General features: G+C 41.1%; 9 protein-coding genes and 2 long non-coding RNA genes across 13 annotated transcripts; 4 read left to right on the top strand and 7 right to left on the bottom strand.

The window, feature by feature from the left end:
• Positions 1-51,555: 51,555 nt before the first annotated feature.
• Positions 51,556-51,989, top strand: LOC136755816 (histone H2A-like). Its single transcript, XM_066712282.1, has one exon. It carries the CDS (start codon positions 51,559-51,561, stop codon positions 51,940-51,942), a length of 384 nt encoding a protein of 127 aa, XP_066568379.1. The 5' UTR covers positions 51,556-51,558; the 3' UTR covers positions 51,943-51,989.
• Positions 51,990-52,949: 960 nt separating this feature from the next.
• LOC136755800 (histone H3) lies at positions 52,950-53,476 on the top strand. The gene has a single exon (XM_066712281.1). The coding sequence runs from the start codon at positions 53,005-53,007 to the stop codon at positions 53,413-53,415; it is 411 nt and encodes a 136-aa protein (XP_066568378.1). The 5' UTR covers positions 52,950-53,004; the 3' UTR covers positions 53,416-53,476.
• Positions 53,477-54,251: 775 nt separating this feature from the next.
• On the bottom strand, positions 54,252-54,736 carry LOC136755832 (histone H2B). The gene has a single exon (XM_066712283.1). The coding sequence runs from the start codon at positions 54,675-54,677 to the stop codon at positions 54,303-54,305; it is 375 nt and encodes a 124-aa protein (XP_066568380.1). The 5' UTR covers positions 54,678-54,736; the 3' UTR covers positions 54,252-54,302.
• Positions 54,737-55,727: 991 nt separating this feature from the next.
• On the bottom strand, positions 55,728-56,116 carry LOC136755899 (histone H4). Its single transcript, XM_066712284.1, has one exon. The coding sequence runs from the start codon at positions 56,089-56,091 to the stop codon at positions 55,780-55,782; it is 312 nt and encodes a 103-aa protein (XP_066568381.1). The 5' UTR covers positions 56,092-56,116; the 3' UTR covers positions 55,728-55,779.
• Positions 56,117-74,184: 18,068 nt separating this feature from the next.
• LOC136755399 (uncharacterized) lies at positions 74,185-80,253 on the bottom strand. The gene is made up of 4 exons (XM_066711961.1): positions 79,354-80,253; positions 78,589-78,752; positions 77,816-77,918; positions 74,185-76,902 (listed from the first exon to the last, which is right to left on the bottom strand). Exons 1-4 carry the CDS (start codon positions 79,709-79,711, stop codon positions 75,542-75,544), a joined length of 1,986 nt encoding a protein of 661 aa, XP_066568058.1. The 5' UTR covers positions 79,712-80,253; the 3' UTR covers positions 74,185-75,541.
• A 49-nt stretch (positions 80,254-80,302) lies between these two features.
• Positions 80,303-101,970, top strand: LOC136755456 (zinc finger protein 184). Of its 2 annotated transcripts, none has more exons than XM_066712059.1 (3): positions 80,303-80,467; positions 97,594-100,945; positions 101,218-101,970. In XM_066712059.1, exons 1-2 carry the CDS (start codon positions 80,383-80,385, stop codon positions 99,213-99,215), a joined length of 1,707 nt encoding a protein of 568 aa, XP_066568156.1. In that variant the 5' UTR covers positions 80,303-80,382; the 3' UTR covers positions 99,216-100,945; positions 101,218-101,970. The 2 variants fall into 2 exon arrangements, with proteins under 2 accessions (XP_066568156.1, XP_066568148.1); XM_066712051.1 differs by having other exon boundaries at positions 80,303-80,473.
• Positions 101,971-114,936: 12,966 nt separating this feature from the next.
• LOC136759449 (oocyte zinc finger protein XlCOF26-like) lies at positions 114,937-115,503 on the bottom strand. Its single transcript, XM_066714464.1, has one exon. The coding sequence runs from the start codon at positions 115,501-115,503 to the stop codon at positions 114,937-114,939; it is 567 nt and encodes a 188-aa protein (XP_066570561.1).
• Positions 115,504-115,569: 66 nt separating this feature from the next.
• On the bottom strand, positions 115,570-118,076 carry LOC136755915 (uncharacterized). Its single transcript, XR_010818027.1, has 3 exons — positions 117,986-118,076; positions 117,209-117,254; positions 115,570-116,102 (listed from the first exon to the last, which is right to left on the bottom strand). It is a non-coding gene; the product is annotated as an uncharacterized LOC136755915 (long non-coding RNA).
• Positions 118,077-118,147: 71 nt separating this feature from the next.
• LOC136755959 (uncharacterized) lies at positions 118,148-128,275 on the bottom strand. Its single transcript, XR_010818071.1, has 3 exons — positions 127,968-128,275; positions 121,937-122,096; positions 118,148-118,281 (listed from the first exon to the last, which is right to left on the bottom strand). It is a non-coding gene; the product is annotated as an uncharacterized LOC136755959 (long non-coding RNA).
• A 1,605-nt stretch (positions 128,276-129,880) lies between these two features.
• LOC136755526 (uncharacterized) lies at positions 129,881-133,594 on the bottom strand. Its single transcript, XM_066712197.1, has 3 exons — positions 133,421-133,594; positions 132,466-132,649; positions 129,881-131,517 (listed from the first exon to the last, which is right to left on the bottom strand). Exons 1-3 carry the CDS (start codon positions 133,442-133,444, stop codon positions 130,649-130,651), a joined length of 1,077 nt encoding a protein of 358 aa, XP_066568294.1. The 5' UTR covers positions 133,445-133,594; the 3' UTR covers positions 129,881-130,648.
• A 175-nt stretch (positions 133,595-133,769) lies between these two features.
• Positions 133,770-142,546, top strand: LOC136755515 (zinc finger protein 180). Of its 2 annotated transcripts, none has more exons than XM_066712184.1 (2): positions 133,770-134,174; positions 139,147-142,546. In XM_066712184.1, the coding sequence occupies exon 2, from the start codon at positions 139,267-139,269 to the stop codon at positions 140,542-140,544; it is 1,278 nt and encodes a 425-aa protein (XP_066568281.1). In that variant the 5' UTR covers positions 133,770-134,174; positions 139,147-139,266; the 3' UTR covers positions 140,545-142,546. The 2 variants fall into 2 exon arrangements, with proteins under 2 accessions (XP_066568281.1, XP_066568271.1); XM_066712174.1 differs by having other exon boundaries at positions 133,772-134,174; positions 139,142-142,546.
• The last annotated feature ends 1,633 nt before the right edge of the window (positions 142,547-144,179 follow it).

Raw genomic sequence — 144,179 nt, 5'->3', positions numbered from 1 at the left:
GAATTGAGCTTCCTGTAATCAACACATAGTCGTAAAGTACCATCAGACTTACGTACCAACACTACAGGTGAGGCATAGGGACTCAAGCTCTCTTGAATTACACCTTTTTTCAACAGCTTGGTAATATGCTCCCTGACTTCTTTATACTGAGTGGGAGGGATTCTTCTGTAAGGTTGTGCTACTGGAACATCATCTGTCAAATGTATTTCATGCTGTACTTTATCAGTATAGCCTAAATCCTCATCTTCAGCTGCAAATACACTTGAGTACTTCTCCAGTAACACACCTAGCTGAGCCTTTTGTTCAGGTGTACCACCCACATTGACTTTGTCAAGAATTGACTGGGTATTAGCTCGCTGACTTACACTTGCGCCAACTGTGATCTGCTCAACATCTGCTGAAATTCTCAGAAATTTCACTTCACAAGGCTCATCTGTCTTTACATGGTCTACATGAGAAAGCACACCTAGCCTAGTCTTAGGCTGAAGCCACACATCTTCCTGAGACATGTTAATCACTTGCACTGTAAATACATGACTGTCAGAAGTCACTAGAGTAGGCACCACTACAAGACCACCTGGTAGAGGAGTGCCCAAAGGCTCTAGAAGCCGAGACAAACCATTAGCTTTTACAGTCTGGAGACCTCTCGCCATGACAGTAGCTAAAGACTAGGCTGGTACATGGACAGGATCTTTCCCTGCAACACGAGCAAAGGTAGCCTGATCAACAACATTCACTGATTGCATCTGCTGGAAAGCTCCTCTCCAGTCTGAATCCAGCTGACCACCAAAAGTAGTCTCAAACTCAGCATGAACTATTTGTCTGCATCTACTGATGATATTCATCCCTATGAGACCAGGTACAGAAGATGAGTTGGGCGTCTCTTTGACTACAAGGAACCCACACTGAGGTAAAGTCATCCCCATAGTCTCTACATCTAATTCCAGATAGCCCAGGTAAGGTATATCTAACCCGTTAGCTGCAGTAATCTTTAACCACCCAGATGTAGATAACATGTCCTCATCCTCCCCAGACAAATGCTCCCTAAAAAAGCTTTCAGTTATCGTACTAACCTGGCTGCCAGTGTCAAGTAAACATGATGCTGTTACACCCCTGATTCTCAATTCAACAACTGGACAATTGCCAACTGCCCGCTCAAGAAGTCTACCTCTAATAGCTCTGCCTGTAGAAGAGCCAACTACTTCCCCTCGCATTGCCTGGCTCATAGCAACCGAGGGCACTCGTTTCCGAGCTGGAGAAGACTTGGGGCTAGCTTTGTTTTGACCACTACTGTTCGGAGTACACTTCTTGGTGATATGACCCACTCCATGGCATCTAAAGCATATAGGCTGGCCATCATCTGTGTACTTGGGCTGCATTCTAGGTCGACTATCAGGCTGTTGTGCTTTATGAGTACTCAGGTCTTTAACTGCTTTGATGAGCTCAGAGATAGTTTGATCTTGTTCAGTTAATCGCTTATCCTGTCTGGCTATCACTCTGAGGATATCATCTAGAGCAGCAGGCTGATTAGTTAGAGCAGTTGAACACTGTGTCTCACTGACCACTTCAGAGTGCACTTGCCTATTTTTCACTATTCTAGAACCAGAGGATTTAGTGTCCTCCATTGACCACAGGACTGCTTCATTACGGACCTCAAGCAGACTAGATTCAGGCCGGTCTCTGACAAATTTGTGGATCTCTCGTCTAAGAGCAGAATCTCTCATTCCCTCAATAAACTGGTCTCTAAGGACAATCTTTTCATTAGGCAGTGTGTGTCTGGATTGCTTCACAATAGTGCTTAAAATTTGTGATAATGCATGGGAGTAATCACGGAGCTTTTCACCTTCTGCCTGGTTGCGGTTATAAAAGGCCTGTAGAAGTTGTGTGGCACTACGTTTTTCTCCAAACGCGTCTCTCAAGAAGCTGAAAACATCACTAGGCTGGCTAGTGTTATCACCCATACACAACTTTACTTCTTCTAAGGCAGAAGCTCTAAGGAGAGAGATCACAAAGTCAAGCTGTTCATCTTGAGATTGCTCTCTAGACCTCAGGACTCTTTCAACCTCCTCAATGAATTCCTCTACTGACCTCCCATCCTTACTGAAGTCTCCACTAAAGGCTTGAATATGACGCTCACGTGGTACATAGATGTATGAACGGTTAACCCCATTACTGGCTGTAGCCCTATTTGCTACAGTTTCATCTCTAAACCTGTTAAGCTCTCGAATTTGATGCTGTAGCTCTACGTCCTGATCAACACCTGGACACTCAACTGCCACCAGATGCTCAGCATCATTAACCACTTCTTCATCACCAGACATTTTTAATGTTCTGAATAACTCTAATATACAAAAATTGAAATTACTAAAGTGAAATGTGTCAACTCAGTCCAACGGTGTTTGATTAACCAAGGATACAGAGTGCTGGAAACAGTCTCTTATGATGAATTCTGCAGGCCGTCTTGAAACAGGAACCGCCGGAGCAGGAGACGGTTGATTCTCCCTCACAGGTGCAGCTGTCGTTACTCTGGGACACCACCAAACATCTGGACCCTGCGCCGGTAACTGGAACCGTCTTACTCCGACAAACAGCTGCTCACTGGACTCACCTCTCACCAACAGGATGACCACAGGACTGGATTCACTGCTCTCAATTCTTCACCACTGCCGTATTATCTAATCTATCACCTATACAGCCAATTTGAATATTTTTAACCCCACTCCTGGTACCAAAAATGTGTAGCCCGTGAAATTGATACACTACACAGGACACATTAACTTCTTTGGGGGTTCTTTATTTTTGTTATATGTTGCTGAGAGGGTGTGCAACTGGTCTTTCTAAATTGGCATGAAATGAATTTACTATAGGACATACGAGGTACAGGATATAAAATAAAAACAATACAAGATAATACACAACAATACTAAACAATACGGCAGTGGGCTTACAGCTTCGCTAACCACGAGGAGACATCAGGTTACTTCATTAACTTAAGGCATCCCTCACGATAAACACCCGCGATGCACCACAGCATCCATCTTGCATCACTCTCCCCATTCAGCTCTACCCGGAAATGCAATGAAAAAGGAAGTGCTTAACTTAACCTAATTAACTTCTATGGAACAGCGGCCCCTAGTGGCGGGAGGTGAAGGAGAAGGACCTTAAAGATGTCACCATTTAGATTAATCTTTGTATTCGTTTCTCTGCGGTCCACGAATTAGTTTTAACACTTTCCTTTTCTACCCTTTTAAATGACCAATCAGTGGGTATGCAACCTTCAAACTGTATAGAGCTTAATAAGTTTATACATAAATTTATTAAATCTAAATACACCACAAGGAAACTAAACTACAAGGAAAATAACTATATCCAAATTTACCACCTGGCTACACAGAGTTGAAAAGATATTAGCTGAAAAAACCCAGAACCGGAAAAAATATGTGTTGGTGAAATGGCGAGGATGGCCAGAAAAGTTCAATAGTTGGGTCCCGGAACAACAGGTTTGCGATATTCAATCCTTATAACAACATGACCGCGGGTGTGGTGGGGGTATTGCTTTCGATACTCAAGATGGAATCAGGAGGCTTCTACGTGACTCTACCCAGTAACGCCTCTCTCGATATATATCCTAAAAATCAAATAGCCAGTTACACGGTACAATTTGGAAAATCTATAGATCTAAGGGGGTCGTGGGAAGTGGGGTTGGCGGAAATACAGTATCCTTACACTTGGTCTGTTTTACAAGATAAGGATGCCATTTTTGATGATGTTAAAAAGAGTCAATGGACATTCACGATACAAGGAGGTTATTATGACAACGTGGATAAAATATTAGATGAGATGAATAAACAGTTCTCAGAAGGCAACCCCAACCTCAAGCTATATTACAACCCTATTAAAAACAGAGTGTACAAGGTGTCAAAACCGGGTGTTAGCATTCAAACCAGCGGCCAACTGGGCCGTATATTAGGGTTCTATTCTGACACAGAGAGCATGTTTTCAGAAGTGGTGGCCCCCTTCCCGGCCGACATCAGGGGCGGCTTTTACACTCTTTATGTGTTTACGGATATCATAACCCACCAGAGGGTCGGGGATAGTTATGTCCCCCTTTTGAGAAATGTACTTATTAAAGGTAAAAGCAATGACATGGTCACAATTACTTATGACAAGCCGCACTACATACCAGTCTCAAAGACCCACTTTGACAACATCACGATCAAAGTAAAATCGGATCAGAATATCAACGTACCCTTCCGCTTTGGTAAAGTTATTGTCAAACTACATTTTTGACCCCTGAAACAGTGTGTACATTATTAAAATGGATACCTCGAGGGGTTATGTCGATCCTAGCGCCTATGTGGATTATTACAAGACGCAAGCAGGGAATGGCTTGCCTGGTTTTGTAGGAGCCCCCACAATGTATGGAGCCAGTCCAGGAGGGCTCTTTCGTGGTCTCTTTAGAATGGCCGTACCCCTGCTTAAGAGAGGCTTTGCTATAGCCAGACCCCACTTGAAATCAGCGGCTAAAAACATTGTTAGTGACGTGTTCACCAATGTTATGAACCGGGCAGCTAGCCATGAGCATCAGGAGGGTTCGGGTCTCATGGTAATGGCGAGGACTGGGGGTAAAAGAAGAAACAGCAGGTGTCCACCAGGGCGACGAAGATCAATGCCTAACAAAAAACGAAGAATCGCTCATTCTCCAACATATCGTGGAAACACTCGGAGAAGGAAGCAGCACAAGAAAAAACCTGCAAAAAGAAAGTCTCAAAGAAAGACAAATACATCTTTTAAACATGTCTTTTGTCCACAGTCTATCGGAACTGGATCTGTTTACAGTTCCATACACTCAAACGAGTATAGATAAGAGCATATATGTAGAGATTCCCCCTCTTTCAGCAATTTCAGACATGGCCCCTCTGGAGTTTTTCATAGCAGGCAATGGTGAGGATTATATTGATTTGAATAACACATTTATTTTAATGAACTGTAAAGTGGCTGATGAGGATGGCAATGCAATCGAGAAGACGACCAACGTTGGGGTCATCAATTACCTGGTGGCCACCATGTTTTCACAGGTGGATGTGACCCTGGGAGATCGGCTCATTAGTCAAAGCAGCAATAATTACCCCTATAGAGCCATGATGGAGTGTATCCTTAATTATAGTGAGGAGACCCTAAGCAAACAGTTCAGCCCTGGCCTTTTCTTCAAAGACACCCCGGGAGCTATGGACGACAAGGATCCAGAGGGACTCAATAAGGGTTTGCAAAAAAGAACGGCCTTTTCAACAGAAGGGTGGACCTTTGAGCTAATGGGGCATATTTATGCAGACATATTTTTCCAAGAAAAACTCATGCTCAACGGGGTAGACATTAAAATTAAAATGATCCATAGAAAAAATGCTTTTTGTCTGATGACCCCTGATACTGAAAAATATAAACTGACCATATTATTGGCCTCGCTGTTTGTGAAAAAAGTGTCCGTCTCCCCCGGCGGTTAAACTAGGACATGCGCAGGCGTTAATGACGTCAAACGCCAAGTACCCGATTGAAAGTCCACAGTATCCCCGCAGGGACGTGGGTGATGAACCAGGAAAATCTGTTTCTAGGACAGCTCCCAAAACAGGTTATTATTGGGCTCATGGATAATGATGCATTTACCAGGGTTTACAACAAGAACCCCTTTAACTTTAAACATTATAACGCAGAATTTATAGCGTTGTACGTCGATGGAGTGCAGGTTCCATCCAGACCTTTTCAACCTGACTTTGAAAACGGCAATGCTGTTCGTGAATATTACAGTCTAGTATTGGCTACGGGTCGCCATCTCAAGGATCAACCTCTGCTGATCGATCGCCGGGAATACTGCAGCGGTTACACACTGTACGGCTTCAACCTCACCCCTGACGAAGAGTGTGGACAACATTTTTCGCTGGTGAAGATGGGCAATATGCGTTTGGAGATGCGTTTCAAGCAGCCTCTACCACGCACTGTAAATATGGTCGTGTTCGCTGTGTTTGACAACATTATTGAGGTGAACCAGAGGAGAAACGTTCTGTATGATTATTATTAAAATGAACACCAGAGAGCTCAACCACATCATGAAAGCTATGGCCTGCTCACGGAAACTGTTTCAAGGACTCTACGCCTGCGACCAGCTGCCTAAAGTTAAGATCAAGAATTTACCCGCAATGTACATAATCAACACACACCCTAAAAATATGCCCGGAGAACATTGGCTGGCTATTTATCTAAGGGAGGACCACTGTGTTGAATTTTTTAATTCCTATGGAAACCCCCCGGATTTCAGACCTTTCCCTCAGAAGATCAATAACTTTCTGCTCAACAACTGTCAAGAAACCATTTACAGCGGTCGTCAAGTACATAGTCTACAGACCTTCACTTGTGGTCAACACTGTGTGTTTTTCTTATATCATAGATCTAAAGGAAGGTCATACCCCGATATTATGGCCTTGTACAGCGAGGATTTAGGACAAAATTATAAAAAAGTAGCAGAGTTTGTCAGGACACTGTGGACCGACCCCTCTTATAACACATTGACTTACGGCCCTAGCCAACCATGCATACAGATGGGGTGTTCTTGCGAGGATTTTAAAAGATGTCATGCGTGTTATGGTGAAAAAATAATGAAAACAGCCTTTGAATCATTAGTTTTGTTTTTATTTAACACAATTCTTATACAAAGTATGGGTTATGTTATAAATAAATGTACAACATTTGAAAAAAAAAAAAAAAAAGAATAATAATAATAATAATAATAAAAAAAAAAAAAAAAAATGTTTGTCGGGTCATTATTTACAGGGGGGACATATAAAAACATGAGATTAATAAGCTTCCCAACGGTGGCTAGATCCTGAGGATAGTCGCTCAGCACGGTCAGAGTAATGAGATGTCGGAGTCACATCAGTCTCCCCCTCTTTACACAGACGGATTTTTTGTCGCGTTTCCTGGTTAGGAACTGTTGATTGCGGTATGACAGGCCATTGCATGTAGAAAAGCATTCCAGCCTTACAGGTCGGCGACTATCGGGTACCTTATTAGTGCTAGTGACGCTCTTCAACAAATCAAACATGTGTGAACCTTTTATCAGTTGTCCTTTAAAAACAAATTCACCCTGTTCATTCCAAGTCGTTACCCGCGGTTTCTGAACCATTTTGTGTAGGATATATTCCGCATGTCTTTTGCTTCTGGCAGGCATGTTTCTCAAAACATCAGTTACAACATCTCCCTCTGAACTCTCAACAGGGTTGGTCACCGCAACATCTTTATCAACCGTAGCCCCCGCATCAGCCCCAGAACCATTTTCTTGAGAGGCCATGGTTAAAGTTAAAGTGTTTTGATCTTTTTCACCCTGTCTAACCAGACGGAGGTAGCGCTGTAATGTGTTGCTATACAACTGGGCTTTGGAATACTGATTTAAATCGGCCCTGGCCAATATAGCTTTAATTTCAGAGTCCAGGTTGTTTTTGGCCGTTTGTCTAATGGGCTCTGGCCCGACAACATTTTTTCTCAGTTTCTCAAGCTGCTCCTGAGGGATCAAAAACATTTTCTGAGCATATTCCATTATTAACCCACTCTGGAAGCTAGAAGACTGGTTAGGAAAGGCACGGCTATGCTCAACAGTGGGCCAATAAAACCCCCGGTTTGATTAATCTTCTTTCTTTTTCTTTTAATAGAATACTTCTTATTAGCGATGATCTTGATAACAGCTTTTTGTTTTTTGAGTTTAGAATGTTAAGAAAGGGTTAGGGGTATATTACCACGTAAGATGTTTAAAGCTATTTCACACAGGGTCTCGATCAAATCCGAGGGGGCCGCTGCCAGCACAGCTTTCCTATGGCGCGGGCTCCCCTCAAATAACATTTGCAAAAGCGGCAGATTTCTTTTAATCCGAACAGACATTCTTATTTATTTCCTTTTCTTTAGCACATACACTGCCAGCCAATCGGTCGGGCACAAACCTGTTCTGAGGCAAAAGTCTTCTGGGGTTTGTGCTTTTAAGTCCGCAATCAAGTACCCGTAGGGTTTTTTGGTGGCATCCTCAAATGCCTCCAAAAAGAATTTGGTCTGGTTAGGGTACATTTGACGAGCCAAGACGGTGACCTGTAGTTTATCTCTGTTTTTTTTTTTTAAATAATTATATAATTGGCGTTTAAATTAATAGTGCAGCTTTTTTTACCTTGAAAAAATAAATTTTGAACTAAATAAATAATACTTAAATTCCTATGATGAGTGTACTTTGTGAAAGCTTTTTCCACTTCACTGTTGTCACCGGCCTGCTTCATCAGGTCATCAAGGATCACTAGATTAGTTTGACCAGGCGGGAACAAGTCATCGTCACACAACGAGGCGGGGAGACCTTGCACAAATTTCAGATTATTTTTTTTCGAAGCCAAATCATCGTAGAGCGGTTGCCAGCAAGAGTAACACCACAATATGTTGTCGAGAGCTTGGGACATGGTTGCTTCCACATCTGCTATGATGTTCTTTATAAGATAGCTCTTACCCGAATTGGAGGGACCGGCTATAATACAGGAGAAAGGGTGTTGAAGTCTGTTATCAAAACCACCGCTAATATCCATAAGGCAGAGTGTTATAATCAGTCTTCAACACTCTTTTATTGTACACCACCCTGAACCGTTTGTTTAGTGATCTATTTTCCAACGTGTACCCCTTTTTATTGCGATAGATCTGATTTCCGGCAGTAATAATCTCACGAGGAGGCGCGTCTTTCTCGGTTACAAAACTTTGTACCAGGGTCGTCAGAGACTTGATGTTAATGAGATTGTTGTTACAATGGTTCAGAGTGAAACCCTTAACTTTCATACATGTCTTACCCGCTGCCGTTCTGTATTCGTAAGTCTTAGGACCCCCTGAAACAAACTCCACTATGTGGTCCTGAGGATCTAGTTCGCTCGTTAACTCCCCAAGGTAGTCCCCGAGGGGTGGGACCCAATCACCTGGTCTGGTGACAAAGATTACAGAGTCAGTATCATGATAGAGCGTGTGTTCCTGCAGCTGATCCATTAAGTTGTACAGTTCAAGCCGGGCGTAAGCCGTGGTAAAAACCGCTATGAAAACATTAACGTTACCCTGTTTGGTGGGAAAATCTTTAGGGGCCCTCCACTGGACCTGTGCCACACGGTCATTTAAGAATTGAAAGTGTGATACAGCATGTTGTTTGGAAAACATAAATTCTATAAACTGTTCAGGGGTTTTAATCAAGGTTGTGTTTAGACGGTTATTTCTTTCCCCAAACTTACCCCACAGACTGTTTAAAATCAGTTTGGACATTTGTCTCTTGGCGGGGTTTACAGTTATGTTCCCCGGTTCTAGACGGATCCCTTCCTTTTCAAAATATTGCTGAACGTATCGCTCTTTGTCCGCGGCGTCAACACACCAAGAAGGATAGCCCGATGCCTCCTGTTTCCCTTTCAGATGGGTCATAATGTAATCAGCAAAAAGAGTATCAGATTTTTCAGAAAAATGCCAAACCTCATACACCTTACCGACTCTGTAACCTTTCTCCACTGCCTTGTCAAGCTCAATGCTACACCAGTCAGCACTCTCTCTTCATCACTGTGCAGACAAGAGGTAGTCTGATTTTCAGTTTCCACACACGTTCTACACAGAGGGAACATCAATTTTCCCGAACACCTGTAAGGCAACACGGGTAAGAACAGCTCGCGAGGAGGGTACATAGTGACCTTGATCAAACCAAAGTAATGACCGAGTTCGAGAAAGTCACGATAAATGATGGTTGGATGACCCACCGGGTACATTTTGGTCTTGTTGAAAAAAGGGTACAGACTGGTGAAATCATAGTAATCTACTCTCCCCCCCTCCTTTACCTCATAATGTAAACAGATGGCGTTGGTACGACCCCCAAATAACGCATCTAGGCTCTAGACGTTCAGGAAAGTCCAAGGTTTCCATAAACCGTTGTACCCCCACATCCTGCTGCTTCAGGGCCATCCACTCGTGTTCACAAATCACCAGTACGTTCAAACCATAGGTGTTTTTTAAAGTTTCAGTTCGTTCCTGGAAATCATAGTACATATCACAGCAGAGTTTTTGTGTTACTGGGTTAAAGGTGTTTGGGTCGAAGCACTGCGGACAGTCATGGTAAATACAGCCAGCAAACTCATAAGCGGTACGCATCCCGGACACGTCGCTAAAACCGTCTAAGTAGTAAGGCCCCATTTTGACTTCCCCTTGATTTAAAGCATGTCTGATGAAGATGTTATCCCTGACACTCAGGTATTCCAGCCACTTTATGGAGACAGTCGAAAAGTTCTTTTGTCTAGCACGATAGTTGTCAGAAGTGGTGACCGCTATAGTGTTTTTCTGCAAGAAATTGGCCCGATACATTTTCATGCAGTGAGACGCTATGGTCACACTTTGCAAAGGGTCGAGACCTGAGGTGTTGATAACCTCAGCGCGGAAACGCACACAGGCTTCTTTAAGGATCACCACATCATTTTTACAATAAGCGGCCATCTCTTCTCTGAAATCAAAAACACCTCCCTTAACCGTATTGTTCCATTTAAAGAATTCCACCCTCTCATGAGACATCATAGTATCAACCCCGTAATAAGAGGCGGGCGGGTAGGACCCTCGATAATTTTGAGTATCCTTAGTATTAAAAAAATGGCAGAACCAACCTTTCTTCTGAGCCTCAAAAACCAGAGCTTTAGGCAAAGCGCTCAATTTCATGGGGAGGAAATTTAACGAGTCTATGTAACGTTGGTTGAAAGCTTCGTCGGTGAAACACATGATCTTGCTACCCTGAGCTATTATTTTTGGGGTCACCCCATTTTCCACCAGATACTTCATAAAAATGTAAGAATCATAACCCTTAGCATTGTGTGCAATAAATGTGTAATTGAGGTATTTTGGACCGCGATACCGTGTAAAGAAATCCCTGACACAACTCTCACCGCTGGCTGACCACTCACGATCCAACATATCAATACAGTGTATATAATTAGCAACGTGGACCCCGTTTTCTTGCTGACATTCAAAATCAAAAAAGACATACCGGTAGTGCAGCGGCTCCTTTTTAACCGGCTGAATAAAGCACTGGTGCTCGGACCCCGGGGTTAAATCAGCATTACAGATCCTGCATCTCTGCTCCAGACATTTGTGTGGTTTAACCTCATGAAAACGGTACTGGAGGCAACACTGCGGGCAATATTTAATTTGATCACAATAACTATTTTAACCTCCTCAACATCTGCCCTCTGTACCTTATGCTCGGAAAAACAGAACGCCGAGAGACAAATCCTTAAGCAATCTTTACAGCGGATGGTGGGTGCCAAACCCTTACGACATTGCGGATTGAAACAGACGTTACAGTAACCATCACAGCGGTGCTTAAGCTTATCATTGAAGGCCTTATAACACCAAGGACAAATGTACGAACAACCCAAAAAAGCCGTCAAACTCTTTATTCCAAAGTAATGACTATCACTTAGGAAGAGAAACAGAGTCTGTGTATGGGTTTCAGGATGTGTCTGAAATTTCCCCATTACTTCCTTTACCTCACAACGGTACCACACTACAATTTTTAAAGACAACAACTCCTCAAACTTTGTAATGTCTGAAAAGGCCACCATCTGTTGAGAGTTTAAGCCAGCACTCTGATGAAGCATTAAAGCCTCTTGCAGAGCTTGGGGTTCAGGCATGTCGGGGTGAGTAGTTTTATTAAACTGTATGCAAAACAGAGCTTATTGTCCCCACTGGAACTCACCACTAATTGCCTGAGCTTGGTCCTAATTATGTCGTTCTTCAAGCATTTCGACAGTCTTCTAAGCGCCCCACCCTCAGGGTTACGAACCACATTCATTACCAGAGACAGTCTTTCATCAGCTAAGATTGCCGCATTACTTCGCAACAACACTTCGATTTTAGCCAGAATTCATCAACATCTAAATTATCTCCACTCAGCATTACAGATAGGTTGCTAAACAAATCATCCCCTCTGAGTTCTAACTGTACAACATCTCGAGGTCTGACCCTTTCAGAAACCTGTTCAAGCATGTTTTGCAAGGCCTCATGTATGTTGACAAATATTTCCGCATAATTGTCACAATTTAAAAGTTCTGCAACATTAAAACGCTGAATCATTTCAAAATTGTTATAGGCAGGTCTATCTATAACCACGGGATCACTGGAACTCTTGGACACATCATCATTTTGAACAAAACCGTCACCCCCCACATTCTCACAGTGCATGTCCTCCACAGTCTTATCAGTCTCAGAACCCTCCACATCCCGAACACCCCCACCGCCGCCATCTACAAAACCTCCCTTTTGAGGAGTCTCAAGGTTCTGGGGATCACGATCGACGGGACCAACACGGGCACCCGGAGCTGGGAGGAGGCCATAGCAAAGGTCCAAAGGAAGATCCACGGCTGGAGCACAAGGACCTTGACGATGGCTGGTAAGGTGCTGGTCGTAAAGGCCATCCTCTTCCCGATACTCCTCTACGTAGGAATGATCTTCCCCCCAGACAAGGTTATCGCAAAACTAGTGACCCGAATTATATTTCGGTTTGTCTGGGGGAGCAAAATGGAGAGGCTGAAAAGAGTGCAGATGGTGAAGGGTACCCTGGATGGAGGCAGGGGGGTCCCGGACGTTGTGCGGCTGATAAAGGCGCAGGGGCTGGCCTATGTGGTCAAGAACATCCAGGCTGCTGGCAAGAAAGTGAGTTTCATGAACCGCTTTTATTTTGCCAGCAGCCTGAGACCATTCGGCCTCTGCGCCATGGATAACACCAGGCCGCACTCGTGGGATCCCCCGCCGTTCTACAGGGCGCTCCGAGCCTTTGCGCTCGAAGTAGGCCTCCATAAAGTCGTGCTGGCCTCCTGGGATTACAAGACCATCTGTAGTCAGATGAGATCTGCCCAGGAGACCAGCCGGATAGAAGATTTCCCTCCCGAAACCTGCCGGTTTATCTGGGCTAACGCTACGCACGTTTGCCTCACGAACACGCAGAAAGATGTCTCCTGGATGGCTGTGAGTCGGTGTCTCCCCACCCGAGTGTTCATGCACAGAAGGGGCATAGCTCCTTATGACACCTGCCCCTATAAGGGTTGCTTGGGGAAGGAGACGGAGGCTCACATCTTTAGTGAGTGCCCCTCCGCCCACAGGGTCTGGCTCCTGTTTTCTCCGTTCCTCCACAGGTTCGCCGTTCCTGCGCGGGCGACCGCCCAGCAGATCCTATACGGTCCAGCCAAGGGAATCTCTACATCTACCTTGAGGTGCTGGTGGCGTGTCGTCTGCGCAGTGAAGCAGGCACTGTGGGAGGGACGGAACATCTGTTTGTTCAATAAGCAGGAGCTGGACCCGATCGTCATCGCGCGGAGGGGCATGGTGTTTGTAAAAGACTACGTCAATCTGGAGGTCCATCAGAGGGGCAAGGAGGAAGCCTTTAAGAACTGGCGCATACAAGATCTGGGGGAGCTCAGGATCCCATGATGGGACCCACCTCCGGGGACGGTTAGTTCCCCCTGCTGGAGCCCGAGTCCAAGATCTTTTAAAGATCTTTTAAAGATTTTATGAATGATTGTTTTTAAAAGAAGATTTTAAATAACGAATCTTAATTGTTTTTAAAGATTTAGTTGTTTTTAAATCACATTGTTTAGGGCTTTTTAGGTATAGTTTTGTTATATTTTGTTGTCAAATACATTGACCGTTTTGGGTTTAATTTAAAATGCATTAGACTTTTTTTGTTTGTTTTTTATTTTTTCCTTTTTAATTGTTTCTTTATTTTGTCTAATGCATTTTCAGTTATTTTCAATGTATTTGACTTTTTTGTTGGTGTGCAGTTTTTGCTTTTATCACGTTTTGTTTATCTGATTTGAGCACGTTTATTTTAAAGCTAATCGTTTTAGTTTTGTTAAAAATCACAAGATTTTAAAATTTTTTAAGTGATTTTAAGAACTGATATTTTAAATGATTTTAATCATAAGTATTAAAATTGGAATTGTTTTAATTTAAGAAATGTAAAATACTTTAACCAAATAAACAGTATTTTGAGGAGTCTCATTTAAACCCTGTAAAAGCCCTTCAAAGATATCCAACCGGTTAATGTCAAGATCCTCCTCTATAGAGCTGGCGGCTTCTGCCGACATCCTGTGTTCTAATTGACTCAAATCATTTATAACAGGGGCAGAATTTGGTCGGGGTAGCTCCTCCAAAGCCTCCACCATTTCAAACAAATCGGGGTGAACTACGGGGAGAACCTCTATAGGCGCTACCGGTGGGAGGTGGTTATTTAGATAAGGACCTTCAGGAAGTAGCTCCGGGGGCTGGTGGCCTGGCTCGGCTTCAAAGGATGGTCGCTCCGGTAAATCTCGGTCGACGGAGGCAGGGAGCGAGCGTATACTCAAGGCCGGAAACCAAACCGGTCTTTGCGGTGATACCCGGACCAAGCGCGGGGTACTGTTCCCCGTTTCTGTATCCAAGAAATGGGTCGGGGTGAACGATGTTGAAACCAGAACGGCTTTGGGGGGTGTGTCAGCCCTGACTAACAGCGACCCCTGAGGTTGTTGGTTGGCGTTATTTGTTCCGCCCGACAATGAGGCGAGCTGAATCTGGGGTGTTGAATTACCCCCAGAAGGCTGTGGCCTGAGTAGATGTTGGGGGGTCTCCAAGACCACCATGGGGGATCCTCTCGGTGGTCTCATCGGTGAAGATGTTTGATCCCACGGAGTAATTGTCCTCAAAAGCTCATCCACCGAATGACTATCCCAAGAGTCTTGGGAAGAATAAAAAATACATTACATTTATATCTTTAAACGGTGACAGAAATCAAACTTAAAACAACCTCAGCAGGACATTCAAAACCTTTAGCTTTTTTAGACCTTTGAAAATAGCCTTAGACATTCACTACACCGCCTTATTATTTACAGACACTATATTTATTAGGACTTAATAAAATCTAAAACCTTATAATAAATGTAAAACAGACAAGCCGATGTAAATAAGTTGTTTCTTAAATGTTCCTTTAAAAACTGTAACATTATTAATAAAACACATTTATATACACACACCCACACACACAGCAACATTTCATTACAACGAACCTTCCAAGTGTAAACGCTTCCTGATCCCGGGACTTCCTGTTTCACAAGCGTTTTCATGATCTGTTTAAATATTAAATACAATGAACACAATCAAACCTTTTCCAACAACCACTTTAAAACCGAAGTATAATAGCAGTAGATATGCCAAACAACTTACTAAACCCTTTCGGTCGGCTTAACTTCCTAACCAGACGGTACGGCAATCGGCCATTTCTAAACACGTTTCCCAGAAACAAGCCCAGACATGTCCGGCCTTCTACAGGTCTTTCCCAGAACTCCCCGCCCTACAGGAAACAGGCTCACATCCCTTAAATATTAACCCTCAACCCTCAGTGGGCAAACAAATCCCTTTTAAAAACATTAAAGTTTGAAAGATCTTACTTACCTCCACAGAATAATCGTTTCTTATGTTTTTCGGCTGGTTTAGCTTTTTGCACCGCTGTGAAGGTAAGAGATATGTTTAACCTTTAGCCACGCCGCTTTATAAAAAGCTTTAACCTTTTATTTACAGGCTGCAGATATATACTCACAGCTATCAGATACCGGGTCTGACGGCCTTTCAGATTCTTGAAAGGTTACAGTTCTCGAAGGTAAAACGAAACAAGCCCTCGATGTGGAAGGCCTTTCGTTGTCTTGAACCACGCTTCTTAATTTTTTAAATTAACAAAACTGAACTCAAACATCTTACAGAAACGTGATACAAACAACCGGGGGTTTAGTTCTTACCCGGTCAGCAGACAGCCCGTCTAGGGGCAACCACTTCTCTCGGTCGATCCTCTGAGACATTAACCACGGGCCTTTCAACAGTTTCTGTGTAATTAAAGAGACCGGCATTAATATATTTTAAAACGTTTTCAAAACTCTAATGATCCGCTTCAAAACCACAGGGAATTAACTCCTGTTGACTGGCTGAAAAATAATTTACAGAGCTTAAAACAGATGCTATAGCCTTATTTACAATACATGTACACAACATGCTCAGTCACTGAAATTAATCAGAAGACTTACCTAAAAACTCGTTTAAATCGAAGTCGCTGATGTTGTTTCCGTTCATTGTTGATCTTTAGTCTTAAATCGAAAGGTCAGTATGAGTCTGTCGAGCTGAAGACCTGACCTTCATACTTATACAGCTGTCCATATGCCGGAGCTGTTTGTAAGGCATTGTTCTGGTCTGGACTTTGTGCCGCCCCGTTACAAATTAACATATCAAAAACAACCAATAAAATGGCACTGCATCAAATTTCAAATAGAAACCAAGATGGAGCCGATCTCTCTCCTCTCAACTCTAAACTTTTTGGCTCTCAAAAAAACATTTTTAAATCATCTAGACCTATAGTCAACAACCACTAAGAATATTTCACACCTTTATAAGAGCTAAAAAACAACCTGAACCAAGAAAATAACTGTAAAGATCTAAAATAACCAATCGCTCTAATAGTTTTTACAGTGATTATTATTATTATTATTATTATTATTATTATTATTATTATTATTATTATTATATTTTTTTAAATAGCTATGCTTTGTTTGGTATTAAACAAGTCACAAACTACTTAGAACAGCGTTTATCACCGCAAAAGAGATATTTGGATTTATTTTACAAAGCTTATAAATTATATAGGTTTAAAGTATTCTGAATGTTTTGGATATCACACGTCATACCTACTGTTGTCTGACCCCCCTCCCGCGGTGTGAGCGATTTAGCCTTGAGTGATGTGATCTATTTAGCCTTGAGTGTTGTGAGCTATTTAGCATTGAGTGTTGTGAGCTATTTAGCATTGAGTGATCAGTTGTTTTTATTTTTTAAACGATGCCTTATCATTAGGTATTGAGACAGCTAAAATACATTAAAAGCACATCATTATCTTAAGTCTAACTCTTACGAGCTTTAAGACCCTAGAATGTATTTAAGTAAAACGAATGAACACATTATGTGAGAGAGCTAATATAAAATAAAATATAACCACAGCTTTTTTTTTTTTTTTTTTTTTTACAAAAACAATTAACCTATACAGACACACACACACACACACACGCTTTTTTTATTAATTTTTTTATTAAATTTGCCTTATTATTAAACAAACTGAACATCCTCAGATGTTTCCAGAGGGGACTCTTCCTAGAGCTGGCCGCCCGGCCAAACTGAGCGATCGGGTGAGAAGGGCCTTAGTCAGGGAGGTGACCAAGAACCCCATGGTCACTCTGACAGAGCTCCAGCGTGTCTCTGTGGAGAGAGTAGAACCTTCCAGAAGAACAACCATCTCTGCAGCACTCCACCAATCAGGCCTGTATGGTAGAGTGGCCAGACGGAAGCCACTCCTCAGTAAAAGGCACATGACAGCCCGCCTGGAGTTTGCGAAAAGACACCTGAAGGACTCTCAGACCATGAGAAACAAAGATTGAACTCTTTGGCCTGAATGGCAAGCGTCATGTCTGGAGGAAACCAGGCACCGCTCATCACCTGGCCAATACCATCCCTACAGTGAAGCATGGTGATGGCAGCATCATGCTGTGGGGATGTTTTTCAGTGGCAGGAACTGGGAGACTAGTCAGGATCGAGGGAAAGATGAATGCAGCAATGTACAGAGACATCCTTGATGAAAACCTGCTCCAGAGCGCTCTGGACCTCAGACTGGGGCGAAGGTTCATCTTTCAACAGGACAACGACCCTAAGCACACAGCCACGATAACAAAGGAGTGGCTACAGGACAACTCTGTGAATGTCCTTGAGTGGCCCAGCCAGAGCCCAGACTTGAACCCCATTGAACATCTCTGGAGAGATCTGAAAATGGCTGTGCACCGACGCTCTCCATCCAACCTGATGGAGCTTGAGAGGTCCTGCAAAACGAAGAATGAGAGAAACTGCCCAAAAATAGGTGTGCCAAGCTTGTAGCATCATACTCAAAAAGACTTGAGGCTGTAATTGGTGCCAAAGGTGCTTCAACAAAGTATTGAGCAAAGGCTGTGAATACTTACGTACATGTGCTTTTTTCGTTTTTTATTTTTAATAAATTTGCAAAGATTTCAAACAAACTTCTTTCACGTTGTCATTATGGGGTATTGTTTGTAGAATTTTGAGGAAAATAATGAATTTAATCAATTTTGGAATAAGGCTGTAACATCACAAAATGTGGAAAAAGTGAAGCACTGTGAATACTTTCCAGATGCACTGTATATTAATTGACAAATGCCTTGTATTCCCTTTTATTTTAATGCACACACTGGTTTCAGTAATAGGTTAATTACTGACCTTGTGAAATATGAATTTCTTTAAATCTCAAGTTGATACCTTCTCCATAAATGTACATTCATTAAGACTACATTTTATTAACCAGTTATGTGAGGCTATATGGATCAAGCAACTCACTTATGGTAAAGTTTTAATCCACTGCATTTTTGTAATCATGACAAACACAGTCTCCTCTTTCAATTGACCAGGCAGGGAAAATGCAACATGTTGATATACAGTCAGCCCAAATCAATTCATTTTAGTGCTTTCGGGGAGGCATCATCTCCATCAGAGTGATATCTTTCAGTGTATTAAAGTTTTAAAGGCTGTGACAATCTCCTGAATGCATACCTTGTTAAAGGTCACAACACTCCACTGCTTGCCTCACTCGTTTTCTCTCCTAACTGTAAGAGGCAGTTCTAACTTACTCTCAGCCTCAGGTTGCTTTTCACTTTGTAAAGACAACCAGGGTTGCATCTGCAGCCCAACATTAACTGATCATTCCCTCTGTTCTGTGGTAGGAAAAGTGAGCACCTGCTCAGTGTTCTCTTTTTGCTGCTATTTCTAATTAAGGACTGATATTTATCTCCGCAAAGGTGTGACAGTACTTAAATGTTAATATATATTTCAGTTTATGAGCCACATCAACATTCAATACAGCCTTCCAAAGTGTCTCAGTGACTATGAAGTCATATGGTCACCTTCTCCACTCACCTCTGAGTTGTTGACAGGACAGTATTGTTCCAGAAAAGGGAAATTCTTCAGGATCTCAGTGAGGACGCGGACATGTTGCTTCTCACTAATGCAGTGAGAGGTTTCATTATCTGTGAAATTAAGTTATGTGTTCAGTATTAGAGCAACATATTTACAAGGTGCAAAATACACAGTAAAAACATACATTTTAACAATTTTAGTCTAAGCTGCAGGATATATATGAATGCAGTGGTGACTCTGTAGAAGTCAGAATCATCTGGAATCATTGGGCTGAATCATATGGTGGCCCTGAAGTGCAAAACACATACAAATAAAAAACAAAACACCAGCAAACTTAAAAAAGATGCTGCAAACTTAAAAAAAAAGCTGCAAACTAACACAAAAAAAGTGTCTGAAAACTTAAAAAAGTGTCTGCAAACTAACTTAAAGTTGCTGCAAACATTATAAATGTTGCTGCAAACTTAAAATAGTTGCATAGTTGTGTTTTGCACTTCAGGGCCACCGTAGAATCAGGCACATTTACTCTACCATTTCTGATCCGGATCAAATCCATCGGTAGCATTTGATCCTGGCCATGTAAACGCTCGACCTGCTCAAGTTCTGATATGCACTGCGGTGGCGTGACTGCAAATTCATGATTATTGTAGGGGAAAAATATAGAAATCCTACCTTGCCTTTGTGTGCTGTTACTCCTTTCTTCTGTTATCAGCAACTCACATTCCTTTCTTGCAATGTACTATCTGCAAATTACCTTCCAATGCAATTGGCAATTCAGAGGTTAATGATTATTATTCATGAGTATTGATTATAATACATAAAGGAGCTTTTCCAGATCAGCAGGGACACACACACCCGGGGACACAAATGGAAATTGGGCTTCAAGACATTCAAGACGGAAAACAGGAGACACTTCTTTACACAGAGCATTGTGACAATCTGGAACAAACTCCCCAGCGATGTGGTTGAAGCTGAAAATGTGGGAACATTTAAAATCAGACTGGATAGGATCCTTGGATCACTCAGTTACTAATGGACACCGAATGGCCTCCTCTCGATTGTAAACTTTCTTCTTATGTTCTTATGTTCCTATAATATTGATGAGATGGGAAGGCTTAGTTTAGAATGTCAATGAAATCACTGCTATAGTTATTAGAAACGACCATTCAGACACTGATTATAATATGTTAAGGCCCCTTGGGGGTAGGGCTGGGCGATATGGCCAAAATACAGTATCGCGGTATTTTTCAAATTTTTGACGGTATGACGGTATTTTTGATGGCCATACTGTTCATAAAGCAAAAATAATAGGACACAACTGACATTGAATTACGTTTCACTGTTCTGTGTCAGTTGTCTTGAAAACAAATCATGTCCACATTATTGACGACGCATCTTTCTTCGGGACAGATTCACTGGGGTCACTTTGCTGTGAAGTTTCACCCACACTGTTCTCTTCCATCTCGTCTTCATTCATTGTGCATTTATCACGTTTGTTTGTTTATGTCACCACGCAATACACATGGAATTTATTTTCAATATTTGGCCGATATTTGCCTTTTACATAAATATCTGTATCGGCACATATTCCACCGATAATGCACCAATATATTTTGGCTAAATTTTTTTTTTTATTATTTACCATTATTTTTTAACATAGTTATTGAAGAAACGCTAGCAATCTAAAGCTAGTTGTTTCCCTTCAATAACTCAGACTGGAGAGGTAGAGTGCGTTGATCAGAGAAGTTTATTCAAACACATCAAGTCGATTTGGAAGAATCTCACACAGAGGCGGTCTCAGTGTAGTTTCTCAAATGTTACATTCCACAATCAGGAATAGTTATACACAAATGCTTGTGACGTGATGGAGTTCTGTCCACACCTGAAGAGGCACGAATATCCAAAGGGTCTGCTCCACCTCTGTTGCTGTGGTATAGACAATTTAGGCAGACTTGACTCACATTGGCAATACACAAGGCATGATACATATATATACACTCACCTAAAGGATTATTAGGAACACCATACTAATACTGTGTTTGACCCCCTTTCGCCTTCAGAACTGCCTTAATTCTACGTGGCATTGATTCAACAAGGTGCTGAAAGCATTCTTTAGAAATGTTGGCCCATATTGATAGGATAGCATCTTGCAATTGATGGAGATTTGTGGGATGCACATCCAGGGCACGAAGCTCCCGTTCCACCACATCCCAAAGATGCTCTATTGGGTTGAGATCTGTTGACTGTGGGGGCCAGTTTAGTACAGTGAATTCATTCTCATATTCAAGAAACCAATTTGAAATGATTCGACCTTTGTGACATGGTGCATTATCCTGCTGGAAGTAGCCATCAGAGGATGGGTACATGGTGGTCATAAAGGGATGGACATGGTCAGAAACAATGCTCAGGTAGGCCGTGGCATTTAAAACGATGCCCAATTGGCACTAAGGGGCCTAAAGTGTGCCAAGAAAACATCCCCCACACCATTACACCACCACCACCAGCCTGCACAGTGGTAACAAGGCATGATGGATCCATGTTCTCATTCTGTTTACGCCAAATTCTGACTCTACCATCTGAATGTCTCAACAGAAATCGAGACTCATCAGACCAGGCAACATTTTTCCAGTCTTCAACTGTCCAATTTTGGTGAGCTTGTGCAAATTGTAGCCTCTTTTTCCTATTTGTAGTGGAGATGAGTGGTACCCGGTGGGGTCTTCTGCTGTTGTAGCCCATCCGCCTCAAGGTTGTACGTGTTGTGGCTTCACAAATGCTTTGCTGCATACCTCGATTGTAACGAGTGGTTATTTCAGTCAAAGTTGCTCTTCTATCAGCTTCAATCAGTCGGCCCATTCTCCTCTGACCTCTAGCATCAACAAGGCATTTTTGCCCACAGGACTGCCGCATACTGGATGTTTTTCCCTTTTCACACCATTATTTGTAAACCCTAGAAATGGTTGTGCGTGAAAATCCCAGTAACTGAGCAGATTGAGAAATACTCAGACTCGGCCCGTCTGGCACCAACAACCATGCCACGCTCAAAATTGCTTAAATCACCTTTCTTTCCCATTCAGACATTCAGTTTGGAGTTCAGGAGATTGTCTTGACCAGGACCACACCCTTAAATGCATTGAAGCAACTGCCATGTGATTGGTTGGTTAGATAATTGCATTAATGAGAAATTGAACAGGTGTTCCTAATAATCCTTTAGGTGAGTGTATATATATATATATATATATATATATATATATAAAATATATATATACAGTGGGGGGAAAAAGTATTTGATCCCCTGCTGATTTTGTACGTTTGCCCACTGACAAAGAAATGATCAGTCTATAATTTTAATGGTAGGTGTATTTTAACAGTGAGAGACAGAATAACAACAACAAAATCCAGAAAAACGCATTTCAAAAAAGTTATAAATTGATTTGCATGTTAATGAGGGAAGTAAGTATTTGACCCCTTCGACTTAGTACTTGGTGGCAAAACCCTTGTTGGCAATCACAGAGGTCAGACGTTTCTTGTAGTTGGCCACCAGGTTTGCACACATCTCAGGAGGGATTTTGTCCCACTTCTCTTTGCAGATCCTCTCCAAGTCATTAACGTTTCAAGGCTGACGTTTGGCAACTCGAACCTTTAGCTCCCTCCACAGATTTTCTATGGGATTAAGGTCTGGAGACTGGCTAGGCCACTCCAGGACCTTAATGTGCTTCTTCTTGAGCCACTCCTTTGTTGCCTTGGCTGTGTGTTTTGGGTCATTGTCATGCTGGAATACTCATCCACGACCCATTTTCAATGCCCTGGCTGAGGGAAGGAGGTTCTCACCCAAGATTTGACGGTACATGGCCCCGTCCATCATCCCTTTGATGCGGTGCAGTTGTCCTGTCCCCTTAGCAGAAAAACACCCCCAAAGCATAATGTATCCACCTCCATGTTTGACGGTGGGGATGGTGTTCTTGGGGTCATTCCTCCTCCTCCAAACACGGCGAGTTGAGTTGATGCCAAAGAGCTCAATTTTGGTCTCATCTGACCACAACACTTTCACCCAGTTCTCCTCTGAATCATTCAGATGTTCATTGGCAAACTTCAGACGGGTCTGTACATGTGCTTTCTTGAGCAGGGGGACCTTGCGGGTGCTGCAAGATTTCAGTCCTTCACGGCATAGTGTGTTACCAATTGTTTTCTTGGTGACTATGGTCCCAGCTGCCTTGAGATCATTAACAAGATCCTCCCGTGTAGTTCTGGGCTGATTCCTCACCGTTCTCATGATCATTGAAACTCCACGAGGTGAGATCTTGCATGGAGCCCCAGACCGAGGGAGACTGACAGCTATTTTGTGTTTCTTCCATTTGTGAATAATCGCACCAACTGTTGTCACCTTCTCACCAAGCTGCTTGGCGATGGTCTTGTAGCCCATTCCAGCCTTGTGTAGGTCTACAATCTTGTCCCTGACATCCTCTCCCTTTAAGAGAGTGCTCCTAATCTCAGCTCATTACCTGTATAAAAGACACCTGGGAGCCAGAAATCTTGCTGATTGATAGGGGATCAAATGCTTATTTCCCTCATTAACATGCAAATCAATTTATAACTTTTTTGAAATGCGTTTTTCTGGATTTTTTTGTTGTTATTCTGTCTCTCACTGTTAAAATACACCTACCATTAAAATTATAGACTGATCATTTCTTTGTCAGTAGGCAAACGTACAAAATCAGCAGGGGATCAAATACTTTTTATATATATATATATATATATATATATATATATATATAATTGTGGCATATACAATCTTTCAGTTCCTCTTTAGCTGCAGACCTTGTAGTACACATACACTTTAAGAAAATCAACTCCATGTAAGGCATTTCTTATTGATATACAATCTTTCATAGAACTCATTCTGTTCCCTTTTACCCTCTTTATAGAACAAGTTCCTTTTTCCACCCAAGAGCAATTGAAGGAGAAGCACGGAGTTTGTACAATACGGCGGGAAGAACAGCAGACCAACCTTTGCCGGTCGAGAGGAAAGCCTTAGCTAAGCTCTCCTTGAAAGTGCGATTGGTCTGCTCCACCAAATTTAAATAAAATTACACATAATAAAAGGACAGTTATAAAATATATTAAACCTTTCTTTGTTTGTATTAATAGTTTGATGTGCTATTGACACCACCTTTTCTTCAGTTTGCATTGCCCATGCAATGTAACCACTGTCACAGAATTTATTGTAATCAATTTTGTATATAAAGAAAGCAATACAATGTACAAAACATTCAGACAAAATCGTCTATACTAAACCTCCCCGTCTGATGGCAACCCCCTCACACACCCCCAACCCAAGAAGGACCCCAGAAGCTGGATGTTGAATAATAACTGTCTTCAAACTTAGAATACATATGAAATGTATATCAAGTTTTACATGACCACAGTGTGAAAGCAAAACGTAATTTAAAACACAAAAAAAACTATATAATACAATCTACATCATCATTAAAAATGTTGAATTACTCCTTTAAGATGTCTGACTGCTGCTATTTAGTTGTAATAGTAAACTTAGTACCAAAACCGTAATACTTTTTTTCTGGGAAATAGGTTCACTTTTTAAATTCATCATCATCACATGATATATGTCTCAATGTTAATGTCACATTTGACAAATAACTTAAATGTGTGTTTAATATTGTTTACAGGGTTTACAGATTATTTTTGACTTTGACATTATGGACATTTTATGTGTTAAATAAATTAAATCCATTGTAACTGTAACACAATGAAATGTGGAAAAGTCCAAGGGGGGTGAATACTTTTGAGAGCCACTGTAAATAAACAAATGCATAAGTACTAAAACATTTTTGTATACATCAATTAAATAAACATTTTACCCACCCACTGATCAAGAATGCCAAACCTGGTACCGATGGTGTTTTTTTTGTTTTTGTGAGCAGTTTTGCATTGGGCTTATAATTAGCGGTGGATGGGTTAGCTACACTTCCCTAAATACATTTCGGTTTTAATTAAATAGCATGAACTGTCCCAACCACCCCTGGAGTTTATTTGTATCTGTTAAACAGTGCGTGTATGAGCGATGCAAAGAATGATGACTTTTGATTAGAGCAGAAGATAAATGCAACATTATTTGAAGAATAGAAAAAATAAATGTTAGATAGCAATGTTAGACAGTTACGGTTGATCTATTTTACAGTGAATCCCCAAATCTCTACCCTACCTAGAATAACATTGGCTATAGTGCAAGATGTATCTGTCTGTGAAGCCAGTGTTTTGAGTCAGGTGCTCTGTTTACTCATACAGGTGCATACTGTGTGCCTGTAAGTGAGCCTTCAAAGTCATCTGGTCACCCTAAGTATACCCCAAACTAAAAAGTGATATTGGCAGTTAAAGGTGATTATTTGGTCAGTGAAAGTTTTGATTTGATTTAAACGTAACTCAAATCTTATAGTGCAGTAAAAGGCAATATGATCATCTTGAATACATGTATTCATAACTACACAACCCTTACTTTAATATTTGTTATTTTTCCACTTTAAACTAACTTGCTCTAGACCCGACGTGATCACATTTTTGATAACTGACCAAACACATTTTACAAAACTGTTAATTAAATAGCTTTTTGTTTTTGTATGATTAAGATAAATAAATAAAATGTTGTGAAGTGTGATAGGGGTGTTGTCAAAGTTTTGATCAGGTGCTGCCCATAGCCTATACAAAATAAAGAAATGTGCTAGTTAATTTGTTTTTGTGGTTAATTGTTTTGTCTTTAAAGTAATAGTATAGGATGTTGCAATATGAGGCATAAGAGCACATAATCATCATAATGTAAGAACGTCTGGAAAATTTTCCTGAAAAAAGTTCTGGGAACCTTTTATCCTAACATTCCCGGAACTTAAAACAAACATTCTGAGAACGTTCTGGGAACTTAAAATTGTTAACTGGGTTTGAGGATAGTAGGGGATGTGGAACCGCTGTTTAACCCCTAATAGTTAACAAGCTTGTTTCATGATTTTACCTGTGAAATGCGTACCCTGGTCAGAATCGATTTGTCTGGGTACTCCCCAGTGAGGGATTAACTTCAGTGGCCAGGACACAAGCAGCTGTGGTAGCAGAGCAGTCCCAACATGGGAATGCCTCGACCCATTTTGTGAAATGGTTGACGATGACAAGGCAAAACGCTTTTCCATGACATTTAGGTAGAGGACCAGTAAAGTTAATTTGGATGTTCTCCCAAAGACCCCGTGGACAGGGTTGGTGAGCTTGGCGTACTTTGAAGGTTTTTCCAGGGTTGACCTGGGCACAGGGTTGACCGTCGCGTCACAAGCATCTGTGTATAACTATGCCTGATTGTGGAATGTAACTTTGGAGAAACTACACTGAGACCGCCTCTGTGTGAGATTCTTCCAAGTCGACTTGATGTGTTTGAATAAACTTCTCTGATCAATGCACTCTACCTCTCCAGTCTGAGTTATTGAAGGGAAAGATTGCTGCCGTTTCCTCGGTTATGGTGCTTTAGTTTGCCCTGGAAGCTTCCGACTCCACAGTGTGTTTCATGCGCACTACTGAATGCCATGGTGAAACAAACACACATCCATTGAGTTACATGGGGCTCATAAACTAATAAACATGTGTTTTACTAAAACACTCATAACCAATAGAAAGTGTTTTTGAAGGCTGTGCTGCATTTGAGTATCCATGGTTTTGATTATTGTTTATTTTTGTCAGGACTGAAGATTACCATATGCCATACTATGGCATAGATGTGCATTTTTACTGAAAAGTTAATTAAATCGTAAATTAAATATTGGCAGATATATTTATAATCAGGAAATTTAGCTTCCCAATCATTGGTATCGGTATCGGACCCAAAAAATTTGTATCGGTCAGGCTCCGCTCTAAAGTGGGGCATTAGAGGTAATTTCTCCTACCTTATATCAAGCAATTACCGCTACATAAATAAATAGCGCTACAAAAGGAAACAGGAAAAAATATTTTCTGGGATTGCCTTCTAGCCTCTGCACATGCGCAAGTAGCAAACAATTGTGCTGGAGACAGGGCTGCTGCCCGTTCTGCTTGCTGCTGATCGCATAGATTGTGTCATACTTAGATTAGCTAAACTAGCCTAAATGGTCATGATGACACACTTCTGTTGTGAGATTATTTTTTCCTCCTCCTCCTTTTTTCACTCCTGTGCATCTGACAGTTTTGATACTCTGTGATTACTTGTGTCTTGCATTGCAATGCTGGCTGCTCAGTCATCCCACGTTCCCTCTTGACTTACATCATTCCGCACATATGTTGTCAACCTTACACTGAGTATATTCATGGGTGAAAGCCCTGGAGTTTCATTCAGCAGTTGGTGCTGTTAAGTTCAGCATACTCCTTTTACACAAGTAATTAGGGTATGTTCCAAGTTCTGTTTTGTAATACTCAATTTATACGTGTAATTGCGGTATGTTTGGTTTGGAAAGAAACTGTGGAGCACCGGTGACTTTTTTTTTTTTTTTTTTTAACTTTTTTTGTTCGTTTTTTTTTTTTTACAGCCCTGTGTTCTAAAAGACTAATGTAATCTATATCTATATGGATAACGGCGTCTGCCAAGAAATACAAAATAATAATAATATATGTTTAATTAATTTTGGTCTGCTGTGATAATGTGGCAGAGTTTTAAAGGCAGGCGGCAGACATGCATCAGTGGAGCAGATCAGAGACCCTTCCTTCCCTCATTACAAATAAAATATTGTTACAATTATCACTAAATGGCTTGTTACTTTATTTTAGCAAACAAATATAGAATTGTATTTTAATTTAAAATGTTTCCGCTGCGAAAAGTAACTTATTTTATGTTTGCAAGAAATGTTTGTATATGTATTTAAAATGCTTTGGTTGCAAAAAATATGCAAGTACGTTGGTTTTACTTGTTATAATAGTTCGTAACGAGATAAAGACAGTTTTCTACATAGCTCTGTGTTCTAAAAGACTAATTTAATGTATACATATAATGAAGTTTGGACTTGCGTGCTAGTGCGCATGTAAGGACGCCTGTGGCGGCTGAAAGTTGATCCTGATCAAATGACAGTGTAAATGTGTCAGTTTCACCAAACTCTGAAAATGTATCATTGATAAATAAGTGACCAGTTGTTATTACAACTGCCAAGAAATAAAAAAATTACACTAAATTAACATCATCCGTACACCATGCCCCACCCCCAACCCCCCACCAAACACCACCAGGCCCCTATTCCTTTTTCATGACCGAATTTAGCAATCTCTTATCTGACTCAGCCATACACTATGATAAACTCCCTCACTGTTAGTTTCTTGTCCCTATTGGAGTCTGTAGGCTTCACTCAGCACGTGTCAGGACCCACACATCATCACAATCACACACTAGATCTAGTTATTACCGTGGGGTACAGATTCACAACCTAATAATATCACCCCAAAACCAGACAATTTCCGATCACTGCCTTATTATATTTGAGCTGCCTGGAGTAGAATCAGACACACAGGAGAGGAACATAGAAACTCGCTGCCTAAATCCCACTGCTATTCATAAATTCACTACCCTGTTGCCAAATGCTAGCTTTATCAAAACAGGATCTGCAGATGAATTATTAAATAATTTCAACAATACACTAAGCACTGATTTAGATACAGTAGCCCCATTAAGGACACGACAAATTAAACCAACAAAACACTCACCATGGTTTGACGAACTCACTCGCTCACTTAAAACAGATTGCCGTAGATGTGATCGTAAATGGAGAGAAACAAAACTAGAGGTCTTCACATGGCATGGAATGACAGTATAATAAGATACAAGCAGCCCTGTCCTCTGCTAGGTCTGCCTGCTACTCCAATGTAATAGAGACGCATAAGAATAACCCGCGTTTTCTTTATAATACAATAGCGACACTTACAAACCAGCAGGTAAAGCCTTCAGGGGTTATCTCCCCCAATTTCACCTGTAGTGACTTAATGGATAATTTCAATAGCAAAGTTAACGGCATTAGAAAACAGATAGAACAGGAAACATACACAGATACTATAGCCGACACATGCAGTCCTTCACAGCCCCTGCCTACCTTGGACTCGTTTAACGTAGTAAATCACGAGGAATTCGTCTCCTTAATTACTAAAATGAAAACAACAACCTGCGCACTAGACCCTATACGCACTAAACTGATAAAACAATCTATTCCATTAATTATTCACAGAATACACAATATTATTAATGTCTCTTTATCCTCAGGATCTGTTCCTGAATCGTTTAAAATAGCTGTAATTAAACCACTTCTTTAGAAATCCGACCCAAACCAACTTAAACACTCAAACCTTCCCTTGCTTTCTAAGGTTCTAGAGAAAGTAGTTGTAAACCAATTGCAAGTTTTTTAACCGATAATCATCTTTATGAAGAATTTCAATCAGGCTTCCGTTCCGACCATAGTACAGAAACGGCCCTGTTAAAAGTATTGAATGACATGTTTCATTCCTCCGATGTAGGGCACGCCACTGTTATTATTTTATTAGACTTAAGTGCGAATTTTGACACAATCACATATCTGTAAAACAGACTTCAATATGTACAGATTAACGAGAACCACTCAAATTTAAATACGTTAAATTGAGGTTAAGTACGGAGTCCCACAGGGCTCAGTCCTGGGACCTATACTTTTTTCATTGTACATGCTCCCTTTAGGTGATATCATTCGACGACATAATATTAACTTTCACAGTTGTGCAGACGACACACAATTATATCTGTCAGTAAATCCTAACAATACCATAGACCTAGAAAAACTAATCTGCTGTCTGTGTGAGATTAAAACATGGATGACAAAACATTTTCTTATGCTTAAGTCCTAATTGTAGGAGACAAAAATCAAACTGTTCATCATGCACTAACAAAACTGAGTAATGATAACTTTAATTTCTCCACTAAGGAGATGGCACGAAACCTGGGTTCATCTGTGATCATAATCTATCCTTTGAATCACACATTCAGAATGTGTCGAGATCTTCCTTCCTCCATCTTAGAAACATTGCTAGACTAAGACAATTCCTCTCGTTACAGGACACTGAGAAATTGATACACGCATTTGTTACATCTAGATTGGATTAATGCCGTTCTGTCAGGCATCACAAACAGACAAACACATCACTCCAGTATTGGCTTCTCTTCACTGGCTGCCCGTGTGCTACAGGATAGACTTTAAAGTTCTCTTATTAACATTTAAAGCACTAAAGGGACTGGCACCTCCCTACCTAAAAAAAGATCTCCTTATCGAATACACTACAGGTTGGCCATTGAGATCACAGGAAGCCAGTTACTTAGTGCTCCCTAAAATACACAAGAAAACCGCAGGTGGTAGAGCATTCAGTTATAGGGCCCCAAAGCTGTGGAACAATCTTCCAGCCAATGTAAGAGAGGCCCCCTTTTTCTTAGCCTTTAAATCACGTCTGAAGATTCATCTGTTCAGTCTCTGTTTTTCTAGCCCATAGTGCCGCCGGTGTGCCATGGACATGCAATTGCACAACTGTCTTTGGAAATGTCCTGCACTGCATGACCAGTATCTGAGCATGACTGCCTTCTTGTCTTCCAGCAACAGCCCCCTCTGAGGGTCCAACGAGGCACCTCATCCCCCACCATGGAAGTCTGATGAGGCACAACCCACCCCAGAGGCACCTCACCACAGAGTGTCAACGGGTCATCCACACCCAAGGTCTGACGAGCCATCGTAACCCAAAGCCTGTTGATGGTCCAACCCCCCCACCCCCAATGGCCAGCGAGAGGCCTCCTCCAGAGGGAAGAGCACAACCAACAGCACCGATAAAGAACTTTCTGATCTCCTTGCTGCTGTAATAACTATATTGCCTGGAGGGGAGGCAACCATTAGGCCTAGGCCCTAAGCTGTGGACCCCCAGAGATTCATTTTCTCCTACATGCCATCCATAGGAGTTTTTTGTTTTTCTCTCCTCCGTGCCTAAATGTTTTTTTTACTTAAATGTTCACTCACTTTATTCTAGATCATGTAAAATGTTTACAGGTCTATATTTTATTGTATTGTATTTATGTAAAGTCTGTAAAGCACTCTGTGCTGAAAACATTCCTTAGGGATTTTGGTATATGCTGACTCAATAGCATAACACAGTTCCTGCAGATTTGGCCACACATTCATGCTAACAACCTCCCGTTCCACCTCATCCCAAAGGTGCTCTATTGGATTGAGATCTGGGGACTGTGCAGGCCATTTGAGTAAACTGAAGTCTCTGTCATATTCGTGGACCAGCTTGAGATGATGTGTGCTTTGTGACATGGCGCATTATCCTGCTGGAAGTATCCATTTAAAAATGGGTAGACTGTGGCCATAAAAAGATGCACATGGTACAACTGGTATTAAGGGGCCTGATGTGTGCTAAAAAAAACATTCCCCACACCATTACACCACCAACACCAGCCTGTACCATTGACACAAGGCAGGATGGATCCATGGATTCATGCGGTTTATACCAAATTCTGATCCTTCCATCTGCATGTCACAGCAGAAATCAAGATTCATCAACCCAGATTACATTTTTCCAATTTTCAGTTGTCCAGTTTGGTGATCACATGCTCACTGTAGCCTCATCTTCCTGTTCTTAGCTGACAGGAGTGGAACTCTGCAAGGTCTTCTGCTGCTGTAGCCCATCAGCCTCAAGGTTCGACACGGTGTGTGTTCAATGCCCTTCTGCACACCACTGTTTTAAAGAGTGGTTATTTGAGTATTTGTGGCAGTTCTGTCAGCTTGAACAAGTCTGGCCATTCTCCTCTGACATCTCTCATTAACAAGGTGTTTCCGCCTACAGAACTGCTGCTGAGGTCAGCTGTTTCTGAAATGCTGGAACCACCATTTTCTGGCACCAACAATCATTCCAAGGTCAAAGTTAGTCTTCCCCATTCTAATGTTTGGTCAAACAACAACTAAATTTCTTGACCATGTCTGCATGCTTTATATATTGAGTTGTAGCCACATGATTATCTGTTTGGCTATTTGTGTTAACCAGGGTTACGTAATAAAGTGGCTACTGAGTGTAGATCACAGTTATCAACTGCAATTAAAATACATATGCAGTCCACAATAATCCCCCAGTAATCAGAATATGCTTCAATTGCTTTACAATATAAAGAAAAAAAACCCAATATATTTACCTTGGGCAAACACAGCAGAGACATGAGATGAATGCACCACCCAATCTTGCCCTACAAATTACCAATAACATTAAGCCACAAAGAAACAAAAACATAATGCACTAAGAGGTAGGCAATTCATTCAGACAAAATGGAAGCAACCCCAGCAGTCTCTCAAATTCAAGTACAATTTGAACAATTTGAGGCAATACATTTATATAACGGACAAATTGCCAATCAATCAATACATTAATCATGACAAAACACAGATATAAATAAGGACACAAATGTGTCTAAAGAAAGGATTCCCCTAGGTCTTGGTATTCTCCATGGTGACCACCTGCTACATTAATGATCAACTTGAAGGGAAATTCAGTGTTTTTGAAATATTTGTATAACCCACCCCTAATCTGTGCCTTTCCACAACTTTATCCCAAATTTGTTATGCAAGCTACTTGCCCTTCATGGTAGTAGCTTGGCTTTGAATGCACTTCCCAACTGTGGGACCTTACAGACACGGGTGTATTTAATTTGAAATCATGGGAACCACTTTTATTGTACACAGATGGACTCCATTCAACTTACTGTGTGAATTCTTATTTAGGAGTGTCATAGCAAAGAGCAAATACTTGTCTAATGAAGACTTTTCAGGGGTTTAATATTTAATTGATTTCTACTGGCTGTCCAGCTTAGAGCCTTGATGTAGTGTAATGTGGCTCATTGTGTACATGAGCTTGTTATGGTGATGCAGTCCCTCTGAATTCAGAAGAGTATATAAATCTGTATATAACATATTTTACCATTATAGTTATATGTTTTATATGAGTTTGCTTGGATGAAACATATAAGGAAACTTACACTTCTTTAGGTAAATTAAACTGAGAAATGTGATAAGATTAGCACACATATACTTATGTAAACCATACATTCATTTTTATATGTTTACTTTATACAAAAGTGGCAAAAATCAGTAAATAAAACGTACATTTCATGGAGTGGAACTCATATGGAAAATACAATGCTATATATATAAACATTACACATTTTCTTCCATATGGGAAAGTGGAGGTCAGGTGAGCTGGAGCTCAACCCTGGACACAGGGTGCAAAGTGAAATGACACTCTGAATGAGACACCAGTCACTGCTGCCCATGTTTGATTTAAATATGGTTGTTAGTTCTTGTTTTCCATACAGCCTGTTGTCTTTCATATGCTTCAGCTTCTCATTCAATATTTTTATATAAGGAATATATATGAGCCATAGTAAGACATGTATTGACCATGCTACAAACTGTCAACAAATAAAATGCAGCATGTCTACTATATATGTTGCATTTTATCTTGTATGTGACAATCATAAGTTTTTTATGTTACAATCACATCATATATTTTCCATACATGGCCTACACAACTCTTGTATGAACTGTATATGAGTTTTCCATATGGGATTTTATGACTACGTGGTGTATTATGCTTTATATTGGCTTGCCTGGTTCCCTTGGGAAGAATGAGATATTGATATTGTAACGACCCACAAAACAAAGTAACAGAGACTTACGTACCGTTTGCGAATACACGGTTTATTCTCCTACACCACTACCCCCCTCACAGTACAGTTTGCAGGGTCGCTACAATATGTCTGGTTCCCATGGGTAAGAGGATTGTTAGATTCAGCACTTGACTTGGGATAAAATAAGGGAAGGAACTGACAAATCGCGTCTGTGTTAATAAGGCTTGTTCCATTAAAGTAGTCTATCAAATAGAAGTAATATACAGTTAAGTCCTATACACTTACACAGCTTATAATGCACATAACAAGAGTCAAGGTCAATAGTTTGATAAAAATAAAACTTATGTTATATCTCAAATCCACAATTTGTCCAGTTCAACCAGTTCTTCCACATTCTTTCCTTCCAGGTGCACTTGTTTTGTCCTCCTCTCCTGTCATTGGTTAGTCATTCATTCACCTAGTTCAAACCCTCTTTGCTACACAGTATTTAAACCCCTCTGTTTCCTAGCTTCTTTGTGAAGTCTTGCATTCTCTCCTGGATCAATTCTAAGCCTTGTTTCTTGAGTGCCTTCCCCTGTATTTTTTTTGACCTCTTGCTTCCCTCTCTCGTTTACCCTTTTCGGATCTCCCTACTAGCCTGTTCGCTTGATTGATTGACCTGGACTGTCCCTGTTTATGCTCTCTCGTTTTGCCCTTATCAGATTATCTGCTTCAACTCTAAAGCCTGCACTTGGATCCTTTCCTTTGGTCCTTGAGGACGTCACAGATAATGCATACTTGTTAATGCTTTTTTTAAACAAATGTACAAATCTGTAAAGAAAATAGTTTTTAACTGTTGGTGCAGTTATCTGAAAACAAGAAAATATTGGAGCAGAGGCCAAAAACTGACGCTGGATTAAAATTTCAATGTTTGAATAAGAAACGGAACTAAAGAGCAAATGATTAAAGGTGATGTGGGGGCATTGTGAGAGGTCGGCCCTGTCATGGCACAGCTGTTGGTGGGGCTGGGTTGTCTCTCATCAGCGTTGGCAGCTGTGTCTCATTTATGTGCTTTGAACAAGATAGTTAGACGCACCTGTGGGGCTGATGCAGAGGCAATCAGTGCTCTCACCACAGCTGTGCCTCACCCTGTTAACCTCCCTGTTGTGTCTTTCAGGTAGATCCCATATCACCTTGGCAAGTGTTCTGCTATGGAGGGTTTGAAGAATAGGGCCCATGCCCATTTATTTTATTTGCCTTTCTTTTGTTAGTTTGTTTTTTGGAACTGCTCTTAGGAGTTTGGAGGCTCCTCTGTGTATTTAATTTGTTTGTGTGAGCATGCTGAATTAAAACGCCTAAACACTGATGTCAGTCGTCTAAAACTTACCACTCTGTATCTTGCTCTCTCTGTTACAGGCATAGTTTAGGGCTAATGGCTTGTTTTCTGTTTTCCACATGATTGTAAATTTAGATTAATTTTATAGGTGAGTGAAGGGATTCATTTTGCATTGTTTAAACTTAATGGTTACACTTTTACTGATACTTAATTTAAAATAGATTAGATTAATTTATACGTGGGATTGAAAGCGCCTTTCAAAAAACCCAAGGATACCATACAGAAAGTAGTAGAAACAAGAAAAATAAAACCATAGATAAATTGACTAAAAAACAATATGAGTTTGGTTAAGCTAGACCTAAATAACTTTACTAGGCTGAGGGGGAAGCCTGAATGATCAGGTTTGTTTTCAATCTTTTAATCTTCATATAAGCATGCACATTTTACACAGGCACACATGCAAGGCCCGCATCAAACCAAGGTTCCAGGAGCTGTGAGGCAGAAGAGTTAACCTTGTACCAGTACTTCCTTGGTCTTTAAAATGCCCCAAATTTCATGCTTTTCAGAATCACATAGGAATCAAACCGTTAAAAATGTGAAGATTTTGTATGAAATCGCCTTGAGGGTGGGGTATAATGGAAGGAGGGAGAAAGAGGTTGAGAGATAAGGAGATGGTTCTTAAAGTGGATGCATGAGAACACTGCTGAGAGACAGAATCAGCTATAATGAAACATGTCATCACTCTTCCTGTGTGATGTTATACTGTGTGAGGCCAATGAGTGTGGGAGTGTATTTGTGTGTGTTGAAGAACCCTATATAATGTTTTATATTAACATTAGCATTAGAAATAGCAGCATACAGACCTAGCAAATTGGATTTATCAAGCTAGCAAAGGCCAACAAGGCGATTGTTAAGGGTTAATATGTTAAAGAAGTTCCTCTCATCGCTTCCACTTCTCTATGATAAGAGAACAACACATGGATGTACTGCCCACAGGTTTCTGCCAGTTTGCTTAGTGTTTGTTTGTGGTTTCCTGTTCTTCTCTCAAGGCTGAAGATGTTACATTATAGTGATAACTTACTTCAATGTCCATCGTTAAAGAAAACCGTGAGATCAGGCAGTTTGTATGCTATAACAGGAAGACACCTGCTTCCATGATGACCACCCCTCCCTCCAGAAGAACAGCCTACAAACTTTGCAGAGCTTGCACCTTTTGAAGCTTTTGATTGGATAAAGTGTCACAGTACCCAACGTTATTTTTACTTTAAATCTGTACTCATTTCTGTTAGGAATTAAGTCTCACTGAGGGAATGTCCCAGAGTGAAGCTTCCAAGCTAGCTTGTTAATAAAGTTTCTATTTCTATCTCAACAAACTTTTCCATTCATTTTCAAGAAGGGTTCTACACTTGGCCTCATGAACAGGATATCTGTAGCCTCCATTCCTGGGACCAAAAGGGTGAGTATTTTTATTCTACCACGCTTTCATAGTTAGATTGATCTCAGGATTTTTTGAGGCTCTCATATTGTAATTTAAAGTGAACCTGTGGAAAAGTAAAAGGTTGACTGTACAGCGGAGGTTCTCATTGAGGAGAACTCCAGGTTAAGACAGATCTGCAGGGATTGATACAAAGGGAACAGAATGGCACAACAAGGCCTACTGAGCCCCATGTTACGCAAGGAAATCCTTGTATGCTAAGGCCAGTGTTAGTGGCTGTCAATAGCCAGACGGAACCTGAGGTACTGTAAGACCAACGATTAGCCCCATCATTGTCAAAAGATAGGACTGACATAATGGTGTTACAGGATGTGTCTGTATGTGAATACCTACAAGAGAAGTTTAAAAATGTTAAACTTACAATTGAAAAGGCAGGATGAGATCCTAATTGGACTCCCAGACAACATAGAGAATGGTGGAATAAGGAAAAGCAAGATAAAACCAATAAGGCTTCCATAATTCTTTGTCAGACTCATAAGAATTTAGAGAAGAAACTGATCACTATGGATCAGGGAAATACAGAAGTAGTAAATACTAAAATAGGTGACTGATACTAAAATAGGTGGCTCAGCAGATACAATCTCGGCAGCACAGGCTATTCAAAGGGACTTGGATAATATTCAGTTGTGGGCCGACACCTGGCAGATGAAATTCAATGTAGACAAGTGCAAGGTATTACATGCAGGTAACAAAAATGTCCACTATAATTACACTATGGGAGGAATAGAACTAGATGAAGTTTCGCATGAGAAAGACCTAGGAGTCTATGTGGATTCCTCACTTTCTCCATTCAAATAATGTGGGGAAGCAATAAAAAAGGCAAATAGAATGTTAGGGTATATTGTCAAAAGTGTAGACTTTAGAACAAGGGCAGTGATGTTCAGACTGCACAATGCACTAGTTAGAGCTCATCTGGAATACTGTGTACAGTTCTGGGCTCCACACATCAAGAAAGATATCGCTGCTTTAGAGGCAGTTCAGAGGAGAGCAACCAGACTTATTCCAGGTCTGAAGGGACTGTCCTACTGAGAGACTGAGGACCTGAACCTTTTCACCCTGGAACAGAGGAGACTATGTGGGGACTTGATCCAAGTCTTCAAAATCATGAAAGGCAATCGACCACATCAAACCAGAGGAGCTTTTCCAGATCAGCAGGGACACACGCACCCGGGGACATTCAAGCCAGATAATGGGAGACCCTTCTTCACACAGAGTAGTCACAATCTGGAACAAACTCCGCAGCGATGTGGTTGAAGCTGAAAATTTGGGAACATTTTAAAAATAGACTGGATAGGATCCTTGGATCACTCAGTTATTAATGGACACCAAATGAGCACGAGTCGAATGGCCTCCTCTCGATTGGACACTTTATGTTCTTATGTTCATATTTTGCAATTCAAGCTTATGCTTCTTGGTCTAATGGCATGAGTGGCAGGAAGGGCAATGCAGTGACAAAGTTAACCACAAGAGAGCAGTGTGAGACCATGTAATTTAACATTGAGGTCTGGCTTTTTAAAAAGAGGGTCTCATGTCAAATTAGAGGAGATCTTTCATGGTATTACACAAAATGGCTACCTATTTACAGCAATGTCTTCCAGGAGCACCAAGCAGGCTGCAGTCCTGAAATCCTACATAATGTTGCAGTGTGTTTACTCCCCTATTCATTATACTCTGTTGACCCAGGGTAAATGTTGTGGGGTATCTGTTAAATCACATAGTCGGCAAGAACAAATACCTACAATACAAACATAGCTGTCCAATAGTGTATATATTGTTAGTACATGTTAATATTTTACATGGTGTTCAATTAAATTAAAGACCATGTATCTCAATTAAACTGTTGTCACCTTCTCACCAAGCTGCTTGGCGATGGTCTTGTAGCCCATTCCAGCCTTGTGTAGGTCTACAATCTTGTCCCTGACATCCCTGGACAGCTCTTTGGTCTTGGCCATGGTGGAGAGTTTGGAATCTGATTGATTGCTTGCTTCTGTGGACAGGTGTCTTTTATACAGGTAACGAGCTGAGATTAGGAGCACTCCCTTTAAGAGAGTGCTCCTAATCTCAGCTCGTTACCTGCATAAAAGACACCTGGGAGCCCTCATTAACATGCAAATCAATTTATAACTTTTTTGAAATGCGTTTTTCTGGATTTCTTTGCTGTTATTCTGTCTCTCACTGTTAAAATACACCTACCATTACAATTATAGACTGATAATTTCTTTGTCAGTGGGCAAACGTACAAAATCAGCAGGGGATCAAATACTTTTTTACCTCACTGTACATGTTTTAGAGGAACATTCCCCTGGTAAAAGTTTCCTTTTTTCTTATTGATTCTCTTGGTTTTTCACCAACACAATGCCATAATCATATGCTTGATCTAATTATCACTGGTGGTTCTGACATTCAAAACTATATATACATTTCAGCCACTGTGAATCAGCTGGTAGACAATGATAATTCTGTTCTTTGGGATATTCTTTATTGCATTATATGCTCAGGTTTAATGATTTAAGTGTTTGCATGTTTTTTTATCATCACTGAGTGGCAGCCACTGCCTATGGTGTTGCCCCACTCTCATAAACAGGATTTAATTCATTTGTGCTGTCACACATTGAGGAAAACATTTTCTGTAAGATGCTGAGAAATCTGTTCCATTTTAAAAGAATGTAGAACATTTATCTGCAATATATGAAGAAAATCAAATTAATTGTAATCACGTTGTATCACATTTTGTGTGCTATATTATACATATTATACAAATCCATTTATCCATTATCCAATATCCGTTACATTTAAATCCACCATAAAAACTAATCTCAAAAACAAAGATAAAATACATATACAGTGTGTGCAGAATTATTAGGCAATTACTATTTTTCAAGATAATTTAGACAGTTGGACAGGTACAATTCCATCAGTGAAGCCAAAACTGTATTTTGCATCAAAACTTCAATATTTAAGAAAGAAAAAGTGAGATTTGTCTTTTTCAGACAATTGTTTCTCATAATTATTACATATCAGTTACAAATTATTATTTCTCCACTTACTTTAAAACTGAATAAAGTTACTTATTACTAGGTGTTGTTCAAATATGTATATTGTTTTCCTTCTCACTCTTGAGAAGGGCCCACAAGCTATCAACTTGGTTTAAATCAGGTGAGAAAGGGGATATGGTCATTATTCAGTTATTTTTAAGCCTTTTCTAGCTAGCCAAAGCAATGGAATACTTGCATGCATTGTCCTGCATAAATATCATGGTCCTCTTCAATACTACTGACTTATTGTTGTACCACTTTGTTTGATGAATGTGTCTTCCAGAAACTGGCAGTAGTTTTGGGAGTTGTTTTCCATCTGCAACCCGAAAAGGTCCAACTAGCTCATCGTTAATGATAGCAGCCCACACCATTACCCCATCCCCCACCTTGCTGGCGCCTGACTCGAACTGGTGCCCTGTGTCCATTACTGATGCAGCCACGGGCCCACTGGTCTGGTCCATAAAGAGTCACTCTCATCTCCTCTGTCCATAAAACCTTTGAAAAATCAGTCTTAAGGTATTTCTTGGCCCATTCTTTACGCTTCAGGTTATGTTTTTTTATTCAGTGGGGGTCGTGTTTCTGTCTTCCTGACCTTAGCAATGCCCTTGAACACTTGACACCTGATTCCAGGAAGGTTGCAGGTCTGATACATGGTTGCACTAGAGGCTACAGGGTTCCTGGTGGCTTCATGTTTAATTCTTCGCAAGTCTTTTGCAGTTAAATTGCGCCTTTTCTTCTCAACACATTTTTTGCGACCCAGCTGACTATTATTTAGAAAGCGGTGATCACGCCTCAATAGTTTGGAAATGTCGAGAGTTTTGCATCCTTCTGATAAGCATTTTACATTTGACAATTTTACCTGTGGTGAAAAAGCTGCCTAATAATTATACACACCTGAATATGAGGTATTTATCACCACCCTCTTACATGAAGCAATTATATCACTTGAAAATTATTTAGGTTGATATGGTTTGGAGTTAGAAAACTGTGCTTGGAAATAATAAATAAACAGAATACCAACTTGCCTAATAATTCTGCACACACTGTATATGATGCGGGACAGTGCCCTGTCTGAATGCCAAATACATTATATTCGCACTGTCATGGATACCTTGGGTACGGGAACAGTGGACCCAATTGCAGAGCGCGGAAAGGGTGGTCGAACAGGCGTAGGTCGGGTGCTGGCAGCTCAAGGCAAGAAAGGCAAGGCAGAGACGTGGTCGCGGCGAGGGTCATGGGATCAGGCAAACAGAGTAACAAGGGAGAGACGGAGTCGTGGTCGGGAAGTCGGGCAAGGGTTCGAAAATACTAAGGCTAGACAGGGCTCAAGGAGAATGCTCAGAGATGTAGCGTGAACTAACAAAACTTCGCCCAGACTGAGGGAAGTGAAGGGATATTAAATGGAACAGTGAACTAGGTTGGGAGGTGGAGGGCGAATGGGAGCAGTGTGTGAGAGAACAAGTGCACAAGGGTTTCCGGAATGTTAATGGAATGATTGAAGCTGGGAGAAGTGACTGACAAGGTAATTATGCCATCTAGCAGGGATGTTGTGTAAGTGCTAGATAGTTGTGACAGTACCCCTGCCTCCACGATCGGCCACAGCTGAACCGGGCTGGACACAGCAGGGGCGGCCACGGGGCCGAGGAGCTGGAGCAGAAGGATGGGCCGAATGAAAGTCCATGAGGAGCAACAGGTCGAGCACATCCGAAGCTGGAACCCAGGAGCGCTCCTCCGGACCGTAACCCTCCCAGTTGACCAGGTATTGCAGGCGACCCCAGAGGCGACGGGAGTGGAGCAGGGAGTGCACCACATAAACGGGACAGTCATCTAAATCCAGAGGAGGAGGGAGGGGGAGGAGGTGCAGGGGAAAAGGCAGGCTGAGTAGGAGTAGATGAGGAATCCGACACCACCGGCTTCAGGAGAGAGACTTGAAACATGGGGGCGAACCGGTAGTGCGGAGGCAACTGGAGGCGGTAGGCGACCGGATTGACCTGGCGTAGAATCCGAAACAGGCCGGTGTATCTGGGGCTGAGCTTTCTATAAGGCAGGCGCATCTTAATGTCTCGGGTGGACAGCCAGACCTCTTGTCCAGGTTTCCGGAATGTTAATGGAATGATTGAAGCTGAGAGAAGTGACTGACCGTGACAAGGTAATGATGCCATCTAGCGGGGATGTAGTGTAAGTGCAAGATAGTTGTGACACGCACCATTGTTGCAGCAAGATTGTGTAACCCATGTATGAAATCTGCACAGATATCAACAAAGCAAGGTAAGAAGTATTATTTTTCTGCTTTTTAGGGATAATGAGAGTGATTTGTGTGCAGACAGTTGACGGCTATCAGGAGTAAAATTTGTGGGATTGAGTGGACCAGGGATAACAGGGGAGGGTGTCGCCTGGCAGAGTCAAGTGTTCTCTGTCAGAGAGATGGTTTTGCTTCACCTGCAGAAGCAAGTGTCCTCTGGTATCTCCTGGCAGAGTCAAGTGTCCTCTGTCAGACGGTTTGGTGTCACCTGGCAGAGTCAAGTGTTCTTTGTCAGAGAGACGGTTTGGTTTCACCTGCAGAGGCAAGTGTCCTCTGGTGTCGCCTGGCAGAGTCAAGAGTCCTTTGTCAGAAAAACGTTTGTATTGTCTTAGTATTGTAAAGTTCAAGTGTCCTTTCTAGGGAGATACTTGTGTTGTTTGTGTGTGTGTGTGTGACCGGTCGCTTTTGTGTGAGAGTGTTTTATATATATATATATATATATATATATATATATATTAATTATAATAAAACAATATATAATAAATACATAAATAAAATCAGAAGACTATGGCAAGTTTGAAGTTACCAAACTCGATGGAGGTTGTAAATTTCATGAAAGAAACATTGCAGACAATAAGAAACAAGGCTGTAAGTAAAGGGTGGGACCCTGAATCTCCAGTTCAGTTACAAGTTCAGTGGTGGAGAGGTTTAAAGTCGGGGGGGAAAGAAAAATATGCCATGGTGTTGTTTACTCAGTGGATAGAGGGACAGGAGGGAGTCTGCTGTGGAGTGGAAGGCACAGTTTGTAGCTTGGAGGCTGCGATAAGGGAAACAATGGGGACGGTGCAACAGAAACTGTACAGAGTTATGTGACTCAAACCAGGAAGTCTGAGTGAGGGGAATGAGGAAGGTGGAGACTGGGAGAGAGGATGGGATGACATCATAGCTGAAGCAGAAAGGCAGTACCAAGCTGATAAGGGATACGATCCACCTATTGGGAGAGGGGGGCCAGCTACAGTAGCTGCAGCCTCTGCTCCCCCGCTGTATGCTTGCAAGCTGAACTCAGATACAGAGAGAGAGAGTAGCTGTCAGAGAGGAGAAAACAGCCGTCTGCCAAGCGGCAGGCCAAGAGGCATCCCTATGGCACCATATCGGGTAACCAAACACCCAGGAGGGGAGGAATTACAGACAACATATCCCTTGAGCCCTGTTGAACAACCTTCCTAATCTTAAACAGACTAACCCTAATACACATTTTGGGAGGGAATTGAAGTTTTGAGTGAAGAACATCAGTTAACATTGAAGAATGTTCACACATTGATCAAAGCTAAGTGTCCACGTGACAAAGGGGAAGAAATGTCTGATATAATCAGACGGGGAATATGGCCAGAATGAATAGGACATGATGGGGAGTCAGTGGGATACTGGCAGGCAATATCAAGACTGAGAGAGGAAATGCAAGGTGTGTTGGGCAATGGACATGCTAATTGGTCTTATGTTGTGGCCATAACTCAGAAACCAGATTAATCTGTTGTTGATTATGCGGAAAGACAATTTCAAGCTTATGAAGAATGTAATGAAGCAAGTGACCCGTTGCTAAGTTGACCGAAATTATCACGTTTGTAAAAATGCTCAAGGAAGGCCTGGGCCCAGAGCACAAGAAAATTGTAAATATGGAAATACCAGTGGGAAAGGATTATGATGCAGTCATGAAATGGGCCACTGACTTGGAAAACAAAATGAATACAGAAAAGCGTGACAGGGAGAAAGAGAAAAGAGATAAAGGAAAAGATAAAACTAAAGTTGCAGTTTCTCAGACTGCTGTACAAGTTTCAGTTACTCAGTGGTGCTTTATTACCCCCCCTGCCATCCTATCAGTATTGGCCTTTGACATGCCCCACTCAACCTGCTATGTGTCTACAGATCTCGGACTCATTTGCTTTGGGGGATTTTCATCTACCAGGCAGGGTGTTTACTGGCATGATTGCTCTGCCTTGGTGGCACGGGCATCTCATTGAAGATGGTACTCCTGTTGCTATAGCCCGCCGGCTGCTCAGTGTCGCTCTACAGGGTGTGCGGAGGGCAGTATCACTGGTCAAGGGAGAGGTGGTCCATGGAAGGTACCAGGTAAAACTGGGAAATAGTGTAGTCACAGCCTTGTCTTCGTCATCAAGTGCTGAGGGGAATCGAACATATATTACTTGGTGGAATATTGGCCGTATGTTAGCGGCTGCCGCCTCAGTAGTGGTCTTAATGATAACCCTGTGTCTATGTTGTTATTTTTGCTGTTTGCTTACTCACGCTAACAAGTTTACTCCACATTCAGAGCCCGGCTATACTTCTGCTACTACCAGGGATCTGCCCCTTAAACGCCAATATGCTCAAGTAGTGTAGTTTTCTTTTACAGCTGCCAACACGCCGCTGTACATAGTCACATAATTACTCACACATAGGTACAATTTTATACACTACATATACACCCTAGGGAAAGTTGGTGGGCAGATGAGCTGAACACGCAGCTCTGCTCGCTGTGGATCCCCAAAGGGAAAGAAGACGGAAGAAGAATGTAACACAGGGATGGGGATTGTAATATTTCTCTTTGTTTACTTTGACAGAGCAGTGTTTCCATGGCCTGGTATCCCTGTCCAGCAACGTGTGGCAGGGCCAAAGGGGGATCTGATTATATTCACACCATTGTTGCAGCAAGATTGTGCAACCCATGTATGAATTTAAGCTTTGTGTATTGATCCGGAGGATCAAGTGTGCTGATGTAGTGAAACACTTCCTGCACTCATCACAGCTCATTTCTCCTGTGTGAATTTTCTCATGTGATTTAAGAATGTCTATTCTGTAGAAACTTTTCTTCGAACACTGATCACAGCAATATGGTCTCTCTACTGTATGGATGAGCAGGTGTCTTTTAATTTGTGAAGCACCTTGGAAACTCTTCCCACACTGAGCACAGTTATAAGGTCTATGTCCTGTGTGAATGCACTGGTGCACTTTCAGTTGCTGAGCTGTTCTGAGCCCTTTCCACAATGTGCACAGTAATTACAGCCCTTAGGGTTTCCAGAGAGCTCTGCTGTGTCTTTGCTCACTATTAGTGGGCTGCAGGTGCTGAAGGATTAATTTAGGTGTTATAATGATAGTCTCTCCACTCTGACTGGGCAAGGCCTCATAAGTTCAGGAATAGGTTGTCCTCTGCTTCCTGGCTGTATTGTTCCATCTGGGAGGAATCTAACTCGGTCCTTGTGTTCTCATCTTTAATAGACTGTGGCTCAATTTCTGTCTTATAAGTGACACAATCCAGTAGGATCTCTTCTGTGTTCATGTGCTGAGTTTCAATAGAAGGTCATTGTGTTCATCATGAAAACATTAGGGTTCAATGTGCTGTTCTGAAGCATTACATGTATCCAGTTCACTCTGGTTCACGTCTGTGTGCTCCAGTTTAAGGATAGAGTGTGTTACTTGCTCCTATGTCCTATGTGTGGTACATGAGCTGGCTCCTACACCCCACAGTGTACAGTGCATCTGGAAAATATTCACAGCGCTTCACTTTTTCCACATTTTTTTGTTACAGCCTTATTCCAAAATTGATTAAATTCATTATTTTCCTCAAAATTCTACAAACAATACCCCATAATGACAACGTGAAAGAAGTTTGTTTGAAATCTTTGCAAATTTATTAAAAATAAAAAATGAAAAAAGCGCATGTACTGTACATAAGTATTCACAGCCTTTGTTCAATACTTTGTTGAAGCACCTTTGGCACCAATTACAGCCTCAAGTCTTTTTGAGTATGATGCTACAAGCTTGGCACAACTATTTTTGGGCAGTTTCTCCCATTCTTCGTTTTGCAGGACCTCTCAAGCTCCATCAGGTTGGATGGGGAGCGTCGGTGCACAGCCATTTTCAGATCTCTCCAGAGATGTTCAATGGGGTTCAAGTCTGGGTGCTGGCTGGGCCACTCAAGGACATTCATAGAGTTGTGCTGTAGCCACTCCTTTGTTATCTTGGCTGTGTGCTTAGGGTCGTTGTCCTGTTGGAAGATGAACCTTCGCCCCAGTCTGAGGTCCAGAGCGCTCTGGAGCAGGTTTTCATCAAGGATGTCTCTGTACATTGCTGCATTCATCTTTCCCTCGATCCTGACTAGTCTCCCAGTTCCTGCTGCTGAAAAACATCCCTACAGCATGATGCTGCCACCACCATGGTGGATGGTATTGGCCAGGTGATGAGCGGTGCCTGGTTTCCTCCAGACATGACGCTTGCCATTCAGGCCAAAGAGTTCAATAAAATAAGGTTTTAAATAAAATAATTAATTTAATCCATTTTGGAATAAGGCTGTAACATAACAAAATGTGGAAAAAGCGAAGCGCTGTGAATACTTTCCGGATGCACTGTATATAGTTAATTGGAATAGACAGTTGAGCTTGTCCACTCCTTATTTTGTTGAGTGTGGACAACTGCTCCTGTTGTTAGCGAGGGCACGTTGTGCCTTGCTATGTATATAGTTCCTTTCCCAGCAGTCTCTGGCCTCACCCTAGCTATGCTAGATGTGCTTGGGGCCACTGCTGCTGTGTCCAGTGGAAGGCACTTGAGTTGGCTCTTGTTGCCCTGCTGTGTATATAGTTCCATTATTTAATGTAATTATATGGTGCTTATATGATGTGGACTTGGTATTGGTCCCACTCCTAGCCCTGCTGGTAGAGCAAGAGGCCGCTATTACTAGGCTTCATGGTAGGCACAAGGTTCTTGTTGCCCCGTGGATACACCATTCTATATTTCTTCCCAGTTCAGCGTGACTACACGCTTCACGTCTGGGCAGCCCAGATGTGGTCCCAAGGGGCCCCTGTGGCTTTTATCATAGAGTTGGTACAGCTCCTAGTAGGTACGCCTTGGGGCAAGCTCTCTTACCAGCTCGCTGCCTCCTCCCTTGCGACAGTTTGGTTGTACTGTAACTCCTTCCCCTTCTAACTCAAAAGATAACGATAGGTTGTGTATGCAACCGTGGTCATCTGAGAAAAGAAGCACTGCCCAAGGGTTGCAAGGTGGCACGGGAGTTCTAGCTCCTGTCATTGTGCAGACGTCACCTTTTATACAAACAGGAAGCAGAAGAGGCCTGTTTGAGCAACGGGCACAAGGGCCAATGGTAGCTTTGATGGACAAATGGCAGTGCTTCTTTTCTCAGATAACCACAGTTCCCTTTCAAATCGAAAGACAGCCATTACCTAATGGGAAGAGCCTTCTGACCTGCCAATCATTGAAAGTATGTACCAAAGCTGCCAAATAGGGGCCCTGCTGGCAGGAGGAAGACCCGGCCCCAGAATCTGTGCAAAGTCTTCTCCTGACGCAGCTCCCTGCCATTTCTTCTTTCACTGCCATGAATGTGCTGACAGTTTCGCTTGCGATCCTAAAGCTTGAGAAGTGCGCTCTACTGCTCCTCGGAGTTCAGATTCCTCCTCAGATTATATCCTTTGATGATTATTATTATTATTCCTAGACTACGGTCTCCTTGTGTTTATTTTTTCTTGGGTTTTTCAGCTTCTCTTGGAGGTAAGTGTGCTGTAGGAGTCTCACTTGGAGCCAGCTTCGGTCCCTCAGATCTACTGCATGATTTGACCTTTCTGTACAATTTATTTTACAGATTCGAGTGGCTTAGGAGAGGGTAGAGAAGGAGTCTACTCCACAGAGCAGCCTCCCCTGCTCTATACTGGGATTCTCAACCTCTATCGGCGGATTTTAAACCGATCCCTCAACCCTGCTGTCGACATCGACCAACCCCATTGATCCCTCAACCCTTCTGTTGACATTGACCATTGACCTTCTGTCGATATCGATTGTGGAATTCCTCCTCGTGTCATCCTGTGTCGACCTCGATCGATCTTATCGACTCTTTGACCACATCCGTCGACCTTTGTGATCCATCAACCTCTCGACGAAATCGCATCAACCCGCTCTCGACCCCTGGAATCCGTGTCGACCTCTTGAACCTCGTCGTTGACAACCTCGACTTCAACATCAAGGGGGATAGTATTAGAGCGGAGGAGTTTGGTGAAGTCCATCTGCCACGAGAGCTGTCGATATACTTGGAGGGTCTGGACGCGGACGATCTGGAAACAGACCTTCTCACAGGAATGAAACCAAAAGGGGCTTTCCACCGCTGATCCGGCTGTCAGGGCAAGCTGCCCTCGGACGATGGACATGATCTGTGGGTGCGTTGTCTCAGAGAGGAACACGCCCGGAATGAACTGACGGGAGAAGGGGGCTGTGTGCATTGTGTGGCTTTTATGGAGGCAACCCGCCTTAAAAAGGCCAGGAACTCCCCGTCGGCCATCCGTTGCAGCAGAAGTTCCGCTTACTGTTCTTCTGTGGGCTCCGCTCCATGAGAGACCACGGCGAGTGTTTCTTCCAGGCGGAGACGCTCGTCTTCATCTCGCACCTCACCAGCAAGATTGTGGTCAGCCTCCCCATCTCCACCTCCTCGCAGACGCTCCTCGGAGAGGAGAGTACGCTCCCCTAGACGCAGGTCCCTGAGATGGAGATGCTCCCACTCCAGATCTGCGAGGCGCTCTGCTCCATGAACTCCTCCACGCCGCAGGAGACAATACACGGAAAGGGATTGCGTCGCTCATTAAAACAGTCGCGGAGTTGGCACACAAGCTGGATTCTCAACAGCAGACACTGAACACTGTGGTGGCCCAACTTCCGACCGGAGAGGAAGCTCCCCACCTTCCCCAGCTGCCACCCCCCACTACCACCACCACCGGAAGATACCCTATCCCATATGGCTTCTTATTCGGATATCTCGGATGCTCTATCCTTTACAGAGGAGACCGAGAGAGGGAGCTCAGTGTCGGAACCGTTTCAAGGGCTGAGCATGGAGTTCAAGGCCCTGCTGAGGCGGGCGGCTATGGCGGTAGACGTCCCCTGGTGCACCCAGGAAGAGGTTCCCAAAAATCGATTTGTCAGGGAGAAGACTGCGAAGCCCGCGGAGACTCTACCCTTGCTTGATGACTATATGGACATTGTACATTCCACATGGAACCAGCTGTCATCGGCTCCTGCAACTTCTAGGCATGTACCATGTACCATGCCATGTACGCAAGGGGGGGGCGGAACAAAAGGGACTGGGATCTTTCCCACCGATCAGGGACTTGGTGTCCAGGCTGGTCCAAGCGGGTGCTGTTTTGGGCAATGAGCCGCTCTGCCCTAATAAATAGTGCAGGACGACGGACGCTATGCTCAAGAAGGCATATGCTGCAGAAACTTCAGCAGTCTGAGCCAATAATGCACAGGCCATCCTCATCCTCTACATGGGGTACCTGACAGGACACCTGAGGGAGCGCCAATCTATGGCAGATGTGGAGGAAATGGAGTTCGTCAATACCTACATGACGGATTTGCTGCAAGAAGGGGCGAAGGCCATGGAGTGATCTCTCGCAGCTATGGTGGAAGCCAGACACCATCTGTGGCTGACGCAGGTGAAACTCCAGGACAAGGAGAAATCCATCCTCCTTGATGCTCCCATCACCCCTGGTCAGACGTTTGGAGAGTCGGTGGACCTCTCCATTGAGCAGTCAGTGAAGGCCAAGGAGTCAGCATCCAAATATGCTGACCTCCAGCAGACTAGACTGCTGCCACAACACCACTTATGGGGACACAAGCAACCCAACAGGCCGAGGCAGGGGAGGCCTCAAACCAGACCACAACAGCTCAGTGGCTCACAGCCTGAGCAGCACTGCAGAGGCCAGCCGCCGGTGAGGGGGAAGAACAGGCTCTCTGGCATAAGGGCAAAACAGATGCCCAGCGGCCCCCTGCAAAGCGGCCGCCATCAACAACCCCCCCCCCCGGCCACCCCCCTCCCAACAACAGACTGATCAGACTCGACCAATGGCAAGCCTGCACCCAGGACTCCTGGGTGAGAATGACGATGACCCACGAATACGCCCTCGAATTCCACTCTGCCCCACCCCACTTCAGGGAGGTGCTGACCACTACTGTCGGATGTCCCAAAAGGGCTCAAGCTCTCTCTCAGGAGTTCGCAGTGATGCAGGAGAAACGAGCGATACGACTAGTGGCCGACGAAGACTTTCGAGCAGGCTTCTACTCTGGGTACTTCCTGGTGCCAAAGAAGGCTTCAGGCCCATTCTCGATCTGAGGGGCCTCAACATGTTTCTGAATAAAAGACCCTTCCCTATGTTGACTGTGCAGCATATCCTCCAGTCTGTCCAGCCGTCCACGTCCCCATCCTCCCAGCACATAGGAAATACCTGCGCTTCGCCTTCCAGGGCCAGGGGTACGAATTAAGTGTGCTGCCGTTCGGACTCTCAATGGCTTTTTCAAAGTGCATGGATGCAGCCTTGGCCCCCCTCAGGACAAAAGGGATAAGGATCCTGAATTACCTGGACGACTGGCTGGTGTGCGCAGACCCCAGGTTTCAAGCGGAGGAACATACAGTGGGGTTATGATAATAACCTATTGATGCATAAGCAATCTATCAATTTACATTTTAAAGATTGATTCATATATACAGGTTGCTGTTATTAATATTCCGGTATAAGCAGGGATAGCAGGGATAAATATCCTTTATCCCTGCTAGATAGCACTTCTCAGTTTTATTATGCTTCTTGCGTTCTTGATTGTTTTCCTCCTTGCTCCCTTTCCCGTAGCCCTTGTCTGTGACCCTACATCTTGACAGCACTTAGCTTTTACCGTCCAGGATGTAGGACCTCACTTACTGTACTTGCTTGTTTAAATTGTAAATTGGAATTTGTAAAATAGATTATTTTGAATTGCTATGTTTTAGTTTAATTAAATTTGTAATGATTGGTGCCTTTTACTTAACTGTATTTTTGCACTTTGTTTTACACTTATGTTGTAAGTCGCCCTGGATAAGGGCGTCTGCCAAGAAATAAAAATAATAATATTTGTGTAAACATTTCAGACGTTCTGGTCTTAAATGCTTCTTCCTACATATACCCTCCCACACAATCATACATTCACTGACTGTTACTATAGTATTCATGATATAAGAGTTTGTTATATGAAATTATTCCAAATCAACTTTCTACGTTTGAATTACATTTAGCTGAAGCTGTCAGTTAAATGGTGAGGGGACATGTATAGTCACAGGAGGACACTAGGGCTGTAAAATATCCGAAATCCCTTTAAGAAAGTCATTGATTGAATATCTGTCAGGTTATTATTGACTTTGTCCATATTAGTTAATGTATTTATTTTTCAACTCTGAAAATAGTTAAAACATTTGAAAACGGCGTGTTGTACAAAATATCCCAATTATTATTTTTCTTTTAAAAGTCGCTGCACAAAACAAGTGATTTTATTATGTATCCACAATGTTTTATTATTTTTAACAAAAACTATATCTAAACAGGCATATTCAACATTGACTACAGTTTTAAATAGAACTACAAACCAGTTTGATTAGTTAAAGTCAAATTCTGACGGCTCTGTTCCAACTGTTCTCTACATGAAAGCTGCAGCTTCAACCCCAAGAGAAGACCCGCCCCCCGCCTTTCATTTGAAAAACAGACCATCTGAAACCTACGTCCTCATTGGTTAACGTTTTCCTCTCTCCTTTCAACTCAGTTCTGTGATAGGACAGATACAATTAGACGTTAAATCCAATCATATAGAGAAATGTGTCTTTAAAGAAGCGCTAATACAAAAATACTTGTTATTGATGATTTTAGAGTTGTGTGAAGTACGTTGAACATGAGTGGAAGAGGCAAAACCGGTGGCAAGCAGAGAGCGAAGGCCAAGACTCGCTCCTCCAGGGCTGGACTGCAGTTCCCAGTCGGCCGTGTCCACAGGCTGCTGCGGAAGGGAAACTATGCTCAGCGGGTCGGTGCTGGAGCCCCGGTCTACCTGGCCGCTGTCCTGGAGTATCTGACCGCCGAGATCCTGGAGCTGGCTGGCAACGCCGCCCGGGACAACAAGAAGACCCGCATCATCCCCCGGCACCTGCAGCTCGCCGTCCGCAACGACGAGGAGCTGAACAAGCTGCTGGGCGGCGTGACCATCGCCCAGGGCGGCGTGCTGCCCAACATCCAGGCCGTGCTGCTGCCCAAGAAGACCGAGAAGCCCGCCAAGAAGTAAAGACCCCACCGAGTGACCGAACCCCAACGGCTCTTTTAAGAGCCACCCACACTTTCCTAGAGGCACGGCCTTCCATTTGAAGCTTTATCGGTAGTTGTCGACTTCCTGAAATAGGACTCATTTTCTTGTTTAATAGAGACGCACTGTAGATCCGTATAATGCTGTGGTGTGGTTTGGCTGTTCTATTGACTTCTTTTACCACAACTGCTACTTTTTAATTTTAGACTGGTAATTGGATGTACTACATACGTAATGTATAAAGTGTTATTGCTTTCATTCAAAATAAGCAGTTGATTTAAATATACTGTATTTGTTCGGGGAGTGGTGGTGGTCGTGAGTGGAAGTTGCCCACCACTGCTATGACAATACGACTCGATCGATCTGTATTGATCAGGCTATATTTACTCAAGCCTCAAGCTCGGTCTCCTCTCGGTATATCAAAGCCCTACCGTGTATTTTATTATATCTTGAACATATCGTCCTCATTGTACTGTACAGTTGAAATGACTGCAACCACAACGTAGCCCCCATGATTACATGACACACTTTACCAGCTGCAATTGTCTTAACCAGTTAAATCTTAACCTTTCTATAGGGATTGGAATTGGAATAATAATGCAGGCGATTTCTTAAACTGAACAATAAAATAAAATAATAGGTTTAATAAGATCATGTCTTAAATATAGCAATACCGATTAGATGTACATCAATTTTGTTAAGTGTAATATGTGTAATACTCATAGTCCCTATGTACTGATATCAGGCTGAATTAAATTAGTGTTTAAAACGGAGAGAGAGAGAGAGAGAGAGAGAGAGAGAGAGAGAGAGAGAGAGAGAGAGAGAGAGAGAGAGAGAGCGCAATGAGAGTCTGTTAGCGGAGATCAAACGCACTTATTTGCACCCGAATTCAAAATTTCCCACTCAGTGCTTAGGATTCAAACTCTAACCAATCATCAGGCAGAATTAATTTTACCCAATAGCAAAAGCGAAATCGCTCTTTATAAAGCGTAGCGGCAGCTTTACTGTTTCATTTCTAGGTTGTTGCTTAGATATCAGTAAAGAATGGCCAGAACCAAGCAGACCGCGCGTAAGTCCACCGGCGGGAAGGCGCCGAGGAAGCAGCTGGCGACCAAAGCTGCCCGTAAGAGCGCCCCGGCCACCGGCGGAGTGAAGAAGCCTCACCGCTACAGGCCCGGCACTGTGGCTCTCCGGGAGATCCGCCGCTACCAGAAATCCACCGAGCTGCTGATCCGCAAGCTGCCCTTCCAGCGCCTGGTCCGAGAGATCGCCCAGGACTTCAAGACCGACCTGCGCTTCCAGAGCTCGGCCGTCATGGCTCTGCAGGAGGCCAGCGAGGCCTACCTGGTCGGCCTGTTCGAGGACACCAACCTGTGCGCCATCCACGCCAAGAGAGTCACCATCATGCCCAAGGACATCCAGCTGGCCCGCCGCATCCGCGGAGAGCGAGCCTAGACCCTGACACCCGAGGCAGTCACGCCCGGAGACACAACGGCTCTTTTCAGAGCCACACAAGTATTTCTTTAAAAGTAGATTCGCTTTTCCATTCCTGGTGCTTGGCTGTGTGGGTGCAAGCATAGACCTTTGGGGGGGAGAGTGCTTCCTTCCAACATTGTATTACTTCGGTCATGGTGCTCAATATGTCTATATTGAACGTGTAGATCCTATTTCACTCGAGTCATATTTGTACCCAGTTACTGAGAAACACATAAGCTAGATAGAGTGGGTTGTAATGGCTGTGACAAAAATGTACAAGGCCACTAGCGGCAATGCATATATTAACATTAAGTAGAACTAAATATGCAGATGAAAATAGTACTTTTGAAATTCAATCGTAAATCCTTAATCCTTAAAATGTGCTATATTACAATGGTAACATAAAATGGAAATTTGTGTCGGCTTAAATTGCGGCACACTTATACACACGCACAAATAAAACGATACAAACATAATTCCCAATTAAGTCCCTGTTAAACCAGCAACACACCCGCTCTCCCGTTAAAACACGGCTCAGGTTCTCGACACTTTGACCTCAAGGAGGATTCAACCTGCTGATGGAAAAATAACATGCATCTTTGTAACTACTTTTTAGTGCAAACGTAATTCAAATCGTCAACCAGTGATTGAAGCGATGAATTTAGAAGATGCCCAATTTCTCCTGACTGCGTGTTGATACAGACAAGTTAGAAATACTACGATTATCCTATAGTAATAAATAATACTATGGACTATTCCAGTTTAAAACCGGATAAAACCGAAACAGAACCAGAACCTCTTTCACAGACAGAGTGGGCGGCTCTTAAAAGAGCCTTTGGGTTTGGCGGGGTGGCGGCGGGTCCGGTCTACTTGGAGCTGGTGTACTTGGTGACGGCCTTGGTGCCCTCAGACACGGCGTGCTTGGCCAGCTCTCCGGGCAGCAGCAGCCGCACGGCGGTCTGGATCTCCCGGGAGGTGATGGTGGAGCGCTTGTTGTAGTGCGCCAGGCGGGAGGCCTCGCCGGCGATGCGCTCGAAGATGTCGTTGACGAACGAGTTCATGATGCCCATGGCCTTGGAAGAGATGCCGGTGTCCGGGTGCACCTGCTTCAGCACCTTGTACACGTAGATGGCGTAGCTCTCCTTCCTGGACTTTCGGCGCTTCTTACCGCCCTTCACCGCCGTCTTGGTCACGGCTTTCTTGGAGCCCTTCTTGGGCGCAGACTTGGCTGGTTCAGGCATGGTTTCAATTCACTGAGACTACAATGACACGAATACTTAAACTCGCGCAACAACCCCTATATTTATAGCAACCGTATGCAAATATGGTAGGTTTAAGATTGAAGACCGATTATTGGTTAGCGCCACTGGAATCATCATGATGGCCTCTGATTGGCTACACTTGTGCACCAATAGCAATTCTTGTGCCATTGTTAGCCAGACGGTGAGAGAAACTGGCTGAACAGAACCGGTTCAAACTGGTTCTCTGAAACACTTCTGTCGTAGAACAACAGTACAACACAATTCACGAAATAATTTGATATTTCGTAAGAAATGAACGATTTTAAAAACAATTCAAGCACTCAAGAGTAATCTATTGTGAAGATGTGTACCAACTGTCTCAGTTTTAAACTAATCGTAATATATAAGCAATATTACAAGCTTTGAAGTGGTCTAGCAAAAACATGTCCAATACATATATGCATTACATGTTTTCTTATTCAGGATTGATTGTCAGTCTTATCTCGACTTAATTGTAGGCGTCAAATAATTGTCACGGGGTTGTGAAGCGTAGAAACAGACGGGATTGTAATACATCCAAGTTAAACGTGGAGGAGAGAAGAGCGACACAACCGTCAGGATTAACGAGGAAGCAGAAATGTAGACGGGCTGACTGGCGAGCCACTAATCCCACACATTTATATTACATGCGGGTGGGTAGATTACAACTTAAACATTGTATGGTTGTCTGGTTTAAAACGAATTAACAGTAAGATGTCAATGCTCAATTAGCGTTTACATTTGGAAGCTGCATTATACTTCAAACACAATTTCAATACCCCTGTCCGTCTAGAGACCGACGTCTGTATAGACTTCCGTCTTAATCCTGGTGATCTCTTGGCAAATGTAGTCGCAAATACGCTTGAACATCATAGTGAAATAAAGAGAAAAGCCCTGATAGGAAGATAAGCTTAAAACTTTGAATAGTGCTGTATACAGAGTAGCGCACATGTAAATGTACAGCAGGCATCACAGAAGTCAAAACAGACAAGCTCCTTAGCAGAAAGTGTGGGCGGCCCTTAGAAGGGCCTTTGTGTTTCGAGATGATCGGGCAGATTGTCGCTTAGCCTCCGAAACCGTACAGAGTGCGGCCCTGGCGCTTCAGCGCGTACACCACATCCATGGCGGTCACGGTCTTCCTCTTGGCGTGCTCGGTGTAGGTGACGGCATCACGGATCACATTCTCCAGGAACACCTTCAGCACTCCGCGGGTCTCCTCATAGATCAGCCCAGAGATACGCTTGACTCCGCCACGGCGAGCCAGGCGGCGAATAGCGGGCTTAGTGATTCCCTGGATGTTATCACGCAGCACTTTGCGATGACGCTTTGCGCCTCCTTTACCGAGTCCTTTTCCACCCTTTCCTCTTCCAGACATCGTAGCTTCAACCCCTCTATGCTTATACTAGAGAATGAATAGAAATCAGTTGCTTGTGTTGTGTATTTCTACCGTTCATGCGGACCTGATTGAAACAAAGCGAATGTCAAAACGCGGCTGCAGTGCAGAGCCTCGTTCTGAGTTTGAATTTTAACCCCTTTTCTGCCGATTTAAAGCCCACCTCCTTTTCTGAAGCGGTTCATACATTTACATTATGCAATTTATGTTGTGTTTTCCATTTTGGCTCAGTTACGATTATTATTATTATTATTATTATTATTATTATTATTATTATTATTATTATTATTATTATTATTATTAACACCACACACTGTCTCTCTCACACAGAGAAGCCCCCTGAGTGCCAACAGCCCACCCATATATACATATTTAAAGCCAGTGCTATTGAATTAATCCTGTATCCTCGTTTAAAATATTACAGTGTATTCTAGTTTAAAGTGGGGTTAACATTAATACATACAAAATTAACATGAATGTTATGTCAGCCACTAAACATTGTAAAAACAAAACATGTACTGTGGTTCAGTCCTTGCTTTACTGTTCGCATTCACACCCAGATCCAAACCCATGCACAATAAACCATCGGCCTATATATAATATACTGTATTCGTCCTAAGAGATGCACAATGTGACAATGTGAAGACAAGACCCTTTGCATGCGCGTCTATTAAGTATGAAATCCCCAAAATCGTTTCCGACAACTTCATAATTTGGGCACAATTTTGAATATTTTCTCATTTGAATGTTAAGATGTTATCCGTCCATTCTCGGAAACCTATCAAGTTTTACCAATCACAACACATGTCCATCCAAAAATAAAACAGTACAAGGGTTCGGAGTGCACTGTTTGCAGGGGGCAAGAATGGTGCTTCACAATTGCCATTAAATTAGTTTGATAGTTATTTTGTCTATGAATACTCATGTCGTTGTAGTTAACTTTTGCAGTTACATTGCACATGGCCTATGCTTCCATTATTCTGAAGTGACATTTGATATTTTGTTATGTACAACCATGCAGTTTTATGTTAAATACATTAGTGTTAGACAGAGTGCCTTTTTTTCAAGTCCATTTAATACATGTGCATAAATGTATGTAGTTCATGCATGGATAGCCCTGATACAGTACATAAGTAAAAAAAAAAGTAAAAATTATTTTAGTAAATACATTGTTTTCATTCATTACTTGAATCTGTTCACATTACAAGAACAACAATAACATTGGGTCATGCACCCAAGAAATAGAAAATCACAAAGAAAAATGAAAACACAATTGGATATACACTTCTATTCAGATGAACATGCTCAATGTTTTTGTTCCTTTGTGCAACAGATTTCTCTTGGCCTATATCTCTTTACCTATACCTCCGTTGTATAGATTTACAGTTGGCTGCTTACAAGCTATGGATTTCTCAACTCAGTACTGTCCTAGATCCTGCTTTCCTCCTTTGGTCTCCCCTTAGCATCTTTACAGCATCTGTAAAGTTCTTAATGTAATGTCAGATCTATTTATTAATTGCTGATCCAGCCTGGCAGAGCTTCAGTCACAACAACTGCTTAACTAGCTAGTGTTTCAATAGGAACATTGACCAAAGTTACATCTGCATTTATATTACATTAGGGGGGAGGGGTGGTCTTGAGGTGCTCATAAAGTGAGGTCTGGGGGGGGGGCATTGTACTGATGAAGAGCACTGTGGGACAATTACAATGAGGAAAACAATCTCCCGTTTTTTACTTTTGCATACTGTTTCATATCTTATCATATCATATCATATCATATCACGTTTCCCCCCATGACTTCAGTTTCTCCCCCCAATCTGGCAACTCTTATGAGATTACAAAGATTACAGATGCGAGTTTTGAGTCACTGGAAATGTGTCAAAGCTAGAAAGAGGGAAAAAAAACCTAAATCCAGTGTCCCATTATTGATGCACAAGTATAGACAAGCAGTGAAAAGCATTAATAGAAGTGTGGAAAAGACAATGTAGTCTATCGGAATCCAAGTCTCTCATGAAACTACATGGGGAGCAGAGCACTTGCTCGTAAATTACTTAGTTATTATTGCTTGCATAAAACTGATTTATTATGACTGTTGTTATTAGTCTTCCTCTACCCACCCCCTCCAACGCATCTCCTACACCTTTTCGGCAATCATAAATCTGCTGTCTGTAGGGATGTATTTGGAAGTTACCCAAGTCAGACACAGGACAGGTGAGAGAGATCAAGCTATTTTGTTGTGTTTTTACTTTCAGAAAGTCTTCCTATTCCTAATCTTGTTTTTAGATTTGCCTTAATTGAAGTAAATCTTATTCCTTGTTTGCCTTAATTGTAGTTAATTCAGCCCAGCTGTTGTGTGGTTAGACTAGATTGAAGGAAAGGTGACCTAGTTTGGGAATCTGGAGGTGGAGTCAGTGAGGTGTCAATTGGTGGCCAGAAGCTGAACACAAAGGTATTTAAGCAGCTGCAGAGAAAGAGCTGTTCTGTTTCTCGGTAACAACGACAAAAAAGGTCAAGCAGTTGAATTAGGGGTCAAAAACCAAAAGACAGTGTTTAGCAACTAACTTACTAAATTTAGAATCATGTGGCCACTACAGTGTCAGGTTTGCAGAATGATTGCCTAGATCAGGGGTGTCAAACTCCAGGCCCACCGGCCAAATACGGCCCCCCCAATGGTTTTAATCCGGCCCCTGTAAAGGTGGTGTATCATTAGTAATTAGGCCCGCGACAGCTTGTGAATGAGGAAATTGCGTGTGAAAACTACAATTCATATCAGCCATTGCGAATGTCATTGGCGCGAGGTGGGGTTTTAACAGCCAATCACAGGCCGAGTTATTGTCCGCGCGTCTGCTCTTTCACTCATCTGCAATGAACTCAACTCAAAATGTCCAAGAAAAGAAAAATCGACAAGGAAGATTGAGTGTTTCAGGAAAGCTTGGAGTGGGAATATCTGTTTGTGGAGCAAGGAAGACAACCACAAACATTCAGAAACCTGACCTCAAAGCAACACTTTCGGAAACCTGTGACTGACTTGCTCACTGAACCACATGTCATGCATTGTATAAATGCTGTTCACTTTTGCTGTTCAGAGAGAGACTCCGCTCAGGTGGAGAGCTTCCATGTCAGGGGACTTGCAGGCTGGGCATGTTAAATACATTTATCCTCTGTGCATCAAGACTGGGTTCTTCAGGCTTATTCATAAGGTTGACTTTTACTCCAGCATGCCCGGGAGAGTGTACTTGGGAAATCTCTCCGATCAGAGGTAGCAGGGCATTTTAAAGGCAATTATTTCAAATAACTGAATTGGTTACAGCTTATTATAACATATCATATTAGCTTATCATAATAATAAGTAATAATAAGTCTAAGTAATACATTTCTATTGTAACACAATAGACAGGAAGTAAAATCCTAATATGACCCATCATTCCATTTAGCAACAGTAAGTTAACTGTAAGACATGACATGAATCCTTTGTACAATAACAACACAAAGAGAGAGACAGATAAATGAGAGACAGGAAAAGATGATAATATTAAATATAACTACAGTATTATAGTTTGGAATAGTACAGAGACAATACACAAAATATACCTTACCACTTAACACTTAAATAATATTTGTAGAATAATAAATTGGGTTCTTAACTTCACCTACAGAGAAAAAAGAGGTAAGTAGCAGTACACTGACTGAATAACTAGGATAATAAAAGAAGAGAAAGCGACAAAGAGAAAAAGGTCAGTTCAATTCCAAGTACACTGACTGACAACACACTACAGTACAAAAGCTACAGAGAGAGAAATGTGTGTGCACACAGATCAGAGTTAGGACATGAGATGGAGAGAGAGGAGGAGTTCCTGTTTTGAGTCCAGTGCCTCTGTGTCTTTCTGACACTCAGTGTGTCCAGCTGTCTCTCTGGGAGTCCACTCACACACTAAGGATAATGGACACAGACAATGTTTACATTGCACTACACAGACCAACAGAGAACATCTACGACAGTGTGCACAGAAAAGGAGGGACAGAGAAAAAAGGACAGAGAGGAGGTGAGTACAACACTGAGAGACTGATACACTGACTATATACTGTATAGCACATACACTGATGCTTCAATTCAGAGACTGATACACTGTTTGAAATATTGGCTGACTGATAAACAGACTGACACACATATACACTGATATACCAGAATACTCTTATATACCGATATACTGACATTGGAACACAGTCTGATACATTGAAACACTGATGCTCACCATCTCACTGATTCATGCTCTGTATTACTGATGCACACACTGATGCACTGATATACTAACAGAATTACTGATACACTGACTCACTCTGGTGCTGGCTGTGAGAGTTCAGTGTGTCTGAGTGTCACCGTGGGTGTCTCTCTCCCAGTCCTGTCCACACATTGTAAATTATGTCCAGTCAGTCTTTCAACTGTACAGTCTATAGACTGACTGGGTGTGTCTCTAATTTATTTATTCACCTCTCTGGGTGTAGACTCTGAGCTCAGAAAGTGAAAAGTATTTTTAATTGTCTGTGGTTGGTGGCACTGGCAACCCATTGGTCAGTAACATCAGGGTGTGAAGACCATCCTCTCACAAGACCCTGTTGCTAGGAGATGTTTCCTGTTACTCACACCTCTATCTCTCACTCTAAGTGCAGTGTTAATGTACTGTAGTGTACACTCAATGTATGACATGTTTCATTATAGCTGATTCTGTCTCTCAGCAGTGTTCTCATGCATCCACTTTAAGAACCATCTCCTTTTCTCACAACCTCTTTCTCCCTCCTTCCATTATACCCCACCCTCAAGGGGATTCCATACAAAATCTTCACATTTTTAACTGTTTGATTCCTATGTGATTCTGAAAAGCATACAGTTTGGGGCATTTTAAAGACCAAGGAAGTACTAGTACAAGCTTAACTCTTCTGCCTCACAGCTCCTGGAACCTTGGTTTGATGCGGGCCTTGCGTGTGTGCCTGTGTAAGAGTTGCATGCTTATATAAAGATTACAAAATTGAAAACAAACCTGTTTAGTCTGGCTTTCCCCTCAGTCTAGTACAGTTATTTAGGTCTAGCTTAACCAAACTCATTGTTTTTTTAGTCAATGTATCTATGGTTTTATTTTTCTTGTTTCTACTACTTTCTGTATGGTATCCTTGTTTTTTTTGAAAGGCACTTTAAATCCCATGTATAAATAAATAAAATCTATTTTACATTAAGTATCAGTAAAATTGTAATGCAACTAATCCCCCATTCAACCATTAGGTTTAAACAATGCAAAATGAATCTCTTCACTCACCTACATCTAAGATTACAATCATGTGGAAAACACAGAAAACAACCCATTTGTACAGTGGCCCTGAAGTGCAAAACACATGCAAATAAACAAAAAGATGACTTTACAATTAAAACAAAACACCAGCAAACTTAAAAAAGTGTCTGTAACATTAAAAAAAGTTTCAGCAAACTTAAAAATAGATGCTGCAAACTAACTTAAAAAGGTGTCTGCAAACTAACTTAAAAAAGATGCTGCAAACTTAAAATACTTGCAGCAGACTTGCAAAAGTTGCAGCAAGCTAAAATTAATTCTATACCGGACATTACCATTAAAGTAGGCGGGCAGTCTCGTATGAGCCTCGTTTGCCCTGTCAGGACAAGGACAGAGGTGTACGCTATAACACCAAGGAGGTATTCGGGATGTGACTCCAATCGATACTTGTAGGCGTGTTACCAGTCAAAACATGTCGTTCTTTATAATTCATATTTCCCACCTTATGTTGTAAGTAAAACCACATATAAAATACTCCAGCCTGTCTTGTGTTTAGAAGTATTTTTAATACCTACGAAAACAACAGAAAGACAACCGAATGACAGTAACTTGAGCTGCTGAAGGACATTTCCTGGTCTGCAGAATTTAATACTGGTTCCTCAGCAGAGATCCAATCATTTTTTTTCTCCTAACCGTCAAAGCCAGCCTACTTTAATGGTAATTTACGGAATAGAATTCGTTTTAGCTTGCTGCAACTATTTTAAGTTTGCAGCAACTTTTTAAAATTTGCTGCAGCTATTTTAAGTTTGCAAACAATTTTTTTGTTTGTATTAACTTTTTTAAGTTTGCAGACACTTTCAGTTTGCAGCATCTTTTTTAAGTTTGCTGGTGTTTTGTTTTAATTGTAAAGTCATTTTTGTTTTTATTTGCATGTGTTTTACACTTCAGGGCCACCGTACATTTGCCCTAAACTATGCCTGTAACAGAGAGAGCAAGATACAGAGTGGTAAGTTTTAGACGACTGACATCAGTGTTTAGGCGTTTTAATTCAGCATGCTCACACAAACAAATTAAATACACAGAGGAGCCTCCAAACTCCTAAGAGGAGTTCCAAAAAACAAACTAACAAAAGAAAGGCAAATAAAATAAATGGGCATGGGCCCTATTCTTCAAACCCTCCATAGCAGAACACTTGCCAAGGTGATATGGGATCTACCTGAAAGACACAACAGGGAGGTTAACAGGGTGAGGCACAGCTGTGGTGAGAGCACTGATTGCCTCTGCATCCGCCCCACAGGTGCGTCTTGTTCAAAGCACATAAATGAGACACAGCTGCCAATGCTGATGACAACCCAGCCCCACCAAGAGCTGTGCCATGACAGGTCCGACCTGTCACAGTGCCCCCACATCAACTTCACATCATTTGCTCTTTAATTCCGTTTTTGGCCTCTTGAAGAATCCCCTTTTAATTGCTCTCAGAAAAATCAGACTGTAGAGTAGATTGAATCAAACAGTCTTTATTCAAGTGGCTTGGAGAAAAGTAATACACACAGACAAGCAGGTCTCTGTTCTTACTTCCCTAAAATCATAGAGCTTACATGATGTTATATACATATTGAGATATCCTGGACAGGGTGAGTTTGAACCAATAAGGGGGAGACAACTCCCTATCTGATGATATCCTCACTATCTTCCTGATTAAGCTTAAACACAATATTTTCTATTTTATGCCCAAATATGGAGACATATGTGACCATTTCGTTATTTATATTCCACACGTATCTAACGCATATCTAGATAGGCAAAGGGGGGTCGTGTGCCCACTTCCCCATCTTCTTGTGGTTTTACTAGAACGTACGTTCTGTACTAAATTTGTATTGTGTGTCTGCAGAGAGATGCATCTGGTACAAACCGGTAGAAGCTGGTCTCATTATGTGCTCTTTGGTGACCCCTAGTACGGGGGCGGGGTATTTGGGGCCTCTTCACCTCTGCTCCAATATTTTCTTGTTTTCAGATAACTGCACCAACAGTTAAAAACTATATTTTCTTTTCAGATTTGTACATTTGTTTAAAAAAAGCATTAACAAGTATGCATTATCGCAGTAGCTCTAATTCTTATTCAAAATATGATTTAGATTATAAAGCTGGTTGAATAGAAAATATATTGATATTGGTCTTGGTCTCAGTCTCAAAAGTCTTGGTCTTGGTCTGGGTCTGAAGATAGCTGGTCTTGACTCCATCTCTGTCAGTCAGTCTGTAGGGAAATAAAACTGTCTGGAAGCAGTAGTGAAAGGCAATCAATAAAAATCTTTTAAGTGTGTTCTACTGAATAAAAACAAAGAATTGCATACAAAGACTGTGAGATGCATGTAAAGAGATTCCACAAAATGTCTCTCATTGGTATATCTTATTTACAATCCTGATCAAGGTTTTCATGAATGTAATCAGTGCTTGACTTGGGCCAGAACAGTCCAGAATGGTTTCAAACTTCAAACTCTAGGCAAACAGCGTTCCGGATTCTTTTTTAGGCAAAAGAGCTGTCTGGGATGCTATACCTCTACTTCTAATTAAACTAATTAGCGGATCACCAGCACAACATGCCTGTATGAAAAAAATATATAAAAATAGCGTGATTTCGCTTTGTTACAGATGTTGCCGCATCGAGTATGGCCAAAGTATGATGTGCAATTGTGCATGCTTACAATTGCGTGAGATGCATCATGTATCACAGCAGTCCAGCAGAGTTTTTATGGTTTTGTAGCTAGCTAGTTACTTATCGACTGCGCTAACATTTAACATTGTTAGCCTGGATTAAGAGTTGGGGGGAAATGAACAAAAAGCCAATTATGACATTAGTTTAGTAAGTGCAGTGCATAAACAGAAAAATATATTGCTCGTTTCAGACAACGCTGACATTTCTGACACTTTGCAGATGTTTTGTTCCTCTCGACATTTCAGCTCCGGGACAGCGATGTGTTAAAGCCTAATTGTCTCAGCCCTCCATAATCTGTCATTTCTGATGCCCCCTGACAAGTTCATCCTGCCGCCAGGACTGATCAAGATGGAGTTTCATCTCTTTAAAAATGCATACACTACAACTTCAGTAGTTTCACTACACCGATTTGTGTGGGGGCAGGCGAATGTGATTTATTTGATTTTGGCTTATTCTCTTGGCTACGGGAATGATGGTCCGGAACCAGTCCGGACTGTCAAACCCCCTCCTTTTACAGGGACTGAGCCAAGAAACTGCTGCAGAGGTGGTAGGTGACAGGGGAGGTGGTGGGATGCAAGAGAATGAAGCGCTGGAGGTGTGCATTGATGATGGGGTATTTATGAGCTTTGACCGGAAGCGAGTGTGATGACATCAGAGTTGTTCACTCCCGAAATTAATTTATAAATTCCACTTCAGTAGTTTCACAACACCGATTTGCATTGTGACTGGCGATTGTGATTTATTTCATTTTGGCTTATTCTCTTGGCTAAGAGAATGACGGTCCTGACCGGCTCCGGACCGTCAAACCCCAAAAAGTAATGCGGCTCCCTGTACCGCCTACGCAGGTTTTAAGAGCAAGGTCTAGCTTGGCTAGTTGAATCTCCTGAATGTCGGATGGAATGTGATTTTTGTAAGCTTCAGATGACCGACGTCCATGAGACTTAATCAGGTGGGTGATCTGATGTGCGTGCCGAGGAAGAAGATGGATATTGATTGGACGAACGAGTGTCGAGTTATAATGCATCTGATTTATCATTGAACGGAGTGTCCATGGTGCGACTCCTGGAGTAACAGAGTAGTGTGACAGGGCGAGTTCATGGGAATGAGGCGAGTTGGTTTGAAATAATTTTGGTGATTAAGGCAAGATTGTTTATCTGTAAGGTGAGGAAGGAAGCCTGGAAGATAAAGGTGAAGAAGGGGTTGAAATGCAATTGAGCGCTAAAAGGGGAGACTCTCGGGAACAGAGAGGCTTGAAGGAAACAAACTGGTATGTAATGATGGAGTAAAGTGCGGAGTTGTGGAGTGGATGGTGATGAATCTCAATTGTGGGATGAAGCGTAGCAGACTGGTAAGGTGTCCATTTATGGAAGTGTTAGGTGGCCGGAGCGATGATTTATGATACTTGCCGCTAGTGCTGGTAAATGTTTTTTGAGTTGGAAACTCCAAAAAGAGAGATGGTGAAAGAAGATCGCACTACACATTGAGGTAATGAGTGTGAGGGGCAGCATGGAGTGTGAGGGAGAGAAGAACCAGAGAGCGGTTCAGGGGAACCAGGGTCAGGGCAGCGACCATGGACCCAGCCAGCACAAGGTGGATACAATGGAGGGCAGAAGGAGGTACGGCACTAAACTGAGCCAGGCTTGAAGCCAAGAGTTGAAATAAAATGGCAGTAGAATGGATCGGAGGGGTGGCTCTGGGTCCTAGGGGGTGGAGCTGTGACAGGGTGGCCGAAGAGAGCATGGTAGGTGGCAGCGATACAGAAGGACATGCATCATGACCTGGAGACATGATTAATGTAGCATCTGAAACAGGGCGGGGGTTGGGGAAGGGGGGGGACGAGCATGCTGGAGAAACGAGGGCACAACCAGTGACGGGACGAAAGGTGGTGTGACGGCCGGGGGGCGGGCGGAGAGCAGCCCTGGGTCCTAGCAAGAATGAAGGAGTGGAGGAATAGAGGAGGACAAAGCGGCGACAGGGTTGACAAGGAAAGCACGGAGACCGCACGGCGGTGGCGCACGGTGGGGTACACCCGTTGGAGGAAGGGTTAGAACGGGTCTGCAGAAAACACGCTGCTGGCTGCGAAGAGGTCCTGCACAACGAGGTTGCCTAGAAGAACACAGGAGATCGGTTGGCAGAAATGCACAACAGAGGGACACCTGTTGGAGGATAGGGTTAGATGGGTCTGTAGGAACTCACTGGCGGCTGCTCAGAGGTCTTGCAAGGGAAGCTGTAGAGATCTCAGAGGACGGGCTAAGAGGAGAAGGAGGGCAGCATAAAACAAGTCCCATGTTGCACGATCACACGGTTCGAGGCAGGAGCCACCGCAGGAGGAGGGAAGTGAGGGTTTTTTTTTTATGTAGTGTTGTTGTTGTTGGTGGTATTAGAATAGAATAGAATAGAATAGAATAGAATAGAATAGAATAGAATATTCTTTATTGTCATTCAGCAAAGACATCAAAGATGCAGAGCAGAACACAATTACGAGCCTGGCTCCATATAAAAACACAGATATAAATAACAACAAACAACTAAATAAATAGTGGATATTTCACCAATATATTATTGCACAACAAGAGGAGGGAGAGTTGTGAGGGACAGGGAGAGAGATTATGAGAGACAATTGTATTAATATTGCACCAACCTCAATAAATATGATTGCACATTTGCACAGCAGCAGACAGTGCTGCTACGCAGGCTTCTGTATCTCTTGCCCGAAGGCAAGAGGGAGAAAAGTTTATGACAGGGGTGAGTGGGGTCTTTCAGGATGCTGGTCATTTTGGCCAGTATGTATTTTTGAGCCAGGTCCTCCATAGATGACAATGTGACCCCAATAATCCTCTCTGCTGACCTCACCACCCTCCTCAGGGCCTTTCTGTTTGAGGTGTTACTGTTGTAGCGTAAGGTACACTTATACATTTCAATTAAAAAAGTGAATTTATAGTATCACCTTATCACGAATCCTGGAATCTTGTAGAACTCAATTTCCGTAATAATTGGACGCAGACACCAATTCCAAAGATATAAATTGTCAAATGTATTAAAAACAAAGACTAAATGTAGCACTACACTAATTATACAAAAGGGAAGAACTAATTAAAATTCAACTCTAGATCAACAAATCAAAGACAAATCACTTCCATGACCAAATCAAAGACCATGGGATCGCATATGATAACACACAAATCGTTAAACAAGAAAGGTTATAAACACATCGACTACAATACCAGTTAGTAAGACGAAGGTGAGTCTCTCATTAGTATTGTTAGTCGGACATCAAATAACTACGAAGGTTAGTATTTATGTCAGGTAACTTCTCGTTATATATATATCAGTCTCATTTACGTTTAGGTGCCGAGAAAGATCCTATCATTACTTGTTACCACAATTTCCCTTAACTGATTATTATTCAATGATTAAGGATAGGCGGGGCCACCAATAATCTAATGTCTATTAACGTGTGTCAATTTCAGACTAAACAGTTAAACAGGAATGAGAAGATATTTCTTGGCGTTGACAGGTTTTATTTCTAAAATTGTCAACAAAACAGTTTAATGCAACACACATTTATATTTAAGCAAAACTAAATGATATTACACATTCTATAGTTATGAATCACAGATTAACATTTCTAATTGATTTCTCAAATGTCATGAATCTCAAACTCCAAACTGTTAAACTTATCTGAACTTCGTCTCAGAGAGGCCTCTCTGTCTTCGGGCTCAGATAACAGCACACGGCACGAGGTCCGTGTGGTTTGGAACAAAGGCAGTCCGGTTCGGCTTTGTCCAAGAACTTCCACTCAGTCGATACACCTGGAAGTTGGGGTTTCGCGAAACAGAGTCTTTTCCAAACAGATTTTCCACTGGTTTGAAGGCTCCAAGGTTGTGCACAAAATCTTCTTTGTAAGCAGGGTTTCCACCGTAGGTACCTGAAGACAAAGTCTTTGAGGAAAGCAGGGCCCTGTTTGGTTCCAAGGGTCGAGTTTCTTAAGACTCAATAGCTATTTAAATGACTGACACTTTCATATTCAGTCGACTTAGTCAATTGTCCAGCTGTAAAACTCCACTGATCAGATGGGTACAGGTGGGCAGGCGCAGTTTGTAAAGTTCCTTATTTAATAAAGTCCTTTAAAAGAATTCTTCGTACGGCTCAATCTCCTTCTCCCAGTTTAACTCTTCTGTTGCCAGCAAAGACTTAGTTGATTTCTGGTTCCAGTTCTGGCAACAGAGCTACAGGTTGAGCTGTGGCAGAGAGTTACTGGTTCAGGTGAGAGAGAGAGAGATGCCATGTGGTACCCTTTATATGCCTGTCAGATCAATAGATGATTGGTTCTTGAGTTTTTGAGATTGGATTTCGGTTTCAGCCCCCAGTGTCCTATTGGAGGGGGCTTGATTTATGACTGATGTCAATCCATGCCATCTTTTGGAAATGCCGGTTGGCCCGGGTTCGTAGCTCTGTGTCGGTATTTCGGCTCTCGTCCATTTCAAAGAGTTTTTATTACCTACAGGCCCCCTTCCCCAGACATCTCACAGCAGGGATTCCAAACTATTTGGCCTATTCTCGGTGCCATCCTCCAAAGACTGTCACTTTGATGTAAACCAGTTCACAGCTCATGAGTTAAGGAAATCTGATAACTTTGGGGGGGGGGGAGGTCTTGTTTAGATCAGTGCTTCAGCTCAGAGCTAAAATGCTCTTTCCAGAATACACAACCACACTTAACGTTACACTGTTCTCATACCAGAGAGAGATGCTGCTGGTCAACACACTCTCTATGGTGCCCCTGTAGAATGTGGTGAGGATAGATGAATTTAGGTGAGCCCTCTTCAGCCGCTGCAGAAAGTGTAGCCGCTGGTGAGCCTTTTTCACCAAAGAGGAGATGTGCAGGGACCAGGACAGGTTGTCGGCCACATTAACTCCCAGGAACTTACTACCCTGTACAGTTTCCACAGCAGTTCCATTGATGGAGATCTGGGTATACATGGGCCGTTTCTTCCTGAAATCAATTATCAGCTCCTTGGTTTTTTCGACATTCCGTACAAGGTTGTTGTTTTTGCACCAGCCTGTGAAAAGTTCCACCTCCTCTCTGTAATCGTTCTCCTGATTATTGTGAATCAGACCCACCACTGTCGTGTCATCCACGTACTTTATGATTCGTGTTCCGCTTTGCACAACAGTCGTGAATCATCAAGGTGAACAGCGAGCTGGGCGGGGGCAGGGCCGAAGGAAGGATGGAGACGTCATCAGGAGGGGCGCCCAGGCGTGGTGTCATTGAGAGTGCCTGTAGAGGAAAAGACCTGGAGCAGAGGAAGACGGCGAGAATGCATGGCGTGAACCGTAAATACCTGAGCAGGCGAGCAATGATCCAGTCCCCTGGAGCCGAGAACGTAGAAGCCGGAGCGGGACAGTGGAAATCCGAGGGCAGGAGAAAGAAGCTGGGACCGGAGCCGGACAGCAGGGAAGAACCAGGAAATGAGGATCACGGCGCCGAAGGATCCGGATGCAGAGATATGCAGAGGATCAGGGGCACGGCAAGGCGAGAAGGCGATGGAGGAACATAGGTTCCCGGCAGAGAGAGGCGACGAATCCATGGTGAAGAATGAACTGGCGTAAGCAATTGTCCGGATGAAAGGCAGGAGAGTGAGAGAAGCGACACAGGTGAGCAGAGCGATGGGCTGCCGGGTGTGGGGGCGGCGCGCTTGAATGATGCAAGAGAATGAAGCGCTGGAGGTGTGCATTGATGACGGGTTATTTATGCGCTTTGACCAGAAGCGAGTGTGATGACATTGGAGTTGTTCACTCCCGAAATTAATTTATAAATTCCACAAAATGCAAAGTATACACCGATCAGCCATAACATTGTGACCACTGACAGGTGAAGTGAATAACACTGATAATCTCGTTATCATGGCACCTGTCAGTGGGTGGGATATATTAGGCAGCAAGTGAACATTTTGTCCTAAAAGTTGATGTGTTAGAGGCAGGAAAAATGGGCAAGCGTAAGGATCTGAGCGACTTTGACAAGGGCCAGATTGTGATGGCTAGATGACTGGGTCAGAGCATCTCCAAAACTGCAGCACTTGTGGGGTGTTCCCGGTCTGCAGTGGTCAGTACCTATCAAAAGTGGTCCCAGGAAGGAAAAGCGGTGAACCGGTGACAGGGTCATGGGCGGCCAAGGCTCATTGATGCACGTGGGGAGCGAAGGCTAGCCCGTGTGGTCCGATCCAACAGACGAGCTACTGTAGCAGACTTGAACTCATAGTGATGTACGCTTCTTATAAAGTGAGGAATCAGCCACACCGAACACAGGAATATGGGGCACTGCTGTTTATTCTGCATAAAGGAAAATAAAATAGCATGGGGCAGCGTTGGCACAATTTGCACACTTTCTCCCACTCCCTACAGAATGCAAAAAGAACATGATATGGCGATTATACCTTTAAAATAATAAAATAACAATGTACACCGTTCAGCTCGGTGCAACAGCATCATGCATACTTCTACAATGTTTCAACAATTAAATCAATGCATTTGTATACAGAATCAACCAAAATACATTATTTTATTTATATGTAAGGTAAAACTAAGGAGGAGAGCTGAAAAACACGTCTTACCCGTATCTGCATCCACAATGCTTTTGAGGTAAAATGGAGTATTCTAACATGTGCTCCCAATGTGTGTAACATGAATTAAAGCTCCAGCTACAACAATCCAACTAGGAACCCATTTACAACTTTTTTATTACACAAAACGATTTCTGACAAGATATGATTAAAGTTTTGAAGAAGTTCACCAAAATAAGGAGAAAAGAAAAGAAAATAACATATACATATGTAATACAATAACCCAGCTACATAATACAATAATAACCCAGCTACACTACTGTAGCTCAAATTGCTGAAAAAGTGAATGCTGGTTCTGATAGAAAGGTGTCAGAACACACAGTGTATCGCAGTTTGTTGCGTATGGGGTTGCGTAGCCGCAGACCAGTCAGGGTGCCCATGCCGACCCCTGTCCACTAACGAGAGCACCTACAATGGACACGTGAGCATCAGAACTGAACCACAGAGCAATGGAAGAAGTGGTCTGGTCCGATGAATCACGAGTTCAAGGTGTTGACTTGGCCTCCAAAGTCCCCAGATCTCAATCCAATCGAACATCTGTGGGATGTGCTGGACAAACAAGTCCGATCCATGGAGGCCCCACCTCGTAACTTATGGGACTTAAAGGATCTGCTGCAAACGTCTTGGTGCCAGGTACCACAGCACACCTTCAGAGGTCTAGTGGAGTCCACACCACGATGGGTCAGGGCTGTTTTGGCGGCAAAAGGGGGACCTACACAATATTAGGCAGGTGGTCATAATGTTATGGCTGATCGGTATAAATATGCACGATAATTAAACTGATGAAATCTTAATTACCATTTTAATTGTTTGAACTGTGGATACAAATAAACACATTTCAATCCATCATCCATATTAGAATGTGTAGTACAATTTGTTTCACTTATTGAACTCAGCTGCCTTTGTTTTTTAATAAGGGGAAAAAAAGTATTCCAAAAGTAATTTAAAGTATTCTGATTGTGTTACTGACTTGGAGTAATGTATTGGATTAGGTTACAGATTATTTTCAAAACAAGGTAAACAGTATTCTGTAACGGAATAATTTTTTAAAGTAACCCTCCCAACCCTGGTTATGCGCATTATAAGCTGTGTAAGTGTATAAGCCTTCACTGTATATTACTTCTATTTGATAGACTACTTTAATGGAACAAGCCTTATTAACACATACATTTGATGAACATAGTCTAATGTGCGATTTGTCAGTTCCTGCACTTATTTTATCCCAAGTCAAGCGCTGAATCTAACAATCCTCTTACCCATGGGAACCAGACATATAAATATCTCATTCTTCCCAAGGGAACCAGGCAAGCCAATGTAAAGCATAATACACCATGTTGTCATAAAATCCCATATGGAAAACTCATATACAGTTCATACAAGAGTTGTGTAGGCCATGTATGGAAAATAAATGATGTGATTGTAACATACAAAACTTATGATTGTCACATACAAGATAAAATGCAACATATACACTCACCTAAAGGATTATTAGGAACACCTGTTCAATTTCTCATTAATGCAATTATCTAACCAACCAATCACATGGCAGTTGCTTCAATGCATTTAGGGGTGTGGTCCTGGTCAAGGCAATCTCCTGAACTCCAAACTGAATGTCTGAATGGGAAAGAAAGGTGATTTAAGCAATTTTGAGCGTGGCATGGTTGTTGGTGCCAGACGGGCTGGTCTGAGTATCTCACAATCTGCTCAGTTACTGGGATTTTCACGCACAACCATTTCTAGGGTTTACAAAGAATGGTGTGAAAAGGGAAAAACATCCAGTATGCGGCAGTCCTGTGGGCGAAAATGCCTTGTTGATGCTAGAGGTCAGAGGAGAATGGGCCGACTGATTCAAGCTGATAGAAGAGCAACTTTGACTGAAATAACCACTCGTTACAACCGAGGTATGCAGCAAAGCATTTGTGAAGCCACAACACATACAACCTTGAGGCGGATGGGCTACAACAGCAGAAGACCCCACCGGGTACCACTCATCTCCACTACAAATAGGAAAAAGAGGCTACAATTTGCACAAGCTCACCAAAATTGGACAGTTGAAGACTGGAAAAATGTTGCCTGGTCTGATGAGTCTCGATTTCTGTTGAGACATTCAGATGGTAGAGTCAGAATTTGGCGTAAACAGAATGAGAACATGGATCCATCATGCCTTGTTACCACTGTGCAGGCTGGTGGTGGTGGTGTAATGGTGTGGGGGATGTTTTCTTGGCACACTTTAGGCCCCTTAGTGCCAATTGGGCATCGTTTAAATGCCACGGCCTACCTGAGAATTGTTTCTGACCATGTCCATCCCTTTATGACCACCATGTACCCATCCTCTGATGGCTACTTCCAGCAGGATAATGCACCATGTCACAAAGGTCCAATCATTTCAAATTGGTTTCTTGAACATGACAATGAGTTCACTGTACTAAACTGGCCCCCACAGTCACCAGATCTCAACCCAATAGAGCATCTTTGGGATGTGGTGGAACGGGAGCTTCGTGCCCTGGATGTGCATCCCACAAATCTCCATCAACTGCAAGATGCTATCCTATCAATATGGGCCAACATTTCTAAAGAATGCTTTCAGCACCTTGTTGAATCAATGCCACGTAGAATTAAGGCAGTTCTGAAGGCGAAAGGGGGTCAAACACAGTATTAGTATGGTGTTCCTAATAATCCTTTAGGTGAGTGGTAACAAGGCATGATGGATCCATGTTCTCATTCTGTTTACGCCAAATTCTGACTCTACCATCTCAATGTCTCAACAGAAATCGAGACTCATCAGACCAGGCAACATTTTTCCAGTCTTCAACTGTCCAATTTTGGTGAGCTTGTGCAAATTGTAGCCTCTTTTTCCTATTTGTAGTGGAGATGAGTGGTACCCGGTGGGGTCTTCTGCTGTTGTAGCCCATCCGCCTCAAGGTTGTATGTGTTGTGGCTTCACAAATGCTTTGCTGCATACCTCGGTTGTAACGAGTGGTTATTTCAGTCAAAGTTGCTCTTCTATCAGCTTGAATCAGTCGGCCCATTCTCCTCTGACCTCTAGCATCAACAAGGCATTTTCGCCCACAGGACTGCCGCATACTGGATGTTTTTCCCTTTTCACACCATTCTTTGTAAACCCTAGAAATGGTTGTGCGTGAAAATCCCAGTAACTGAGCAGATTGTGAAATACTCAGACCGGCCCGTCTGGCACCAACAACCATGCCATGCTCAAAATTGCTTAAATCACCTTTCTTTCCCATTCAGACATTCAGTTTGGAGTTCAGGAGATTGTCTTGACCAGGACCACACCCCTAAATGCATTGAAGCAACTGCCATGTGATTGGTTGGTTAGATAATTGCATTAATGAGAAATTGAACAGGTGTTCCTAATAATGCTTTAGGTGAGTGTATATATATATATAGTAACATTGTGGGGGTTGTAAAAAACGGGGTATAGGGAGACACACAGAAGATGGGATATGATGCAAAAAGATGGTGAGTTTATTGTAAAGTGCAGGGGTGTAAGGAAATTAAAAAAAAAAAAAACATCAGCAGACATTCAGACACATTCTTTCCTGGTAGCAGATTGTCCTCGCCTTTTCCTTCGTCTTAGCTTCCATCCAACTCTCCTCCCCTCTGTGTGCCAGTTTCCTGCCTTTATGCAGGATCTAGGCCAATCAGAGGATTGGAAGTCATGTGGTCCCAGTTGTTGATTCTTCCTCCCAGGATTCCCGAGAGGTTTGGAGCTGGCCCCTTGAACATATTGTGCCCCTTGTAATACCAATACCAAAATCATATTTAGCAGCTTTACAACAAAGCAGTGCAGATGGGACATTATGGAAGAAATTAAAAGAAGAGTGAAAATAGGATGGGGTGCAGTTGGAAGTAACAGCCCACTGTTGAAAGGAAATCTACCCCTGTGCCTGATGATAAAAGCATTTGATCAATGTATACTTCCAGTGCTCCCGTGAAAGCAAAAATGTTACAGAAACTGTGGACGACACAGAAGAAGCATGGAAAAATGTTAACTTAGAATATTAAGAGATAGAAAAATAAATTAATGAATTTGAGAACAAACAAAAAAAGTGACAACTGAAAGAGTGAAAATTATACAATTACGATGATTTAAATAAAGCATCATCTGTCTATGAATGTTAGAAAAATCACTGTTGTAGAGAACAATTTAAGACTTTAGCCTCCTCCAGGGCAGTCTTAATGTTAAGACCTAACTTAAGACAAAAATTAAGACTAATTATGACTTGAGACCAGTCTTAGACTTAAGTCACCTCTGTGAATACAGCCCAAGTTCTGCAAGCATTCCTTTCTTTCCCTCATTTCTAGTTGTGATGTTTTTCATTACATTTCATAACTTCCACTTATTGTTTTAGAGCGTGAGAGTTCAGAGTTTGTTTTCTTTCACCATCATTTTTGTTTTGCAGCATTGTGAGAATTAATGAACACAGCATCCCACTTGATTTCTTTATAATGCTGGGCGTCTACATGGTTAATTCTAATTAAAAAATAATAATCTAATGGCCATTCAATTCCACAATTGTTTAATATTGGTCAAACTCAATTTTGTGATTGATATCCCCACCTTAAACAGTTAGGCTTTTTTATTTTTTTTTAATAATGTGGTACAATTCTTCCCCCACACAGTCCATCAGTTTGGCACATTATAGGTGATTATTCCTCTGACTCCTGCATGAGTCCAGTCAATGGGCTTTGTTTGTGTCTACACTGGGCCCAGGACCACAATTTTCTGTATCATGCATTTGCAGATATGACTTAAGGTACTTTGATTTGGTAAATCTCTTCCCAGTCTGAGCATGACTCTACGGTCTCTCTCCTGTGTGCATTTGCAGGTGTTCCTCAAGCTTAGATGAAGTAGTGAAATTGCTGCCACACTGCACATGGCTGAATGGTCTACCTCCTGTGTGAATTCGGTAATGTACTTTCAGGTGTCCAGATGTAATAAAACTCTTCCCACACTGTGCACATGTGAATGGTCTCTCTCCTGTGTGAATTCGATAATGCTCTTTCAGTTGTCCTGATGTAATAAAACCTTTCCCACAGCGATCACAGCTGTGAGGTCTTTCTCCTGTGTGAATTTTCTGGTGCGATGTAAGATTCCATGACTGGCTGAAACTCCTTCCACACTGACCACAGCTGTATGGTTTCTCTCCGGTGTGAATCCTGTAATGTACTTTCAGTTGTCCCGATGTAATGAAACCTTTCCCACACTGATCACAGCTGTGAGGTCTCTCTCCTGTGTGGATGTACAGGTGTGATTTAAGGCTCTCTGCCCTGCAGAATGTTTTCCCACACTGAGCACAGCTGTGAGGTCTCTCTCCTGTGTGGATTCGCTGGTGTATTTTAAGTTGCCAAGATGTTCGGAAGTTCTTTCCACACTGTGCGCAGTAATTACAGTCCTCAAGGTTTCCACTGAACTCTGCTGTGTTTTGTTCCACTATCAGAGGGCTGTAAGTGCTGAAGGCTTCTTTGTTGTGTTGTAATGATAGTGTCCCAGTTGTTACTGTGCCAGGTCTCATAAACTCCTGAAGAGGGATCTTTTGTTCCGACTGTCGTCCTGTGCACCCCAGGTCCCCTCTGTATCGTTCCAACTGGGAGATACCCATCTCCGTCTGTGTGTTCTCATCTTTAGTAGACGGTGGATCAACCTCTGTCTTATAGGTGACACAAGGTAAAAGGGTATCCTGGGCATTAATGTGAAGAGATTCTATTGAAGGTCCATGCAGTTCATTGTGAAAACACTGGGGTTTAATGTGAGGAGTCTGTTGATCAGTGGGCTGCTCTGAAACATTAAAGGCATGCAGTTCACTCAGCTCTATTTCTGTGTCTTCCTGTTTAATGACAGATTCAATTTCATTGAGATTTACTATAATATTCCCTGGATACAATTTACTGAGGCCCTCTCTTCTGTGCTCAGCAACTGAAGGGTTGCATCCTCGTGTTACATGGTCAGGTCCTGACTCTGCCATGTGGACGAGATTCAGTCCACTGAGCTCTTGCACATGTTTTGCACTGTTGTACTGTTTTGTGAACTCCCCCTTGCCTTCAGTAGCTGTGGGCTCTATATGCCGCCTCAAAATGGAGCCCCACTCCCCCTCACAGTGCTGATGTTCAGTACGATTAGTCTCCCCAACATTGCAGCGATCACTGGCATCTACAGCTCCTGGGAAAGAAGGAAAGCAAAAAAAAAACTGTTAGTGGCTCCAGCGATTCATTTTTCCAGGTTTGAAACACAGGAGCATATTTTACAAAGACTGGGAGTTTGTAATCAAAGTTTGGAAATGTAACGACAGATTATTTATTAATCAATGCATTGATTAATTATTACATCTCTCTCCCTCATTGTTTCTTTAAATATACAAAGAACACAGCTTAATAGAAATAGAAATAGAAACAGAGAAACAGTGATAAAGATTTGAACAGACATTGCTCTATATAGCTTTTTAATAAATGTTCATCCTAAATCTAAATGTTAAAAAAAAAAAAAATTGAATTTAAAATGTAAAATGTTCCCCCATTTTCCTTTTGTTATTGAAAAATAACAAACGTCATGAAAACAAAAAAGGGAAAAGCTGCAAGATTGTTGTAGCTCTGAATTTTGACATTTGTCTTCTCCCTGTATTAATCCTAAAATATGTGATGCTGCAAACTGGCTGGAGACAATGCTATCTGATGAGACTTACACAATAAATAGGTACTAAGAAATACTATCAAATATGGTTTATACTCAATTTAAAACAGGCTGTGATACACTGAACACAAGTCCTATTGCAGGGAAATAGCACATTGACAGATAGGCCTAGCCTTGAGTCAACATCCTTTCAAAGGCTTATCAATGCTGTACAAAAAAAATTCCCTGGGATTAATTTTGCTGTAGATCTGCTGTTTCCATCTCTCCCTCATTTAACACAGGGGACACAGATGCAAACAGAATGGATTGGACATTTACAATGCAAAATTGGGAGAGGATTAAATAAACGAAATAATCATTATAATAGTTAACAAATTGCATAAAACTGCAAAACAAAGATCTGAAAGATGTTGTCAATAGAAAATGTTCAATCCTAGTCACTGACCTCTCTCTCTGACCGTCAGCACTCCCCACGGGTCACTGCAGCCCTCAGATCCCCCATCGTCAGTATGAAGTGGTTCAGGCCTGTGCTCTTTTGTGGTTGCAGACTGTAACAGAGAAGTATGAGATTTACTCTGACTGGATCAGTGTACTGGATGTTTTCAAACTGCAGCTGTAGTGCAGTAAAAACCTTTCAGTGCATACAGCTCAAATGAGTAATAGTGTCTTGAAAATGAGGAATGATTATTATTAAAGACTTTTTCTTAGTAAAGATTTTGAACAAGTTGATGTGCACAATTTCATAATAATGTTATATTAGACTTACTTTTTATTGGTGTCATTCACAACTGAAACCAACACTTTGTATTTTATTGACCTGTGCTTGTAACACACTAGTACCTTGGCCTAGACCAAATCAAAACTTTATTCTACCCACAAATAGCAAAATACAAACTTGTAATAGGAGTAAGTGGCTTCTGACAATAATTTAATTTTTATTTGGATAGGCTAAATGTTTGTAAGTTGTGATTTGCAGGCACATCATTGTTTAAACTTGGTCTAGGCCCTTGTGTGTGTAACAAAGCAAAACTGCACTAACTGTTTGAAAAACAAAATAATAAAATCATTAAAATCATGTTATGGTTTAGAGTACAGTATTTTCCTGACCAGTACTGAAGTACAAATACCTTAAGGTCAGTTCTAAATGTTTATTAGAACATGCATCTGCTTATTTATTTGAAAAGCGGGTAACTCGGAGTACCCTGTAATGGTACTCACCTCCTCTTCTTTGAAGACAAACTCCAGGTCAGTTCCCTCCTGTTTGATATGGACTGGATACAGTTTACTAACTTCCTCTGCAGGCTGGACACATGGCACCCCTTTATCCTCCAACTGGTCCGTACAGACAGACTGCAGCACTGGTATATGTTCTTCATTACATACTGTAAAGAGAATAATGAATAAATATAAATTGAGAGTCTCGCCAAGTTACAGAGGAACAGCCTCCCTACATATACAGCTCGGATAGTTTGGGGTTATTTGGGTATTTACCACCACGAAACTAAATAGCTGAAAAACATGAATGGATAAAATGTTTAAAACTAATTCCCATTACTGTATTACAGTCAGCGTACTAAGTAGCCAAACTAAAGGGAAGTTCTCCTTCTCGTTTTCTTTAATTTATGCAGATTGTTATTTTTATAGGCGAGTGCCGTTTTAAATTACAGTGTAGGGAGCTGTTTAATTGTTTAGGTTAGGCTTAATGACAAGTTAGGGTTTTGCTGGTTAGTTTTGTAATGTAATTGTCTGCTCATATAATGAAATCATTAATTAATTGTATTATCTGTGCAACCCAATACAATACAATCCCAATACAGTGATGTCTGACTGGGATTAGGCCTAGAGTGTCTGTAGCAGATCTGCGCGGCTCCACCAATGGGATGGTGGCACTATGCAGATCTGCGCAGAACTGCGGAAAACTGCGCTACCAGTGACTCCACCACACTCGGCGAATAGGACTGCAGATTTTTACATCTCTCTCACCAGCCGCTGTGTCGCCCGTCTCTTGATCCGGAGCCTGTTCCTCAGCACAGTGACAGCCGACACCAGACCGCGGCATCAATCCGCTTTCTCGCCCTGCGTTCACATCGCTCTCCAGTGCGCGCATCCGCAGTTTTATGGCATCGTTTTCGTGCTTCCGTTGGGCTATTTCGAGCTCAAAGTCACTAAAACTGTCCTCGACCAGCTTTGTAATTTCACATATGGCTACTTTGACTGCAATACCCATGACGGAAGCGAGCTGTGATTGAAAATGTGCCAATTTCTGAGACATTATACCCGTCTTCTGTGTAGTATTCCCCCTGTTGTACTTATCTAGCATGAAATGAATAAGATCCTTCATGACTCAAAGCGATTCACATCCCCTGACTAGGTGGCGCTGCCCATGCAGTGTCTCTGTCTCTGATTGACACGCACGTCTTCGTCACACAGCGCTCGTTTGTTGTTCCTCTTGAGCAGCTGCGCGGCTGTGCAGACTTTGCAGCCTGTGGATGAGTCGCATTGTGACGTGAGTTCACGCAGACGGGTAACTTGAACCGTTTCGTCGCAGAGTCTGCGAGAAGTCTGCGCAGACTCGGCAAAGTATGCGTGTCGTGAACGCGGCCATTCTCTGCAGAAACACCTTCACGTCTCTAAACTAAACAGTTACCATAAAACCCCGTGAACCTTCGCAGTTCTTATTGTCAGCAAAAGCAAAAATAAATATACTCGTCCATTCCCACCACTCCCCCTTTTATGAACAATATGCAATTTAATATAACAACACACTCGCCTCCAAGTGTGGGTTTCAGTGAAAGCAGATGTTGTACAACACTTCTTTTCTAACACCTACGACAGACATTTTAGTCAGGGCGGCTGTGAGTGAAATTACACAATTGCTCCAAATGAACACGTCGGGGTCCGGTCGCTTCAGAGGCTCCTCGGCCTGAGAGGAGACCCGGAACTGGGCTTCACGTACTGAGGGCGGGGTGAGCAGAGAGAGGCAGCCGAGCGGACCGGGTGCTGCTGGAGACAATGGCAGCCGCAAGCGGTCGGTCAGCTGGAGTGCAGGTTTCTTGTGAGGAGTCTACACCTGGAGACCTGAGAACAGCAGATAATGGTACATGTATGTATTTGATATATCCAATGTTACTTTTAATACCAATTAAGGAATTGCACAGGGCAGATTTAGCATCATCAAGAATGAATCGGTTCGATCCTGGGCGCTGGCAGGAAATCGTGGGGCCGGTGTAGTTACAACTACAAGCCGTACCAAACACACTTATATTCCGCAACATACCGAAGTGAACTCGAGTACAGATGGTTTTCAATGATAAGTAAAATATTTTGCACGGCGTGGCCTACCGCTGGGAGCCAGTGGGAAATGTGTACATGATTTGGGTTTATTGCCCTCGCTTGCACAGCTGTTGTAACGAAATTGGTTTGTTTAAAATGAAGAGGACATTTGGAAAAGCAAAAGTATTAGCAGTTACTGAATAATAGACAATAACGCACTTCCAGATGTAGTAGGATCTTGAGCTGTGACTATCATCTGTTGGCAATACAGGCCTGGCATCCCTGTGTGCCAGCATTGCTCCCTATCCCTTGCGAGACTGAACGAGTACGAGAAGTAAGGTTTGTGATAGTGGTGTTATAGACCTTCGTATGCTGTCAAATTCACTACACATTAATTCATCAATGAAAATGTCATAAAGCCAGAGGACCCTTGTTGCAGTCTTTACAAAATACTAACGTTATCAACATACAACCCCCCACCAAGTTACAAAGAGAGACACCTAACGAGGAGATATCAAACCAGTAGACTAAGATATAAGAAACTATTGCTGTAAACGCTGCCATCATGGAGATACAAAAAAACAAATTTGTCAAGTTACAAGAAACAGTTGAGGTAAACTTGGCCAACATTTAGCGTAGTCAAAACTGTTAAAGGAGACCAAGATCGTCCCTACAATTTTCTTGTTAACATAGATATATAGTTCGAATATTCATACACACAAACATCTATTATGTATATATTCTGCTGTGCAAAATCCACATTTTGATCTAAAATCAAGATCAGTCATCTGCAGTGACCACAACGCATTGCATGTGAAATCTGCACTGCTGCTGAGTGCAATCAAAGATCTCTAAAAATCCTTTTTACTATCTACTGCTATGAGTTGGTCTGTCTTTCCCCTTACAAAAATGGCTAGTAGGATTCTATAGAATGTAACGCAGAACTAGTTCACTCACCATAACAAGTCTATAATTAAAGTATGTGATTGTTCTTTTCTGTTCTTCTAAGTAACTTTGAAAATTTAGTCATAGTCATGGCAACTAGAAATACCTAAAAGGAGAGCTCTATTTTAGGATGTGAGCAGAAAGGACTACACCTAAAGAGTGTGGGATTTGTCTTCCCCCACAGCAGTGCCTGTGTATATTGTGATATAGCCCAACCCTGACTGGTGCTTTTTCAGAAATTTCTCTGACTTGTTTTGAAAGCTCCATGGTCTTCATGGTGTGGTAGTTTGGATATGCTCTCTGACATACTTTGAGGCCTTCCAGAAACTGGTGTATAATATCTGAGATAATGTGAAACTTTAATTGCACACAGGTGGACTCTATTCATCTTCTGAAGGCAATTGGCTGCACCACAGCTTAAGTGTCATAGTAATACTTTTCTGTTTTTTATTTGAAGATAAGTTTTGTAAAAAAAAAATCCCCCAACATTGACATTATGTAATACTTTGTGTAATTCAGTGACAGTGAAAATACATTTTAGTTTTACAGGGCTCTACGCTTACTTTCTTCCATAGGGGCACAGTCCACAATTTAGGGGCACACAAAAAAAAAAAAAAAAAATGAGTGGCACATCATCAATGGTTCATATGTAATGCTCAAACGAAAAACAAATGCAGCAATATTCAAGACAGTAAATACAGCCTCGTGGGGGGGCATTGGTTCAAACCAAAAAGGGGTAATTCCTTCAGTGGGGGCAGCTAGCAAAGTGCGGTCCCGGGGGGGGGGGTGGCGGTGACTGCCAGTGTTGTTGTTATTATTTGAAGAAAAGGAAGAAACTGCTGCAACCACACAGCCAGGTGTTTCCCTTCAATAAGTCAGAGGTACAGTGCGTTGATCAGAGAAGTTTATTCATAATCAAGCCACTTGGGAGGATCTCACACAGAGGCGGTCTCAGTGTAGTTTCTCCAAAGTTACATTCCACAGTCACGCACTGTTATACACAAATGTTTGTGGCGCGACGGACTTCTGTCCACTCCTGGCAGGGATGGCAGTTTTTAGATGTGCAGATGGTCTGCTCCACCTTGCTGGGGTATGTACTGTATAGGCAGACTTGACTCACATTGCCATTACACAAGGTCAGACTCATATATACAGAGGTGTAAAAAGTTTTCTGAAGTCATACTTGAGTAAAAGTAAAAATATTCTCTCAAAAACTTACTCCAGTAAAAGTAAAAAGTCTCCCATTCCAACAGTACTTGAGTAAAAGTTAAAAAGTAGCTACTTTCAAGAGTACTCAAGTACCAAAAATTAAAAGTAAATTGTGATTTTAGTAAAAAAGTGAATGGGCATCTGTTTGTGTGTGAGCCTTATGAAGAGGGCACGCAAGAGGTTCATTTGATGTTTTGATCCAACAGTTTATTTCCATAAATTATCATGGTATTTTATTTTTATGGTTCCTCAATTTTATCTTGAAGAAAACCACCTCCAATAAAAACAATGTTATTTAGGCACATATCTGGAAATTACTTTCCTTTGTATTCAATATTAGCAAAGGGTAACATTGGGGGATTTATATAATAGCCTATTTTGAGTTTTCTTAACAAACTCACTGTTCACACACACACACACACACACAGTCCCAAAGAGTTGTATGATACACAAAACAAAGTAAACAATATAAAATATGTACCCCTATATATATATATATATATATATATATATATATATAGGGGTACATATATAAAACTTAAAATCTTCCATGCACTGCAGCGTCTTCACTCCCATGAGGTGCTGTCCCAAATAAGGCAAAAATATGTAATTAAAAATTGATTTTGTAGCCGCATTCTAGCTTATTAGGTGTTTAGACAGGACTCTTGTATTACAAAAGTTAAATTTTATTGAATAACAATGCCTTTCAACATTACTGTGTCTTCATTTGGGCTATAAATACCTAATAATTGAGAATTGAGAAAATAAATATTTGTTTCATGATATTAATATCAAATTTGATGTCCTTACGCATGCATCTTAAAAACTTTTGTTTTATATCAAATATAATGGACCTTTTCTCATATACAATTGTACTAATTGTAGTGGTTTCAGTAAAACCCAAGATACACTGATGAAGAAGTAACAAGTTTATTACAGAAAACATAAATACAGGTTAACCTGGAGCTCTCCTCTCACATGAAGTGAAGAAAAGAACTAGAGATGTGAGTTGGAGAAGCCTTTTTGTATCTTCAGAGACAATGGGTTACAGTCTTCTCTGTCGGAAGTGATAGCATCTTATTAGAATAAAGTTGTACAAAATAGTTTACCACATGCATAATAATTAACACAAACCTTAGTTTGTTACTGTTGTTGAAGTGTTTGATGAGTTGATTGGTGCTGGTCAGCATTCTTAGGCAGCAGATGTTTATCAAAGACATTGTTGTAAGTCCTTAACCAAATACCAGTGCCTCAAAACACACAACCTTTATATTGTTTAACAGTTTCAGCTGATTGAATATCCTAGAAGACAGTGGTTGAATGAAATCATGAAAAGACAATGCTTGATTGAAGTAACCTCTCGGACAGAATAAATACAAACTAATGATTGCTTCATATATAAAACTGAAACAATGTATACTATAACAACATGAAACAATTCATAACATATTTATATCATAAAGTGAATAATAAAGTTAATGTTAAATAAAATCACATTGAATTCTGCGTATTATTTATTAATTCTGTATCTTTTATGGACAGCTGTCATTAAAGTAAAGCTGCTGTGATGTTCACCCACGTATTCATTTTAATGGATTTGTGGTTTAATGTACAATGTTACAGTAATAGATATTGCTGTAGCTCATAAATTAACTTCTCGTCATCCACACGGTTTGTCATGGGGAGCATGCGTATACTGTGCGTGTTTCTACATGGGTTTACATCACTTCTGATTGGTCAGGTCGTGGCGAAAAAATCTAGAAAGTAGCCCGTTTAAATCTCAGCGGTGCTAATTTCCCTTAAAGCAGTGTAGAGCTCCTATTAAAATACAGGCAGGTCTATGATTTTCGCTCGGGTCCAGTGTGAACTACCAAACACACTTTATATTCATGTCTGACGCAGGATGAGTGCTTAGAAGGATGCGGCTCTTACTCATTGTATGAAGCTGTTAAGGTCAGAGACATGAACCAAATTATGGAGAGTGTAGCTAATCTCTTTCCAGGCCCGGTGGAAGTTTTCAAAACTACAATGCATGAGATTTTTCAAATACAAAAAATGCAGTGACAGATACCGTTGCTAAAAACAGGAGCTGGGTGGGGCACAGAAATGTTTGGGGCAAATGCGTGAGACTTGAGAGCTATACCTGCCACAAGAATACAGGTTACTGCACCGCTTTACAACAGGGTCAATTCATAAGCGAAAAAAAAACATTATGACAACGCCTCACAGCTACATACATAATACCCATCTATCTATGCAACACAAAACAGCTGCTAATTTCCAAAATAACACTTCCCCATGCCAATACAATGCATTTCCAATCACGGAAAGCAAACCGTATTGTACACTGCACTACACGACTTACACTGCAGCTCGGACGCAGGTACAGGCTCTTTCAGATCAATACTTTCTTCTAGAGGTCGACCGATAGTGGATCTTCAAAACTGACATCAATAACAAAAATTAGGGTTTGGGGAAAAGCCGATTTCCGATTTAATTGGACGATTCTTTTTCTTTATCAATGTAGTGTTAATGGGGGGTGTATTTTGATAGAGCATTCTAGCCCTGAGCTGAAGCTCTGATCTAAAGAAGACTTCTCCCCCAAAGATACCAGAATTCCTGAGCTCAGTGGCCCAGGAACTGTTCTACGTCAAAGTGATAGTTTTGGGAGTCGGCTCACCTAGAATGGGCCAAATGGCTTGGAATCCCTGCTGTGAAATAGGGCCTGGAGGTAATAAAACCCTTTGTGTTGGGATTTCGTCTCTCGCCTGCTTCAGAGCTACGAACCCAGGCCAACCGGCAGTTCCAAAAGATGGCATGGATTGACATCAGTCATAAATTGAACTTCCTCCAATAGGACACTGAGGGCTAAAACCGAAATCCAATCTCACAAACTCAAGAACCAATCGTCTATTGATCTGTCAGGCGTATAAAAAGTAGCGCACAGCACTTTCTCACGCTCTCTCACCTGAACTAGTAACTCGCTGCCACAGCTCAACCTGTAGCTCTGTCGCCAGAAACGGAACCAGAAACCAACTAAGTCTTTGCCGGCAACAGAAGAGTTGAACTGGGAGAAGGAGATTGAGCCGTACGAAGAATTATTCTAAAGAACTTTATTAATTAAAGAACTTTAGAAACTGTGCATGCCCGCCTGTACCCATCTGATCAGTGGAGTTACTACAGCTGGACAATTGACTAAGCCGACTGCAATACGAAAGTGTTCAGTCATTTAAATAGCTATTGAGTCTTAAGAAACTTGACCCTTGGAAAAGAACAGGGCCCTGCTTTCCTCAAAGACTTTGTCTTCAAGTAACTATGGTGGAAAACCCTGCTTACAAAGAAGACATCCTGTGCACACCCTTGGAGCCTTCAAACCAGTGGAAAATCTGTTTGGAAAAGACTCTACTTTCGCGAAACCCCAACTTCCAGGAGCATCGACTGAAGTGGAAGTTATTGGACAAAGCCGAACCGGACTGCCTTTGTTCCAAAACACACAGACCTCGTGCCGTATGTTTTTACCTGATCCCGAAGACAGAGAGGCCTCTCTGCAATGAAGTTCAGATAAGTTTAACAGTTTGGAGTTTATCATTCATGACATTTTGAGAAATCAATTAGAAATGTTATTCCGTTAGTCATAAACTTTGTGTAATATCATTTAGTATTTTCTTAAATATACATGAGTGCTGCATTAAACTGTTTTGTTTGACGATTTTAGAAATAAAATCTGTCAACACCAAGAAATATCTTCTCATTCCTGTTTAACTGTTTAGTCTGAAATTGACACACGTTAATAGACACTAGATTATAGGTGGCCCTTCCTATCCTTAATCATTGAACAGTAATCAATTAGGGAGAATTGTGGTTACAAGAAATGATGGAATCTTTCTCGGCACCCAAACGTAAATGAGACCGATATATATAACGAGAAGTTATTTGACTTAAATACTAATCTGCATTAGTTATTTAATGTCCGACTAACAATACTAATGAGAGACTCACCTTCGTCTTACTAACTGGTATTGTAGTCAATGTGTTTGTAATTTTGTGTAACATTTTGTGTGTCATCATATGCGATTCCATGGTCTTTGATTTGGTCACGGAATTGATTTCTTTGATTTGTTGATTTTGAGTGAATTTTAATTAGTTTCTCACTTTTTGTATAACTAGTGTAGTGCTACATTTTATCTTTGTTTTTAATAAATTTGAGAATGTATATCTTTGGAATTGGTGTCTGTGTCCAATTATTGCAGAAATTGAGTTCTACAAGATTCTAGGATTCTTGATAAGGTGATACTTAAATTCACTTCTTTAACTGAAATGTATAAGTGTACCTTACGCTACATCAATAAAAATAATATATTGTATAAAATATATAGCACTTAATGTAAAATTGCAATAGTTAAAATTGTTCAATTTTCAAAATTTTCCAGAATTTGAATTGATCTAACAATTGAGTTTTTAATAAATTCAAAGTTTTTGATAAAATTACAGCGTTAATTCAACATTACCCTTTTTAGATCATTGATGAAAATAAACTACAAATAATGAAATTCCAGTAATAAACTTTTAGTACATATTTTCAGATATAACTGCTGGCTGTAGAATATGTAAATATGTAAATAAAGCTGCGGGCGCTGAGAGGCTCAGAGCTGTGGTCAGCGGTGGCCTGGGGGCAGAGCTGCCTGTCACCCTCACTGTCAAACAGGTTCAGTTTGCTAAAACACACACAAGACAGTATTTCACACTTTCCATTCCACTATTCCAGATTTGTTTAGTAGAACTCCTTTCTTATTTCTAGTAAACGCATGGAAATGTAAACATAAAATAAACATGACTGCACCACGCATTGCATTACTTTTATTTTAGATTTTTGTGTTGAATGTGTAAGTAATATAGGCTGCAGCTGTTATTTTACAACAGGATTAGCAAGGAAACATTAGAACATTCTGGAATCATAAGGGCGTCACCATGTGCACAAACGCCTAACTTGTTTTACACATAAATACGATTCAAAATAAATAATATAAACGAATATGTTCATGTACAGAACTGTGAAGCTACAAATAAAAGACTTGTGCAAATAACTCCGTAGGAATGAGAAAAGATCAAAATGTAAAAAAATGTAAGGCCCTGATTCAAATGCTCCGAGTGTACAATAACTTCATATTTAATATTGTTAAACGCAGCAATTGTTATTCTTCACTACTAAACTACTTAGGGGACATAAATACTATTGTTTGTACTTCCTAATCAAATACATAGTATAATCCCCTTCGAAACGGTATTTCATTGGTAGAAAAAATTATTTAGTGGGAAAATGTTGCTGTCTGCGGGTGTGGTTTTTTGGGGATATAAATGCGATGTATCTTTTTTAATACTGTCAGAGTTGTAAACAAGGTAACTTCCATTTCAATGTTTGACTGACAACTTGTTCACGTAGCTCTCCTCAGCCTCAGTTTGAAGATCCAGCCAAGCAGCGCCTGCGCGCTGAGCCAAATCACTTCTCTGTGCCTTGTGCCTGGAGCGGGTGTCCATGTCCTTGTATTTCTCACGTAACTCGTCAAACTCACAGGCACGTCGCAGTTTTCCACGCAGTTGTGAGCACTGCTAAACTATTCATTTTGCATACCTATTATTAACGTTAGATGTATTTGTTTCATGCAGCTAAGGGGTGAAACTTTTTTTTTTCGTTGTGGGCATACTACTTTGAAAGCAAACCTTACTGGTCAAAATGATCCCGCCTTTCTACTGTGTGAAGGCCAATCAAAATACGCTTTATTTCTTTAATGATAAAATGTGTGTGACTGACGTATAAATGGTGCTATGGCATTGCAGAATGACGCATATAGCCGGTTTAATATTGATATTAATGAACTACGGGAAGTGAGTAACAGTAACGGAGGCGACTGTGGTAAATGTAGTGGAGTAAAAAGTACATTGTTCATAAATGTAGTGGAGTAAAAGTAGCCACCCATAATAAATAAGTAAAGTACAAATACTCAAAAAACGTACTTAAGTACAGGAACAAAGTATTTGTACTTTGTTCTTTACACCCCTGCATATATAGGATTATGGCATATACAATCTTCCTCAAACGTTCCTCTTTAGCTGCAGACCTCGGAGCACACATACACTTTGGGAAAAACAACTCCATGTAAGGCATTTCTTATCAATATACAATCTTTTATAGAACTCATTCTGTTCCCTTTTACCTTCTTTATAGAACAAGTTCCCTTTTCCACCCAAGACTGAGGCACTTGCATTCTGTTTTTAACTCATACACTCTGAGCAGCGTGGGCATTTAAATCAGGGCATTACATATATATATATATATATATATATATATATATATATATATATATATATATATTTCGATCTGTTCTAATTTCTACCGAGTAATTTGCACAGGTCTTTTATTTGTCAATTCGTATTTCTGTATATGAACCTTTTCCGTTTCTATTTATTTTGAATCATATTTTGTAAATCAAGTGCGTTTATTTTATGTTTTATGTTTTTTGAGAAATAAGAAAGCACTTCTACTAAAAATAAAAGAGCCAGCGCATGCGCCATGACTGAGCGTGTGTGAGCGGTGGGTCAGTCAGGTGAGCAGCAGCTCAGCCCTCAGGCCACCGCTGACTACAGCTCTGAGCCTCTCATCTACACATCCTACAGCTAGCAGTTATATCTGAAAATAAGTAAAGTACCCAAAGTTTGTTATTACTGGCACTTCATTATTTGTAGTTTATTTTAACCAATTATCTAAAATGAGTAATGTTGAATTAATGCTGCAGTTCTTTCAAAACCTTTCATAACTCCCAAATTTTTTTATCTAATTTTCACAATTTTTCCAGAATTTGGACTTTTAGTATTTTTTCATTTATTTTGAATTGATATATTTTTTTTTGTTATTTATTATATTTATTTTATATATATATATTTTAGTTCATACTGTAATTTGATAATAAAGTGTTGCAATTATACATTGATTGCTATATATTTCATGCAATATATTAATTTTATTGATAAGAGAGGTGGGGAACGGACGATTTAATCGGATATCTGCTTTTACTCCCACCCTCATTATTGTTATCGGTATCAGTTTTGAAAATCCACTATCGCTCGACCTCTAGTCTACACCGATCCCTGAGCGTCCCGTTGTCCCCTCTATTCCTATTTATGCCACTAGTTTGATCATCATCATTGCCATGATCGCGCCATATGAGTTCAACTGTGCACATGTTGCAGCAAACTGTCTTAAGTGTACATTCAATGTAAAAGTGCTCCTATACTAGCTGCAGCCCCGCCATCTTTCAAGTTTTTTTTTTTTTTTTTTTGTAGCTGCGCACCAGGTAGACCCAAATAATCGTTTAATTGCATTAAGATTTTATTAGATTTTAATAATAGACGTTATCGATTAGTTGTTGCAGCCGAATTGTCGCTGAATACTACTGTATCTGTACGTTTGTTTTAATGACAAGACGGCTGATGCCAGCTAGTATTATTTAGATATTGAGCCTAATGGACCGCTGCAACACTGTTATTACGTCATTCACGGGACTTGTAGTTTTCGTTGCTTTCGGTTAATTGGGACAATCCACAACCGAACTACATTTCCCAAATTTGCTACCGTAATAATGATTTGTATAAAATATTGATATTATCATAATCATTTCAATGTTGTCTTTCCTTATAGAGTTAAAAATGTATTCGCACTGTGCGCCCAAATTGTATTTCACACTCGTACATTATTTTTACTGGCAAATGAGAGTAAAACGCTCGCACTGTAGAGCCCTGATTTCACATTGTAACACTACAAAATGTCGAAAAGTCTTTGGGGGGGGGTGAATACTTAATGCAATCCACTGTATATAGATGTACATTTCTCGGCAAACACTGTTACCATTGCAGCACTGTGGAGTAAAATGCCCAGCTGTATAAATGGGTACAAATGTAAGTTGCCTGGATAAGTGACAAAAATAATAATAATACCATGAAATGTTTCCAAAGTGTTACAATGTAAATTCAATAAATCCATAAAACGTTACAAGCTAAAACAAGTGCAGAGCATAGTAGTTTCATCCCTGTTGTGTGCTAAGGGTTAGGGTAGTCATAAGTACATATGTTGATACACTAGAACGATTAAGTGTTTTAAATTACAAGTAAAGGTGACAATGGAGAATATTGTTTCAATCAGATGATGTGTAAAAGTGCTGAAGTGTTGAATGTAGTTTAACAGGTATATTTTGAACATGTCTGTCTTGAGCAGAAGCTGGAAGGTGATCAGGGACTGTTCCGCTGTGGGGAAGTAGTAAGCTCTAGAGTAGAGGTATTCACGGGTCCACAAATGTGTGCCCGAACCCGAAGAGACACGGAAATGTGCTATCCGGAACCGACCCAGACCATCTATTATTTGAAAGTTTGGACCTGGACCCGTGCATAACTGAGAAATCCCATAAATGTGGTACCCGGAACCGACTCGGACCCGTCTATTATTTGAAATCTGGACCCGGACCAAGCCGGGACACACAGACACGATTGAACCCGTTCGGCACAGATCCCACACCAAATCGCTATTAACAAGTTAATTTAAGTTGTGAAAATAAAACTTTGTGTCTTACCTAATGTAATGCTAGTAGCTTCTCTCCTGTACCTGACCGTGACGCACACAGTCCGTCCCCCTTGCCAAGAAAGTTGGTAAAATAACATCCATGTTGTTCCTCTTGCTGATCAAAAGCGCCTGTATAATCCACTCATTATTTCAGCCTCAAAAGTCCACTTGCTGTCACGGTGGCGGAGGACAAACGCAGCTTTGCAGTTTTTTTGTATCTCGCATAATACGATAACTTCCACTGTTTGCCCTTTTGAACGATAATAGCGACTGCTCGTTCAGTGCCACGGCCGCTGATATTAGCATTACTAATGTGCTGTCATGTGTGCTCTGAGACGCGTCTGCCACAGATTTTACATTTGCAAAGCGAACCAACTCCAACCACGATATCTCAAAAATCGCGCCGATACCAATAATGCACTTCGGTTTATGTCATCTGTCAAACATCGATATGGCAGAATAAGTCCCACCTTCTAAATAAAAGAGCCAATCGTCAATTGGTAAAGTCGTCGCGTCACTCGGGTATTACAATGTTAAACAGACCCGGGACCCGAAGTACAAGAATGGGACCCGAGCCGGACCCGGCTGACCGTTTAAAATATGGACCCGAACCCGTAGCGGTCCCGGGTCGAGTCCCAGGTCCTCGGGTTCGGGTGGACCCGTGAAGACCTCTACTTTAGAGGAAGGGGAACACAGAGGGAGTACAGCAAGTCTTCTGGCACAGAAAGGTCAGAGTGGTCTGCAGGGATTGTGAGAAGAGATTAGTCAGGAGGTAGCTGGTTGCAGCCCAGTCAAGAGAGAAACACAAGTCCAGTAGGTTGTGAAGGAAGGTTGGATTCTGTGTATGTTGCTCAAGAACAATTGGCAAGTGTGTGTAAGAGGATAAATGCTGGGAGTAGGACAGAGCTGGGTCAAGAGTGACATCAAGATTCTTAGCCAATGAAGAGGGAGAGTGTGGTAGATTCAAGGGAAATTGAGATGGATCAGAAGAGAGCAAAGTATTGTATGTCATATTGAAGAAGGCTGGGTAAAAAGGGTTAAAATGTTCTAAACTGCCTTTGTGCAAAAATAGAATGTATAAGATGAGAAATGCCATATATAAGGATTTGTTTTATTTTAATCTGCCTGAGTTTAACAAGCCTGCAAGCTAAAAGATAAAGAATGTGGTTAAGCCGTATGCTGTGTAAATGCCAATGTGTCTCATGTCTGTGCAACGGGAGCCAAACCGCCAAAATCCATCCACTCTCTAGCAACAGATGATGAGAGAGCATGCCACAGCCACCATGGAAAGAGTAATCGAAAGATTGTATATGTCATAATATATATATACACTCACCTAAAAGATTATTAGGAACACCTGTTCAATTTCTCATTAATGCAATTATCTAACCAACCAATCACATGGCAGTTGCTTCAATGCATTTAGGGGTGTGGTCCTGGTCAAGACAATCTCCTGAACTCCAAACTGAATGTCTGAATGGGAAAGAAAGGTGATTTAAGCAATTTTGAGCGTGGCATGGTTGTTGGTGCCAGACGGGCCAGTCTGAGTATTTCACAATCTGCTCAGTTACTGGGATTTTCACACACAACCATTTCTAGGGTTTACAAAGAATGGTGTGAAAAGGGAAAAACATCCAGTATGCGGCAGTCCTGTGGGCGAAAATGCCTTGTTGATGCTAGAGGTCAGAGGAGAATGGGCCGACTGATTCAAGCTGATAGAAGACTGACTGAAATAACCACTCGTTACAACCGAGGTATGCAGCAAAGCATTTGTGAAGCCACAACACGTACAACCTTGAGGCGGATGGGCTACAACAGCAGAAGACCCCACCGGGTACCACTCATCTCCACTACAAATAGGAAAAAGAGGCTACAGTTTGCACAAGCTCACCAAAATTGGACAGTTGAAGACTGGAAAAATGTTGCCTGGTCTGATGAGTCTCGATTTCTGTTGAGACATTCAGATGGTAGAGTCAGAATTTGGCGTAAACAGAATGAGAACATGGATCCATCATGCCTTGTTACCACTGTGCAGGCTGGTGGTGGTGGTGTAATGGTGTGGGGGATGTTTTCTTGGCACACTTTAGGCCCCTTAGTGCCAATAGGGCATCGTTTAAATGCCACGGCCTACCTGAGCATTGTTTCTGACCATGTCCATCCCTGTATGACCACCATGTACCCATCCTCTGATGGCTACTTCCAGCAGGATAATGCACCATGTCACAAAGGTGGAATCATTTCAAATTGGTTTCTTAAACATGACAATGAGTTCACCGTACTAAACTGGCCCCCACAGTCACCAGATCTCAACCCAATAGAGCATCTTTGGGATGTGGTGGAACGGGAGCTTCGTGCCCTGGATGTGCATCCCACAAATCTCCATCAACTGCAAGATGCTATCCTATCAATATGGGCCAACATTTCTAAAGAATGCTTTCAGCACCTTGTTGAATCAATGCCACGTAGAATTAAGGCAGTTCTGAAGGCGAAAGGGGGTCAAACACAGTATTAGTATGGTGTTCCTAATAATCCTTTAGGTGAGTGTGTGTATATATATATATATATATATATATAATGTGTGTTATGCCCCGTGTAACGTAGGTCAAGTCTGCCTAAAACTGCCTGTACCCCAGCAGCAGAACTGAAACTTCCGTGCCTCTTCAGGAGTGGACAGAAGTCCGTCGCGTCACTAACTTTTCTGTATAACTATGCCTGACTGTAGATTGTAACTTTGGAGTGAAACCTCACAGAGCCTGCTTGTGTAAATAACTCTTTGTACTGCATAGGCTACATGTTGTGCCTAATGGAGCACTTTTGTGAAGTTCCCTCCACACTTTCATATTCACTTCAGACATACCAACACCTTTGCTGGTGTGTATTTTCCTCATTCTTCGCAAAACTTTCCAACTGTAGTAAAATAATGTATTTCTCGTCTTGCACCAGGCCCAGACCTAGTGATGTACTGATAAATTATTGCAATTGGTGGGTTTGGGATTTGTAGTTTTTAATCCATGATTAACAGTGGTCATGGATACTAAAAAAATACATTCCTCGAGTACACATCACTGCCAACTGCTCGGGTTTGGCCGTAGCAGCTATGGTTTTCAGGCTCTGCTATGGTGATACGGGCTAAGTTAAAAAAGTCTATTAGAGATGGTGTGAGTTTCCGCGTTCCCATTTCTGTATCTGATTCCCGCGCTGTGATTGGCTTGTGGTTAAAACACACAGTACCGACCATGCGCGGAGTCAAAAAAAAAAAACAAAGACGATCAGTGATTGGACAGCCAAGATATAACAAAAAGCGCCTCGGCAGCAAGCAAATGGTAAAATAGCAGTGCTAACTTTTTCATTCAATTTTTAATAAAGCAAATGGCAACACAAAAAAGACTGTGCCTGAATTCACAAAGGTTCAAAGAGGATTACACCAAGAAGTATAAATTCATTAAAAAGTAAGATATCAGAACTTCATGCTTACTGTGAGTACTGCAGGTGCGATTTAAGTGTCAAGCATGGCGAAATAAATGATATTGATGAACACGTCAGAACCTTGAAACACGAGAGAAATTCACGGGGAGCTCAAGAAAATAGATCATTGGATTGTTTTTTTAAACAGATGGTGAAAATGACGTGATTAAAGCAGAGACTTTTTACGAACTTCATTTTAGAGCACAGTTTACCAATTGCTGTTGCAGATCACATAGGTCCACTTGTGAAAGTGGCTTTTCCTGATAATAAAATAAAGTATGGCTGTGCAAGGAGCAAAACAACAGCAATTGTTGGAACTTTAGCATATCTTTCAGCTACTGAACAGGCCTCGGTTTTGAAAAGTTTTTTTTTTTTTGCCATTGCAACCAACCGCAGTAGTGACATCGAGACTCAGTTGTACCCAGTTGTAATACGTTAGAAATGTTATGAAGCTGTGTACAATAAGTCTGTACTGATGAAGTGCAAGAGTGACACTTATATACTGTTACATATGTGAATAAGCCATAACATTGACCAGCCATCACTGACACTGAATTGTGTACCTTAGTTTACATTTTTATATCCTTAGCATAATAATCTGAAGTGGTAAAAAGCCTTTTTTTTTTTGTCTGAAATGTAATGCCTTTTTTGCTTAGTTTCTAGATTGAGAATTTCCAAGACTAGTTTATATGCCTATATTTTAGTTCAACTTTAAGTTATAGTATTAGGTACAGCTTTGTGATTATATATATATATATATATATATATATATATATATATAATTTCAGTAGTAAGAAATGAATTTATTGGTTCAGATATGCTAATGCATATACTTCCTTGTACATAAACAATAAATACTCTGTAAATGTATGCTGAATCTCCTTGTCTCCTGTTTTTTGAAAAGCTGTAATTCATGGTCAAGAAAGAGGTCTTACTGAGGCACAGACATAAAACTATGATTAATAAAACCTGTATTTTTATGACAGTTAAATCATTAGCTCTGAGTTACATTTCTGTCTAAGCATTATATTGATGGATATTGATTAATTTTCTCCTTAAGTGCATGAAGCGGGCGTGGTTAGGGTTTGCTAGGGTTTTCTTGGTGCTTCGCTCACCAGGTGCTAGGATTTCCATTTTCAGATGTTTTCATCTCTGCATTCTCTGATGCGAAAAAAATGTTTTTTAAAACTGTGAGAAACTGACATCATCTGAAAACAGACAGTCTGCTGTTGAAAACTAAACCGATTTGGCAGAAGCAACGTGTGCCAGTACAGAGCTCAGAATGTCAAGAAGTAAACGCTCTGTACAGTGCGCTGATACACAGCTATCTTATATCATCGGATCTAATCTTCTCTGCCTTCTCGGTCCAAGTTCGGAGTTGCGGATCACGGCATGGATCAGGGGAGGGGAGATCAGGAAAAATAGGGCACTTCAGGAAAACTAGCCTATTTGCAAAGAAATCTGATAGAATTTTAGGGATCTGTGAGTATCTTAGTGGGTCTGCTCCCCAACATCTGCCTGCGCCATTCCCCCCTGGGTCACCAGAGACACTGAGACACTGTCTGTGAGATTGACATGTGTGTGGAGCCAATAAACTCTGCTGTCAAACGATATGTGGTTTGGGCGGGTATTCAGTAGCATCTCTGCACATGAGACAAGTCCCGTACTAAACGGCATCATTGGTGAAGGTTCAGTCACAGACCACCTGGAGAGGTTGAGCTTGAGATGGTGCGTTCGCATCCAGGCAGAGATCGCAGACAAACAGGAAGAGATGCGAGTGGGGATGAGAGGGTCAGAAGAGGGAAAAAACTGCAGGATCTGGGCATCATCAGCGTAGAAGTGGTAGGAGAAACCATGGGATGTGATGAGGGGGCCCAGGGAGCGAGTGTAGAGAGAGAACAGGAGGGGGCCCAGGACGGTGCCTTGGGGTACGCCTGTGAGGAGAGGTTGGGGGGTGGTTGAGGAACCTCACCATGTCAATTGGTAGGTCTGGTCGCTGAGGTAGGAGGAGAACCAGGTGAGAGCAGTCCCAGAGATTCCAAGGTCAGCGAGGCAGGAGTGGAGGATGGAGTGATCGACAGGGTCAAATGCTGTGAAGAGATCAAGGAGGATGAGGACTGAGGAGAGGGAGGTCGCTCGAGCACAGCTGAGGGAGTCAGTGACTGCCAGGAGAGCCATCTCAGTGGAGTGAGCTGTGCGGAAGCCGGATTGCAGAGGATCAAGGAGTGAGTGATGGGACAGAAAGGCAGAGAGCTGTCAGTGGACCACCCGCTCGAGTCTTTGAGAGGAAGGGGAGTAGGGGTCAAAGGTTGGTTTCTTTAGGAGTGGGATGACAGCAGCTTGTTTAAATGCAGAGGGATCATCTATATGATCTTGTGTTATGTCTATTGTGTTACTCCATGCTATGTTCTGAAAATTGAAGTGATTTTCTTTCAAATGATACCATCCATATGCATTTGATGCAAATATGTACAGAGTTATGGGCTTTTGAAATTGGGCCAGTCCTTTTAGGAGGACATTCCCATTTTTTAATGTCAGCTGATGTCAGTGACATGCATATGAAACCAAATCTGTCACACTAGTTAGCCCTGCCTTAGTGCATAATAAAATAAACAACATGGTTAGGTGAAGTGAGATCATTGAAACAGCATGTATACCTACAATTTGACGGCACCTCGCTATTGATTTACTGGAGCTTCTAACATTATTTTGTCTTCTATCAGGTTCTGTCGATGCCAAAGCTCTCAGTGAAGGTAGGGAAAGGAATTGCACTGAGTCTCAACACCGCGAGGAGGAGCAGGGATCCAGTTTGAGGCTCAATAAGCAGTACAGGAGTGCACAATGCAGTGTGGAGGAGCTCAATGCATTGGAGCCCGTCCTCATGGCAGAGCTAGGTCCCGAGCATACAACACACAGGCACAATGTAGCCGCATCAGAGCACATAACTGAGGAGATCAAAAACTTGTATCTAATGAACAGTATAGAAAATCTCCATGAAATTGGACGCATCATTAAACAGGAGCACATAGAAGTGGAGTTGAGTGACCTGGATAACTTTAAATCTTCACAGCAGCACAGTGAAGTACAGACTCCTCGCATTAAACTTGAATGTTTCCACGATCAACTGCATGAACCTTCTTTAGGATCTCTTCACATGAACACACAAGATACCCTTTTGGATTGTGTCTCTTATAAGACAGAGCTTGAGCAGCAGTCTATTAAAGATGAGATCACTGTGACAGAACTGGATATCCCCCGGTTGGAACAATGCAGAGTAGTTGAAGAAAGCAGAGGAAAATGGGGAGACCGAAAGATCCATCTTCAGAATTTAATGAAGCCTTGCTCAGTCAGAGTGGAGAGACTGTCATTACAACACAACGGCGAAACCTTTAGCACCCCCAGCAAAATTGTATTGAGTGCAGAAACGAAGTTCACTGGAAAGTTTAAGGGCTGTAATTACTGCACACAGTGTAAAAATATCTTCCTAACAGTTAGGGATCTAGAAAGACACCAGTGCATCCACGCAGGAGATGGACCATACAATTGTTCTCAGTGTGAGAAAACATTCAGTCAGTCGCTAAGTCTGAAGTCACACCTGAAAATTCACAGGACAGAGAGACCTCACACCTGTGATCAGTGTGGGAAAGGTTTCTTTACACAACGAGAACTAAAAGATCATTTCCGAATTCATACAGGAGAGAAGCCATACAGTTGTAGTCAGTGTGACTGGAGTTTCATTAATTCATCTAAGCTTAACAAACACCTGCGTATCCACACAGGAGAGAGGCCATACAGCTGTACACAGTGTGGGAAGAGTTTCTGTGAGTTATGGAATCTTAAGTCGCATCTGAAAATTCACACTGGAGAGAGACCTTACTGCTGTGATCAGTGTGGGAAGGGTTTCACTCGGTCACGCTATCTTAAGGTACACCAGACAGTTCACACAGGAGAGCGCCTGTACTGCTGTGCTCAGTGTGGGAAGGGTTTCATTACATCAGGAAAACTGAAAGAACATTACCGAAATCACACAGGAGAGAAACCGTACAGCTGTGATCAATGTGGGAAGAGTTTCGCTACATCATCCCTCCTTACAAGGCATGCACAGATCCACACAGGAGAGAAACCATACAGGTGTTCTCTGTGTGGGAAGGGTTATACTAAGAAAAGCCACGTTCTGTCACATCTGCAAAGGCATGAAAAAGAAGGTGGTGCTGCTGGGCTCAGTGTGCTGGTGCAAACTAAGCCTTGCAGAATCACACCGGAGGCAGAGAGGAAAATAGCAACTAATTTGACACTGAAAACTGAAAACGTAAAGCACCAAACTGATCAGATGACTAGCTTTTAATGATATTGGAAAAGTAACACTGGAGGAAACTGCACTGCAGGAAAATTGGGGAATGCATTTCATTCAGACACATTAAATGAATTGGTTTATTTTCCTGGGACAAATGTATTTTGTTTATTTTTTAACAAGGGCAATATAACTGTATTGTTAATAATTGTAGGTATGTAGGGACTTTGATCTAGAGGTCTTCACGGGTCCACCCGAACCTGAGGAACCCGGGTCTGTTTAACATTGTGTGTAATACCCGAGTCGGTCCGAGAAGAAACAGCCGGGATCAGATTGAGTAAGACAGCGCCAATGATGATGAATCATGATGTGGAAGTGCAGTGTGTGTTTTGTAAAATTAGGATGAGAAAGTGAGCCGGGATATAAGGTAAAAAAACAAATGCGAAATGGAAGCCGGCAGAGGCAGAGGGGACTCAGTCAGCGGAGTTTAGCCAAGCACACGGTGATGGATACCTTCTTGACTGATGTGAAGAAAAAGCTCAAAGAAAATGAATATAAAGAGGTTAAACCTACGGGCACCTCTTCTGTCTGGGCCTCCTTCATGCAGATTGTGGACAAAGATGAGAAAAGCGCCGTTAAGTGTATAACGTGTGACGCATTGTTAAAGTTTGACTCGGTAAAGACAGCACGTTGCATCTTTTAAAGCACACTAGGTCATGTGGAAAAAAGTTTTGACTCAAAATTCAGTGTTGTCATTTTTTTACAGTGGGTTCATTTCCCAGAAAAGCAAAGGAAGTAATTTTGGAAAAATGCACAAAAGTCTGAGCAAAGGATTTAAGAGCCTTTAGCATGTTTGAAATACCTGCGTTCACTGAGTTAGCGCAGACAATATTAGACATGGGAACAACACATGGACAGTGTAATGTGAAGGACCTTCTTTTATCTGGTGTGATGATATCACGTTTTACACAGAAAAAATATGAAAGTCTCAGGGCAGAGGTCCTGCCAACAGTTAGGAAAGCCATAGCCGATGTACTGGCATGTGGAGCATCCACAGACATGTGGACAGATGACCATAGGAAGGTCAGTTACACCTGTATCACATTGCATTATGTAGATGATAACTGGGAGTTTAATAGTAGGGTCATATGTACATGTGCATTTCCAGTCGGGGCAAAGAAAACAGCCTTAAACCTAAAGACAGAACTGCTCAAGCAACTGAGTGAATTTGGTCTGACCCCAGAAGAGATTAACAGACTGGTGTTTGTCAGCGACCAAGCTGCAAATGTGCAGGCAGCGCTCTCCCAATGGGTGCACAACAGCTGTATAGCACACATACTGAATACAGTGCTGAAGCACACCTTCAAGAAGTCTAAGGAAGGTGATGAAGAGGATGATCATGGAGCCTGTATTGAGCAATGCAAGACCATGACGACATTTTTTAAACACTCTGGATTACACCTCCGACTCAAGCAGTCTTTGAAACAAGAATGTGAAACAAGATGGGATACTAAACTGGAGATGGTCAAATCTGTGCTTGATGCATTTGAAGACATTCAGTCCATTTTGCTTGAACGAGGAGAGATGCATCGCATGAGTTACATATCCAAAGACACTCTTCAGCTGCTTGTCCAATTCCTGCAGCCTTTTAAGCAGGCAACTGAAGAGCTCAGTGGCTCAAACTATCCAACAATTAACTTAGTGGCCCTCTGGAAAACCACACTGATGACCCATTGCTAATTCACCCAAGCTGATCCAGTACCACTCAGGATACTGAAACGCAGGTGAGATGTAGTCTAATATTTATAACTTGCCTGTATATGCATGTATATTTGTATTTGTGTGTGTATTGTATCCTGTATGTGAAGCAATTTGTAACTGCTTTTTTAAAGTGCTATATAAAAAGATATTTATATTATTATTATTATTATTAATAATAATAATAATAATAATAATAATAATAATAATAATAATTTATTTGTTTGCTATAGTTAGACCTAATAAGTGTTGTGTTATTGGATTATTCTATTCTATTGTATTCTGTTCTATTCAATAGGTGCATGGGACTTGTGGCTGAACAGATAGTTTTGGGACAGCATGAAAAGCTTGGTGTGCTGCTCTGGCCAAAATTCAAGCAGCTTCAGATGTTCACCTGTGCAGAGAGGGAGGACATATATGAAAGTGCACATAGAGAGTTGGCCAGCTTCCCCCCATCTGAAAGAGCTACAACTGAGGTGAATGCCCAGCAGATGAAAGAGGAAGATAAAGAGGAGATGGCTGGGCCAGCGCCACTCTTCAGCCAGTGGGCTGACATCGAGAATGCTGAACTTGACACAGGGCCTGATGAACTGGAACAATATTTTCAGCACAAGCCCACAATGCAGAATGATAGAGACATCATTACTTTTTGGAAACACAACCAAAATATGTTCCCATCAATGGCCCGACTGGCAAGAAAAATACTTTGTGTGCCTGCATCCAGTGTGAGTTGTGAGTCGGCTTTCAGCATCTCTGGTCGCACGTTGGAGAGTTGTCGGACCTGCCTTAGCACTGCTAGTGTAAATGCCTTGCTGTTTCTGAACAGCAACATGTGAGCATTAAAATGAAAGCAGGCCTACACCAAGAAATTATTTTTGCACAGCATATTTAGCATTTCTAAATGCTGGCAATTTATTTTTCTACCCATTAGTTCTACATCATAAGTATCGACCTAGGTCAAGGCTTCAAGAACACGTTAAAATTAGGATATATATACAGTGGGGGAAAAAAGTATTTGATCCCCTGCTGATTTTGTACGTTTGCCCACTGACAAAGAAATGATCAGTCTATAATTTTAATGGTAGGTGTATTTTAACAGTGAGAGACAGAATAACAACAAGAAAATCCAGAAAAATGCATTTCAAAAAAGTTATAAATTGATTTGCATGTTAATGAGTGAAATAAGTATTTGACCCCTTCGACTTAGTACTTGGTGGCAAAACCCTTGTTGGCAATCACAGAGGTCAGACGTTTCTTGTAGTTGGCAAGCAGGTTTGCACACATCTCAGGAGGGATTTTGTCCCACTCCTCTTTGCAGATCTTCTCCAAGTCATTAAGGTTTCAAGGCTGATGTTTGGCAACTCAACCTTCAGCTCCCTCCACAGATTTTCTATGGGATTAAGGTCTGGAGACTGGCTAGGCCACTCTAGGACCTTAATGTGCTTCTTCTTGAGCCACTCCTTTGTTGCCATGGCTGTGTGTTGTGGGTCATTGTCATGCTGGAATACCCATCCACGACCCATTTTCAATGCCCTGGCTGAGGGAAGGAGGTTCTCACCCAAGATTTGACGGTACATGGCCCCATCCATTGTCCCTTTGATGCGGTGCAGTTGTCCTGTCCCCTTAACAGAAAAACACCCCCAAAGCATCATGTTTCCACCTCCATGTTTGACGGTGGGGATGGTGTTCTTGGGGTCATTCCTCCTCCTCCAAACACGGCGAGTTGAGTTGATGCCAAAGAGCTCGATTTTGGTCTCATCTGACCACAACACTTTTCTCCTCTGAATCATTCAGATGTTCATTGGCAAACTTCAGACGGGCCTGTACATGTGCTTTCTTGAGCAGGGGGACCTTGCGGGCGCTGCAGGATTTCAGTCCTTCACGGCATAGTGTGTTACCAATTGCTTTCTTGGTGACTATGGTCCTAGCTGCCTTGAGATCATTAACAAGATCCTCCCATGTAGTTCTGGGCTGATTTCTCACCGTTCTCATGATCATTGAAAGTCCACGAGGTGAGATCTTGCATGAAGCCCCAGACTGAGGGAGACTGACAGTTATTTTGTGTTTCTTCCATTTGCGAATAATCGCACCACCTTCTCACCAAGCTGCTTGGCGATGGCCTTGTAGCCCATTCCAGCCTTGTGTAGGTCTACAATCTTGTCCCTGACATCCTTGGACAGCTCTTTGGTCTTGGCCATGGTGGAGAGTTTGGAATCTGATTGATTGATTGCTTATGTGGACAGGTGTCTTTTATACAGGTAACGAGCTGAGATTAGGAGCACTCCCTTTAAGAGAGTGCTCCTAATCTCAACTCGTTACCTGTATAAAAGACACCTGGGAGCCAGAAATCTTGCTGATTGATAGGGGATCAAATACTTATTTCCCTCATTAACATGCAAATCAATTTATAACTTTTTTGAAATGCGTTTTTCTGGATTTTTTTGTTGTTATTCTGTCTCTCACTGTTAAAATACACCTACCATTAAAATTATAGACTGATCATTTCTTTGTCAGTGGGCAAACGTACAAAATCAGCAGGAGATCAAATACTTTTTTCCCTCACTGTAATAGAAAATGACTGGTAGTGGCAATTTAATGCACGTTGATTGCACACTGCAGTGACATAATAGCTGAAAGAGAAGATAGGCTATGGTTGCTAAGGTTGTTTTTTTGCAGGCAAAGTTTTATAACATATATTACACCTAAAAGCAGCAGTCTGTCTACTTAAAAGCTTTTTTTATTGTTCATTACTTCAAGACAGTATTTTTTCGTTTAATTAAGTTCAGCTGGCTATCAATAAAAGTTTTTTTTTGTGGCCTTGAAATGCATGGTTTCTATATAACTTTATTATATTTCTATATTTTTTTATATTTTAAATATTTTAATCTGTTCCTGGCACAGTAAATATTGATTGACGTAATTTTAATTTTGTTGCGTTTTCCTGTTTCTATTGTGTAGTGCAACATAAATGTTGTCTCTCTCTGACGCTCAAATTGCGTTAAAAAAGCTTATATTTCAGGTTTCTCCAGTAATGCGCATGTGTGAGTCAACCAGAGCTTCTGCAGTGACGCGACGACTTTACCAATTGACGTTTGGCTCTTTTATTTAGATGGCGGGACTTATTCCGCCATATCGGTGTTTGACAGATGAAGTAAACCGAAGTGCATTATTGGCATCGGCGCGATTTTTGAGATATTGTGGTTAGAACATAAGAACATAAGAAAGTTCACAATCGAGAGGAGGCCATTCGACCCATCATGCTCGTTTGGTGTCCATTAATAACCAAGTGATCCAAGGATCCTATCCAGTCTGTTTAAAATGTAGAAGCTGAAGGTTTGGGAACTACATCGACATCATCGTTGAAGTTCGTTCGCTTTGTACGTACAATCTGGCAGACGCGTCTCAGAGCACACATGACAGCAGATTAGTAATGCTACCGTCAGCGCCGTGGCACTGGACCAGCAGTCCTTATTATAGTTCAAACGGCCCAACAGGGGAAGTTGTCGTATTAGGCGACATACAAAAAAACTGCAAAGTCGCGTTTGTCCGCGTTTGAACTGAAATAATGAGTGGATTATACAGGCGCTTTCAATCGGCAAGAGGAGCAACATGGATGTCATTTTACCAGCGTCACGGTCAGGTACAGGGGAGAAGCTACTAGCGGTACATTAGGTAAGACACAACGCTTTATTTTCACAACTTAAATTAACTTGTTAATAGCGATTAGCTGTGGGATCTGTGGCGATCGGGTCTGTGTGTCCCGGCCGGGTCCGGGTCCAGATTTCAACGGGTCGGAGTCGGTTCTGGGTAGTAAATTAACGGCACTTCTCGGTTCTGCACGGGTCCGGGTGCAAACTTTCAAATAATAGACGGGTCCGGGTCCGGTCCAGATAGCACATTTTCGGGTCTCTTCGGGTTCGGGCACACAATTTTGGACCTGTGAAGACCTCTACTTTGATCACCCTATATATACAAAAAGTATTGAATCTAAATTTTGTATTAATTCGTTTAATAAACCTTTTATTAATTTAATTTTGTTTAGTAACATACAAAAACCTAATATTCCAATTGATTAAATGTAATCAAGATGGTGCCAAAATATATTTCTGCAACTCAAAATAATTCTATGGAGGATCTGTATAGAGTTACATTAAAATAAGTAATTGATAAATGGCTTTGGTTTAATAAAACAAATGAATGAATTCATAATTCACATTGGTTAAAATGAAAGGTGGCACTATGAATGTGTATAGGTGTGTAAAAAGGCTTGTTTTGCTTTATATTCTACACTAATGATTGTAGTGTGCTGGTGTATGAGATTAACTCTGCTCATGTTCACCACTGTCTGGTTTGTTGGGTGATTGCTTTTGAGGTAGAAATCTGCTGTCATGGCAATAATCTAGGCATCTAGCGTCTCGGTAACAGATGTATGGCAGACTTGGATGATTATGTTGAAACTGCCTTACCACAGAAGTGCCTGTAAAGAGGTGAAAAGGATATGCATCAAAAGATTGAATCGCAAATGCTCTGTGTCAAATGTGTTGTGTTTTTCTTTATAATAAAAACAAATGCATAATTGTCATCTAGCAGAGTCATCGCCTGACTACAAGATGAAGTTTTGTACTTTACTGGGTTATGGACCTTTTTCCTTTCTGGCAAGATAAATCGTCCCTACAGTGTGTGTATTAGTTTAGTGCTACAAAGCGCTCCCACTTTGTATTGAAATTTGCAAATTATAAGAGGTTTAAAACCATGAAAAATATCTGTCGTACATGGATATAGACGACCCATGGATCTACCTTCCAACAAAATATGAAAAAGTGCCCCTTATTGTTTTAATTGAAGCACATATGCTGAAAATAAAAATATGGGTAGTCATTGATACATTTTTATTAGGCCTGACTACCCCTGGCCAAAGGTAATGCAGGATTTGAAAGTCGTGCCTAAGGAAGGTATTGTAAGTGGGTGTATTTCAAGTAAAGAATTATTCCTATGGAGTTGGGAGAGTAACATTCTGTTTCATTCAAGGCCTTGAACATTGCAAGTGAAGTATTAAAAAAAAAAATAATAATAATCCTGCATGTGACAAATACATTTGTTACTGTGCACAATTTAATATAAAACATTTGCTTTATGTAATTTGATGTAGAATAACACGTTTTAATTTATAAAAAAATAAAATAATTGCAGGTTTTAGTTGTTTACTTTTGTAATTTGGATTCCAGGATTTTTAATACTTTTGAGTTAATTTGCCGGGGTACAAAAATAATTTAAGGTTTTATGCCATTTATGGTGGTAAAGAACAGCTCACAAATCAATTACAATGGATTAACTAATGGTCCCAAATCATCATCTGCTACAAATGTTGCATTTTCCTTGCTGCCAGACACTATTATGGTGTCCCTATTTGGACATCCTCACTCCTCAGTATCAGTTGTCGTGCATCACTTAGTTTTGTGATCAACCCTCATTAAGTTTAGCATTCAACTGCCAGTTATCACTCATATATATCACCCATTGGGTGTCATTCTTATTTGGCATCAAGCATTAAGCCTATTTATTGTCAGGCCACTTAATTTAACAATGAAATGGCTGAACCATCTTTACTATTACTTCATTGGTTACAGGGAATGTCAGTCATTTGCATTACTTTGTTATATTTGCTTTTTATTATTAATTGACTACATTATGTAGAGAAAGTATTGCCTGCCTCTGGTTCCTTTACATGTCTTGGCTTGATTGACATTCCCTGTAACCAATGAAGTAATAGTAAAGACGGTTCAGCCATTTGATTGGCTATTAAGTCCCAGAAAAAACACACTCTGATATCTAACACCGATTTCAAGTGATCCTGAGTGCTGAGTGCTGATACCTGACACAAAATATGAGTGATACCGGATACCTGACATAAAGTGTGAGTGACAGCTGATACAAAATAGGAGTGATGCATGAGACCTGACAGTAATAGGCATAATGCTTGATGCCAAATAAGTGTGAAACATGATGGGTGATATCAAATATAAGTGATAACTGACGGTTGAATGCTAAACTTACTGAGGGTTGATCGCAAAACTAAGTGGTGCGTGACAACTGACACTGAGGAGTCCTAATAGGGATACGGTAAACTGCAACATTGTCACCACTCTCTGCTGACAGTGCTGCAGTGGGGAGCGGTTAACATGGGCCATTTGAGTCTCTAGCTAGGACGGCTGTGTGTGATTTCCATCTGCAAGTATCCCATAATGTGAAGAAAAATGTTAACCCAAATTTGGGTTTGCTGTTATCGGAGGACTTCAGAAGACAGGGAGAAAACGGAATGAAGAGTGTGGAAGAGATGACTCGTCTGTAAAAAGCCATTCTGTTGCAATCCAGTGTTCCTGTGAAAGTAATTTGGGAAAAAATAAAAGGGCAGATACTGGTAAGGTAGTTGTCTGGTTAATTTATTATTTATTAATAATATTATTGTAACACGTCCTTGGTTTTCTGGGCCATGGTAGTATGGGGACTAGGGCTGTGCGATTTGGGGAAAATATCTAATTGCAATTTGATTTGCAATTTAATTTTGTTAAGTCAAGCTTCTGCTCAATATTCTCAGTAGTGTGCAGCACACACTCTAAATTAGAGTACAACATGCCTTTAACTGTAGACCCCTCCACTACCTTGTAGTCTAGCAGATGCAGTGTGCCTTTCTATCTAATAGATGGTTAGCTTCTTGCTGCCAAAATGCAGTCAGTGCTGCCTACAGAATGCATTCTAATTCAAGAAAACTAACTGAAAAGGTAATAAATGTTGGAATCAGTTAATATAATTACTTTTTAAATATCCAGTAATTAAAGACTCACTTTTCTCCAGTGCAAACAATTTCCAGTAAGAACAAATAAAATGCACTTACCTTTCTGTACACAAGCTCTTCTAACTTTGAAATAAGGTAGGTCTAGCTTATATTGACAAAACACAAAATAATGATCACAAATGCTACACAAAATATTCACAATCAACTAAAACTGTCAGGACTGATAACCAGCATTTAAAATATTGCACAGCACACATTCAAGTACAAATACTTTGAACTTGTTAACATTTTCTTCACACAGTAAAGGCTGCCAGTAAGTGGCATTACAAAATAAAGTGCATATCAAATCTTGACTCCAACCGAAGTCTTACGAAGTCTCACTTGCTAACGTCTACCTTTGCCGGTTTCAAACATGAGCGCTCAGGTCACAACATTTCCGCCAGCACTAAAGAGTCTCTCCGATGGGGAACTTGTCGCTGGTATACATAGGTATTTGCGAGAGAGTTTGCTCAGCCTTGGAAAGTTAAGCCTATGTACCTTCCACCAAGCCAAGGGATCTTGCACTCCATCAATAGCTGGAGTCCTGAGGTAGCTGTTTAGCTCAGCTTCCATGGTGTCCTCCAACTGCACAGATGAAGCAGGGGGCACAACGGTGCTCTTGAAGAAGCTGCCCAGTGACCGCTTGCCCTTCTTCACTGTGGATGTTGATGGTTCTGCCTTGGCTGCATTTTGATGCACGCCACCTGTGCTGCTGAGACGAGCCCTCTTCTCCTGAAAAACAGATAACGGTCTTTTCAATCTAATTTAATTTTGAGCAATTAGGCATTTTTATGTAAGCATTTAAAAATTGCCTGTCAATGTAAAAAAAAAAAAAGGCTTAGATTGCATGTATTATAATAACAAGCTATTATAACATTGTATGTAGTGTAATTTAGAACTACTTTAATGTTGTCATCTGCTGCTATTTTATGTTATTTTCTCTTATAGCATTACTTTTTATCATATTCTATTGCTGTTGCACATTGACGCACATAAAATCAAAACAAGTTACCTTTTGTGCCTCCTGTTCCATTTCGAACTTGACTCTTTCTCTGATGTCTGGAATATTGTCTTGTCTTGTCTTATGTAGTCCATTTTGAATCATGGATCAAGGAATGAAGTTCCTGTGTGGCTGGGTCACTATATTTGTCCTCCATATAGCCAAGGGCCCTTGACTTTATGGCCTTCATTAGGTTGGTGTCATCGTCCTTTTCAGCCAGGGTTGCTGTTTTCAGGAGATGCAGGACTGGCTTCAGGTAGGATACGCTGACATATGATTCACCAGAAAGTGCATCTGTAAAGTCCTGGAGAGGATGTAGGGCGGCATTGATAAACTCAAGGATCTTGGTGTCGTGCCAGGTGGGGACCAAGTGACGCATCTTCCCGTCTTCAGACAGAACCTGAGACCCTCCCAATCATCTGTCTAGAGACCCATCTTGTTGGACACTGTGATTAAGGAATGCTCTGGCAGATTCAAATGTTTTTGTGCCTCACTGAGTGCATTTTTCTTTTTCCAGCTGTGTGAGAAATGGCCAACCAGCTGCTTACACTGTTGGTCCATTCGTTTAACTCCACAGCTTTGACAATGTTTGCTGCATTATCAGTGGTTATGCACGTCTGTCCCTCTTCGTTCAGATGCCAACTGGATAAACACTCCCTTAGTCCATGGGCAATATTCTGTCCCGTGTTGGTCTACAGGGAAGTCTGCCGTTTGCAGACAGCGAGTCTTCAGCTCGAAGTCATCATTGATAAAGTGCACAGTAAGACTAAGATAGGGTTCGGTCATCCTGCTTGACCACAAGTCTGTTGTGGCGTAATATTCCACGTGTGTCAATTCCGTCTCAACTTTATTCCTACATTCAATGTACAACTGTAGGATTGCAACTCAGCTAAAATATGTGCAAGAGGGAATTGTGTATCTCCTGTCCAGCGTTTGGATGAGGTTTTTAAACCCCTCTTTGGTCACTACATTAAAAGGCACTATGTCTTTACCGAGGTAGTGGGTTATGGCGTTAGTTATCTCCTGGTCCCTTCGTGAGGTCTTTTCATATGGTGTAACAGCTGCAAACAACTCTGAAATTGTACTTTGTTGTTGCTTGCTACTAGACTGAGTGTCACTGGCAGTACTTTCAGTCGACTTTTTAGCAACGCGCTTCTCAAATAGCAGCCTGTGGTGCTTTTTCAAGTGCTGGTGGAGGTTTGTTGTATTTCCACGTGTTGTGGTAACAATTCCATGACAGCTCTTGCAAATGACCTTTTTTGTTCGGTGTCTGTCACTTCAAAGCTGAAATAATCCCATATTACCGAAGTGCTGTTTTTCTTTGGTATTAATTCGCCTAATGATCGCTCTGAGTCTGCAGACGCCATAATCCCACTCCACCGTGTTTTCCTGTTTGTTTTTTAATGGTGGGCGTTTACGCAGTTGGCTGGGCAGCGCTGATTGGGGAGAACGGAGGTGCGCTCACTCAACTGGTTAGTAAGACTGCCATACAAAGAGGGCAGTCATGCTTTTACTCTGGGACAGACTCGCTGCGTAGTTTTCATATCGCATCCACATCGCAGCCTTTTGCGATTAGCTAATCGCAACGTTTCAAAGTTGCGATTCGATTTCGATTAATCGTTCAGCCCTAATGGGGACTCAAATTCTGTTCTCCTGCACCACACTGCAGCAATCTAACCACATCACTAAAAGGCTTAGGCCCCTTAACGAGGCTCAAGATCACTACACTACCACCCCTTCAGTATGCACATCCCCGTACTACTCCTATATCTCCCCAGGCTGGAGTTGCATTACTTCATGCTTTTGGGGTATGCATCTCTGCGATTCCTGCCTGTCGCAGGTTAGTCATCCCTCTTCTATTACACCATTGTAACACTTTGGGGGTTTTCCCGGCTATTTAATGATGGGACTCGTACCCCATTCTCCTGCGCAACACTGCAGCGCTCTTACCACATCACTAAAAGGCCCAGGCCCCTTAAGCCCCGTTTCCACTGGCTAGCGTCCGGACGCGTCTGTGTTTTGTGGACGGTTAACTTGCTGGTGCTGGACGTGTCCGTAAGCGTCCGTCCCCACTGAGGACATGATTCACTATCAGCAGCGGAGGTGTGTGTTTGACTTGCAGACACCGGGAAGAGATCAGATACATTGTGTCGGAAGATATAATCTCAAGTGCTGTGTGCGATCACGAAGATGGAGTGAAATCCACGTACAGAAACAATGAAATGTTTTACTGCTTACAGTTAATATCCGAGTGCATTAAACACTGTGATTTCACTGGACCGGTGCAGTGACCGACTAGTTAAAATAAACTGGAGCATAATAGTCGGATCGTAGCAGCCGATATTCTTAATATTGTATGAATAACTGGCCGGTGTTCAGGCTGTGTTGTGTGAATGTGTGCAGGACAATCCAGAGACAGTCAGTGTGAAGGCGAACACGATTCAGTTAACGTGTCCATTTACAAGATAAATAAATGAATAAATAAATACAGCAGATCTGGGTTTCCTCTAAAACATAAGGACTGGTTTAATAAATGCGTCCATAAACGCCATGCCTGAGACGCGCACACTTTAGTTCAATTAAACCGGCTATATTGTAGCTAGATGATTCATCGTGAAACGTGTGTATTTTGTTTCAACTGTATTCTTATGAGGACGTGCTTGTCTGAATATAATGTTGTCTATACACGTTCAGCTCTTCCTAATATCTCTGAACGGAAACGTGTATTTATTACGCCGTTTACAATCATGTAAAGCAGAAAGAATAAAACAGACACAAAGTCCTCTCCTCGTCAGGCTGTGTCTCTGTTTTTAACACAAACACAAACCAAACCCACAGCCGCTGCTCCTCCATCAGAGGGACGGATCACAGCGGCCTGGTTACAGAAACAGCTCCGGGACTCCGGGACTCTGGCACGGCACGACACGGCACGACACGGCGCTTAAGCCAGTGGAACCGAGGCATAGGTGAGGCTCAAGATCACTACACTATTATTAACTGCAAATGCATTGTACAACTCATTTGTTAAAATTAACTTGCTCGTACAAATGTTGTGTAAGGCCCTAAGTGGGCCAGGTGTTTGATCAGTTGTTTCCAAAGTGGAAGTGTGAGTAGTGTTATTCATTGATATGTTAATTACATAAGTCATCACACAAGTTGTGCAAGTCCAAACAATGGCTATAGATAAATTATAAATTATTATAATAAAAGATTATCAAAATAAAATATCATAAACGAGAATGTTGAAACGTAAGGAATATTTTTGAGTAAAACTGAAATAAAGGATGTTGAGAGAAAATAAAACAATTGAAAGCAAAATTAATAGAAATGTTAACAAAAAATATTAAAAGCAAAACAAACTTGGAAGCAAATAATTTTAAAATGAGCTCGAAACTCTAATCGATTGAGTCAATTTTGCTAATGCCCATCTTCCTATACCCAATCAATGAGCATAAAAACATAATAACCATAAAGTTTACAAATGAGAGCAGGCCATTCAACCCATCGTGCTCGTTTGGTGTCCATTAATAACTAAGTGATCCAAGGATCCTATCCAGTCTGATTTTTAAATGTTCCCAAATGTTCAGCTTCAGCCACATCGCTGGGGAGTTTGTTCAGATTGTGACTACTCTCTGTGTGAAGAAGTGTCTCCTGTTTTCTGTCTTGAATGCCTTGAAGCCCAATTTCCATTTGTGTCCCCGGGTGCGTGTGTCCCTGCTGATCTGGAAAAGCTCATCTGGTTTGATGTGGTCGATGCCCCTCATGATTAAGAAGACTTGGATCAAGTCCCCACGTAGTCTCCTCTGTTCCAGGGTGAAAAGGTTCAGTTCCCTCAGTCTCTCAGTAGGACATTCCCTTCAGACCTGGAATAAGCCTGGTTGCTCTCCTCTGAACTGGCTCTAGAGGAGCGATATCTTTCTTGAAGTGTGGAGCCCAGAACTGCACACAGTATCCAGATGAGCTCTAACTAGTGCATTGTACAGTCTGAAGTCTGAACAAGGTCTTTCTCATGCATTACTTATTCCAGTTCTATTCCTCCCATAGTGTCATTATAGTGGACATTTTTGTTATCTGCATGTAATACCTTCCACATTGAATTTCATCTGCCAGGTGTCTGAAAATTATACAAGTCCCTTTGAATAACCTGTGCTGCAGAGATTGTATCTGCAGAGCCACCTATTTTAGTATCATCTGCAAATTTGACAAGTTTGCTAACTATCCCAGAGTCCAGATCATTAATATAGATTAAAAAAAGCACAGGGTGGGATGGTTTGGCACATCACCATTATGCATCAAATGCATTTGAACTGTGTAATACATAGAAAACGATTGTAAAGAGATAGATAGGTCTATAGCTTTCATGAAACATATTTTTTTGTTTAGAATTAAATTCCAAAGAGATGTATGATACATCATTTAAATGAGTCTAAATACTGGTAGATTTCAGTGTTCTTTGTTTTGCTATCCCTAACTATTTTGGAGTTATAATTAGCATTGTTATTCCACGTTAAATCAATATGATTTATTAATTAAAAAAATGCTGCAATCACGCAAAGTTGGTGCTCCTTCACGCACTTCTTAAAGTGGAAAAACTTTAGATCAAAGCACTTTATTTGGATTTGTTTTTTAAATCCAATTATATGATTAATGTGTATATATTGTTGTTATGGAAACTTCAGGTTCAATGGCTTGTATTTGACCCAGGGTTGTCAATCGTCTGTAAATTTACGGACAGTTCGTAAAAAAGTATCTTAATTCCATCTTGTCCGTAAATCCGTAAAAAAGTGCGACTGTCCGTAAACATGTCCCATTACTACTACTTCCTCCATCGCTAAATTTCTGACTGCCATCAAACTTTCCTCGTAGTTATGAACATTGTTTCCACAAAATTTTAATGAAGAGTGTAGATAGGTCAATGTTCCTCACAATCAAACGTGTTAACCAATCTGAGGACGAAGTAGGTGGATCCACCCAAAATGGGGGCATCAATTACAAAGTATTAATTATCGGAGAAACTAATTGTTTACATCTTGCACTTCCTGGTTTTAGAAATTCAATGCGCAAAGCAGCACATGGGGCTGGAATTACCCAATGGAGAGGATGTTACTGTGTGTCATGAGACATGGAGATCTGCTTTTACTAGCTGATAAGAGGAGTCGTGTTACAGACACTGAGCAGAGCCGGCCAGAGCCAGAGAGAGAGAGGCTTTTATAATTCAGCTATAATAGATGCCATCGCTATGTATGTGGTATCTATGGATTCAGAACAGCTTCAGCTATGCATGTGCACATGTAGTATGTACTTATAATGCAGTATATATTATATATTATAAATGGAAAATGTGCAATAAAGTAAAAAAAAAAAACTTTTTTTTTTTCCAGCAATGGAAAACAGAATCTGATCAAGATCAAGATCAAGATCAAAATTTGCCCTTTATTTTGGTACGATAGAGTACATGTAACACAACATACAAAAAAACAACTTACAAGCTAGAATTATGTAGAGAATAACATAGCAGATAGGAAAATGTAAATTTTGTTCATTCAGAAATGAAGGGTGAATAACTGGACAGCATTAAATATTAGGCTCCCTGGAGAACAGGTACAGCTTCTTGTAGTTCTTTACACTTTTAATTCTATGGAAAATCAACAGTTTTTTATGAGATACTTCTTCAACCACTCCACAGCTAGTGGTGCTGGGGGAAGGGAATAAGATGCAACCAGGATTTGAAGCCCATTGCTGAAGCTCAGCCTATTCGGCAGAGCTATAATCCCCCAACCTCACTGAAAATCTGAAGATTCATGTTCATATTCTGATTTGTATTCTTTGGGGAAAATTTACTTTAAAGCCTTTACAACACTGGCATATTAGGCCCACTGCACTCCATCATATTTGGTCTTTTCAGCATCTACAGAGATATTTAGCTTAGTTTGGCAACTAACTGTACTATATGACAAGTATTGCAATTCGTTTTTCAGGTGTCTAAGAATGTTTAAAACTATATACATTTAAATTTAAATTTTAGCTTAAAAGTTAGAACTATCATCCTTCTTAGCATGACCTGACCTTAAGCCTTAATTAACTGGACAGAAAATGATCCTAATTAAGACCAAAAAGTAAAACAAAATAAAAAATACAAATAAAAATACTGTAATACCAATACACTTGCACTCTAGGACTCTGCTCTATGACTCTTGCCCCAAGTGACTCCCTCCATGTTTGTTGAGGCTTGACTGTTTCCTGAAGCTCTTCCCACACTTGGCACAGCTGTAGGGCTTCTCCCCTGAGTGAATCATCTGGTGCCTGTAGAGTCTGGACTGTTTCCTGAATCTTTTCCCACACTGGGCACAGGTAAACAGCTTCTCAGTTGTGTGAATCCTCTGGTGTCTGTAAAGGTTTGACAGTGACCGGAATCTCTTCTCGCACTGGGCACAGGTGTACAGCTTCCAAGCGGTATGAATTTTCTGGTGATTGTAGAGGTTTGACTGTTTCTTGAATCTCTTCCCACACTGAACACAGATGAACAGTTTCTCGTTTGTGTGAATCCTCTGGTGACTGTAAAGGTTTGACTGTTTCTTGAATCTCTTTCCACACGGTATACAGGTATACAACTTCTCTCCTGCGTGAAACCTCTTGTGCTTACTGAGGTTCACCTGTTGGTAGCATGCCTTTCTTCTCTGGGCACACCTGTCTGTCTTCTCCCTCAAAAATGTTTGCTGGTGGATACTGTTTCTGGGGGGTGGCGTCACCATTTTTTCTTGTGTTTTCTCACTCACAGGGGGAAGGGCATGTGGACTAGAGGGTTTCTCTGTATATGGCTGTCTGTGACATAGCAGTTGCAGTCTTTCCAGTCTGACAAAACACCTCAGCATCTTACGCAATTCCTGTTGCCTTATATTTGTCATCGTCAATGTTCTGCCTTCTAAGTATTCTATGCATTTTGCTTTCTGTGTGGAATTAAACTCTTCTGAATTCTCTATACTGCCTGCAGACCACAACACACCCTCGTCTTTGGTGTGGACAACCTCCAGCACACTGGACTCTGGCTTAACATAGAAAGATTCTATACAGGGCCTATGGCGTTCACTGTCAGTACTCTCTTCATTCATACCAGCAGGCTGTAGGTCACCAAGCAGACTGAGACCATGGTGAGGCCCTGGCTGTGCCATGTGGACAGACTGTAACCCACACCCCACTCTGGTCTGAGATGACCTGTGCTGCACAGTGTTCTCCCCTTTAGGTGTGGGATCGAAATCCTGTTGCAGACTATAGTCCAACTCCTCCTTAAAGTGCTGCTGACCCATGGTAATCCTTTCTGCAGTGTCAGGGTCACCACTGACTTTCACAGATGCTGGGGGCATGATAAGAGAACAAAGCATTACATAGCAGCAATGAGTTTATGATTTGAACAACAATGAACCCAGTTTTTCCAATGGATATTTGGAATATATCAGAAAAAGTTTCCTTTAAACTAACTTCCTTAAAGCATACAGTTTTATACACACACAGTCCTATGTCTCTATTCAATGGTAGGGGACTACACCGGTATATTTTGGGTGCCAGCCCACCGACTAAGAGAAAGATATCTCCTTACAAGGCAAATAATCCATGGCACAAACAAGCATACGTCTAGTACATTTTGTCTTCACAGCTTTGCAGAGCCCCCCTCCTTGGAACAACATGTACTCTTAAAAGAGAAGGAAGCTGACTCATTTCAATATGTTTAGAACAGAGGCAGAGAGAGAGAGAAGTGGGGTTAAGGGTGGTGTTAGTTCTATTTTAGTTGTTTCTCATTTAATCTTTCTCAAATCCTCCTTGTTCTCTCCTCAGCGTTTGACACCGTTGATCACTCCATTCCTCCTCTCCTGCCTCTCTGGATCTGCTCTCAAATGGTTCTTCTACTACCTCAATGACCTGACCTACCAAGCAACATGGCGAGGTTCTCCGTCCACACCGCAAATTCTCCTCACCTACCATTGTCTCGACCACACTGCACTGAGCTACCTACAGACCCTCATCTCTCCGTACATCCCCTCCAGACCTCTCCTGTCCTCCTGAGCCAGAAGACTCACTCTGCATCCTCTCCACTCCCCTTCCTCCAGAGCAGCTACTTTTCATCCCTGGCCCCTAAGTGGTGGAACGACCTTCCCACCGAAGTCAAAACAGCAGAGTCCTTGACCTTCTTCCAGCGATTACTCAAGACATTTATTCAGACTGTACCTGTAATTTAGTAGTTTATTCCTGAGTGGTTCACCTGTCCCGTAATTTTGCACATATAAGTTTCATTATACTGCTTGCCCTAACATTGCTAGTACTCCTGTTGTTTATTTGTGCACCCCTTCCCTTTAGGAAAACAGCACGTAAAAGAACAAATAATGGTTATTGGATTACTATGTATTTAGACTAGATCAGTCAATTGGGTTAATACATTTATTTTACATGCTGAAACAAACTTACCCTGCACGTGTGCTGACAAGTCCTCATCTGCACTGCCCTCTGGAGTCTGTAGTCGGTACAGAAATCATTTCCCAGTTCCCAAACAAAAGGGGAGGTCAGGAAAACAAGAAAAAAATATGTAAATATAAAACACTTCCTAAAACAAGATGACATTGTTAAATTACTCACAGCTTTAAACAGGGGTCTTGTAAAACAGAACAAAATCCCAAAGACCCATTCAAAAGTCAAGATTGTTGAGCAATATTATTTACTTTTGGGGAATTGTGAATTGAATTTAAGATTGATAGTATTTAGTATTTTAAAAATATACATATATAGGGTTGATCCATATCCAATTGAATAATAATTAATTTCAGTTTAAATGTGTTACTCATAATAGTTATATTTATATTACACATCTTTAAAAAGCTTCTCTCTCGCTCTCATATATATATATATATACACCCACACACACACACACACATACATATATTAAATGCTGCTTAAACTTGTTTACAATAGGCTTGGATTGTAAGGGCCCTTCTTGCAGCTATTCATAAGATATGCGTGACTAACAAAAAACAAATGTTTAAAAATTGTTTTGAGCAGGTTAACTGCTGTGCCTGTTATCTATAAAATCTTATTAACTTAGGAAGTATTCATTTCACCGGTTTAGTATTGCCCTCTTCAATAGAACTCAGTTACTTTACGAATTGTGTTGTAGTCATGTTCTTGTGTGTAGTTTGTAACTCTGTTAGAGATGCTCCTGGCCTTGTTAACTGCTGCTTTCTCACAGACCTGTTGTTCAAGGTTGGAAGTCTGACAGTCTTCCAGATTATCAGCAAGATGAGATTTCAGTCCAGAAGCCCTGTTTGTATTGTTGACAGCAGTTGGACAGGATTCACTCTGACCAATAACCTCTTCTATAACAGGGGCAGATTTTAGCTCTGTAACCTCCTCTCTAAAGCTGGCAGGAAACTTTTCAGTGGCTTCTTCTTTAACTTCAACAGATGTCAGCTGTTTATGTTCCCACTGTCTGACAGACCATTCCATGTCAAACAAATTCCCTTCAAGGGGGACATTTTCCACAGTTCCTGTAACAAAAGAAAAATCATCACTAATAATATTTAGAACTTGGATAATTAATTAAGCTAAATGAGATAAGTCTTTCGTGTAGTTAGTGCATTGTTAAAATACTTTTCAATAGATAAATCAATTCATTTAGTACAGCGCCCTTCATGATGTATGCCTTTCAGGTGTGCCTACTGCAAAGTCATGAAGTCACTATTATGGTATTTTATGGGTTAGGTGAATGAGTAGACAGACTAGTTTTAATGACGTTTTTAGAGAATGTGGATAGTGGATGGCACTACAACCTCAGTAAACTGATCAGATTTATTTGGTAAAAGAACATATAAACAAATGCATGCAGAATGCATTATTTCACCCATACAAGCTACATGAAACCGAAATATCAGGACTTAATTCACTGCCTCATTCGTAGAGTAAAAATTTTCTTTGAAATTGTTGCATGTTGCATTTATATTTGTTTATGTACGTTTATAAGAATTATACTGAGGTAGCTGTCCCCACATTTATTTATAGCCTTGATAAATTGTAACAAAACCTTGATTTAACAGAAGAAATGCAAGTGTGCAATCTTTTGTTTTCTAAAATAACTGAAAATATGTAAAATTGTAATACAACACTGCACAAAGCAACATCATGTTTTACCATCAATGGCATGTTTTTAAAATAACAATTACAAAGTTTATTCAAATGCAGTAAATCAGTATCTTGTGCATTGTAGTGATTTTGTAAACTCTCAGGATACACTGATAAAGAAGTAAAAAGTTTATTAGAGAAAACATAAATACAGGTTAACCCAGAGCTCGCCTCACATGACGTGAAGAAAAGAACTAAGGATGTGAGTTGGAGAAACCTTTTTGTATCTTCAGATTGTAACCCATGGTCTGTCTTATCGTAAGTGATTACACCATTAACATAAAGTTGTACAAAATAAATTTACCACATGCATAATAATTAACACAGACCTAAGTTTGTTATGGTTGTCGAAGTGTTTGACGAGTTGATTGGTGCTGGTCAGCATTCTTCAGGTTACATTGTTCCCAACTAAATATTTGTGCCCCAAAACACACAACCTTTATAATGTTTAACTGTTTTAGTTGAATTAAGTAACCTACAGACAATGGTTGATTGAAATAACCTATAGACAAAAATGTATTAATAACTAATAATTAAAGTATCCCCCCCAAAAGGAGCAAATACAAACTAGCTTTATATACAAAACTGAATTAACAACATGAAACTATTACAGATAAAGAATAAAGACTTGGATGGCACTAAGATGATGCTTCCAATGTTTTATAATGTTCTGGCACTTCTTAGGAGATATTTGACCCCTCCTCCGGTAGTATTTCTCCAGCTTCCTCAGATTTTTTGGTTTTCACTGGTGAATTTCAAACCATACACGTTCTACAGGATTTAGTTCAGGAGAATTCTCAAATTGCAATAGAACGCCGATTCTGTGTTCACATAAAAATTTATTTGTAGACAGGGATGCATTGCTTTGTAATTTAATTATATTTCAATGGGTCAAAATGTCCTGGTACACGCTATAAATCCACCTTTCCAGTAATTCTAACAAGGGCACCAGCACCAGAAGATGTAAAACAATCAGATACAAAGAACAGATCCACCAGGGGATGGTGTCTTCTCAACATGCACTAATTCAGTTCTGCCCCCTGTAACAATTTTATTATTTTTAAAGATACAGACAATAAAAATACAAGATATATAGTCATAGCTTAACATTGTGCACACATTAAAATGATACTGTGTGTATTGTAAACCTCAAAATGTAATATTTAAATTATTTATACTGTATCAGTTTCAAATAATATCCTTATCCATAAAGTAAGACTGATCTTCATCCCCATTTCTGTACACTAAGAATGTATAGCATACTCATTGCAAAATTACATCTCACACTATTCTTTCACAATGCCAATACTGGAGGTTCAGTATCTTTCCAGCAACAAAACATATTTATATTGCCTATGAAGTTTTTGCAAGTAGTAATTTAGACTGTAGTTTGCCTATTTTTATCACTGATGCGTCACCTAAAATTGCAATCAAAGGTTGCAAGGGATATCTACGTTTAAGATGTTAGAAATATGCCAGAATATTGCTGACCAATAATGAGTTTACTACAGTTCCATAAAATATATAAAATATATCCTTCACTGGATTTACATCTCCAGCATTTATCATCTCAATCTCAATCAATATGTCTCAATCCATATTTAATTATAGTGTTACATTATTTAGATGTCTGCTCAACAGGAGCAACATTATCACCAGATTCATGTAGCCAACATTGATAGTATGTTTCAAGACAATGGATTTATTGTAACCTGATGATGCCACATCCTCCAACCATTATCACAGCATAGCGGTAATATTTGCTTTCTTCCTCTTCCTGTCAAGGTAGCGACTGTTCCAGTAACCTTAAAGTGTTTGATGTGTATGGAGTGGAAAGTGTTAGGTTCAGCTTTTTTTATAGCAATGTCTCAAATTAAGGAGAATGACCATTCCCCTGCATTTTGACAATACCGATGCTAATGGATTGCGTTTATGTGCAACCTTCTTTTATACGCCATGACCTTAAACAGGTGACCTTTACAAACTTATATAAAAGTTCCAGAAACTTCCTATTTCTAAACAGAAATGTAGTGCAGGATTGGTTTTTACATTTTATTAGATACTCACAGATGTGAATACAAGTATTTTTAATACACCAATATTTATTAAACATATAATGTTGCTCTGTTTAGTGTTGTCAGTTACAATTTTACATATTTTAATATATTTGTGAAAAGAATTACACAGTTGCATTTTTTCTGTTAAATCATCTTTCTGTAACAATTTTCTGATATCTATGAATATGGTACCTCTACAGCAGCCCCCCAAAACCAACCTTCAACCCCCCTTTTCTGAACCTTTACTATATTTTTACACTTTCTGACCATTTTCTGTTACAAATTGCACAAATACAACAACAATTAAAGTTAATAAATGTTCCCTAACAGAAATGTACAGGTATGATTTGGGACATATTTCGTTTTCATCGATGGTTCATTTTCTACTTGGGGTGCCCCCCATCCCATGCAACCTCCAGAAATTGGCCCTCCATCACCAGACACTGGGAACCCCTGCTCTACAGTATGCTGTTTATTTTCATAAACCTGAAAAGATGATGACGACTCATCTAAACTAATAGTAGTCCTCATTATTTGCAGATGTCATGCCGAGGTCGTGAGCCGCACGACTCAGCAATGAATCTGACTCGCACAAGCTCACTTAATAAAATGTCAGGCATGTCACATTGCTTCCAAACACACACACACACACACACACACACACACACATTCAAGTATATATTGTATAAATAGTTTGTTTCGCCAGCCCGCCAGTCCAGTCCGCCATGTGTCCGTCAAACCTCCGTCCACCACCCCGGCGGCAGCCAGCTGCATGCAACAGGCCCCCACCCCCGGGACACCATGGCCCCTGACTCAATGTTCACATAGTCTCAGGCATTGGAGTAGACATTCAGATGTCTAGTTTTCTAATCTGGAAATACACCGTTTATCAATTGTTTGGTACACTGTAATCAAAATGTATTTAGTACGCATGTGCAAGATGTGCTAGAACGCTTTTTATTCTTACCGGTTTCTCTCCGGTGCTGTAAAGACACCTGGACACCGACAGAGCGGCCCTGCGCGGAGTGCGCTGCCCTCCCGTCCCCATTCGTTCCCATTCCGCTCTCCTGTAACTGCAGTCGCTGCATCACATAGTGGTTTTCTTTCTGACCTCCAGCAGCTGGGACCTGGAAGTCAGCAAAAGTGGTCTCGGCCAGCATCATTATCTGGCCCACAGCCTCCCTGAGTAGGAGCTCCATCATGGAGGAAAGCTGGGTTTGGAAAGTCTGCATAGACATGTTACTACGGGCCCACACCCTGCGACAGACAGACAGACCGACCGACCGACTTCCGTGCAGAATACGGCTTTCGGCGCCAAGATGACAGTAGCGGCAGTCACTGACGCAGGGCCACAGGTGGAGGCGGGGCAGCTGGGAGAGGTGTTTTATTTGTATGTATTATTGTCCTGACAAATGTCATTGCCTTTCACAACATTTCTGAAAATAATGTCTTTCACTACAACCAGATGTTTTGGGTGCTAATCATACCATCATCAAATTAACCACCCCCTTTTTGTTCTTGGCTGAGAGATGGTTTGCTCCACGGATATAAAATCGTACAATGCTATACACTTTTTTATTATTATTTTGCATGTAGGCCTAATGTCTTCTAACGGTTATGCTCCATAAAACGCAAACTTTATTTATGAAAATGTACTATGTGTAAGTATTATTCTGTATTTTGTAATTGAAATGTAGCCTAACTATATTTTGTGACGTACATTTTACGCGCCATGTCTGTGACACTGAAAATAAGGGGATTTATTTATATATTATATATTTTAGGACTGTCAGCGTTAATGTTAAATAATGCGCTTAATTTAAAATAATATGTTCTAGGCAATTAATCGCGATTCTCTATTTTGAGCGTTCTGTGCACCTGTAGCTCATAGACGCGATCGTGATGAAGAAGAAAGGTGGTTAAATGAATGGCTGTTTCCGTTTTATAACACTTTCGGATGGTTCACTCGACAAAAACATAGTATGTAATCCCTGTTAAGGGTGAATTTCAATATCATAGAAACACATCAAGTTTGAGCTATCACCTAAAAGCATAATATTAAAAGTGCTAGTCGTCCGGAGTCAGTAATAGAATATGGAAGTGAGCAGCATTAGCCTATCTTCTGAAAATGTTACGACTAGTTGGTCTGAGCAACCGGCGTAGTCTGAGAAGAAATAGGTGACCTGCAGTCCTATGGGCTGAGTTCCTATATTGAGCCCATGTATAGGAAGACATGTTCTGAAAGAAGCTAGAGAGAAGGTCCCACGGTTCGTTCGGTCTCCAGACCTTCGAAGGTTTTTACAAACGTGATCACATCGATTTTGTTGTCTTGTTGTGTGCCACCGCACGCAATAAAGGGTTAATGCAGTGTAGGCGGTGCGGTGGGGAGGGGATACAAGGCGAAGGGGCGGAAGAACGAGTCTGTGTGAGTGTGTTCAGCCCCTGAGACCTGTGTGCTGCACTAAAAATAAATACAACCATTTGTTGTTGCACCCGCAATGATGAGTTGGGTCTCCTCCTTGGAAACCCCCGCATCGTTACAATACTACACCACACTTCAGATATCGCACTATGTAAATTAAAACATTTGATTTGTATACTGCCCATTAATTAAATAAAAGTTGTTGGATATAACTAAGATCATAACCGTAATAAAAAGCACATTAAATGGAACTGTCGTGTCAGCAGGCATTGGAGCAGATTACATTTAAACAATGTATTTTAAAAAATGATTACACTGATGTAAAGAAAAAAAAGTGTATTTAGAAAGAGCACTATCCCCCACCTAGCATGCTTGTGGACCACTGCGTTATTCTGCTTTTTTGTTTCTTTATCGGTGATCTGTGCTGTGCAATATAGCTTAATGGAAAGATTTGATTTGATTTGATTTTTTTTGCTAAATGCACAGAAGATGAATAAAAACATGATTACTGTTCGAGATTACTGTTTTATTTTGTTAAATGGATTATGTGTAAAAAAAATAAAAAAGTCGAATTTTCATTCAAATCTTTACACTAGTGACTAATGTGACATAATCGGTAAATTATGCAAATTAGCATCAACGAATCTTGGAACCTTCGTTCCGTAGTGTTGCGAACCCAGCAGGCAAAATACATTAGAAACAACGTTGTTTCAACGTCATATTTCAACGTTGAAAGTACATTGAGAATTGATTGGATTTGCAAATGGAATCGACGTGGAATTTTCAACAGTGAATCAACGTTTATGATTCAACGTTGGATCAACTTGGAATAATCTACGTTGATTCCAGGTTAGATAGGCAACGTTGAAATTTCATTGAAAATTGGTTGTATTTGCAAATGGAATCGACGTTGATTCACCGTTGAAAATTGAAATATGACGTTGAAACAACGTTGTTTCTAATGTATACAACATTGGAATGTACTTGCAAATTGGTTGGATTTGCAAATGGAATCAATGTCAATTGTCAACATTCCTTCAACATCAATTTAATCAGCAAATGCAAACAAACAGAAAGAGAGAGAGTGATGACAAATATAGTTAATCTGGGGGGAGAAGAAAAGAAAACAACTAAAATATACTTTCTTGGTGTTAACTATACAAAAACAGTTGAGGAAAAAACACTGTACAGCTTCAGGATGAACCTAGAATGAAAACTCCAAACATCGTTTTTGTGGCTGAAATTACTTTATTTTCATGTGTTAGAAGAAAGACAGAACCCTGCACATATTGCGTAGAAAATAACACAAAATGTGTCATAGGACTATTAACACATTATTTGTGTAGAATTTCTACACTGTATATTAAACCCGAAAAACAGATTTTAAAAATGCTATCAATCTTTTTAAAACTAGTTCCATGAAAGTTATGGTTAGAGAGCACTTTTATACACACCCACAGTATTTTCCAATATGTTTTATACATGTCTCCAGCTGAATTAAAGTTGAAGTGAAAAAAAAAAAAAACTATGCACCGACATTTTTCAAATTTCAAATATCATCAACGGTCACTGATCAAATATTTTAATTGTAGTTACTATTTTGATAATGCGTTTGATTAATGCACACATAATACAGTTTTGTTATCCTGTACTGAAATATGTTGCTAGTAAAACTAACCGTTAATTACTTATTTAACGAAACTCACTCATATTTTTCCTTTAGAGGAATGTGCTTAAATTCTAATTATATACCTTCATAATTTTCTACAGTATATAGCAGTTAAACATTTAATCAGCAAATAGCTTACACTATATATATATATATATATATATATATATATATATATATATATATATATATACACTCACCTAAAGGATTATTAGGAACACCATACTAATACTGTGTTTGACTCCCTTTCGCCTTCAGAACTGCCTTAATTCTACGTGGCATTGATTCAACAAGGTGCTGAAAGCATTCTTTAGAAATGTTGGCCCATATTGATAGGATAGCATCTTGCAGTTGATGGAGATTTGTGGGATGCACATCCAGGGCACGAAGCTCCCGTTCCACCACATCCCAAAGGTGCTCTATTGGGTTGAGATCTGGTGACTGTGGGGGCCAGTTTAGTACAGTGAACTCTTTGTCATGTTCAAGAAACCAATTTGAAATGGTTCGACCTTTGTGACATGGTGCATTATCCTGCTGGAAGTAGCCATCAGAGGATGGGTACATGGTGGTCATAAAGGGATGGACATGGTCAGAAACAATGCTCAGGTAGGCCGTGGCATTTAAACGATGCCCAATTGGCACTAAGGGGCCTAAAGTGTGCCAAGAAAACATCCCCCACACCATTACACCACCACCACCAGCCTGCACAGTGGTAACAAGGCATGATGGATCCATGTTCTCATTCTGTTTACGCCAAATTCTGACTCTACCATCTGAATGTCTCAACAGAAATCGAGACTCATCAGACCAGGCAACATTTTTCCAGTCTTCAACTGTCCAATTTTGGTGAGCTTGTGCAAATTGTAGCCTCTTTTTCCTATTTGTAGTGGAGATGAGTGGTACCTGGTGGGGTCTTCTGCTGTTGTAGCCCATCCGCCTCAAGGTTGTACGTGTTGTGGCTTCACAAATGCTTTGCTGCATACCTCGGTTGTAACAAGTGGTTATTTCAGTCAAAGTTGCTCTTCTATCAGCTTGAATCAGTCGGCCCATTCTCCTCTGACCTCTAGCATCAACAAGGCATTTTCGCCCACAGGACTGCCGCATACTGGATGTTTTTCCCTTTTCACACCATTCTTTGTAAATCCTAGAAATGGTTGTGCGTGAAAATCCCAGTAACTGAGCAGATTGTGAAATACTCAGACCGGCCCATCTGGCACCAACAACCATGCCACGCTCAAAATTGCTTAAATCACCTTTCTTTCCCATTCAGACATTCAGTTTGGAGTTCAGGAGATTGTCTTGACCAGGACCACACCCCTAAATGCATTGAAGCAACTGCCATGTGATTGGTTGGTTAGATAATTGCATTAATGAGAAATTGAACAGGTGTTCATAATAATCCTTTAGGTGAGTGTATATATATATACACTCAGAAATCCTTCCTCCACACAGCCGGCGCAGTGAAAATGGAGGCTCTTCCCAGACTGTTCAAGTTCAGAGTCTTTCCCGCTTTCATCTAATTGGCTGATTACTTGACCCTTTCCGACTCTGATTCGTCAGCTAAGCGGTTTGTCATAGAGTAGCATTATATATATATATATATATATATATATATATATACATACACACACACACATATACATGTATGTGTATTTATGTATGTATATTAACGGATATATATGTCTGCTGTATATAATGTGTGTGTGTGTGTGTGTGTGTGTGTGTGTGTGTGTGTGTGTGTGTGTGTGTGTGTGTGTTTTGTTTATTAAGGGGAATTTTGCGCATTGTTTTACCGTGTCACTCAAAATACACCCATGAAAAAAGTACAGACTGGGGAAATACATGTGTCTGAGAGAATATTGTGTTTGTTATATGGGGTCTGTTTGATTGTTTTGACTGTCACGACGTGTATTTAACCTGAAAGCAACGTATATTTCGACGTTGATGAATCGTTGCCAAAACCACGTTGAATAGTGGTTGTATTCTTTTTGATCCACGTCGCAACTAGATTTCAACCACGAAACAACGTGGAAATGACGTCGAGTGCTGCTGGGAACCTTCGAAGGTAAAAATGTATCCTTCGGGACAGCCCTAGAGAGAAATATGTTAAATAAGTGTAGGAAACGAAAGAAAATAAACGATAAAATATATTAGCCTTACATGTAATGATTGTAATAATTAACTAACCATAAATGTTGTGAGATCATACATAGACAAATAAGTACATTTGTTCCTTCAGTATTTGACCGTGTGGTTCTGAAACCAAGTTAAGATTATAACATGCAGTACAATCTGCAAATTATATAATGATGATGATGATAAGTAGGTAGGCATGCAGCCTAATATGAGCACGCATGTATACCTGTTATTGCATGTATACATGTATTTATGTTATTATTATTATTTTTTTATTATTATTATTATTTTTTATCCAGGGCGACTTACAACATAAGTGCAAACAAAGTGCAAAAATACAGAGAAGTACAAGGCATCAATCATTACAAATTCAACTTAGCTAAAACATAGCAATTCAAAATAATACATTTTACAAATTACAATTACAATTTACACAAGTACAGTAAGAGACTTCCTACACCCTGGACGGTGAAAGCCAAGTGCTGTCAAGATGTAGGGTTACAGACGAGGGCTACGGGAAAGGGAGCAAGGAGGAAAACAATCAAGAATAAGCTGAAGTGCTATCTAGCAGGGATAGAGGACTAATATTACAAGTATGTACATTGGAACAACGAATACAATGGAAATGCAATACGTAGTTATTATTATGATATCATTATTATGTATTTCTTAGCAGACATACAAAATATAAGAGCATTCAATGTATGGCAGTTAATGCCAATATTTGTTAAATGCAAAATGTTAATATATAAAACAGTATATTTTACTTACATTCAGCGGTTTCACGATGAAGATGACGTTTCCAAACTCCAGTTATATCTTTTCCTGGTTTCTTGTTTAAAACAATTCTACCTGTCACAGGCTGTCTGACGTGTGATTGGCACGCACCTGATTGGGTCATTTTTTCGCAGGAAGTCTCTCTGAGCTGTCACTGTGGGAACTTCCCACTTCATATTTCCGACTTCCGAGCACAAAGCGTTCCAGTGTTCGGAGCTCGAACAAAATAGGGCTAAACAAAGAAAATGGCTGAATTGAGAAGCTGGTGTACGAACAGTCAACAGAGAAGCACACAATGAGAGGCTGCGACCTTGTCTCATCCAAAAACAGATGAATACCCCTATCTGCTTAGACTGCAGTGCAAATAGAAGTGAATAACAATTATATCACCTACACCACATACAAATATCATACATACTCAATATTGTAGAATCCCATACCGATAGCTATTGTTCTATGTTGAACAGCTATGCTTGCTAACTAAGCAACGGTTAACCGCAAGCATAACAGGTTATGTTATTATACCATGTAGGAAATATGATTCAACGATTTATTGTAATAGCTTAAAATAGTCTTAAAACAATTGTTTACATTTACGGTGTACACAACCATGTGTGCCGCCATGTCTGCGTGACGTCATACAACCGCCTCTCTCTGAAGTCGGGGCTGTTCTTCCGCAGAGTTCACCCGTCAGAGCTGCGGCGTCGAGCGGGAGGCGGGAAAATCCTCTTTCCGAGTTGTCTGGAACGCAGCATTAATCCTGCCTTCAAGAAGTAAATGACCCAATCAGACATCAGAGAGCTTGTGACACGTTAGAATAATTTTATCCAGATAAAAAAATGTCCAGCAGAAAACATTAGTGTCTAAACGTTAGCCTGTTAACGTTTCTCTATTAATACTGGGTTGCTATTTGTAATCTGTGTATTATTTGGACCGGATGATCTGAAAACAGTGCACTTAATTCAGTTTGGAACACTGGGCAGTTATAAGTGTACAAGATTAAAAGCCTAAGTACTGTGATCTGTATTAATACAATTCAGAAAACATTATTACTTTTGTTTATTTAAATTTTATATAATTTTTAGAAATATAATGTCTGATTATTTTAAATAAAACCTCTTTACTGTGAGCATGTCTACATTATATGATAAACACTGTTTAGCAACGTTCAAACTCCCTACAGTTACAATTACATTTACATTGTATTTTAATACTTGGCTATAGTAAGTCATGTTTGGTCACTGAAGAACTGTATTTCTTTCCCTGTGTTTCTGTGTGAACAAGGTCACTGTCTCACTGTGCTACGGTACTATGCTATAGTTCAACCCTGATACCTAGAAGAACAGGGTCTGATAAGAACCAGTTTTCTCCAGCAATTTGGGCTTGATACATCGTACAACCCCCCCTTATATTAAACATTACATATGCCTTAATTCTCCCTGGTTTGACTATATATGGGTCTTCCAGAGCAGTTGTCAGGCAGAAACCGAACTTGCACTCATCACGGGACAGACATGTGGGCCTGTTATCTGTCTCTCCTGTCTGCTCTGCATAAAAGTGCCTGTAGTTTGTAACTTCTCCAAGACTGTTCTTGAGATTGTCTCTTGAACCTCTTCCTTGCAGCTGCTTGTAATAAAAACCTTTTGATTGGAGGTACATCTCTCTCTGGATTTTTTTTTATATAAAGCCATTTTTAAATTCCTTTTTTCTAACTTAATTTTGGAATGTGAGAACCTAATCTGTAATATATATTCAGGGGTAGACAATGTGTGGTTGACCAATGGGATACTAAAATGTACCCTGCAGTTTTCATTAGACAAGCATTTCCATTTAACCCATTACAGAAATTTAGACAGATACAATTGTAACGTAGTAAAAAATAAAAGAAAAACATGTTAAGAAAATAATCTATGTAATTATTTTTTATTTCAACATTCAACACCAAAACATTTGTAATTTAATGGGAACATCATATTATAAATACAATGATATGCCTGAATAAAAAGGACTGAGTATACATTTTGTCTGTTTGAAAACTGTCCTGTTTATAGAGATGTTAAGCGTATCTTGATTTATTTATTCTTTAAAATCAATCTGCATTTTGTATGTAATGCATTGAACAAAATCACACAATGTGCCTTAAGAAACAATTTGCTTAAAGTTACACATCAGTGTGTTTTACTACAGTTCCTATATACTGTTCACATGTTGTACACTTGGTGCCATCTGTTGTGATTGTGCTTTCTAAGAGTTTCAATTCCAATGAAAAAGGGGTCTGTCCCTGTACTGCAACTCATTATCCTTTTTTGGTTTGTTTGTTTGTTTATTCTCTACTCCCAATGTCAGTTGTTATGTGGATATGTTTTGGGAGTCCTACTGTATATACATTCCTTCCTTTCACCACACTTTGTGAAATCACTGGCCTCAGCTTTGTTTGTTTATTTGTTGTGATATGGATTCAAAAAGGAGACAGAAGTTCTGCAAGCAGGATATGACATGACATAGCTCACTCCCAAAAATGCTGACAAAATATATGATAAGAATAAACACAGATTCACTTTTCAGGTAGCCAACAAGCATTTTACACATGCAAACACAGGTGCCCTAAAGGTTCCCAAAAATACAATGGAATTTGTTTTTATCAGCATGTCACTTAGACACAGGGGGTTTCAAGGCTAGCAGAGGTTTTGCTCATGGTGGGCTTGCTGGTGTCTCTTCAGATACCAACGGGAGCTGACATTTTTGCCACAGACAGAACAGTGGAACTGCTTTGCCCCTATGTGGACCCCTTGGTGCTCCTTGAGGTGGGGCAGCTGGCGGAACCTCTTGCCACACTGGGTGCAGGGGAAGGGCCGCTCCCCTGTGTGGACCAGCCGGTGCTTGTTGAGGTTGCACAGGTGGCGGAAGCTCTTGCCGCACTGGGTGCAGTGGTGTGGCCTCTCTCCAGTGTGGATGAGGTAGTGCTTCTTGAGATTGGCAAGCTGAGAGAAGCCCCTACCGCACTCGGAGCAGCAGTAGGGCCTGTCTCCACAGTGAGTCGCCCATCTGTGCTCACGGAGCTCACTGGGGCAGGAGAAGACAAGATGGCACTCAGGGCAGGAGAAGGGGTAGGGGCCAGGGCTCTTGCCCAGGCCAGTGTTGGCAAGGAGGGCAGCAGAGACGTGTACCTGATCGGGAACCTTAACTTCAATCACATCCCCCTCGTCATCCCTGGGCTCCTCTTTCACCTCCCTGTCTGCCAGTTTAGGGGTGTCCTCATTACCACCTTGGTTAAAGGGCTTGTCTTGTGGTTCTGTGTCCCCAGCATTCTGTATCAAGCCAGGGATCATATCATTAAAGAATGTAATGCCATTACAGTGGGCATCTTGCAGTACATTAGTGGCCCTGTCATTCTGTTCTGATCCACACACTACCTCAGGAACATCATTAGGGCCCTTGATTAAATTTTCATTAGAATCTCCTGTGTACTGCGGGTCCCAGGCGTTACTCCACACGGGCTCTTCAGGGACCACCGTCTCATGACTCCAGCAGCCAGCCTCAGTACCTATACAGTCAGACAAAATGGCAGAGAGAACACTGTCAAGTTAGATTACAGAAATCAAACCAAGAAGAAACATAGTCCATCAAAATTCATTCTCTTTAGCCATGTAGCTTAATGCACCTCATTGAGGTAAGTTTCATTCATCACAGGTTAACAATGAGTACTGAAAGCTTGGCAGAGCTTCAATTTGGGTGCTTTAATAAAAAAATAAAGACAAATAGATTTATTTATTTTTTTGTCTTTGTTTCTTTAATATAAATTAAAGCTTACAACTTTTTGATTCAAAAGATGACATGGAAAAAATAAAACATGAAAGAAAAACTATTTGAACTGACAAAATATGAATAATGTATTAATTCTGTATTCCGAGTCCACTCCTGCTAACAAATACAAGATAACTCAAGCTTTCTTCTAGGAGTGTAAAGATTAATTTGTTTGAATGAAAAATAGATCCAGACACTACAGATTTGGTTAAATTGATTGGAAATTATTCCCACCTATACAAATGAACTACAACTCTCTGAATAAATGTTGTATTCAACTTTTCTGTAAAGTCAAATACAGTACAATCCCATTTGAAAGCTCAATTGTGTTTTATTGTCTGCAGCAGGAGTAAAATTATGTTTATTGTTTATGTCATTGCACAGCTTTCCACAGAGTACAGACGATGGAGCATGTAAAAGCATGAGCACACAGGAAGAAAGTATTTCAAATGCTCCTGTTAAATAAAGATAATTTGCATAACTCAGTCAGAATCTCAGTTTTCTGAAGGCTGAATCAATGTACTTAACACACACTGTACAAATAGATAATATATCTATATCTAATATAAATCTATACAAATGTATTCAACTCAATAAATCTCTGGATTGCAGTTTTTCATGCTAAACACTTTCTATTGTGTTTTTGTTACGGTATGATGGCACATAGGAATTTGTGCTCCTTCATTACCTCTGTCTCCGAGGCCCGTCTGTCTTAGGCCCGAGTTCTGCTTTTCATCCACCACCTGCCCAAGCTCTTGGGAAAGGAGTCTCTCGATCTCCAGAAGCAATGTGTCCACTGCTACTCTGATGACCTTCTCCACATGGGGAGACAGCGCTCCCTTCAGAAGGGACACTGTCAGCTTGGAATCCAGCTTGAGGTAGAGAAAAGGGAAAAGGTTACAAATACATTATATATATATATATATATATATATATACACACATACACCTAAATAAATAAATAAAATAAACAATTATTATCACTTTCACATGTTGACTTTGCTTAATGCCGTCTACGTTTGTCCCAATTTTCTGTCTTGTAACTTTCTTGGCTGAATTATTATTGGTATTGTGCCCTTTGCAGGATTGCCACAGAGCACATAATAAAATAACAATATAACACAGTAACTAATACAAAATAATAAACTATGAGGCATTGACAAGAGAAAAAAAAAAACACAGGAGGACAGGCATGTTGGAGAAAATGTTTACTTTAGATGCCTGGGCTCTCTTTATAATCTGCAGCATATATATATATATATATATATATATATATATACACACACACACACTGTTGTGGTCAACAATATTAATACAAACATTCAATATTTCCTTTAATCTAAATGTTATGTGACACAACCAGCCAAACGTTTATTAACCCTGTGTGTTCATTAAAATGTTTGGTAGGTGGAATAAATTAATTCATAAAAGTAATTGATTATTTAGTAAACAGTTGGCATGTCTAATAATTGTTGACTTGACCCTGATAAAATAATTAGCATCTGGGGCTGCGATAAAAACAAAAAACAAAAAACAAAACAATATCGTGACCCATCAGATGATCACAGGTTAAAGGTTTGACCTAATCCCTCCCAAGAGCCTACTCGATGATTCTCTCTCAAACGGAAACAAAAAGGCAAATACCTTAATGTTGGAGGAAACCAACATTTTAGAAAAGCTGTAAGTTCTGGAAAGGTGCAAATGACGCGCTGGACAATTATTTTCCGACAGGAATCTGTTTAAATGCAATACATCCGACAACACCGATGTCTGTGGAACTTCCTTTTCTTGTTCAGGGACATATATTACGTCATAAAAATGCGACCTCAGGAACAAAGGACATAAACAAACAGATGGTCGCTTCCTTGTAGCATAGTCCGCATATTTTGCGCAGTTCTGCAGAATCCCACAGATCCCATTGGTGCAGCCGCGCAGACCCGCGCAGAAATGCGGAAATCTGCGCTACACAAACGCGACCGATAGTTTGAGTGGCGAAGTGGAAAACCAACCAGAAAAGAGTGTATACATCCCTCCTTCTGGTTTGAATTGCTTCTCTGCATTTGGTCCTAAAAAAAACAGACTTTCCTCGAAATATGCGTCGTACAGTGCGGTGCGGAACAAAGGAAATACAGCCTTGTTGTAAGGCGAGAGCGATTTTAACGATACCCCGTTTCCTGGGGTATTAACTGCTTAACTGCTAGCTGAACTGCTTAGCTGGATTCGTATGGTTTGATACAACAGGGAGGTTTGGCAAGGAGTTCGCCGGTGCATGACTGTATCCGCATCACCGATACATAGTTTGTTTTGACTATTATTTATTATCTTCTCGATGATTTGTGTTTTCAATAAACCGCAGCCGATCAGTTTGGACCAGTGAGATAAAGTCGAACTGATTTAGGTGAGTTCATTCTTAGGTTAGTCTATACTTTCATTCATTCATTAATAAATCTTTAGCGCCCTGTTTTAGTGTATGTTTGTGAAACTGAAATTTGACGTTTTAACTCTTCAACACCGTGTTGTTTTGTACAGGTAGCCTAGTTAATATAATAGTTTTTATCACTTGCATGACGGTTCATTGTGTATTGGCTATTTATGTGATTTTTCTTCTTCTTCAAGTTCTGATTCATTTCCTTGATTGTTCAATTTTGTTCAATTGCTTTTTGTAACTTGGCTTATGGCTTATCTCCACTTCAGGTGACTGGACTGTTATTTATAACGAGGCATTTATTCAAGATGACAAAATATAGGGATCTTTAGGTGGATGTTTGTGCATAATGTTTCCACCTCCATGTTTGACGGTGGGGATGGTGTTCTTGGGGTCATTTCTCCTCCTCCAAACACGGCGAGTTGAGTTGATGCCAAAGAGCTCGATTTTGGTCTCATCTGACCACAACACTTTCACCCAGTTCTCCTCTGAATCATTCAGATGTTGGCAAACTTCAGACGGGTCTGTACATGTGCTTTCTTGAGCAGGGGGACCTTGCGGGCGCTGCAGGATTTCAGTCCTTCACGGCGTAGTGTGTTACCAATTGTTTTCTTGGTGACTATGGTCCCAGCTGCCTTGAGATCATTAACAAGATCCTCCCGTGTAGTTCTGGGCTGATTCCTCACCGTTCTCATGATCATTGAAACTCCACGAGGTGAGATCTTGCATGGAGCCCCAGACCGAGTGAGACTGACAGTTATTTTGTGTTTCTTCCATTTGCGAATAATCGCACCAACTGTTGTCACCTTCTCACCAAGCTGCTTGGCGATTGTCTTGTAGCCCATTCCAGCCTTGTGTAGGTCTACAATCTTGTCCCTGACATCCTTGGACAGCTCTTTTTTTTCCCCCTCACTACTCTGTGTGCAAGGCTGACAGCCTGACAGCCTTGGCAAAGAGAGCAGTGGTTCAAACATGTTTGAATAAATCCTACTGCTTTATTTTCATTAGGGTTAAAGGAAAACTTAAAAATAGCGGACATAAAAGAAACACTTTACATTACCATGATCTTTAAACATTCAAAGCCTCTGCAACACTGTAATATTGATATTACAAAATACAGTATTTGAACTGCCTTATATCAGATGGGTTGGTGAAAGCTTAAAGGGGAACCCAACTATAGTTTCTCAGGTTATTCTATACGTAGAAACATATCCTGTGGAGTGAGTTTCTCATGTCCAACTCATTCTATGTACCAGAACTCAAAAGTCATTGTTCTTCAAGCTGTGATGTTCCTACTGAAACAAACGATTGCTGACATTGTAGTCTGGCAAAAATGGTCTGGCAGTGCTGTCTCAGTGCTGAGAAAAAATTCTGAATTTAATACATTTTTGTGCATGTGAGTTTTCAGATAAAATCATATGAATTGATTTGTATGCTAGTCATCACATTTAACATAGTGAATATGGATATGATATGAATTCATTGACTATTGATAATGATAATGCTTCCTCTATGTATGCCAGGCGATTCTACATAATGGGTGTATGGTGCATTGTTTGATACAAATATTACTTTTGCACGGTGCAAGCAGGTCCAATAATACAGACGGGGGTATATGTGGCAACCAAACTCTGTGTTGAATACACAACAAATTATAATCAAACCCAAACAATTATATATTACTCAAATATTGTACAACGTGAAATTAAATCTTACTTACTAGCCTATATCCATCCATTTTAGTTTGTTCATCAAAAATTGCCTCTGAAATTACACAATTACACAATTATGTAACACAATTTTTGTTCCTGGGTAGTAAGTGTTATTTCCTAATTGCTTATAAGTATAGAAAATGGCTGTTATTCCCCACAAACTTTGCTTTTGTGACCAGGACAGTGATATTTTGAAATGTACCTATTTCCAATGAGAAAACGGGTGAATCTATGTCTTGTTCGTTCACATAAATTCAGAAAAAAAACATCTGAATCCAAATTAACATGTATTTATACTAAAGTAATACAAAAATGACTACAAAAGATTTAGGAGTAGTTTTTGAGATTTACAATTATACTGTAAATCACTTTCACGAATCAGCCCCCAAATGTAGTCTCCCATCATCATTATACTGCCCTTGGTAGTGGCGTTCAAAGTCCAGTATATCCTGGTGGAAGCACTCGCCTTGTTCCTCCGAGTACGCTCCCATGTTCTCCTTGAATTTATCAAGATGAGCATCAAGGATATAGACTTTGAGGGACATCCTACAGCCCATTGTGCCGTAGTTCTTCACCAGAGTCTCATCCAGCTCTACATAATTTTCGGCCTTGTGATTGCCCAGGAAGCCCCGAACCACTGCGACAAAGTTGTTCCAAGCTGCTTTCTCCTTACTAGTGAGCTTCTTGTTGAATTCATTGCACTCCAGGATCTTCTTTATCTGTGGTCCGACGAAGACACCGTCTTTGACCTTTGCCTCAGACAGCTTATGGAAGAAGTCTTGAAGGTACTTGAAGGCTGCCAACTCCTTATCTAGAGCTCTGACAAATTGTTTCCTAAGGCCCAATTTGTTGTGCAGTGGTGGCATCAGCACCTACCTGTGGCTCCCACTTGACGTTGTTCCTCCCCACCGAGGTCTCGGTGTGCTGTGGCCATTCCCGCCTGTGGTAGTGCGCCTTGGTGCCTTCAAGTACCTTCAATGTTGACGCCAGGCCAGGCCAGTTCCCCCTCCATGAGCTCTGCCTCCGACTTCAAGCCCGCATACGCAGTTTTTAAGGTCTAATGCAACACAGAGACACAGACGGCTCATGTCCAGGTCCAGCGAAATGGCAAAAGAGGACGAACCTACTCATTTTTTTCACATCCAAATTAGGCAAGTTTCCAGTTCATTAAGTGGACTCGGGGTCATGGGGTGAATGAAGGGGTCATTGTCTGGTTCAAGATGGTTGCCTAGAGTTGGTTCTCGGTTCAAACAAAAAGTCAGTATTCAGTCAATCAGTAATAAGCACTCACAATTTATCTCGATGCTCGAAAGCTCTTCTACACACTATCCTCGCTTTCCCCCTGCACTGTTGTTTTATACGGCTTCATTCATTACAGCTGGTAAGCGTGGGTTTCCTTCTGGAGCTGTGTGTGTGGATCCCGGTACAGCTGAGCTTATTACGGCAGGATGGCTCTATGTGGAGAGCCAATCTGTTCATCCCACACTACACCTCTGTGTTTGTTGTTACCATTTGTTTTTAACACCAGATAATATATTTTGCTACATGTTGTAAGGGGTTCAAACCATGGTTTATTCATTTTGAAATAAAACAATTAAACTGAAATATCATTAATGCTTACCAAGTGGTAACACATTATTATTATTATTATTATTATTATTATTATTATTAATAATAATTAAAAAAATAATAAAATAATAATAATAATATGAATACTGCTAAGGACCTTGCTAATGAAGGTCATGCAGTTAAGGTCATGAAGGCAATATTGGTTTCTGTGGACATGCACATTCAAAATTCTAGGGCCAAAATGGCAATTTAAATACCCAATCCAAGGGCACCAATGCCATTTCCTAAATCAATGGCTTATTTATAGAACAATGTATTATAATTATTATCTATGGGAAAAAGATTGGCAATACCAAAACTTTAACCACCTTTCATTGCATAAGGGGCCAGATTAAATCAAAACTTTGACCCACTTGCTAATAGAAAACTACAGAACTGTACTCAGTTGGGGCTTCATTTTTAGTAGATGACACTTTCTTCTAATCATAAATATAACTGCTGTGATGTACAGGTTTGTAGTTTCCTATTAGCGGGTGGGTCAAAGTTTTTATTTAATCTGGCTCAAGATTTAAGGTTCTTCATACAGTAAGCTTAAAATATTTGCTGTAATACAATACAACTAAAGCAGCAAATAAAGACAATGAATGCAACACTAAAAGAGGTAAATTAATGATAGATAAGACATAAATAAAAAAAACAATGAAATCTAATAATAACTGTGAAGGCTAGCCGTCTGCAGGGGACAGAAACAATACAATGGCCTGGAATAAAAAAAAAAAAAAAAAAGTGACTTCTCTGTCCACAGTTCACAAATCAAAAGAATCCAAATATCCTGTCTCACAAGGGAGTCTTCCACCAAGATGAAGTTGTGGTGGTCCAAAATAATCAACTAAAATAATCAACTTAAATAACAAAAGCAAAGAAGGCAATCAAAGGTCAGGGCGGTCCAATGTTGTCTATAGTTACTGGTGTGGCGTGGTGCCATCGTCTCCCTACTGTGTAAGGGAAGGTGTGGTGATTGTAGTCTGTTCCCGTGCTGACAGCTGCATACAATCAGCCTGTATTAGGAGACCCGTCTGCAGCTGAGCCAGAACTGGGGTGGATTTGTCACAGTCACGTATTGACTGGGTTCATTTCTAAAAATAAGTCTTAAACATTGATTTAAAACCTGAATCAAACATGAAACATCATCAGGCAGAGAATTCCACAGCTGTCTGCGGAACCCAGACACAAAATGCAAACTTCAATGTGTCTTCACAGTGTTCCTCTATTTTACCTAAATTAAACTAGATAATTAGTCAGCTCAGCCTCCAGCTATACCTTTTCTGCTTCATCAGAAAGGTCTAGAGTAAATCATCATATATCTCCTGGGTAAAAGTGTGCTTCAAAGAACCAGGTTGCCCCTAAGATGCCTCTGTCTGAGCTCTTCACTCTGTGATTTGTAAATATTTATTTTGTATTTATAGGGCTTGAAGGTTTATTTTTAATTTTATTTGAAGTATGTTTTTTTTATTATTATTATGATACACTGTCCCTTTAACCATATTAACAAATCTTTATGTCTGGATTGCGCTGCCGCGTCTACTTCATCTTTGTCATTCGAACCCAAGATTAAATATATCGTTATCTATTATTTCACCTCTGTGTCTGTGTCCCCAGGAAAGGTGGACGCCAGCGCTCTTCCTGCTGCTGAAGGGGCTCCCATTCAGGAGCAGTGCTGTGAGGAGCAGGGGGGCTCGGGGGGCTCAGAGGTCTCCAGGAGGGGCAGGCAGAGGGCAGTTGTCATGGCTGATCCAGCATGTGAGGATGTTGCACTCAATCAGCCAGTATCACACTGCACTGACAACAGGCTCCATGATAATGATGATAATGATGATAATATGAATCTGGGCCCTGAGAGTGACGCACAGAGTCTTAACGACTCCGATAACAGACAGGAGCTGAGCGTAGAGGAGCTGAGGGGACTACAGGGCTCAAACCTCCGGTCGAGTGGCCCTGCAGAGCAGCACCCTGACACAAACACCGACATGGACATCCAGTGTGTTCATATCAAACAGGAAGACCTGGACTTTGTCCATCCTTCACCCTGTTTGGATTCCCTCTCGATTAAGGTGCTGGATTGGTCCCACGACAAAGATGAGGTGGAACCAAAACCCACAAAAGAATGGAGCTCATACTCTGGTGAGGAGTGCGCGAGAACCCTCTGTTATTCCCCCCTTCCCACAGACAGTCAGACTCCTGTAGACAAGCAGCCATTGGGCAGACCCTCCAGGACAACCCCTACCCCCATCTTCACCTCTCCTTCATCAAACACCCCACGGCCCCATCACTGCCCACACTGTGGCAAGACCTTTGCCCATTCCGGCGACCTGGTGTCTCACTGCCGCATCCATACCGGGGAGCGCCCTTATTCCTGCTCACAGTGCGGGAAGGCCTTTGTGCGGGCCAGCTGCCTGAAGAGACACCAGCGAGTCCACACAGGGGAGACTCCATATGCCTGCTCCCAGTGTGGGAAGAGCTTCGGCCAGTCCTACTACCTCCATGTACACCGCAAGACCCACACCCCCGATCGCCAGTACAGCTGCCCCACCTGTGGCAAGGGCTTTGGCTACTCCAGCAACCTTCGCAAACACCAGCGCATCCACACCGGTGAGCGCCCCTACTCCTGCTCCCAGTGTGGGAAGAGCTTCAGCCAGCAGGACCACCTCAACACGCACCAGCGGACCCACACGGGGGAGAGGCCCTTCTCCTGCGGCCAGTGCGGAAAGACCTTTAACCAGCTGGAGCACCTGAAGATCCACCGTCGTACGCATACCGGGGAGCGGCCCTACTCCTGCCCTCAGTGCGGGAAAACGTTTGGGGACTCGGCCAACCTCAACACCCACAGGCGGCTACACACAGGGGAGAGGCCGTACTGCTGCGGCCAGTGTGGCAAAAGCTTCAATGACTCCGGGAACCTCAAGGTGCACCAAGGTGTCCACAGGGGGGAGAGGGAGAGGGGAGCCAGTGAGCATTTAAAACGAGGTGATGGATTAAGAGTCGAGGAGGGAGACGGGAGCTGAGTTTGAGACTACTCTTTTACATACTTGGAGTATAGATCATTTATCTTAGAGTATCTTGTAATATCAACATATATTATCTTGTTATGATAAGATAAATGTCTTGAAGTCTTATTTTGTATTTTTTATCATGTCATATTTTCTGTTACTGTTATTGCTGACATGTTCTTTCACCCAAAAGGCACTCGTTTTAAAACTATTTTCTATTTCCTTAGAGCTAACTCTCTATGTGGACCAAACAAATATAGGCTATATATATACCAAACACTAGTCTCTGTTCTTACACTCACAAACATAGAACACAAATGAATGTGTGTACTGTATAAACTGACCACTTAAAGCATTACTACAGACTAACATTAGCTATTAGGTCCAATCTCTGATTAATCTGTATCACATTATTGCATTCAATTTGGCATATACATAGAAAAGTAACAGTACGTTGTATTACACTACAGTCCAATGATTAAATGAAATCAATGAGTTAACATCCAAATTAAAGTATACCTCCTTTGTTTGAAATGAGAGCTATTTAGTATTTTTTATGAATAGCCCATAATTTACAAATCTACTTATTTTTCTCCTTTATTTAGAAAAAACTGCAAGTGAAACATTTAATATTATATCCTTAGTATTTACCAAATAAAATGCTTCTCATGAAAATAAATCTTATGATGGTAGTTGGTGCTTAACTTATTCCTTAGTTCTTTTATTAGATTTACATTATCATGATTAAAAATATTAACATTTCAACAATGTCAGATGAGAATGAGTCTGTCTACTGCAAGCCCCACAGCTGAACTCACGGAAACAAAAGTTGCTGGAATACACAAATATGCCCCAGTGATCAAAGTTTCTTGAAACAATGTTGGTTTCTCTCCCGCAATCAAAGCACGTGCTATTCTTGTGAAATGCATGGTTTTTGCTGTAAGCTTACTCAAGAACATACAATGACTCTTATCTATCAAATTACAGCAAAAAAAAAGAAGAGCCAAAGTTTGTACCTGCAGCACAAAATAGCCTATGAAATACATTTGTCATGTATGCCAATATGTTTTGTTATTTTAATACTTCTTATATTCCTGTATTCAACCAAACTAACACATGCATATTCATCAAAGTCAGACTATATGTATCACCCTGCCACCTCACAACACCTTGCAACCTAGATATTACACCTGTTCTATTCCTGGTGGCAGTGTGTACACTGCTTTCAATCTGTCTTTTTTACCAGTGTTTGAAGTTGCCTCTAAATCATATTCTCATTATTAGTAGTAAAAAGCAAGATCATTGCTAAATCACCACAATTTGGAGAATAACTGCTGCTCCAAAAATACAATGTTGCCCATTAATGCATACATGCAATTATCTTAGTTGTTAATGTACATATTTGTTACTTGTTAACATGGATAAGAAATTTCAGATATCGATTTCTGCTAAGAATTTAATAATTATAATAATATTCTCTATTATACTTTTCTTAAAGTAACTTGGTGTTTATTATTTACTTGCTTGGTGTACACCCTTATCCAGGGTGATTAACAATTTTATATAATCAGTACAATAATTAGGCTTGGATTTGCAATCTAGGTAAGATAATACAATACAATATACAATAGTAATTAAAACAGTGTAATTCTAAATTTCAGAGTTAATACTAATGATAGCAGTATCATGTTTTTCCTCATTACTCTTCTCTAAACTGAGACTTAAATGTGAATTTCTTGAAACTTTTAATACAATTTTAATACATTACTTCAGTTAATGTGAACTTCAGTGGTTGTACCCTTTTTCTGAGTTGGGTTGTTAGTTGTGTATGTTTTACTGTATGGTTGGAGATTCCTGTTTAGTCTGTTTCTTTACTTTTTTATTTTTTATATTTGCCTTACCTTTGTCTGGAATTAAATCTCAGTTGAAATTTGCAATCCATCAATGAGTTGATGGATTACAATTTGAATTGAATGTGGCTGATTGTCTCTTCATTAAATCAAATATTTTTGTGGTACAGGGGTATATTTTTACACTTCACGGCTCCTAGCTATGTTGTATAATGTATAACAATCTATCCAAGGTAATGTATATGCATTCATCGTTTTGTCAAAAAGCATTTACAGAATCAGAGTTTTATTTTCACATTGGTTAACAGTAAAATAAATAAATAAAAACATGTTAACATAGCAGTTAAAAACAGGACAATAGAATAATTGTAAATAACTAGCTGAGCAAAACAAATGTAATGACACTAAGATGACCTGAGATAATACAAATAGGAGAATAACATAATTGTAAATAACTATAAAATCTATATACACATTTAGTGCTCTTGGTCTTTTCAAAACGTTTGTATTGTGTCCTCTTCGTCATCACCAAGAGGCTGTGTAAAAGATGTGTGCCCAGATACCTTGAACATACATGGTGAATGTAAAGATTGAATACACACAATTATAATGTACACTCACCTAAAGGATTATTAGGAACACCTGTTCAATTTCTCATTAATGCAATTATCTAACCAACCAATCACATGGCAGTTGCTTCAATGCATTTAGGGGTGTGGTCCTGGTCAAGACAATCTCCTGAACTCCAAACTGAATGTCTGAATGGGAAAGAAAGGTGATTTAAGCAATTTTGAGCGTGGCATGGTTGTTGGTGCCAGACGGGCCGGTCTGAGTATTTCACAATCTGCTCAGTTACTGGGATTTTCACGCACAACCTATTCTAGGGTTTACAAAGAATGGTGTGAAAAGGGAAAAACATCCAGTATGCGGCAGTCCTGTGGGCGAAAATGCCTTGTTGATGTTAGAGGTCAGAGGAGAATGTGCCGACTGATTCAAGCTGATAGAAGAGCAACTTTGACTGAAATAACCACTCGTTACAACCGAGGTATGCAGCAAAGCATTTGTGAAGCCACAACACGTACAACCTTGAGGCGGATGGGCTACAACAGCAGAAGACCCCACCGGGTACCACTCATCTCCACTACAAATAGGAAAAAGAGGCTACAATTTGCACAAGCTCACCAAAATTGGACAGTTGAAGACTGGAAAAATGTTGCCTGGTCTGATGAGTCTCGATTTCTGTTGAGACATTCAGATGGTAGAGTCAGAATTTGGCGTAAACAGAATGAGAACATGGATCCATCATGCCTTGTTACCACTGTGCAGGCTGGTGGTGGTGGTGTAATGGTGTGGGGGATGTTTTCTTGGCACACTTTAGGCCCCTTAGTGCCAATTGGGCATCGTTTAAATGCCACGGCCTACCTGAGCATTGTTTCTGACCATGTCCATCCCTTTATGACCACCATGTACCCATCCTCTGATGGCTACTTCCAGCAGGATAATGCACCATGTCACAAAGGTCGAATCATTTCAAATTGGTTTCTTGAACATGACAATGAGTTCACTGTACTAAATTGGCCCCCACAGTCACCAGATCTCAACCCAATAGAGCATCTTTGGGATGTGGTGGAACGAGAGCTTCGTGCCCTGGATGTGCATCCCACAAATCTCCATCAACTGCAAGATGCTATCCTATCAATATGGGCCAACATTTCTAAAGAATGCTTTCAGCACCTTGTTGAATCAATGCCACGTAGAATTAAGGCAGTTCTGAAGGGGAAAAGGGGTCAAACACAGTAT

The sequence above is a fragment of the Amia ocellicauda genome, chromosome 1 (genome assembly GCF_036373705.1).
Source record: "Amia ocellicauda isolate fAmiCal2 chromosome 1, fAmiCal2.hap1, whole genome shotgun sequence".
NCBI classification, from domain to species: Eukaryota; Metazoa; Chordata; class Actinopteri; order Amiiformes; family Amiidae; genus Amia; species Amia ocellicauda.
The sequence above is the reverse complement of the archived record's forward strand: the minus strand, read 5'-3'. Positions and strand labels throughout refer to the sequence as shown.

Coding starts and splice junctions, on each gene's coding strand:
- LOC136755526 (XM_066712197.1), bottom strand. CDS start 133,444: ATGTTGGTTTCCTCCAACATTAAG. Junction 132,650..133,420: donor TGGTTTCCTCCAACATTAAG/GTATTTGCCTTT, acceptor CTCTACCTCAAG/CTGGATTCCAAGCTGACAGT. Junction 131,518..132,465: donor GACGGGCCTCGGAGACAGAG/GTAATGAAGGAG, acceptor CTGACTGTATAG/GTACTGAGGCTGGCTGCTGG.
- LOC136755456 (XM_066712051.1), top strand. CDS start 80,383: ATGGCAGCCGCAAGCGGTCGGTCAGCTGGAGTGCAGGTTTCTTGTGAG. Junction 80,474..97,593: donor AACAGCAGATAATGGTACAT/GTATGTATTTGA, acceptor GTCTTCTATCAG/GTTCTGTCGATGCCAAAGCT.
- LOC136759449 (XM_066714464.1), bottom strand. CDS start 115,503: ATGGTGACGCCACCCCCCAGAAACAGTATCCACCAGCAAACATTTTTG.
- LOC136755800 (XM_066712281.1), top strand. CDS start 53,005: ATGGCCAGAACCAAGCAGACCGCGCGTAAGTCCACCGGCGGGAAGGCG.
- LOC136755515 (XM_066712184.1), top strand. CDS start 139,267: ATGGCTGATCCAGCATGTGAGGATGTTGCACTCAATCAGCCAGTATCA.
- LOC136755816 (XM_066712282.1), top strand. CDS start 51,559: ATGAGTGGAAGAGGCAAAACCGGTGGCAAGCAGAGAGCGAAGGCCAAG.
- LOC136755899 (XM_066712284.1), bottom strand. CDS start 56,091: ATGTCTGGAAGAGGAAAGGGTGGAAAAGGACTCGGTAAAGGAGGCGCA.
- LOC136755832 (XM_066712283.1), bottom strand. CDS start 54,677: ATGCCTGAACCAGCCAAGTCTGCGCCCAAGAAGGGCTCCAAGAAAGCC.
- LOC136755399 (XM_066711961.1), bottom strand. CDS start 79,711: ATGAAGGATCTTATTCATTTCATGCTAGATAAGTACAACAGGGGGAAT. Junction 77,919..78,588: donor TTGTCTTCAAAGAAGAGGAG/GTGAGTACCATT, acceptor TCTCTGTTACAG/TCTGCAACCACAAAAGAGCA. Junction 76,903..77,815: donor GCTGACGGTCAGAGAGAGAG/GTCAGTGACTAG, acceptor CTTCTTTCCCAG/GAGCTGTAGATGCCAGTGAT.